Here is a 144,179-nt window from a genome sequence, read left to right as displayed (position 1 = left end):
GCTTTTGACAAACTGTTTGGTGAGCACAAGGATCACGAGGTGGCTCAGCTCCCCAGTGCTGTGGAAAGTGAAAAGGTAAGAGTAACACAAGTGTACTGAAGTGCCTCTAAAACAGCATTCAGACATGCTAAGAATCACTCTGGGTGTTTTGGTAGGAGGAGATTCATAAGAATATGTGCAAGTTGGAAGAGCAGATTGCTCAGATGGAAAACTTCGCCAGTCACTTGGAGGAAATCTTCATCACCGTAGAGGTAAGGCATTTTTTCTCGGGCTGTGTGGTTCTGGCGTTAGAACAGTTTTGATGGTTATAGCGCTCAGTTGTTAACAAGGTGAGTAATTATGGTAACAGAGCACAGTGTTATCCTGGGGTTTACCTAGACTGAGGTATTAAGGAAAATTCATCCTAAGGAATTTTTTAAAGTGGGCTTGTAAAACCACATCAAATATTTGCACAGACGCTTGCATTCAGAAGTAAAGTGACCCCTACACAGGTTATCTTAATTTTAAATGGCCCAAGACCTGTCATCTAACTATTCCATCCAGAGTGTACCCCTTGTGTTCACTCAGTTTCATTCACACGAGTGCCAGATACAGACAAACCCTTGGACCAGCTGCATTGAGCTGCAGCACTTCAGGGCTTGTGCTCCAGCTCACCTGGTGTCAGCTTGGCCGCAGGGGAGGGGGCCCAGATGGCAGCAGGTCAAACTGAAGCAATAGCTCAAGACACCTACTGGCTTTTCTCTGCTGCACGTGGCACAGAAGGACGTCGGTGCCGGAGCAGCGGGCAGCTGCCGGCAGTAAAGCCTGGACTGCTCCTTATATCTTCCTTCCTAACGCTTTCTCCAGCAGTGAATGAGGAAACCAGCATTAGCTGCTCAGCTCCCCCAGCACAAATCCATGGATCCCACTGGGTTGCCATGGTTTCTCTCATGGAAGAATGTGCTTGACTGTGGTGGTGGAAACACTTGTGAGATTACAGCTAGGATATATCCCTAGTTGAGCTCCCCGGGCTTAGGTTGGAGACAGTTGACTTGCAGCATTGTTTTTATTATAATTTCTGATGATCTTATTATGCCTGGAACCAAATCCAACACTCTCTTGTGCCTCAGTGGGGGTGAACGATTAGAATAAACTCCTAAAAAATGCAAATTAGTCAAATTACAGCGTCTGTGCACTGGCATTGCCTCCCTGGCAAGGAGAACTTTAGCCAGACCTGAGTGGGATTTTTCTTTGGCTGAGCTATGGATCAAGCCTGACACCAAGGAACAAACCCCAAATGCCTTGCAGGAAAACTTCGGAAGGCAGGAGCAGAACTTCGAGGCGCATTACAATGACGCGGTGCAAGTGCTCGCTCAGAAGTACGAAGAACAGCTGGAAGCTCTGGGGGAAGAGAAGAGGCAGAAACTGGAAGCTTTGTATGGGCAGCTGGTCAGTTGTGGGGAACATCTCGACACCTGCAAGGAGCTGACAGATGCAACCCAGGAGCTTTTCCTGGAAAACAACAAAGCCAATTTTATGAAGGTAAAAAGCTTTAACTGGCAAGGCTGTTTCTAAATGCTCTTTGCTGCTTGCAAGTAGTCCCCAGCTGGGCTTTATTTCTAGAGAGCATTTGGGGTGCTCAGTCCACAGTGCTGTCACTGCTCCAGGTGCCTGGCATGGTGGCATTTACTTAGTGGGGCAACACAATGGGGGCAAAAGCAGAAGCAGCAGCAGAAGTTTGTAACTTAGATGCTCAATGATATATGAGTCTCACTGCGGTTCAGAGAGAAGATATCTCTAAAAAGCTTATCTCAGGAAACTCTGGAAGCACGAAGCGTTCATTGCCTCGTGTAGGCTCAGCACTCTTGCTCTATTCTGGGCTCACAGCAGGCAGGCTGATGCAACCACTTTGGAAGATGTTTCTTTTTCTTCTTCGTTTTATTGGAAACTTGAGCTGAACAGGAGGCTCTAAACTGAATACATCAGGAGCTCCTGCAAAGTGATGGATGAATCCCACTATTGAGGAGGTGTCGAAAAGTTATTTTGCTTTAGCAAGTGGAAAAATAATTGGAAAAAAAAGAGAATTTTCCCTGCTGATGAGTGATTGCTCTAATCTGAGCTGTCCTGTGACTCAGGTGGGTGGGAGCATTTCTATAGCACAGCCACAGGAACTTCTGAACCGGACAGTAAGCAAATCTCCTAACACCTCCAGCCTGCTCCAGTGGATCAGCTTGCTGTGTCACTACAACCTGTTGAGTTCTTGGCATGAGCTGACATTTCCCATTCCTCTGCCTCTCTGAAATAACCTGATTTTCTCCTTAGCTCATAAACGGTTTTACATCACCCCTAGGAACCATTTTTCACCATGTCAATAGCTCTTGGTCATGAGCCCTTGGCTGCCTACATTTCTCCAGGGACTGTCTTGCAGTGGCATGCGCTGCTCAGGCTCCCTCCAATGCAGATCATTTCACTAAATTATTTTCCCCAGCTGCTGTTGGTTTTTGTTTGTGAAGCATCTGTTGGCACTTTGGACACTTAAGGGAGGGTACAGTCTGGAGTCTGGATGGGCAGACACTTCACTGCCTGATACTGCACGTTATCTTACTCTAAATTCAGCCAAGCTCTGTCCCTTTGAACGAACAGTTAGGCACGGCTTTGTTCCTAGAGCTGGGCGAGAACCAATTAGCTCACTCTGAGGACTGCACTTGGGACAATTAATGTAAGACAGGTCAACAGCATAATGTACACTAAGGCAAGAAATGTCTCTTTTCTGTCTTTTAACGCTCTCTCTTTTTTTTTCTACAGGCAGCAGTAACCATGGTTGACAGGTAGTATCATAGTCTGCAATTTTGTGTCACATTCCTTCCTGATAATTGGGCCTGTTACTGGGGACACTTGAATGTTCTGGACTGTTCAGGCACACATATGTTATCTAAGCTACTAGAGCTATTGAAATCTTCAGTATTTCTGGTTCAAACTACAGCAGAAAAAGTTGTTCCAAGAAATGTAACGCTCAAAACTAGTTTTGAGCCAATTTTGAAAAACCCAAAGGGACAGTTAGAGCCTGAATAAATCACTGTTTTCAGCTTAGTCATAAGGAACTAATTTCAGTGACTGAGAAACAGGATTGCTAAAGATCATGAAAGAAATGCTCTGGATACAAATCTGCCTAAAACTGAGCTCCCTAAATAGATTAGTAACAGGCCTACTCGTGCATTAGTATAGATGAGTAGAAAGTCAAGCTGTGGGAGCTCAAAACAGATACTGAAAGATGTTAGAGGAGCTGGAAGATATCTTAAGGCACACTAAATCAAGTGCAAAAAATATACACTGAAATTGACTGCCATCATTTACGAAAACACAGAGAAAAGAGACCCCTTTTCTTCAGTTTCACAACACCTGGTACCATGAGGTCCTAAATTAGTGTCAGAAATTCTAAATAATGAAAATTATTAGCTAATATATAGCTAATATATAGCTAATAAATTATTAGCTAATAGCTAATAGCCCCCATCCCATCAGCATCCAGCTCCCCCTGGCATCCTGAGCACTGATCATTATTTTAAGGAAGCAGCTGTTATTTTAGAGTTTGATGTTCTTTTCCTCTTACCATTAGGTATCATAGAAACCCAACATGATGGTACTTCCAGTTAGTCTTTTCTTTTCTTATTTTTTTCCCCTAAAATCACAGGCTGGAAGAATTCTTAAAGAAAGAAGTGCACTTAGAGCTTTCAACACTGCCAGACTTTGAAGAGCGGGTCATAGATTTCTCTGAAGTTGAACAACTAATGAACTCCATTAATACTATTCCAGGTACTCTTCCTATCCAATCAGTATTTCATTTACATTTCATTAAGGATATGTATTAAACAGAGGTTCATTACTTGTTCTAAAGGAGAACTACAAAGGCAGAATTAGCTTCTCCTTAGTTTTCCCTCCAGATTTTTTTTTATTGTCTAGATATACAGAGACACTGGAAGCTGGTTTTGATTTTTGTTTTCATTTGTTGTCAGTATAAAATCACCAGAACTGCCAAGTTCGTCTTCCTTGCTGTTCTGGATGATTTCCCAGCAGATTCACAAAGACTCTCCCCTTCTGTTGAGGGGTCAGGCATCCTTAGTTGGTGATAACTTGTCTTACCTTGTGGTTGCTTGAACAAAGGTAAAGGACACCAGGCTGCCTTAAACAACCTTTAAGCACAGCTTCTCTTGATAACCAGATTTCAGTAGCTTGTTCCTCTACTATTTAGCAAATATGTTTCCTGTTAAACACAGAAAACAGAGCAAAACCCAAACAAATATATAATAATTAAAAAAACCAAGATATTACAGATTTAAAATCTTTTCTGGCACACCACAAATGGTCAGAAAGAACAATATGCATTTTTTTATGCCCATGAATTGTGTTTTCTTCAAGTAAAACATCATTTGCCTGTTCTGCAATTTGAAGCAAAACTAGTTTATACACCAGTGACTTGATTATCATCTGCAACTATTTACAGGGTCAGCTCCTAACTTTTCTCCACATGGGGGGAATATGACTCTACTCAATGCCTAGGCTTTGTGTAACCAGCTTTGTGAGGGGAGAGCTGTTTGCCTGTGAACAACATACCATGCTTATACATTCAAAATCTGACCTGCTTTCCCCTCCGCAGCTCCTTGTGCCCCTGTTATCAATCCCCAGGCTCCCAATACAGCGACTGGCACCTCACTGAGAGTTTGCTGGGGCCTCTTCTCAGATGACACCATCGAGTGCTACCAGCTGTGCTATAAACCAGTGAGCACCGAGAGGCACAGTGATGAACAAGCAGGTAGGGAGACCTGGACCCAAAGGACACTGCAGCAACCAGTGACAAAACCAGCTGGTTCCAAAATGCCTTGACTTGCTGCAGCAACCAGCGCACCTTCTGTGCACTCTCTCTGCTGCCCAAGCTGTCCTATCGGCCACCACGTTTCCTGCTTCTGGCTTTGTCACTCCTCCCCTGCCAAGCTGTTGTTGCAGTGGAGCCCATCACAGGAGCACAGACAGGATGGAGCAGCAACTGGGAGAGTGGGAAGGGGACAGTGGATGGAGTCAGGTCTCAACAGCAGCATTTCCTCTCCTGCAGGTGGGCGCTGTGTTAGACACATGTGCTGCATCTACTGCAAGGCACAGTATTTTTAGAGAGCAAATCATCACGCCCACTGAAACCCCCACAGTCATCTTACAGTTTATCTCTGTGCTAATAATAGGCTGTAACTCCCCATCACCCACATGCACAAAAAAAGAACCACAGAACCATCCTAAAATGTCCCAGCTTTGTGACAAAACTGCCCTTGCTAATAATATTCTTGCAGAACCTTTTACCAAAAACACCCAGTCACTTCTCCAGCAAAGGTGGAAGCCAGTAGAATGCCAAGTGGCCACTTTAGAAAGAAAAGCAGAACCTGTCCAAATTGTATAAGATGAAGAATGAGAAAGGAGTAGTGAAATAGCTCCAGCTCTTGTCCCACTGCTGGGATGAGCTGACCCAGACAGCATCTCAAGAGTGGGAACATGCAGAGTCTGTTTAGAAAAAACAAACAGGTGGGTGGGTGACCTTTCCTTTTGTTTTGTTTTGGCTTTTTTCCTTCCTTTGGAAGCTGATGCATTATCTGATTTATGCCTCCTTAGAGGAAGCCATGGTGAAACAGCCTGACAGCTAATCAAAGGGTATGGAGCTCAAGGAGCTCTCCTGTTCTCAGCACACAAAACAATGCACCTCAAGTCCATTATTTGAGGCAGCTTTGGGGAAGGGTGGGCACCTGTGTAACGCCACTGTAAATACTTTGTTTTTTCAATTTCAGAGCATACACTGAAAGTCAAAGAAACATACTGCACCATTACTAATCTGTTGCCAAATACACAATATGAATTTTGGGTCACTGCTGTAAATGTCTCCGGTATCAGCCCACCAAGTGAAAGAGCAGTTTATGTCACAGGTAAAATTTTATTCATATGATGATGTGATGTTCATAGTGAAATTCACAGTCATCTCTGAATTTTATGCCAGTAATGCTTGCTGGGCACTTTGTTTCTTCTGATGTAAGTCTGCTGACTGCATGGGAATTTCTTACTTTCATTTGAAGACCCTATCAGGCCAATTTTCCCTGTTTTAAAGTTCAAGAAACAGAAGCACAGAGACAAAATAACCTATTTAAATGTAAGCATGTAGGAGAGCTGGAAATAAGGCTCAAGTCTCCCGGTTCTGCCAGGTGGACCCGTTTTACAGCCCTCCTTTTACTTACCTGTGTGCATTTTGTGGATTCACCTGCTATGCTGCCCTTTGTAACTGCAGTTCAGTCAAGCACATTTTGATGAGTGTGGCTTGTCTTGAGGAATTCTTTCCAATAGCTGAACTGCAGCTTACAGACCCTGGTTCTCTTCTGTGAAATCCTGACACCAAATTGAGTAAGTCGGAGTGCGATCTTCAAGCACTTATTCCAGATGTCTTTGGCATCTTAAAGCGGAGAAAAGATGCACTTTTATGACGAAGATAAAACCAATGATAGAAAGAAAATGGTTGTGTAATCAGTCTTTATCTATGTTACTTCTCTGATTAATTCTCTTGGGACCTTTGTAGTTCAAATTAAGTCTTTGAATGGTACTGTTAATCACCTTGCCTGCTGTTTATTTTCCATTGGGGGAGTAAGTTTCTATAACTATATAGTATTAGTAAACAACTTTGTTCTACTTTTTAAGTCTTCCAAGCCCATTTGTTGCAAACCTTTCCAAGCAACAACTTAGAATTGTTCTTTTGCCTACTTTTTAGCTCCTTCACCACCTACCATAAAGCCTAAAAAGATCCGAAGCTGTGAAAATGCAGCACTGGTGTGCTGGGAATCTAGAGACATTAACCCTGTCGATTCCTACACAGTTGAACTGTCCAAGCTGACAGATGAAGAAAATGGTGAAATTACTGAGTGAGTCACTTTTCTATCAAGTCCATGACCTGTAGAGATAAAACCATTTCAAGCCACATGGCATCAGATAGCACTAAGAAAGGACCCATGACCCTTGGGTCAATTCACCTTTCTAAACATTCCTGTTATTATAGAAAAATTGATTGTATAAATGTTAATTGAAAATGACTATACGGGGTATGGGAAAAGGGTAGGAGCAAATGGAAAAATCTGCATAGTCTGTCAGAAATTGTCTCTCACCGCCACTACTGGCAGCTGTACAAGGTAAAGTGGTGTTGATGGGTTACAGGAGAAGTTGATCATGTAATTTCTTCTTTGTTGTTCAGAAAAATAATCTCAAAGGCCTTCCTTTGTTCTCTTCCCTATCATTTTCCATTGATTTATTTCCTGTAGATCTATTGTTGGGATTCCTAACTGCGAAGTCCTAATTCACCTTCAGCCAACACAAAGCTATCACATCTGTGTTAGAGCCCTAAACCTGGGTGGTTCCAGTGAAAGGAGTGAACCTGTCCTGATACACACCACAGGTACTGTGCAGTTGGAACAACTCCAGCCGCCTGTTGCAGCATCTATTATTTCAATAGAACCATTCCTGCTGGTTTCAGTGGCCCCCATCAGGCCCTCATCTCTTACCTCTAATTACACACCTGGTAACCTTTTAGGAATGGAAAAAAACACTTTTTGTAACAATAAGTGCCTTGCTTTAGCTCTGTAATTGAAAATTATTTCTGCCCAGTGCATTTGACACTTGAAAGCTACTAATTTCTAAACATTTAAAAAGACTAGATCAACCCAACACCCCCAGATGTTGCCAGTTTGCCAAGTACTGCCACACCAGTGAAGAAAGTTATAGCGTGATTGTACTTCAGAGATTACCTTATAACGCTGCTGCTGGAATGGGTGGTTGAGACTGTCAGTCAGCACTTCCCAGAGTCATTTGGATATGTAAAATCTTCCTGTGTAGATATTCGAATGTCTCCAGCTTGGCTGGGAAGCTCTGAGGGCTGGTTCCCTTTATGCATCAGGAAAATGTTTATGCATCAGGAAAAAAGCTTCCTTTCAGCTGGAAGCTTTGCTTTTGGTAACTGACACAGCGTTATCACCTCTGCTCTCAGAGCCACACTGGGCAAGGATTAACCTTCTCCCACAAAGGGGAGATGGAAGCCCTTTCACCCCCCGGCCACCTAATCAAAGCTCTGTTTAATTACTTACATAGGTAGACCCCTGTGTTCACTTTCACCACTGCTATTACGATGCTGCAGCATGACTGGGGTGTCTCAAACCTCCCACATGCACTCACACCATACCTGCGTCTCTTCTGCACTTTCCTTCCAGGAGAGAGATTTGCAAATTTGCTTATTCAGCAAACTGACCACACAGCCATTAATCTGCTGAATATGTTTCAGTGAGAAACCTGCCTGCTACACATCGGTGACACCACAGAAATAGTCATTCTTAAATCCCTGGAGAGGAAGACTGTCATTGCATGTGTGTATTTTAGGCACTTAAATCAAACTCAATATTAGAAATTGCCAATTCCGCTTGCACAGCGTGTGTTTGTTTTCAGCAGCACGTACCTGTAATGGCCCTGTCATTGTTTGTATTGTATTTGCATTGAAGTAACCTGCAGTTTGATTATAATGATTTCATTTGGGATTAGCATGGAGAGATTTATCTTCTCTGAGTCTACATTATGCAAACGGCTGATGCAAATGGATCTGTCAGCTGCAAGCGCTCACCTCCAACACTGGGAATGACCTTTGATTCTTCCTTACTGGGGCGGATACACAAACACCAACTACAAACAGCAGCTGTGACGCACACGGCTGCTCCTCAGAGCGCAGCGTGTCAGACCTGCTTTGTGAAGTCTCCGAAGGGAGAAAGGCAGAAGTGCTTTTATCCTGGGCTGGCTTGGCCGATTTACTTCTCTGAGGGCTGATGCTGCATGTGGCACCTTTGTAGAGATCCCTTCTCTTCAAACTGTGTCCAGCATTTATGTGGAAGAGGCCTCGGGGATGCCTTTAAGCCCCCTTCGCCTTGCAGTGATTAAAAATAGATCGCTTCAGCTCTGAGGAAGAGGACTTGAAACTGGACAGTCCATTGCAGGGAGGGCCCTTCATCATTGCATAGCTGCTTCCTGCGCAACGCCTGCAGCTTTGAGCCCTGGCTGGGTTTAAAACCAGGTTAAGGCCCCTTTTCTTTTCTTTCACAAGGCTGTAACTAAACCGAGTTAAGCTGCAAAACACCCATTTATTTGGAAAACTCAAAATGGGCAACACTGTCCTGTCAGCCTCAGCCACAGATTCCTTCCAGAGCACTGGTTAATCTTTTTGTGGATCCAAACATTTCACCACACCCTTGCTGCAAACCCTAATGCCTTCAGTTGTTGCTGGAGTTACCCTCAGGCACTCTCCTCTCTTGCAGGCACCTACTTCTGCCTTAACGAGGACACAGCCCATCCTTTACTGGCCATTCTAGATGATGGATTTACAATTGCATGCGATGAACTGGAAAACCCAGAGTGTGATCTGCCTGTCTACGATAACAGCTTTACAAGGTATACACAAGAATTTCAGTTGCAACTAATGCATGTGGTTTGCAGCTGCTTTGCCCACAACACACTCCTACCTTGAATTTAAATCCACCAAAAAGGTTTATGGGTGTTGCAGCTTGTCTCACTTTCAAGCCAGGCACCACCTGAGTTAAACTTCAGACTGCACATGTATGTACAATGTATAGTGTTTTTTTCATAAGTGATTGTGGTTGTCTTCAGTTTTAGACAGCTGCAAACATCTTTGTCGGTCCTTTTAAAATATGGATTACTCATCTTCTAGAAAATCACTTGGAAGTTAATGCAAGTTCGTAAAGAGGATTACAGATACAGCCAGCACAGTTACGCGCAAGCCCACTTACACGTTGGGCACCTTGAGCTAAGTCTGAACAGGTATTTAAGTGCCAAAACAAATGATAAGGAAATGAGACGGATCTGAATACTTACATCTTGCTGAAAGATCTAGCTGATGCTATTTGGGCCTACAGATTTTACTTTCAAAAACCAATTAGGCCCTTTGCCATTGAAATGAGAGACTTAGCTTGCTGAAAGGCATGTTTCCAGTCAGAACCATGGAAACAATATGTAACCAGGACAGGCATCTGCAGACACAGGATAATACAAGCTCACGTCTTAGTCCCTCCATGGAGATGTAGTGTTACTAGAGGGCTTGGTGGAAAAGAGCCAGGAGAGAGATGATTCTCTTCATTAAAGTCATCATGATAAGCCTAAATGGGATTTCATCCCACTTCCACAGGGTGCTTTTATGTTTCACATAAACAGCCAAAGCTGGCACTTATCTCATTCTGAATTTTTCATGCCACTGTGAACTTTCAGAAGCCTCTTTCACACCAAGATACTGCAGAAAAGACTTAAAAAAGCTCCCAAGCTGCAATGACTAACGCTTGCACTACAAGGAAATTACATCACAAACTGTTATTTCTGAGGTGTGTGTGATCCCTGAAAGGCTGATGTGTTTCCTAACCACAGCAGCTCCTACGGTCTGACTCAGGTTTGCCTTGGTGGCTTTGTAACTCTCATTACTATGGCAGTACTTCGTTCACAGATGTTTACCCATCCATTTCACATCATTCCTTTTCCTTCTCAAGCTGTAGCAACACGGCCTCTTCACAGCCGATTTCAGCAGCCTTTAAGCTATTCCCAAGACATCTACATGCACTTGCAATGAACTGTACACTTGCTTTAAGTGATTGCTGCTGAGGTGGCACAGAGTACAGCTGTCTTACTGTGCATGCCCAGCTCCTGATGGTGAGCGACATTTAAGGCCTTGGGCTGTTAAGGAAGAAAACATAAAACCTGCAGCCTTTTCCTGCTGCTATATCGGGGTTCACCAGAGCACTCTCTTTTCTAGCAAGTAATAACTTTCCCAGAAAACCCAGGCAGCACAGGATGCTGTTCGACCTATTCCTGAAAGTGCCCAGGCCACTCATTTATACACACAGTGGGTGTCACAAAGAAACTTGCAGGTTCTGTGTCAGGCCCTCAGCATGTGGACTTCGCTGTAGTCAAAAATCTATGCTGCACTGCTATGGAAACAGTAGAAGTGGCCTTTGTTTATTGATGTGTAATGTCCAGGTACATAATGTACCTAAACATTGTAAATAGCATCGCAGAGTCCCTGCCGAAGCACATATTCGTGTCTCTGTCTCCCACAGATGTATTGGGATCCTGGGCAGTCTGATCCCATTTCCAGGAAAGCATTACTGGGAGGTGGAAGTTGAGGAGGATACAGAGTACAGAATCGGCGTGGCTTTTGAAAACACTCCGAGGCACGGTTATCTGGGGGCAAATAACTCATCCTGGTGCATGAGGCACATCATCACGCCATCGAGGTAAGGGCTGCGGGGGCTACAGGTCTCCTACAGGAACACCTCCTGCGTGTACACCTGCAGGCAGAGCAGCAGAGAGCTCCTGTGTACAGGGGTCAGGCAGAGATTTTATATTAAAGCCCAGACCAAGCGCTTAACCAGGGGCCTCTGACATTCCACCATTGGCACTGTGAACTGGTGTTGGATGGATACCAGAACCTTTAAGTGAATCCTCCTGCTTAATGACATTCTTGCATTAAAATAGACAGTCCCTGGAACAAATCTGAATAAAATCTGCATTACTGTAGCTGTAAAGGCCTTGTTTTAGGTCACTGAACCCCTAGAAACTATGTATCTGGCTAAACCCTGTTTTATGCAACTGTTCTTGATCTCTCTCCCACCTGTGGAAGTACCTAACAGGCATACTGCACGCAGAAATGCCAACTCCCCTTATGGCTCAGCTGACCCTGCTGCTCCCCCCAGGCACCATATTAGCATTATCGCCTCTGACTCCCATGTGATTCAACACCCGTGTAGCATCCAGGAGCAAGAAACAGGTCACACCCCCAGGCATCCCCGAGTATTATCAGAACACCTCCCCGCCCAGCCTGCAAGAGCTGCCAGGGTGCTGCTGGGTCCCCTTGCACAGGAGCCTGGATGTCACCCGAGTGTCCCCGGCACTCACAGCCAGTAAATGGCAGGGATGGCAGAGCATGGGCCCAGTCTGCCTGTCCTCTGCCTGCTGCTACACAGGGAGCGCCCAGATGCAGATCAGTTGGCTGGAGCACACGCTCCTCCCCAGGTACCTGCTGCAGAGCCCGAGTCCTCAGCAGCGCTGGCATTCACCTCCCACACTGCAAGAAGCACTGCTTAATGAGGGAAACAAAACCCACTAAAGCTAATGACTCTCCTATACACTGCAGGCAGGCTAATTAGATTTCCTTGCTACGTTAAGCTAAGAGGTTTGCTCTCATTCTTCTGGAGCAATGAGCAGGGACTTCAGAGAGATAAGGGAGCTGGGCCATTGCTCAGCTTGAGTCACTGTCATCACCGTTTCTGCAGGGAAATTTCCTCAGGTTTGAGCATTGTGGGCGGAGGAGGTGGTTAGTGAAGAAGTTGGCCCCTATGAAATGCCAGTTAACTCATTTCAGCTGAATAAATTGTCTGATTTCTGCTCAGAAAGGCACATGTTCCCATTAAAGTCTTATATTTTCAGTTGCAGCGTGCCACACTAGGGAGAGTTGTTTGAGTAACTGTTAAAGGACCCCAGCACTACTTGAACAGTGCCTACATGGGGAAGAAGAGGGCTACCCTGACAAAGCTGCTTACCTACAGGGCATCTTCCTGGCCTCCAACAGCTCAGTAGTGCAGGAACAACAAAAGACATCACCCTGTAGTAGATGAGCATGAAGACTGGAACTCCCCCATTGAAACCCACCCGGCTGAGCAGGAAGGTCTTGTAGGAAAAGCAGCCAGGAGTGTCATTTAGAGACTGGGGTTTGAAAAATTAGGTTCAATAGTGCAGAGGATGCTGAGCCACGCTCCTCAGGGAGCAAGTGGGCAGCGTGGCAGGGTCTGTAAGGACAGGATTGTGTCATCGCACCAGCTCACTCCCTGGCAGCGCCCACAGCTCCCCAGGGCAAGGCCAAGCGGATGCCAAGCGCTGTTGTGGGGCAGCCTGACGAAGCACAGCTCCAGCGGCAGGGAGCAGATGGACAGAACGGCCACGCTGCCCTGAGACATGGGAAAAATGCACATTCCCATGTTGTGCTCTGACCTCCATCTCTACAGGCAAAGTGGGTGGGTCTGGGACAGTGACCACAGGGCACATGGGAGGGGTGGGACCGTGAAGCAAGAAGCTCACCCTGGAACGCACCTACGTGCAAAAAGCGCTTCCCTTTGAAAGCAGCCGGCGTTCCCTCAGGTCTTTTGTCTGTCCTTCTTGCCTACAGGCACAAGTATGAATTTCTGCACAGTGGGATGACACCAGACATCAGAATTACTGTCCCACCCAAAAGGATTGGCATCCTGCTGGACTACAAGAACTGCAAACTGTCATTTTTCAACGCGGATATTGCTCAGCACCTTTACACATTCAGCTCACAGTTCCAGCATTACGTCCACCCCTGCTTTGCTCTGGAAACACCTGGTATCTTACGGATATGTACTGGAATTGCAACACCCCCCTGGACTGCCCTCCCATAACCTGTGTTCTCCATCTACCACATCTGTGTGTAGCTGCTGAGCAATGCCCTCTTCCAGCACTTACTGCTCCATCACACTCCCTACAAACCACAGAGCAAAGCAACCCTGACCCAAACCAGCTGCCAGGCCTGAGCCCTTACAGCAGTCTCTGTTCTCTGAGGTGGGATCTTAGCCGACAACCATTATAGTCACAAGATCCATCAGCATCCCAGAATTCTCCAGTTAGAAATGGACAGCATCCTCCTCAGAGGTGACACTGTCACCAAGCAGCAGTGGCAGCTGGATCACTGGTTCCCCCAGTACCCATTTGGTACCTAGGAAACTCCTGTTCCAGAGCAATCACCAATTCCACTCTTGTGTCTGCTGAAGAGCTAAAAACTGAAAGAAAAACAAAACCAGCAAAAAGCATAATCACTGTACAGCCGCTAGACAGAGCTGAGAACACTCCAACCATGAAGCTGATCTCGCAATCAAGTATTCTTGTCGCTACATGAACTCTGTGACACAGGATAATCAAATACACCTCCCTTGTGTGTGAACCGTGAGTGCCTACCATACACAGCGGGGCTTTTTGAAATGCCCAAGCGTGCGCTGTAGTCTCACATATTAAAAAGACACTTTTACATAATACCCATGCTTCTCATTCATTTACCCACAGAAAAAAAACCCAAACCAAACCAACAAAAACCAAACAAGAGGCCTTTTGCGGGGCTTGATCGCCCCTATAGAGCAACCTAAAGCACCATTTTTGCTCACCTCCACTTGGGTATGTCCTCCATACTCACAAATCCATTCTCCCGGATGCTCTGGGTGCCCCGTGAAGGCTGAAGCACTCTGGTGCAGCCGCTTCATCTCCAGACACCAGACAGGCGCTGCCTGTCAAGCAGCTCGTCCAGCTCTGAACAGCCCTATTCGTCTACATCAAAAGTAGCCAAATTCAATCAAGAGCCATTAAGCTTTTCCACATATTTATTGCACATTCATTACAAAAATAACTGTTTCAAGTTTCCGTTCTAGGGGACAGTCAGGAACAGGTGGTGGCCTCTACAATATACAGGGTCTCTACAAACACAGCCTGGCAAAACTGAGGAGATTTGATGTAGAACTGTGTGCCAAAAGCTTCCTGTTCTTTCCCAAATAGCTTTAAAAAAGTTTCCATGAAACAGACTTTGCAGAAATCATGACAACAGAAGCTGAATATGTAATTATAGCAGCAATTAGTACTGTCTTCTCCTGGATACCTATTTCTTTCGCAATACTCAAAAGAAGATGGGTTTCGTGACGCTGAGCTATGTATGTACAGGGTGATCTCTCAGTCTACCAGGAATTCAGGGATTTCCAGGGCAGAACGGTGGTTACAGTCACTTTGTCAGCCAGCCAGTCGCTGCCTTGCAGTGAGCACAACCCGTGTCCCTCCGCGGCAGGTGACGCAGCCACCGCCACTGCAGAGGCCACGAGGTGGCCACGTGCGCCCTGCTGACGTTGGCAAGGCCATGCCAGAGAACAGCAGCTGGAGCGTGCAGGGAACACGAGGGAACGAAGGGGTGAGAAAGCACCATTCTTTGCTTCAAAATGCGGCAGGATCCAACTTCCACCCACTGGAACATGTTTTACCTTTTGTCTTCCAAAAACAGAGAGCCACGCTCTTCTTTTAAATAGATATATCTGTAAGAGTGAAACACACAAGTATCAGAGCAGAGGTACGAGGACATCTGTCCCTCCCAAAGCCTTTAATGCAGAAAGGGTTCTGGTGAACCCAACAATTCTGATGAAAGCAGATACTCTGTTGTGAACAGCCCCACCGCTCCTCACCAACAGCTTTCACCTCAAGTGTTCAAACCATACCTGTATCCTCGTGCCAGGATTCACCTCAGATGATACAAGAACTCAATCCAAAGTGTTTTTCAACTGGTGAGCTCCAGGGACTTCACAACACTCTCGCAGGACTGATCTTCTGAGCCAAACATGATGTTCTCAGCACTGGAGTGGGACTGTACAGGCACCACACAGCTCCGTCACTCTGTTGCCAGCTCGATGAACCTCTTGGGGAGCACAGACCTGGTGGCTGAGTATGGAGCAGCCTGTTCAACAGAATATGACTCGGTGGTCATTACCAGGCACTATCTGGAAAAAGAACAAACAATAATTGGCCACCAAGTTAAAAACAACATGGGAAATGAGTTTGCATGTTTCTATTTAATAAAAGCTTCACCTGTCAGCAATAACCCAAGTATGGGTTTTCTCTTAGGAAACCCAACTCTGTCCCTTAAATATTTATACAGCCAAGGAAAAGTTATGAACCACCTGTATTTTTTAAAAGCCAGCTGTCACTGTGAATTACCTTTATATAAAAACTGTACAGGGAGGTCACCACTTCCATACAGGGCCTGTTGATCAGACCAGCACAGCACCCAGGGCGGACGTATCAACCTCATCTTTCTGTGTAAGTCCAGCGGACAGGAGGAAGTGCGGTACATCTGTCCAGCTGTGAGTGAGGGCCAAACCCTGCACAGAACTGGGAGCTGTATTTGACACCAAAAGGAGTCTCGTACTGAAGCTAAAGTGCATTAACAGGTCCAGCATGGTATGGGACCCCAGAGCAGACTAACACCACATGTATTTATCTGGAATCCTGGATGTAACATCCAGGGGATGCTGGAGAACTGTGTTGAGCTGTTGATCTGAGAGCTCTTTCTTTGCATTGAAAGGTGTCTCAGATGAAGCAAAACCAGTTCTCATCTCTGGTCTATCTACAGGAACTCTGCCTCACTGCATGAAGGGACAACGGTCATTTAAAAATGAGTGCTTCAAGATGCATTTTTCCTGGCACCTGTTGGCATTTTTCTTCCTCTCTGTTCCTTTTCACTATGTGCATTTACTGGTACACCGCAAAATTCACCTTCTGTGAAGGACATGAGCTCACGCCTGAAGTTCTGGTGTTGGCCACCCGAACCCCACAAGCTGCCCCGATGTGCAGCGGTGACCCGTGCACCCCTGCAGAGCTTGCAGCAGCAGGAACTGCCCAAGGACGCGACACCCCAAACCACAGCTCACCCAGCAGCTCCTCCAGGGCTGCCCAATTACCCCTGGGCTCAGTGAGTCACCCTCAAACCCCTCCGGGGTAGGCAAAAGGGATCACATCTTCCAATTCCTGTCCGCTCTTCGTTTAAACTATCACTGCAGGCTGTTGCCACTGGAGGGCATCACACAAAGCCCTTTCACAACGCTGCACCAGTTATCAGACACGTTTACACAGCAATCAAGTTTCCAAACTGGTTACCATAATCCTTCGTCCAGCGTCTCCGCTCACCCAGTCCTGGAGCCGGGAACAAAGGGATCCCCAGACCTGCCAGCAAAAACACAGGTGAGAACGTCAATAGCACAAACACAACAGGCAACACAACAGCACTGAAACATGGTTTAGCGTGTTCAGTTCAAACCAAACACGCCCACCATTTTCTGCAGAAACACCTTTTAACTTGTTCCCTCTAATTGCCATTAAAATCTTGTAGGCAGACGAAGTAGGTCCTGACTTTATCTCTCAGGCAGGCCTTGTTCTTCCACCATTTAATTTAGGAGGATAGTATCAGTGCAGTCAATATAATGTTACTGGCTCCACTTTCTTAGTCCTCCAGATGAGTCTCCTCAGAACCCCCAGGGAAGGCGCAGGAACTGGCCGTGCTGTGCCAGGGGACACCGCACAGCACCACCCCCAGCGCCCCTTCCTTGCCTGGGGTTCCAAACCCAGACGGGAACCTTGCAAAGCTGCGCTTCTCCTGTTCAGCTCAGCACCGGGACTGCCCTGACCCACCGCACCACCTGGGACAGCCCAGGATACACCACTTTCTGTTAAATTGTTGCATTTACGTTGGCGTGCTCACTTACCAGTACATATAGGACTCGGCTGGCCTGGGCGCAGCTTAAAGCTTTTCCAAGCAGGCTGTGTTTTAAGCTTTACTTGCCCTGATGCACGCACCGCCGAGCCCACGAGCTGCTCCGTTACCGTCTGCGAGGGCTGCTCGCCCACCCGGGGCAGCCGCCCCGCGGCCGCAGCTGAAGAGCGCGCCCGCACGCACCGGCGGCTCCGCACGCACCGGCGGCTCCGCCCGCACCCGGAGCCGCAGCAGTGGCCAAGGGGTCTAAAACCAAAGGCCCGGGCAAGGGGCCGAGCTGGCACCGCAAGAGCACGGGCCCGGGCAGCACTCACCTGCCGTGGGGGCGGCAGCGCCGCCTCTTCACCGCGGATTTCCACGCGAGACGCGCATCACTGCGGTGGACACTGCGGGGCGGGACTCGGGTGATGGCGGCAGAGCCAAGCGGCCGCCGGGCCTCCCGCTGCACCGGGCCCGCTCCGGCGGGAAGGAGACACGGCCCGGCCCGGCCAGCGCCGCCTCCCCGCGTGCCGCCGCCATTTCCCGCGGGCGGCACAGGAAGGACGCCCCGCACCCCGCCCCGCCCGGCGCCGCTTCCTGCCCGGGCGCGCCGGCTCTTCCTTTGGCTTCAATAGACACGCACTCGGAGCGGGCGCCGGGAGGGCGCTGCCGCCCCTTGGCGCGCCGACACGGCTCGTGTTTTACCGTGGGCTCTGCCGCCACGCGTGGCGGGGAGCGCGGCCGCCGGCGCTGCTGCCGCCTGGCCCCTTTCCGGCGGCGACTCGTTCCGGACGGCTGGGGCTCCAGCCGCCGTGCCCGCAGGGTCTGCCCGCCCGCTCTAACGCGGCGTTTTCCGCAGCGCAGCCTGCCCGCCGGCGGCTGTTCCCGGCGGTGCCGCCGCCCGCAGCCCTCTCCCAAACGCCACCATCCTGCGTGACACTTACTTATCGTGTCCATCTCTTTCCCACAATAAGTGCCTCATCCTGCACATTTAAGCGTGTGAATACCATCGTGCTGCGGGGTGGGTCAGCAGGTTCCCAGCCGCCCGCTCGCAGCCCCGCGCTCCCGGCAGCGCGGCTGGGGCCGCCGCAAAGCTGCTGAGTTACCGGCCCGCCGCTCCCACAGCCTGTGGACACCGACCACCCACACAAAATAATGCAGAGTCCCTCTGTTGGGAAGTATTTTCCGGCCGGTTGGATTCACTCGAGTTCTCTCCCAATCTCTTAACAAAATTCCTTACGTTCTGTCTATAGTGTCGGGAAGTGCATGGCCGGGACATGCCGGGGGCCCCCCCAATGCCCGCTGCCCTGTCCCTGCTCCACGCTGACCTGCACGCTGCAGCTGGGCTGCTGGACTAAACCTGGTTATTGTTGCTGTGCAGCGAGAGCCAGATGTGCTTCACAGCCTGTGCAATAAAGTGCTTGATGAAATGAACACTGAACAGCCCTGCCATTTATCATCTGAGTTTGTAAACCTTTCTTGTAGCAAGAATCAGTAGTAGCCCTGCTTGCCTTCACTCCTTTGGTGCGGCTCCAGGAAAGCACCTGGTGTGTTTAGCACGGCCTAAGCTTTGGGAGAGCTTCGGTATCCTCAGACTAAACCGCGTTGTGTCTTAGAGGCTGGCCCAGCACTAGGCGGGCTGGCCGGCCCAACGTTGCCATTTCTGCTGCAGTGCGTGGTTGGGAGGGCTCAGCTGCTCCTCTGTGCCAGCTGCACTTTGGGTTTCACCGCACTCCTAATTCCTCACCGCACTCCTCGTCATTCCTCAGGGCTTCCCAGGACAGCCAAAGGCAGCAGAACCAGCCATGGGAAGGACCGTTGGGGAATGGATCCTTGCTGCGGCTCAGGTGGGGACAGGCTGCTGGGCTTCACTCGTAACTTTTTATTCTTGCACAGGGCAAAGAAACAGCCAGAGGTGAAGTGCAGCAGCTGTAAAACACCTCTGCAGCCTCCACAGTCCGGAGGTAACAAAGCTCTGCAAAAGAAAAGCAAATTGCTCATCAGACTCCTCTTCCAAGCACAGTAAACACTTTACCTCCTGCCCTTGGAACAGCTTATCAAAGAGCAGTATCTCATCAAAGCCTCTTTCAAACCTGCGTTAACTACTGTTCATGCTACTATTAACCGGAGGCAATTTGGGAAGGGGAGGTTGAGGCTTTGATTCCTCTGACATGAAAGAAGAGAAAGAAGTCATCGAATCGACCTGTGATGCCATGGCATACAGATGAAAGCCAAGCTGTCACTTCTGCCTGCAGAGCCTCACTGTGACTTCAGTGGCCTGACTTTGGGGTAGCTCAGGCCTGATTTATGAACGGTGGTTTCCCCCCTTTCCTCCTCTCCAACACCCCACAAAGGCCGGGGGGCAGAAGTCACATCACCTCCCATACATGGAAGCGTGTGATGATTTATTAAGCCCCAAATTTCTGAGCATGAAAGAGGTCACTTGCATTGACGTAACCAGAAAGGACATTTAAGAAGCAGTCTGACTTCCTCACAGCCCATCAGATGTCAAATAAAACCTGTGCTCCTGGTGGAGAATTTCACATTCAGCATCATCGTTACAACCTGTTCCCTTGCTTTGCATTCCTCTACGCATCAACCCTAGAGTTAATACCTGGCTCTTAAAAAAGGGTTAAACAAGCCAAAAGGTCAAAGGATAGACAGACAAAAATCTGCTTAATTTAGAAATGGATATTACTTTTCACTTTTGCTGCACACGGAATAGTAACCATGGAGTTTAAGCTGCGGGGTGTGCCCTCTCGGTCCCCGCGTGGCTCTCGGGGTGTCGCTGCTGCGCCTTGGCTGACGCTGGGCCAGCTCGGTCGGGAGGCTCGGAGGAGCAGGTCTGTGCGTGGGGGTCTGTGCTCACAGCACTGCTATCAGACTGGAGAAAATCTAAGCTCAGGGACCTGCTGATCAGAAGAGGTGGGAATAGGTCTGAACGTGGCCCGGTCACGGCACCGTGGCATTTCAGGCACTGACTGCAGTAAGGTGACCATGTATGTGCAACCAGGCTCAGGGCAGGCTGCCTTCAGAAAGCCACAATGATCTAAGATGGGCAAAAAATAACACCTAAGAGGCAGATTGTGAACTGAACAAAGTCAATGAAAGTATAAATAACTGAAATCAGTGCACTGGGGAGGTTTTATAAGAAGGTGGGGCTACTGGTGGGCAGATGTTTCTCTGTGGGAACAAAACCCCAAGGTCTCTTTTTTCAGACCACCTTCTAGAAACACTATTGACTCTTGTTACAACAAAAGCAACACAAATACCACTTTGCTAATACATGCTGAGCCAGACTTAAAACATGTCCCTGATATTTACTTAACAAATATTGTTAGGTATGTACTCTGATGTGGTTCAAAGAACACTTGTTTATTTAAAACAGCTTATTTTAAAACAAGGCTTTTTGTTTTCTTTCTTTTTTTGTTTTGTTCCTGGCATGACGGTGCAGCTGTAACTTTCTGCTTTCTGACCTTGGCTTGTCAGAGATTTGTCATAACAGGGGACAGCATGTTTGCACCGAGTCTGCCAGCGCGGATTTTCAGTGGCTGAGAGACGCTGCTCACTTTTAGAGCTCGTTTATACGGTGAGGAGAATCTCACTGTGCTCTCACGATGCTCTGTCTATTCATGTAACCGGAGTCTTCCTCTCGAACCATCCCCAAAGCTGTGTGTGTTAGGCGAGCCGCTCTTGGTGGGGTGGCCGGGCGTCTTACCCGTCCCGCAGCGGTGACATTCACGCGGTGTCACTGCAGCCCATCACTTACGGTAAGCGGTGTCCGCAACAGCCGCTGGGGACAGGCGCTGGGACTCGGCGCGCACACACCGCTGGCACCCGGCTCCCCGGGGTCAGGACGCATTTCTGGCTTCTCAGGAGCTCTGACCGGTATCTCTGCAAAGCGGCGGTGACGAACCATTAGGAAAGCACGTGCTTTCTAAACATACCTTCCATCTTTTTTTTGGGAAGTCGGCACAGTTGAAGCCAGAGCCCTCAGCAGCCCCAGGTCTGGGCCAGGGTTGCCCATGGGGGGACACCCCCAGCCACGGCGCTTCCCTGCAACTCGCGCTACTCACCTGCCAAAGGGAGCCGTCGGTCTTCTTGTAAAGCGCTTAGGGATCTGTAAAGGAAAAATGACGTTTTCTGTAAAGAAAAATATTACAAAGCAACTTCTTTTAGGCAAAAAAAGGAACAGTTATTGCTGGAGGTGCAAAGCAATATTCCTCACACATCCCACGCTGCAAATGCCAAAGGAATCTCATCAGACATATTTCATTTCATCTTTAGGCTGAAGACAAAGCCGTACTTAGGAGCTGCAGGATCACCTGGGTGACATCGTTCTACGTGGTTATAAAATGTGCTGCGCGCTGCACTTGGCACCCAGCGCGCTCAGGGTGAGCTCAGAGCTAATGTAATGAGCTCTGGGGAAGGATTTACATCAAATACCACTTTGGAATATTAAAGACATACAGGACCAACTTCTCGCTTGAATAATTACACACTGACTAAATTCCTCCTTTCATTTCAAAATCAGGCAATCGCCTCTTTCACCTCCTCCCCGTGTTGAGCGCTGTGCTGTTTCGCTGCCTCAAGAGAAACATCTGTGATTACAGGATGAAGTAACTCCTGTTAATTACCGTGGGCTGCACTGAGATGAGTTGTAGCTCTAGCAATGACTCTCACCACTCGAGCGGGGGAGAAAGCAAGCCAAGAAAAGAGAGATTCAGATTTCAACAAGTGTCCCCAGCTGCTCGTATGCGCCAACACCATCTCAAAGGTGCTTGTGAACGCTCCTGAACTTCAGTTTGCTAGTGGGGCTACAATATAAAAGACTTTGCACGCAGTAGCAATGCAGTGCTCACAAGCTGGTTTAGTTCACTGTGTTTGCATTCTCCATCTGTCTGTAGGTAGCAGTGTAAAGCTTTCAGCCACTGTTTTTTCCAGGCTCACTTTGAGTCAGAAAAAGAAGATTTTCTTGGGGTAAAAGTTGTTGTAAGTGGCAAGAATCAGTTTTTGAAAGGCGGGACTTAGTCCCAGCATTATGGCTGCGTGTTTGAGGGACATTCACAGCCGGTGGAAGTTAAGGGAAGGACTCCTAGCGCATGGGACCAGAAGAAACAAGGTAGACAGAGAAGCTGAGAGGGGAAGAACGAACATGAGAAGAGCAGAAGCCTGTTTCCTGGCCTGGGGAAGACTTGCTGTTAAGCACAGGCACAGCTTGAAGGTCCAGGACTTCAAAGGTGTTCAGAAGCCACAAACCCATTTTGCTTAGTGACTCTGGGTCCTCTGGCCTTTTCTAACTCATTTGCCTTGCTTGTTAAAGAGGATGCTAACACATACCCTCACGGGGCTTGCGAAGCTAATTTCCCTGAGGTTTGTGAGGGAGGAGGTTCTTAGAAGACATTTAACATGGGAAATAGAGGAAAACATGAGACATTTTGCCCTGGTAACGTTCAAAGCAGGCACCAGGAGAAAGCATTACAACACAGAACTCCTTGCCCATAGAGCCACAACTTCAGCAGAACAAAAGCCCCTGGACATCCCCTTTGTTCCGAAGCAGCAGTACAGGCTGCACAGGGACACGCAGTCATTTAAAAGCTCGTTTTCTGCGTCCGAACTTCGTGTCACCGTGAAACGCCATCCATCGTGCCATCATCTAACGAGTGCCCTGGGGACCGCTGGACCGCGGAGGCACCACGTCGCACGTCAGCGGAGATTATTTGTTTTGAAGCTCGTGAATAGCTCCGAGACTCCATGTCAAAGTGCTCCACGCAGTCATGACACAAATCCTTCTGCTCTCACAGAAGGGCACAACTACAGTTTCCCTGCGCTGTTTCTGAGCATCCTGTAAGGGATTCGTAGATGTTTGATTGTATTATTATTATCCTTTCTTCTCTGTAGGAGACGCTTTGTCATTGCTTCGGTTCCTTCATGCTCATGACACGTTTTCTTAAGTGTCGTATCAATGATGTCTGTACTGAGACAGGTGGAGACAGCCGCAGCAAAAAGCGCTGCAATGGAAACCAAGGCGTTCATTCCATTTCAGGTGATTTTAAATGTATATATAGCCATTGGGAAAACCACAGTATGAAAGCCATCTTCAGACTTAACGACAAGGCAGCTGTGCGCAATACCCGTCTGGTTTCTCTTCTTGTAAGAATAAGCAATTATTATTACGCAGAATTTTTTACCTGTCCCTTGAAGGGCCCAAGATCTCCATCCAGGGCAATGTGCTGAGGAGCCAACATTTTTTTACCAGATCATAATAGTTCATTCCTATTTGGAAGCAACTAAAGTGATACTCAGGTCTGGCAGCATCACCTGACTGAAAAGATGCAGCACAGAAAATAGAGCAAATCATTCTCGATGGGTCATTTCATGCTGAATTGCTGAACCGTTTTCAGTTTTAAAACACAAAGCTTAAGGATTAAAACCCCAGAGGTGCATAACGGAGTTCTCCTTCATCACGTCTACATTAGAATTTACTCTTGTATTAGCATGAAAGCAAGAACAAATGAAAAGTGTAGACAGTGCATACGACTGCCAGGGAATAATTTCAATCATACTGTTTCAGTTTGTTCTTTCCATGGCGCGGGCTCACGCTGCGTATGAGGCTGCGGAGGCGCTCAGCGGGACGGGATCTTCAGTGCGGATCACGCATGGTGGTTCCAGGCTTTAATTACAGTCCGACCCTGGCAACAGCGAAATTCAGAATCAACAGAGCTGCACTGAGTGCTGCAAATCAGTACTTTATGTTCTATGAAACTATTGTACACCTATATGGACATAAACCTGGCTGATACAGAGGGTTGATTAGCACAGCTCTACGCATGGCATTAGAGATGCAGTGTGAATTTCAGGGAATTAATCATATCGATTGCATCTTTTCAGTGATGATGCATCAGGCATTTTTATAGCAGATTAAATTAATTGCTTTCACCATTCATTAGTACAACACAGAATATTAAATATGCTTATTAAGAAATATTTTTACCCCCTTCCTGCAGACATTCTCTGGAGCCATTTGCTGTTACTTTTGCTCTCCTATCCTTTTCACAGCAAGTAATTGGAGGAGATATTGACCGTGTGATGCAGCTTCATGGAGGCAGAGCAGCTTTTCCTTGAACTAGACACATGCAATAGATTAACCTCAGGCGGCAAATTACAGCTGATTACAATAGGTGCATGTATATGGAAACACAATGCAATACTGCCAGGAGAACAACGTATTCTGGCAGCCAACTCTCCCTCTCCTTGCATGTTCCCTTTGTAAACAGGATGCTTGATTTTTTTCAGCCTTCAGCATCAATATATCTGCTCCTTCAGTATCGACTGTAGAACCCCTGGAAGGTCAAAGACCCTGTGCCCTCCGTCCTGCTGTTGTCACTGAGACAGTGGTGAGGTCTGGGTGAGGATCTGAGCCCCACCAGGTTGGGCAATGTACACACATTGACGAACTAAGCAAATCATGGAGGGGAATTCCCTGCCCCAACAGCATATAACGCAAATACTCCATAGGAAGGGAGAGTACACACGCAGAGTCAGGGCAGCGCTGGCAAAAGGCAAGACACAAACACAGTTGGGAGCTACAACTGCTGACGGCCCTTGAGTCTCATCGGTTTGGAGATGAAGGAGGAACACGGAAACAGGTCACAGCCGCAGAGGCCACCTCTTCCTTTCTTACCTGCTTCAAGGCTCCCATTGCGGCCGTCCCTGGGCTCCCCATCCACCCTGCTCGCGCTGCTTCAGGGAGGGTTCAGAAAGTCTCTAATGCCAGTTGCCCCCACAGCCAGCAATCGTTTCGGTGCTTTGGGGCCTTGCTGCTTCTTCTCGGGATGCTCTTCTCGTCCTTCAGTGGAATCCACGTGGCGCTGCTTTTAGCTGTGAAGAGACTTGTCCAAGGGCACACGAGGGTCTGATGGGCTTGCCAAGGCCGGGCCACCAACACGGAGCCTTGGCAGCCACAAACCACCTTTCATCACACTTATGCCGGTCCAGCCCTCTCGACTCTTCCCTTCCCCGACAGCAAGCATCTCAGTTATTTTTCTCTAAATAATTTCATGTATCTATTAGTCTGCAAACTACGAAGGAAACGCATTCCAAATTAAATGGCTAGGACTTTGACACTTCTTAAAATACACATTTTATTATTTTCTAGTGTTTGCTATGAAGGTTTAATTCAAATTGTGAAGGTACACAGCCTTTACAAACTTCTCGAGTTCAAGGTTTTTGGGGGTGGTTTTATGTTCTGTTTCTCTCATGGCAGAGGAAAATACATAGGCTATAAAAATGCTGAAATTCATTAGATGTCGCCTCCTCGTATGTGCTGTGGAATGCTTTGTAGAAATACCATATAAAATAAGGCAGACTTTGTCGGGGAATTCAGTCATAAAATTTCATGGGAGAAAACAAAAAGTTCCAACATATTATTATTTTTGTAGTGAAGGGAAGATGGGGTGGTCGTCACTGGTTTGGGGGAGAACTGCTGCAGTTCTGCTGCTCAGACAGCATACATTTCTGCTTTATTCTACTATTCTCAAGTGAGACCTTTTCAATAGAACTTATTTTAATTAACATAAATCAGACAATATTTAAACATACACATCTATCCTTACAGTGCAATAAAAATGTATCATTGTATAGTATTTTGTATTTGCATTATGAAAATAAAAGGTCTGTACATCAATGAAATGTATATTAATGAGTATGAATCATGTAAATTTGTAATGCATCTAAAGTTGGCTTTGGCTTTTAAGTATTTATAAATTCATAGAAAATATTGAACATCTAACAAAATAAATAAAACATATCATTTTAATCATAGATGCTAACGATCAACCTCAAAAATTCTTGTGTTATTTTTTACATTTGCTACTAAATTTCTTAAAGAGAACTCACTTTCAGTAGTGCTCAGAAGTGAATGATTGCACCTTCTGTGATGTGAAAAAATAGAGTACGTGTATTTGTCATAGATCAAAAATTCCTTCATAGAGAGTTGCATTTTAAACGTCTGATTGTTCTATGTAACTGTCTTAAGTGCTCGTAAAAAGCATGTAGCTTTCTCAGAGAAGCTGTGAGTCTCTATCAATAGACATCTCTTTTTCACTTGCGGGATTGAGGATTAAGCAAAATCTCCTAGCGAATGTCCTTCTCATGGGGATTCTTCAAGGTTCTCTGGCTTCACGCACTGCTATGAAGATACCGCGACAATATGTTCGTTAATAAACCCTCTTCAGTACAAGTACTGCGGCAATCCAGTGTAATTCCACTCGATAGGCTTATTTCTTTGGAGTCCGCACGTGGTGGTTTGTGGAAGTCAACTGCTGACCTCATGTTCTCTCGAATGTGAAAGTTCCCCAAGCGCAGGGGCTTGCCTTACTGTAATACTGAAGAGACCAAAACAAATCTGAAATCACACCAATAAAAGTGAGCTTGAATAAATATGCGTCTGGTTAGCAAATCACACACCATGGTCTAATTGCTATTCTGGTGGTGGTCGAAGGCTCCGCAGCTTCCTTTCATCTAGTCCTTTCCAGTATTTAAAGTTATTATCCAGATGCTGCATCAAATTTGGCAGGTCTGCAAATGCTAGAGAAGAAAGGGCAGAGTGTATTTAGTTTGCAGAATTGAAACAGTTGCATGATTCTGTTGGCTTAAATATCATTTGAAATGTCTGGGCAGCTGTGTTAAATAGGAAAGCTGAAATCTGTCATACCGATACTCAAAATGGTTTTGGCTCTATAGCTCTCATCACTCACATATCGCTCAGGCCACCAACAACCGTTCTGTAAGTCTACTTAACACGGGTATTGCAAGTCCCAGCAAAGGGATCCAGTTTTCCAGGAGGGGCACAGCTAATTATGCTTGTAATTTTTCTACTTCATCAAATCTCAGTCACATGTCATGATCTGGCATTCAGGAGAGTCACATTTCTGACCACTTTTACCGCCGAGGCAGCACTTGGAAGGAAATAGCTGCTCCCCCAAGCAGTTTCCAGGCTGTAGAAATTTGTCTTGAAGAATAACTGATATTAACATGGACAAAACGACTGTGCCCAAAGTGCTATCAAGGAGAATACGTCCTGTTCTCCACTTACAGAGATGAAAGTTAAACATTGCCTGGACCTAATATATTAAAGAGAATCCAGAAGAATGGCTTGTAGCAGTACCAAAATACTTCTAAGCAATAATGAAGTTATTAAGCTTACTTGGACTGCAGAGATCTTCCCTTTTCTCCCCCTTTCTTTAGGAGCAATAAGAAAGCGATTTTTTTATCACAGTAGTTTCAAAATGCTTATTGTCAGGAAGTATAGCAGAGTTTTACTTACCATCCCAGGCATCAAACATATCGGTGATGAAGTAATCAATGAATGATATTTGGGATTTGGGGATGCTGCAAGTATTTCTGTCAAAAACTGGCATCACGACGGGTAACCCTTGCCTCTTTTCTTCATCAGTCTGCAAAAAAACCACTCTTGCGATTATTCATCTACGACACATTCTGTTAATGGGCTTCGTTTAGCAGCGGATTGTCTGGCACTGACTAGAGCATGCAATGGCTAAATAAACAGAGGAACCTGAATCAATCTGAAGAAGCAGTGATTTAATTTCAAGCACCTGGTTGTCTAGGTTTCAGCAGACAAATAGTGCCTTCCAGTGTTTCCCACAAAGTGATCCATTGACCTTCCGCATCTGCACACAGAGCTGAGCCTAAGGAGCTTCACACATTACTGAGTTATGACTGGAGATAAAAGATGCTCAGCTATTCTCAATCTCTGATGGAAGCCACATTCTGTACAACTCAGGGATGGCAAAAATATGGTTTTTTAACCTCTTTCTCCCCACCTCAAAGTACCAAGTCCCAATTGGGGTATTTGGTCTATCATCTGTAATAATGATTCTGCCTCCTCCTTCTCTTAATCTTAAAACCTTGCTTCAGCACAGGTCTTACAGCATTTTTTGGAGGGAGTGCTGCTCCTGTGCTAACAGGACCCGATGACCCTGTTCCTGAGGCACCCTTCTTTTCCCCGTTAAAGAGATGCTGATGGGATCTCAGCAGCGCGTTCCAGCTGCCTTACCTGTGCAAAGTACTCCTCGGAGATGCGTCCTGCCCACTCGATACACTGCTCCATGGGCCTGCACGGGTTGGAGATGTCAGCGCACTTTATCAACATGCGTTTGATAAGGATACGGTTTTCGGGAGACGTGAGAACAGTTTTGATTGACTCTCCGTCACCATTATTCTGCAACATTCAAGAATTAAAACCAATCCATTAGCAAGATCTCTGCGCACTTACTCAAAAGCTTTGAGCCCTGGGAATGCTTTCAGCACGGATCAGTCCTGCTACCAGATACCATATTCGATATCCAACCAAATGTATAGGGGGATTATGAATGTTAGCCACAGCTCTGAACTAGCGCTGAACTCCAGTTTCTGGATTCAGTCACTGTCTTTGTGACAGATCTCTTGGACATCTTTGGGCAAGTCATCTAATCCCCCTCTGCCTCCTTAAAAGTGTGGAGAGGATCCATTCATCACCACACACATAGTTATGAGCACTCTGTAGCCAGAGAAATGTAATTCCCTGCTGAAATCCAAGGATTAATGGACTTGCACATCAAGAGTGGAAGCGCTGGTTTTAAAAAAAGGACTGACCCGAGATGCACGGTCATCATCTGCACGCAAACCTCGTCAGCATGAGCATCAATCACTGCGACAGCACCGCTGCTGTTAGGAGAGGCAGATCCCACACTGCACGCTCGTTCCCTTCCCCTGGAGCCGTGTCGGTCCATCAGTCTCTGACCTGACCGCGAATTTTGCTTGCTGAGAGTTCGTCAGTATTAAAGCCATATATTAGAAACATGGTTCCGAGTAGTCTCAGCTTGCCTCTGCAAGTCTAGGAAAGTTTTCAGCCCACACACAGCTTATATTTGGTTCCCAGGCTGCGCATAAAAGCACATCAATGGTACTCTGTATTTGGAGCCGGTGTACAGCTACAATGAGTAAAGGCTCCAATGATCCAGGCTAGAAGCTCCTTTCTGTGGAGCTTTGATGAAGTAAATTTCCAAGTCTCTTCCAAAATCTCTTAAAAAATTATGTATAAGTACAACATTATTACTCCACTCTTTCAGGATAGGTAGTTATAGAAATTCACAACACAGTCTACTTGGAATAGAAACCCTTTGAAAGCAAGAAATACATTAGACTTTCCTGGCACCTAACAAGGTCTTGGTCTATAGTCAGGGCAGTGAAGTAATAACAGTAATAATAATGATAATTGTAATAATAATGATGATGATGATGATGATAATAATAATAATAATAATAATAATAATAATAATAATAATGTGCCAGCAGTTCCTGCAGTACGAAGAGGGAGATATAAAGCAGCAGAAACATTCTGATCTCTTATTAGGACATATTTTTCAGAAGAAAGTTCTTGTAGGGAAAAAGTTCTTCATGAAGGAAGAAATTAACAATAATTTTAAAAATATATTATTTGGTGGCATCCTGGTACAGAAACACCAGCTCCACAGTTCCTACCACAGTGAGACTCCCAGAACATTTATTTTCCCTCATTTTGAGAAATGTGGAAGGGAAAATACAGAGGAAACAAAAGTGGGGTGCGTACATCTCCAAAGGCATGGCAAAACTACGTATGAGAAAGCCAAAGTGAAGTGATGGAAGCTCCAGAAACACAATGAGGGTGTAAAAATTAAGAATGGAAAATGATGAGAGATCATTCAGTTCTGGACAGCAGAGAGTGTCCTCGTAGGTAAATCACCAGGAATCGAAAAAGGATGTTTGCTTCCGTGATCCGTTCAAACCAAGGGCACGGTTCCACTTGCTGGATGCGGATGTCTTGGGAATAAAATGTGCTAACTGTGCGTAGTCCCAGCATCCTGCTCAGAGTGCAGAGGTGTCCCTGCATGTCAGATGGTGGCTTCCTGTCATAGGCTTAGGTGACATCATGAAGGGAAATGGGAGGATAAAGGATGCTGGAGCTGGAAAGGGTGGGTTTTTTTCAGTTTATGAAACAAAAGAAGAAAGGAAACAAACAGCGCAGCTTCTCAGCGTGGCTCTTTGAACAAATACGTATAAAAATAATAAATAAAAAAGTAAGTGGAACTATCCCATTTGGAACACACGGTTGGCAGCTCAGCCTGCAAACACTACACTGAGTCACTGCCATGGCTGGAAACCCGGCCAGGAAACACACGCTGCTGTGCAACCGGACAGACAACCAGGCTGGAAAGGGGATCAGCGCTGTTCCGCGAGTAATGACCACAGTACACGACTGGGCTTACCCACTCACACACTGCAGGCCTTTCAGGAGGAACCTGCTGAAATGAGAAACTCCCAACCACAAGAAGGGAAACATTTTGCGTCTTGTTTTCAATAGAAGTTATACAGCCTTTGTCTTTCTTCCCCTCCCGGGGCAGAATTTGCCTTCTGGAGCAGATTATTTCCCTTCAGCCCCAGGGGATCAAAGGCAGAATTAAACATTTGATTTCTATATGTCACTGTATTTGTTTTTACAGGTCCAAGCCTCGTCCTTCACAGAATCCCAGAGTGTCAGGGGTTGGAAGGGACCTGGAAAGCTCATCCTGTGCAATCCCCCCATGGAGCAGGAACACCCAGATGAGGTTACACAGGAAGGTGTCCAGGCGGGTTGGAATGTCTGCACAGAAGGAGACTCCACAACCCCCCTGGGCAGCCTGTTCCAGGCTCTGCCACCCTCACTGGGAAGAAGTTTCTTCTCATCTTTAAGTGGAACCTCCTGTGTTCCAGTTTGAACCCATTACCCCTTGTCCTATCACTGGTTGTCACCGAGAAGAGCCTGGCTCCATCCTCCTGACACTCACCCTTTAGATATTGATCACCATTAATAAGGTCACCCCTCAGTCTCCTCCAGCTCCAGAGCCCCAGCTCCCTCAGCCTTTCCTTTCTCAGGAGTACTGAGAGAACAGGTTCTCTGGTGAGCCGACATGCAGGCAGCACCGAGCGGGGAGCAGGGTAGCAGTGGGGTGAATAAAGCAGCTCCTGCATCTGCAGACGATGGTGCACAGACAGCAAAGCCTCCTGCCTTTTCCTGGCCGCCTCTCTTGCTTGTATTGCTCCCTCTTCTTGTCTTCTTGATTGTTACACTCAAGGAATGGAGCAGAGAAATGCTTGGCCTCACAACTTTGAATCCATTTTGCTGGCCTTATGCTTCCATTAAAAATGGAGTAAACATACCGGTGTGTTATTTCTTTAAACCGTTCTACGCAAAACTGGTTCTGTGGAAAATTCCACAATCGTAAATTAATACATACAGATGTTTAAAAAAAAGGTCTGCAATGAAACAGCTTGATCATGTACAACCAGGGTTGTAGGCGAGGCTGCAGGCTGACACTTCACATTAAAAGGTTTTGTTTAATACTGTTCATAACTGCCAATTTAAACTGTTTGGTTGAAGTTTCCCCACCAGGTGTCCGCCTCAGGCAAAGATCGTTTTTTTCCTCCTGAAAACTGCAGTTAAAAATGTTTTGGTGGCTTCTAAATACGAGGTCAGGAGAAACAGACTCTTCATGCTGCTGTTAAAAATGATTGCTGTTTTTCACTTTTTTAATACCCTCGCATCTTTACGAGTGAGGACCTGGAATTCAGTCAGAGGGATGGTTTGGGGGTAAACCAGTCACCACCCCTGCGAAAATCTGCTTGACAAATTGCAAGCTTTGGAGGAAAAAAAAGCTGTGGTTTGCGTAGACTGGGATTGCTGGAGCCTGGGACTGGACGCAAACAAGGCGAAGAGGAGCAGAGTGGCACAAAGTGAACTGTGAAGGAGAGAGGGGGCGCATGAGCAACCAGAACTGGAAGAGGGGTGAATGCTGACAAAAGGGGACTTGTTGAGTGAGGAAGACAGTGCTGGGACACGGAGGAGGAAGAGCCGGAGGGAAGCCAAGGAGCACAATGGTGGGTGAGGAGGGAAAACAGGAGGACAAGACAGCGGGCAGCGAAGGGGCTTGGAACTCAAAACAGAGTCAGTGAAAAACAGGACGCGATGAAAGCACTAAGGGCTGACGGCACCATGTGCATATAAACAGAGTCGTTATGTTGAAAAGACGGTGGTAGTCCTGTCACTTGGTAACCTCTGACAGCAACTTCACAATTTAAGCCTGGTTTTCACTGTGCTTGCTTTATTTGTAATAGGTAGAAGACCAACTGTGCTAAGCCTTTGTTATGGCTTAGCTATTAAATGATCAACCTAAGGACTAATGTGTGCACCAACTAGTTCTGGTCTTCTCTAGGTTCTGGTAGCAGGGAACAGGCACTTGTAACAAAATGTAGATCCATCCTGTGCAACGAACTTCATAATTACACAAGGTTGAACACAGCACCCTCAAAGATCAACAGGATTAGTCTGTCTGTGACTTTAAGTCACATTCTGCACCGTGAGGCTGTCTGGGAAAAATACTTCATAACCACAGACTTAACAGCTGTTCTCCTAGTTTAGCCAGTAAAACCAGAATCCTACTGGGACTTTGGCTTCACATAGTTCTCATTAGTAGTGCTGGGTGCCAAGAACAAAGCTAATTCTAGCATATCCTCCTGTGGACAAAGGTACTGCCCTCCAGTTAAGCTCCAATCTGCTTCTGATGGGTGAAGGAACAAGACCCGTTGCTCTCCAGCCTTCAGATAATAAAAAGACTTCCTCCCCCATTACGCACAACAGTCATAAATGTGGCTTTCTAAAAAACATGGTAAGAAAACACAGAAAACCGTAACAGCTCCTGCAGGACATTGCTGCCGATGCAAACTTTATTATAACCATTTCTGAAAATCTTCTCTTTGCAAAAAAACATTCCAACAAAATTATACGCTGCTCTTACTGGCAACAAAACTGCTGGTTGAGGCTGTTACTGAAACTGGTGTGGGTTTTCAGAATGAGCTCTTAACAGGCAATTTCATTGTGTCCACGGGGTTCCAGATGGCTATTGATTATGTCTATATGATACATAATGCTACTATCATCTATTTTAAAGATTAAAAAACAAAGCAGACAGAAACCCCACGAATGCTGCCAGGCAGCGCTGAAGGCTGAGGGGCCTCATTTCCAGAGCATGCATCATCTGGCAGTCAATATACCAGCCCTGATGCTGCTCTCCTGTTGTGAGGGAGTAATTCAGTTTCTGTTCCGAAGGCAAATCTTGGCACTTTTGCAGAAAGGACCAACAACCAGTGGCTCTTGCCACTAGCACTCCCTCCATGGGAGCGACTGGGTTCATCAAAATCACATTTTTAACAGGAAAATACACAAGCCAAGCTTCTGGTCCCAAGTACAACATCATAGCGCTGCAATATTAATAGGATCCAAGTGAGTTTCACTCATCCTGAGAATGTGTGACAACCACGTTAAGCAGAAAGGGATTCAAACCCAGAGGTGAAAGACACTTCTAGTCTCTCTCCACGTTTCTGATAAACCTTCTCAGAACACCATGTGGGCATTTCCTGCTGCCAGGGTTCCCCAGTCCCTGCCTAGTCATTTTAAGGAGGACTTGCAGTGTTGCTTACCCCGTTTTCTTCTAGCGCTGCCAAGGGTTTATTAATGCTGTTGACAAACTTGTTGACATGCTCAAAGTGCTTTGTCATTTCTGTTGCTAAGACCATGTCAATAATGGCTTGGCGAAGGGTTCGATACTCATTCCTGTTTAAAGAAGGAAACAATTAAGAATGCTGGCTAGTTCACAACTTGCTAAAACAAGTCTAACAAAAACACTACAGACCATTTCCATTGAAGAGAGGTGCTGGGGAAAGAAAGAACAGTAAGAAAGGCTCGGGATCTACGCTGGATGAAGTACCTTTTGGTGTGCCAAGACACACGTGCTAGAGGCATGACTGGACCTCTAGGAGAAACAGCATAAGAGCCGGTCAGGACAGACAGCAGCTCCTCAGGAAGGCTGCCAGGACGTGCCACACCAGCACGTCCCCAAGGCTTCCAGCACAGACACTCGGCTGTGGCTCATCCTCCAGCCATGTTTTCAGCAACGCTGTTCTCCTGTGTTTTTAGAGGACTGAGGCAATGGCCGCATCATCGCCCTAAATGCCCTTTTAGACTGGAAGAAGAACAGGTCCTTCACTATCCTTCCCAGAGCAACAAGGCATTTCATTTTTAACTGCTGCTCTGTGACTCTTTATATCCTTGTTCCACCCAACAAACATCTACCCACTCAGCCGTAGCTTGTCTTCTACGTCCAACGACACAAAATTATTCTTCTAGACTTGCTAACATTCAGATTTACACTAAACCCCTTAGATAGGATCTACCTTTTTATTCATGGAAGGAACTGAAACCATGGGATTACTCCTAAGTCTATGCAGAACAAGCAGAAGCCCTCTACTGGTTTAGAAGCAAACTTCTATAAGGGCTGCAGATATATCCACAAGGCACTGCCCTCCTCTAGGATGCTTATTTGCATTATCTTCTGTTACATGGAAGAAAGTGAGAGATGCTAATGGGCAGACAAAGGACCCTGGGTTTTAAGCTTACCTCTCCATGTTTTTAAATATATTGCATTTGTCATCCTGGGTGGTGAGCTGGAAAGCCAGGGCAGCGTGGTGGCTCTCCAGCACTGCAGTGTCGTTGTAGAGAATCGCTAGCTCGCTGCCAGCGTTGCACAGGAAAGAATTTGTTCTTCCTGGGTGATCCACGTCATGGACTGTGGCAGCAATGAGCGCAGCAACCTCATCAATCGGATCCAAAGTTTGCTGAAAATAGAAGGATGCTCAGTTTTTCTGGCAGACTCATTAGAAACCCTACACTGTCCATAAGATTAAGCCAAGTTGCTGAGGAACAAAAGCCAGAACTCTGAAGATCAGTAAGGGTCAGACATTCTAGGCAGAGCAATGGAAAATTCATTATAAGCTTCATTGAACACTCCATGACTTTTTTGGCCACTTTGTGCCTCTTCAGTTTTGCCTCAGCTGCACCTTTGACAAAGCACATCCAATTAAACAAACGCAAAGTAATAAATGAGTTCGTGTTTTCTAACAACAAAGAAACCACCTTCACTTGGAGCCAGGGTATTTGGCTTGGAAAAAAAGACCAATACTGCTAAAAATTACTCCATTTCCAGCAGACCCCTTCATTTCTTTTGGATACTTAATTAGTCCTAATCACATTCCACTTATGTGACGGCTAGATTTAAAGTTTCTAAGGAATGTTTCCCATAGATCTAGTTCAATAATAACAGAGTCCTGGGGCTACAGCTAATATGAATTCTATGAAGAACACTTGATGGTTTACATCCATGGGAAAACTCCATGATACTCTGTTCTGTAATTTCGGTGTCAAATTCTGACTCTCTTAGCATGCTGCACTCCGTGCTTTATTTCTACTTACACTGGTCATTGCTTTATGTTTAATTGTATCTACTCTATAATGAAATACAGAACTATCTGAGTTTGAGTGTTTTAATACTGTATTAATAGCATAAAGGAGAAAAAGAACCAAGCATCATATAAATGTGTTGTATATGCTGTGTTTATACTGGGCTTTTTGTAAGGGATCGCAGATGCAAAACAATTATGTTAAAATTTTTAATAAAATGAAAGAGACACAGGAGCAGAAATGTTCCCAGTTGGATCTGGGAGCAGGGCAGATAATTTCCATTCCAATTAACTTGAATTTAAGGTCCAAATTATCTCCTGGCTTTGTCAGTACCATTCAGGATGGTTAGACTTGGTAGGTACAAAGACAACCCCTACCGTACTGTACACCTCCCAAATTAATGCGGTGACTTCACTTTGATGGAGCAAAGATCTTATTCATTGAGGCCTGTCAAGAGCGTCTTGTGGACAACAAGAAAAGGCAAATAATTATTTCTACTCTAGGTTCATGGTTCGCATTGTCTGCAATGCTATCTGCCACATGTTAGCTTCTTGCTTTCAGCTGCTGCTCATTGGATTCTATTTTTGTGGGATGAAGTTAGGAGAGGTTTTTAGAACAGGTTCTCCCCAGAAGGACACACTGAGCAGTGCTCAGTCTGGCTGAGACAGATGGGAGGTGGCCAGAAACTGGACAATACTTGACCTGTAGGACCACAGCAGTGTATCTCACACCTCTTTCCTGAGTCTGACATAACAAACTATGCAGGGATTTACAGCACCTTTACCCCAGTTTGAGGTAAAGGAGTCTAAATTTGCCATCCTTACTCCTGTGGCACAGATGTGGAAATGATTCCGATAATACTGCTGCAATTTGGGAGACAGAAAAAACTGCCAGGCAAGAACAGAGTTCAATTTACCGAAAAAGAATTGTCTCAGTGTGAATCTGAGTGGCAGAATCTGGCCTTTTGTATTTAGGTTAAGTCGAACTCTAAACAACACAAAAGCAGCTGGGCTGTAACTTTGAAAAGATAAAGGGAGAATTTTGAACTTTGATCCTGCTCCTTCTGCTGCTACAACATTTTGTTTCTCTTCCTATGCCTACAGAGGAATGGAAATAACATTCTGGAAAGGGAGGAGGCAGTCATGCTTCTATGGCATTGAAATGAGTCCAGATATTGTCTGGTTTTCATAGATATTCTTGGGAAGACCAGCTAAACCTCTGGCAAATCAGGGGCTGAAAATATCCAGTGAAGTTCTATTCCCACTTGGCATATCGTATTTGTAAGTCAGCCTCTGGAGAGCACACTAATGAGCTGCAGCTCCAGGTTAGGAGACTTCTACAGTTTTAATGAGCTGTCAGAAGCCTGTTTACAGTCACAAATGTCTCAGCCAGGTGCCCGTCACTAGCACTACCCTTAGGCGGGCCAACTCGGGATAGAAAAGTCTATCCAAAAATGCAGCTCAGAAATATGTCCTACCACTCCACCGCATACACATGCAAGCACTGTTTTAATTCCACTTCTCCAGTCTGCCCTCTGGGCATGCGAGAACAAAGTTTGCTCTGATTTATTCTGGTTGTCAGTGTCTCTAATTCGTCTCTTCGAGACGTAACTTTGAGAAGTAATGTGTTTCAATACTCTTCTCCAATGCAGTCTCTTTAAGCCTCAGGGCATCTTGTCCAGTGGGTGATGTGGCTTTGGAAGCACTAAACCTATTTTATGGTCTATACTGTCCTGGGAGCCTTCTGCAAAATTACCATCACGAGGCGTAAGATGTGGTGGTTTATTACATTAAATCTGTATATGGTATGTACCACCACAAAAATAATCATGCCATTTGCTCACCCATCTGAGGAAGTTTAACTGTAAGAAGGTTTTAAAAGGAGATTTCTTATTCTCCCACCAAGAATACCTTGATTCCCGTAATATTAGTATCCATCCTTCCACACATTCTATAAGAGAGATCCTAGAACTCATGTAAAGCAGCCCAGTTCTTTCACCTCGGAGCTGCTAAACTGGAAGGCACTTGGCACCTTTTTTAGAGAGATCTTCCTTTGATTGCATTTGTACTTCTCACCTACACTGTTTCTTATAAACGTGGACTTACCTTTACTCTTTCTTTAGACAAGAAATAAGCAGTGGCATGTAGTACATCTGCTGAATGAGTAGAATTATGGTAGGAGTTGGAGGAATGGTAGTTGGCTTCAATAACTTGTAACCACGACCTCAGAGTTGATTCTGAACAGTTTAGGAATTCACAGATTCCAAAGCGAGCAAATATTTTGAGACCCAGATAAACCAAAGGCCTGTGGAGAAAAAGAAACACAGTTTCAGAACAAATGAGCTTGAAAGAATATGATATAGTATAACTAGGATTAATCTATAGAGCATTTTTAACCAGGGACATGTCAGATTAAGGTGTTCTGGCAGCAAATGGCTGGGCCAGGTTTTGCCATTTCTTGGCTTTACTACCATATATCTGCTTGGACTTGAAGACAATACTAATAACATAATTCATAGTTGTGATTCATTGAAGATCACTTTAATTCTCTTAATAAATGAATCGCTTTATTTAAACACAGCAGGAAGCAATCATATTTACAATACCTTTAATAATGGGACAGGCAACAAGTGCCTCTTTTGTCCCACTGTGATCTCTCCAATCAACAGGAACAGAGAAACCTATCTGTTGATCTCATGCATGTTGGCTGGGATAATTAATTCTTAAGTTACTGCAATGTGTATATTAAATGTTGTAAATCACACAGACAAGACTACATTTTGACTTTTTTTTTGTTTTTAATTACTGTATCTATAGCATATAATTAGAAAAGGGAACATTGTAAAGCAAAAAACATGCTAAAGTAACTGGGTGCAATTTCTTCACTTACAATAAAATCACTTTGAAGAAAAATTAAAACCGGATTTTTTCCCACTGTTTTTAGCTCATAAAACCATGGTCTAAAAATTAACTGCATATATGTTAACTAAAAACCTGATATCTTCCTTAGACACTATTTTTGAATATATTTCAAAGCTCTTACAGGTCTGAGATTTTGATGAGGGCTTAAGATAGTCAATCAATTGCAGGATCAAGCCTCCAAATTAGTGTCTCATAGAAGCTTTAAACTAAGACAAAGCACGATACATGAAACTAGACCCCCAGGAGAACTTTTGATAGGCATCAGCAAATAAAAACAAGGATTTAAACACAAAGATCAATTTACAGTCTTAGTGGGAGCATTTGCTGCTAATGAAGCACAGTCTATCAGAACTGCTGATCTGCTTTTGAAAAGTTCTGTGATGGGAACTGGTATGCCCTACCTTTTATCAGTAAATATTCTTCAGTTAATCTTATACAGAAAATGTAGCCTGCCAAGGTTTGAGCATAAAGACCTTGCTCTAATCCCAGAGAAAGACAGCGGGAATTCCGCTGAAAAGACATATTTGAGCTGTTTAGGAATAAAAGTTACCCAATTACATAGAGAGAAAATAAAACATGATCTGTATCAACTGATCAAATGAAGACCAGCACGTTGACTCTGTGTGTAGTTGGGCATAATTTGAATCCCCACAAGACAACAATTTTATTTGCAGAACTTCTCTATTATTGAGAACAGAAAAGGAACGCGTTTAAAATGATGTTGGTTTGTTACTATACCATATCAAAGATATATAATCTTCACTTACATCCACTGGGAATCTGCAGGAAATAGTGTATGATGAAACAGAAGATATTTAAGGGATTCATACAAAACTAGAAATGACAGCAAGAAAATCTGAAACATTTGCCTTTGAAAATAAAAGTAATTCCATTTTAAAAGCACACGTAGAGAAATTAAAAACATTTAAGTCAGTTTTCAGCAACTTCCATTTAGGAGCTCTTGGGTTTACTGACCTTTTATGGGTGGCAGCCTCAAGTTCAAAGATATCAAAGTCCCAGTGTTCCTCATTTTCCATCGCCTGTGTTATCCGCGGGGGGATGTCATTGAGGGAGATTGGAGAGATCAAACTGCCAGCGACCTGGTGAGTTTCTGTTGAGGAATGTATTTGCAGATCACTGTTAATAACCCTGAGATACAATTTTACTCAATGTACGTGTTTTCCGTAGTAAAGCCTGGCAATTATCATTTCTACAAAGCTCAATAATGCTGCAGAAGAATGCTTATAAATAAAATTAAAACAAAGTTTATAAAAATAAACACCTGACCACATTTCCTCCGTTTCTTACATTTCTTAACAAGCTTTAATATCTCAGTAATTGCCAAATAAAAACTTACGTTTTGCTGACAATATGTATTCGTTCCCTGATAATCTTCGTAAACCATCCTGTTAAATAAAAGTTGAGAGTTACATGCAGGGTATTGTACAAATGTCTGTAAGATGCTGACACCAAGCAGGAGCACAATGGCTCTAGGGACCGTCATCAACGCCACTTCTCTCTTATTTGTGTGTACTGGTCGGATTTACCTGTTTATATACAGCTCATAACGGATGAGAAACCGCAAGATACGGGACACAATATGAAGTCGGGTACAAGCTCAGACGTCTCAGGTGCAGGTGGAGCGACAGCCTCACACCCACCTTTGTCTGGACAACACGGACGAGGGTTCTGGACGTGTGTCACAAACCAGACACGGCCAAGAATGACTCTGAGGCTTCCCTTCCATCAAAACATAACATATGCTTGCTTATTCTCCAACTCCGTGCCTCCTAGGCGTCAATCTGGCATGATGCCTAGATGTGCAAACTGAGATGAAAGATTAAAACTAACAGAATCATATTCTTAATGTTTACTTTTCAGCTCATAATTCTAAATGCCGTGGCCCGTATCCTGATTCCTCTTTCGATGTATACAGCAGCTAGTTACTGCATATTAATGTTTAGCCCGTGACGTAAAACAAGAGTTATTAAAAATTTAAATCTTTCTGAACGTTCCTAACAGTGCTATGCACCCGAAATATAGCAGAAGTGAATGTGGATGCTATATCTGAACACGCGATGCCTGCACTGAATTGTTACATCTCATTTTTATTTTCACATTTGTAAGTAAATCAGGCTGGAGTTTTGTGATTTAAAAGGGAGTTCTACTCCTGTAACTGGCTCAGTGACCCCTCAATAGCACTGCTATGGCACAAGTATTTAGGACACCAGATGCTGTGTATCATGCTGAATCAAAGATTAGTTTTTTAAGAACTGAAATACCAGGTGTAATTGTATCTGGCAAATCCATCTTTGAACTCCAAATGCCCTTCCCATCATGAATTCTGCTTGAGAGTTCAAATCCAATAACCTGCTACTTGTTCCCTACTCAGACATAACTTTGAACATTAAATGTAATAATATAATTTTGTTTTCAACAGACCCTTTGCGGGAAAAATGTTTCTCCCAGATAATTTTAAAACTTGTAATATACCATATACCCTCGTGCTCTGAAATGGATTTTCTCAGCTTTTCTATTGCTCCATAAAATAGCCTTTGTTTTAGTTTTAGTAAGGACTTTGTGTTTCGCAGTATTGTTACCTACATGTGCTGGAACCATAGACTGAATACAGTCAGAATACAAATGTATCTAAGAATCAGCAATCACAAAAAGGAGAAAACAGTTGAGTTTATGGACTGTGTGCATCCAGCAGGAGAAATGATTCACTTTGAGACTCTAATGATTACAGGTATCAATATTCTTCCTACATATTTATAGTGAAGGTAACAATATATTTTGTGTACTCTGTTAGTAAATTCAGCCACTCAGGTCTTCTCCTGGAATCCTTAAAGTCTCTTTTACGTTTCTCATGATTAAATATTTGCTCCAGGATTTCAAATGGCAAAAATATAAGTAACCTGTTTAAACCTTCTGATGGATACTGCAGAGGTGTCTTGATAGTTACAGCATGAAATGATGATAGCCCAGATAACAGCTCACCTCTTGTGAGCCTTTTTACACCCAACACACTGTCAATTTTTTTCCTGAGGTAGCTTTTTATATGCAACCTACAAACTAATGGGGATATTTATCCTTAAGGCACAGGTAACGTTCATCCACGTTCACCGAGTTATTATCAGGAGGGTCAGACACCAGGCCCTGAAGGTTTGAATTCAATTCTTGCTTTGCTACATGCCCTTTGTTCAACTTTGGGTACAACGCTTCTTTTCCCAATGCCCACATTCCTCGTTTCATAACATAACAACATAATACATGCCTTCTTCAGTCTTTTTCTTGTGTTAGTTATTTAAATTATCAGTTCTGCGGAGCAGGATTGTATTTTAAAATGCGAGCATTCATGTTTTTAGCTCAAAGCACTCTGGTCTTTCTATGAGTCTCTACAGGTATAAATACAATCCAAGAAATAGCAGCAAAAAATGTATTTTGCATTCTTTTGAAAACACATTCTTTCTATACACTGAAAAGTTCCCAAAACACGTCAGTCTAATCCTAATTAAGAAATACAAATGTCTAGCTATCTTTCTTTCTTCCTTTCCCATCTCTAGCTTTCTAAAATGAATCACGCTGAAGAAGGAATTGGTTTCCCTTTCCATTTCTAGCAAAATTAATGCTTCAAAGGCACCGGTCAACTATCTGCTCATTTTCAGAGCTACATTATTAATATAGGGGAAAAAACCCACCAAAACAGGTATGCAGTTTGCCCTGAAAATCTGGGATTGTAGAGGCAAAGCACACGCAGATGATAAAGAACAAGTAACCGGGAAAATCAATCAGCTGAATGTTTAGCAATAGCTGTTTGTGACAATATGTACTTACTGTCATTAACCCTCCAACGAGGTCACTTGTGTGCGGATCCTCATCTTTTGTCCCCAGTTGTGGAGAGTACAATTCAGTGGTTCTTAAAATCTCCAAAACTCGGTCTAAAGCTTCTGCAACTGGCATGGGACTGCTCTCTTGTGCAGCATTGATGATGTTTATTACCTAGTTTAGCATTAGACAAGTTTTCAATTTAGAAGCGATTTAAGAAAACAGAGACAGTCATCAATTACTATGGAACACTCATACCAAATAAACGAGATCTACGACTTTAATCCACATGTGGGAGAATCAAACTGAAAGGGATGTTAATTAAACACTCATGTTTGCTACTGGCTCAGGGAACAAGATCCTGGCCTCAAAGACAGCAGTCTTGTTAATGACTTTCCTGCTCGAGGCAGCGCCTCAATATGTCTCTGAATGGACTTAATACACCTTCTCCCATTTGCTTCTCTCAGTTTATTAATGAGCTGATTTTTGCCAAATCCTTGAATGGTTTCAGAAGGCAGTTTACAATGCCTTAGTGAGAAGGGGAATCTCTAGTCTCTCCTTCATGTAGACAAAAGTCATTAAAAAGGACCATGCAATGGCTGACACTCTGCTTAGCAGGCTTGGGAGAACTTTGTTCAGAGCCTTTGGCTTTTTGGAGCTCCAGCAGCGGGCACGGGGAATGGGCCAAGAAGTTGCCCCCGAGGCCAACGCTGCCTCATTCCTCAGCCTGGTGCTGTAGTGGGGCCTTGTGTCCCAATTTTCCAGTACAGCACAGGTGACAAAGGCTCGTGACAGCGCACATTACCTTGGTGATGGGCGCTTCGATAGTCATGGAATGTATCCTGGCCATAGAAGAGTGACGCCTTTGTGAGCTGCCTGTGTGGGAAACAAAGCAGAGTTTGTATCCTGATTTCAGCGACAAGGCGAGACAGAAGGATTCAGTCAAGAAATCTTAATTCATTTCCTGAACTGTTCACCCTACTACGCACTTCAGAGGCAATCTATAGCGGAATGCATACACATGCTTGCTATGCTGGGGATGCACAGGTGCAAAGAGAGGCTTGCTGAACTGCTGACATCTCAGATTAGAGATAAGTAGCTGTAACAGCCTGGCAAAATAATGTTTGGTGGTTTGTTTGTTTATTTTAACTATTTAAAATGTTCAATTGAAAACTCAGTTAAAAGACTATACAGATGTGTGTGTATATACTGTCAGGCACAAGTAGGTAACTTGGGTTATTACAGGATATGTCTACATTTACTGCCTGATGCAACATGACAAGACGTAATGATTCGGCTTCCAAGCTGAGGTGAAGCTCCTTTGAAGTGAAGGCAGCTATACAAAATTGAAACAGCAAAGGTTCTGGCCAATTATTCATTGGAAATTGAAAACCAAATTTTTTATATCAGTTAGCAATTTCGGTTCTGTAAAGAAAAGGCAAAGATGGGATTTTTCTGGATAATTACGCTGTGCCGTCTATAAAATGCAGACATGTCTCTGTTACTCTTTGTGCTGAGCAGCTCTGAAGAAGAATCAATGCTATTTTTGCTATATTGGAGTACAATTGCATTCTCATTGCCACAGACCTACTTCCATGTTTCACTAGTGTGTCCCCTAGACTGCCTAGACTGTAATGATGTATACTTGAATAGAATCATGCAAGTATCCCAACACAGTGAAAAGAAAACAAAATTAAGAAGAAAATATTTATCAAGAGAAGAGGTAAGACCTGCAATAATTTGTCAGGTTTAGAGTTTGACATTTGAAAGTATTTGTGTTGAATTTACGAGGTCTTCCGTGCAGGACGGTAGATGATTTGCCTTCCATTTTCCACTGGTTCAAAAAAAGACTCAAAGTAGTTCAAGAGCAGAAAACGGGGCTATTTGACAAATGTAAAGTTGTTCATGAATTGATGACTTGATATTTCATTTGTGTGTATGTGTGTGTGTACATATATATATATATATATATACACACATACATCTTTACTTATATGTGTATGTATGTATGCACATAAAAATCTGAATATATATAGAAATCAGCAAAATCCACTTGTTTAACATACCATCACTCCCTCGTGATGTTGTGGATCTGACATCTAGTGATCCTTTCCTCCTGTCCTTGTGTCTGCAAGTCTGAATATCTGTGAAGAAAATGATATTGTACGATGGCATTAAGTTGTGCCTAAGATGTGTATTAAAGGAACAGAAACTCAGAGAAAGCCTGATGGCGGCCGAGTGGCATTTACCACAATGTTTCAGCAGATGAGAGCAAATAAAAGCTCCTTTTTAAACTCTCACTCAATTACACTGTCATGAACCCAGTCACGCTCCCTGGCAGAACATGCCTAAGTGTTTTTGAAGAAGGAATCTAACAGTTTGGAGGGAAAAGTCCCTCTCTTGACTCCGTGACACAGCGGTAGCTTCGAATACAACTTGTGCAACACACCTGAGTTCATCCAAGTGACGAGTGCCACAAAGAACTGGTGGACCAGAGCAGACTGCATGCCAGCAAACTAGGTGACGTATCCTGGTCCTTTAGGGACTCCAACAGATACAACCTGGGCTACCACGGCTACAGTTAATAAGTATCTACAGCGCAGATGCCGAGGATCTCTTAACTGAAGCGTTGATATGCGGGATGAGGGTGAATGATAGTGTTGGTCATCCCCATTTCCACTCACATGCAAATACCCCACAAGACAGGTAAAAGCAATGCAAACATAGATGCCACCAGCTACAGAACAGCCATGGCAACGCGATGACTAGACAGCATCCTTCTTATTTCTAATGACACTCAATCCAGAAATACCAAAATACCAACTTGGGACCCCACTACTGCTTTGTGAATGGTGGGTGGCTTTATATCACTCCTAAAGCAAATGAGGTAGGTAGAGAGGGCTTGTGTTTACTCTCCTGCCTTTTGAGCTGGATTTCCAGCTTATCACTATGTCAACACTACGGTTCAGACTGTCCTGTGCAACTGTGGTTTTCAGTCGGATTACTAACAACAGGCTTTATTATCTCCCCAGGTACTTTCTCTGCTTATTAAGACAGTATAGATGTGTCATACCTGTCTGAGATTCAGCCTGAACACGTTCACATGTCTTCTCTGCCTACAAATCGGTACGAGAAATCCAGTTAGTCAGAACTTTCCCACTAGTTTGTAATATTTAGGGTTCAAACTAAAGCAAGCATAGCACTGTTTTCACTTACCTTATTGTTGTCATTGCACAGTCTACTAATTGACACATAGTGTCTAATCTTTCTGTAGGCAAAAAACAGTGTGTTAATTCCCATCCAAACCTCAGCTCTAATTCAGTGCTGATACATAAAATGGGTAAGACCAACCAGTTAATAGAGGACAAATCCTGTTCTGGCTGGAAAGCTCAGCTAGGAATGGGAAAAAAAAAAAACAGTTCTGCACATGATGGGGAATATAAAAGGGAAGGATCTTTGGCAAAGATTGTCTCTTACACTCTGTGCTCGCCCCATCACAGCCCCCAGCTTCTTCTGGGCTACTGTAGGATGGTTCAGGTATGATATAAACAGTGCAGTCCAACCATCAAAACCTTCCATCGGATTTAGGGATAGAGCAACCAAACTGAAAACTACACCCTCGATTACCAGGAAACTTCTAAGCCAGCTTCAAAGGGGCTTAGATTGTTCCATGAGTAGCAATGTATGTAATATCCGTCTTGCAAGCTTGGAATCTTAAGCTAAAATATGTTTTGACTCTGTTGATGGAAAGTAGAGAATGTAAATTACTTCTAAGGATTAAATCAACCCAAACCCCATTTTTTTTTCAGGAAGTAACTCTACAAAGAAGCTGCATTTGGTCTTTTCTTCATGAAAACACCCCTTTCTAAAAGATTATCTCGGCCAAGTCTGGAAGATAACGTGCTGTGCTTTTAAATTCATTATTTAATTAACGATCATGTTGCCTTAGAGGGCTTTGAAGCCACTACTGCACGAAATCTGATCCACTTTTCCAATATAGTACAGAAGGACTCATCATAAATGTACCAGTAACTAGCATACACCTGTGTGCTTCAAATGCTCCATTTGGGGACCAAGTGGGAGTCGCACAAAAATCAAGACGTGCTTGAATTTTGACCAGGATCGAAGCACACAGTGCAACACAGAAACACGCTGCAACAGGCACGAGTAGGTGAGCACGGGGGGACACAGGACAGGTGCACAGTGGAATGGGATGTAGGTCCTGATGTTCCCAACACAACACATGGGAAGAGAGGAGGCTGCACTTGCACTGCACACGTATTAGGAGATTAAGAGTCACAAGTGAGCACATCTGGATCTTTGGCTCCTTTTTGGGGAGAATCAGGAGAACTTCACTTGCTCTGTACACAGCATGTAAAGTAGATGTTTCCCCAAGGAATTAAATGCAGAGGTCTGAGGCTCCCTTCCTTGCATAGGTTTATCTTAAACTCATTAACAAGATAATCCAATGTCTGCTGAAAGCAGCTGAGCTCTAAACTGAGCCTTGATTCAGGTGTAAAACATGGCTTTAGCTTTCATACTTACCCTCCCTGTCCAATGACAGGTAGTATCTTCACATTTTGTTGTATGCTATCTCCGTTTTTCTTTTTCACATAGTACATTCCTTGCCATTCCTGTAAAAAGAATTCAAGTGGAAGGAAGTTCAGATAAAACAGGAAGAACAGCTGTAGCTTCATAGCTTTTTTTTTTCACTGAAAGCCGTCTTACAACACAAAACCAGTCAGGGTTGGTTAAACTGCGCTTACCCTTTAATTCCTCCCCTGTAACCAACCTTTAGGTCACCGTGTTGCTGCCAACGCACAGAGAACTTAAAGAGGGACAACTATCATATCGCTGGTTAACATTAAATATACCAGTGACTAAAAGCGCTCTGGTATCCTAGTGCATCAAATTCCCACACTGTCAGTTCAGTCTGCAAAAGAGGTAAAGATTTATCCTGGCTTTTTTAAAGCAAAAGAGAGCCTACTAGAATAGCTACTGTGCCTCCCATCTGCTGACCTCCCCTCTAAAAGCACTCCGGTTTCAGGATCGCATTTAGCTAGACGATTTTTGATGTATCAGATTGCCAGTATCATAGGTTTTTGCTGAAATTCATAAATAGAAAAAAAAAAAGACAGGGTGGAAAGGAATTTTTTCTTCTGGAAACAAGGCATTTGTTTCTAGTGCAGAGCTTCATGTTCCGTTTCGATGAGGCTTAGGAAATGTCCCTTTCTCCCAATCACCACAGCCAAGACGCACACACCACAGCACTGACAGCCCACCCGGGTCTCCCTCACCTGTGCTGCCTGGACCAGAGTTGCCCCCTCACAGGGGTATTTAGCAAAACTCAGGTAATGTAAATAAACCATATTTACTGGGTTAAAGAAGTGTTCCCTCCAGTAGGAATCATAATACTACTAAGGGAAGTATTTAGCTACAAAATACATGAAAGAAATGTAGCATATTGTTGATTCTGTCATTCATAGAACTACTGATTTATGGCACAAGCCAAATCAATGGGCAAAATTTAGTTTTCAAGAGGGATTCTTCTTACCAGCTTTGTCTATTTTCTTGAGTAAGACACAAAAACAGTGTAGAGCTCAATTCTACCTTACTATAGAAACCTGTATACTTTGAATGATAAAGAGTATAAATATGAGACTATGTAAATGCATACCTCAGGAAATATATATTTATGTGATTCACAGTAGACAATACTAGCTAAACTGGCTGTTTCAAATGTTTATAAACTTATATCAAGGATACAACTTTGAAAAAGGCCAAAGTGCTGAAAAATCATTAGCTAATCATTACAAAGTTCTCCCAGGGACATTACTTAACCATCCAACCAGTCCTCTGTAACCTGGCAGCTGACAAGATTTCCAATTTTGCCTACACTTTTCCACCCCTAGAACAGTTGTTGGTGGTCTTTTTTCATACACGCATATTTTGATCTGGGCATCTAATAAATACCACGTGATTAATGAGTAATTGATTCTACATTGCATATTCACTTAATATACGCTACCTGCGCCAACTGCTGTCTTTCAGTTGACTTTGACAGACTTTAGAACAGATCTTACAAATGTATATGAAAATATCCTTCATGAGGCACATGATACACATTTATTTATGTTAGGCTGACAGATCTTGCAGTGAAACAGCCCAGAGCACAGGTACAGAGAGAACAGTTCTGCATTTATGTTGACGGAGCCAGCAAATCAAGACTCCAGCCCACAGAGCTGCCTGGTGACAGGCTGTGCAGAAACAAATATGAAAGGCTTTTCCAAGGATATGTCAGAGAAGAGAACTGAGCACAGCAAATTGGGAGGCGAGCATAACATCCTCTCCTGTGAGCTGCATGAGGAATACAAATGAAGACACAGCAAACCACAAAATCCAAGGCTCTCATAATTAAAAGTATGCATATCAATAGCTTCCTGACAAGCAAGAGATGAGGAATCGATCTCTAACCCAGGTAATAAACCCGGAAAAGGCACAAAGGGGTGAAGTCACAACGTACAGAGCGGATAATTCTCGCATTGCAAATGCATCCTTTTCAAGGCAGGTTATTGTGTTGTTCGTAGTGAACAGATTGATTTTTCAACCTGTGAATTTCTAAAACCTGCAAAACTGTCGCAGGAAACGTGTGAAGGAGAAGATCAGCAAAATCCTGAGAAATAAGATATCCCAGCCAAACTCCTGCTGGTAGGTAAAGTTCTCCCAGGGACGTTACTTAAACATATTTTAAGAAGGCCATATGCTCCCTCGCAGCGCCTCTGTCAGCAACCCAGCAGAAAGAGCTGCCTCCCAAGACGTGCTGTCAGTCAGGCTCGTCATCACGTCTACGTTACAGCCAGACAAGTACAGCGATCAGCCACTTCTGCACGGCCTGGCGTGCTGGGATTAAACGCTGAGCAAAATCCATACGTAGTAAAAAACCACCCCAACAGTTTCACCCTTTACAGAGTGAATCAATGCTGAGGTTTCAAACTTCATTAAGCAAGCCATGGTATGCATCTATCCACTGAGCACTCATATATGCACAGGGAGTAATCCCCCGGTTCAGCCTTCCTTTTGGCTTCTTGCGCTAGACAGACGGGTCCAGCAAGTGACTTATAGAAAATGGAGCAAATCAAAATAAACACAAGATGCCATGAAAACAACCTCACAGAAAGTAAGGCTGAGTTAGGAAGGAATTGCCACAGACCTCGATCATGGAGCTTGATTGCTCTCCCAGCCCCTCAGCAAAGATAATAAGCAAATAATTCCCAAGGAGTGAAAGGAATTGCATGTCTTGTCTGCTTCAGTGCCACCTATCCATCTCGCTTTAGAAAAAGCAGATAAACAGCTTTGTGCCAAACTGCAGAGATCAGAAGCAGCAAGAATTACAGTCAGAACTGCACATTGCATCTTAATGGATGTAATTTGCATCATGAAACAGAAGAATTAAGAAAGTACAACTTGTTTTTTAACTTCTCAAGCGTGGATGGGTGAAAATGCCTTTCGATAACGTTGGCTTCTTGCAAATTGCACCCAGCTGTAGTAACAAAAAATGAACTTATAGAGATTTTTTAAATTCGCTAAGAGAAACAACATCATAACCCAAGGATCCCAACATACTATGCAATTAGCAATTTTTGTGTATAACGCCTATGAACTTTTGTTTGGATACACTGAGCTTGCTCATAGCGCTGTGTATGTCAGGGAAGAGGGGAAATGCTGTGAGAGCTCATTTTCCTAAATTCCATCTAAAGACTAGAGTTTCCCCAGTGTCATTTCTCCCTGGCATAGTTTGCCCCATGTGTAAGTTCCCGAAAGTCTAGTTCACTGCGAACCACGCACCATGTAGGTGGTTTTGTGATACTTACAGCAAGGGAACTGGGGACAAAAGGAAAAATTGGACTGCAAAAATGAATTGCAGTGAAGTCATCCAGAAACTCTCTCTTCGGGTTTATTCGGCAGCTTCTGGAGAGCTTGTCTGAACGCAAACTTCAAAGTGGATCAGAAGCTCAGCCTGGCATGATCTAAACATACAGGTATTACTTGAGATGCGTGTTTTGTTCCAAGCTCTGATACTGGTCTGGAAGGAATAAGGTATTTGGGAAAGGTAATTAATCTGCCTTTGATTTTTCTGTAAAATCAAAGTAGTGATATCAGCTGCCATGAAAACATGTGGAGATAGCTGAAAGTTATCAATTATACTAGTAAAATCACTTACATGATTGTCTGTGGTAAGTTTCCCAAACTAGACTCTTGAAATAGCTTTTTTCAGTAAAATTCCCTTGTTTCATGCCTCTTTCCCTCACATATACAGAATACAAGAAGGATCTCACTTTCTCTGGCTTCCACTTAATTGCATTAGTCATTCACCTCCAAAGGCATGTGCCTCGGGTCCAAGTTTTGCCAACAACCAAACCAGGGAATCAGTCTTTTAAATTTAAGATACAAAGAGATCACAAGCCTGAGAACGACACACACACCCCCTGTCAGAATGATCCAGGCAAGAGTCAGGCACCTCTGACGATGCTGTAACACCTTGGCATTAATGATTTCCAACTGAAGCACCTTCAAAGGGCTGCAGCATTTCACAAGTTGCTTCACACAGTTAACCTCTACTCACAAATATTTCCTGCAAGAATTTGATTTGCAATTCATTTTTTCTATTAGTACGTGATGTAAGGCTACATAGATTGCATAATAGAAAATGTTCCAAAGGGAAATACAAAAAAAACATGTAAACAGAATATATCCATCTTAAAACGTGTAGGTTTTTCCATATAGATAGCTTTAAATATGCAGTATTTCATTAGCCCTCACAGTTGCAATTCCTAGAGCCAGCAGTGAAATAAGTGCAAGGCAAGAGATGGATTGGGGTTAGATTTCTATCATTCATGGAGTAAAATATAATTCCGCTATTAAAGACATTTTTATCAGCAAGCTAAAATATTAAAAATTTGAACGCTTCATATCTTGAGAATAGATGTTGTGGATTTAAAGCCTGACACACGTAATGTATTTGAATTATTATTCAATAAATACTCCCGCATAATACTGGTTTTGTATTACACACATTTACTGAAATAATTTCAGTCAACAGAGGCGTGAAGCACCTTAATCCAAGCGATTGTCTAATGCTGGAATCTCTTCCAAAAGGTCAACACACACAGAAACAAGTGACACGTTCTTGTTGCAATGCACATGCAAACCGCACGCAGCCGGAGCGCAGCTTCTGTTGATCAATGTTTGTGTTACTTCCCCTGATTTACGCATTTTGACTCATCGTAACTTTGCATCGGTGCTTTCGCATCACTGCCTCAACACATGGCGTGTGTGATTCACTGGAGCAGCTCCCTGCCCTGTGTCAGCAACACGGCACTTCCCCGCGGACACCCGGGATGACCCAGCTGCGTCTGAGCGTGGGCTGTGACGCATCTGCAAACACATCCATTCCCAAATCTCTCTTGTTTTCTCCATGATCACCTTCCAGTGAGGTATTATGACATGTTCAATGACAGCTCCAAAAGGACAGGGAACTGCTGGAAAGAGTCCAGCCCACGGCAACAAAGATGCTGAAGGGAGTGGAGCATCTCCCGTGTGAGGAAAGGCTGAGGGAGCTGGGGCTCTGGAGCTGGACAAGAGGACACTGAGGGGTGACCTCATTCATGCTGACAGATATCTAAAGGGTGAGTGTCAGGAGGATGGAGCCAGGCTCTTCTCGGTGACAACCAATGATAGGACAAGGGGCAATGGGTTCAAACTGGAACACAGGAGGTTCCACTTAAATATGAGAAGAAACTTCTTCCCAGTGAGGGTGGCAGAGCCTGGAACAGGCTGCCCAGGGGGGTTGTGGAGTCTCCTTCTGTGCAGACATTCCAACCCGCCTGGACACCTTCCTGTGTAACCTCATCTGGGTGTTCCTGCTCCATGGGGGGATTGCGCTGGATGAGCTTTCCAGGTCCCTTCCAACCCCTGACACTCTGGGATTCTGTGTGTGACACCAGAAGCAGTTACACCTCATTGTCAAAATGCAAATGAAAGCTCCTGGATGGATCCCCACACTACAGCAGCAACAGTCCCAAAGGAACACCATGGAGCTTCCAGGCAAACAGGAAGGTCTCTGGGTAACAACCTCCCTTGCAGCCAGCTGCGCCTCCTCCTGCACTTCCTTGGTGCAACAGACATTTCTAATAGAAATCCATCAGACAGCTCCCATGTCATTAGGGAATAAAAGATACTGGCAGCTGGCGCTGCCTGTAACTGTCGAGTGATACTGTGAATGTCTCTTCTGATATTTTCACATTCTGAACTTGCAAATCGTTTTCCATATTTCGTGCTGAAATACTTCAATGTGGTTCTTTTCTCATTTATATCACACTGGATAACACTGGCATCCATCCCACCCCTCTTTGGTATTCCAACACCTTTTGCTACATACAGCATATATTATACACAAACACAGCAAGTCACTTATTTTCATGTAGCTCTTTCAAGCAAGAAAAAGGAAAGAAGCCCCTAAAATGAGCATTTTTTACTTTACTTTACTTTTTACTCTTCTTGTTTGAGTAACAAAGCTGCAAATGCTATGTGTCTGTAAAGCTGCAATTTGCATCATGTGTCATCCCTGGACAATAATAACTTATATAGGTCGCAAATTATAAGTGACACAATGCTATTACTCACCTTTCCTATCTTTATGCAGGAATTAATAGTATCTAGGAAATCAGCTTTTTTTTCATTTATAGGCACTTCTGTTAATTCCTTTCCTATTAGTTCGCCTATTTGATAGCCCATCACTGTTTCAAAAGCAGGATTGACGTACTGTGAAATAAAAACAAACAAAATACCGTTTAACAGAGCACTTAAAGCACAACAGAATTCCTTTTGGTCTATTTGCTAAACCAAGGGGTATCTTTCTCTGCCTGCAATAAATCTCTGCATGTGCTGCTCATGAGAGAGGCGCCTTCGTTTTTCCTTTGTGAAGCAAAACAGGAATGTCCATGCTAGAAGAGTCGCACAGTTTGTGCACATGAGCAAAGAGAGGGAAATGATGGAAACAGGCAAGTATTGCACATCCACAGAGTTCAGACAGACAAGACAACCTCCTGAAAAATGAGCTCTGTCCCTTCTCAAACCTATAAACCTCAAACCTACCTCAGTGCTCTAAAAAATCACAAATTTAAATAGAACGTCCATTAGATTTGCTTTCCAAGAGCATCGAAGTAACATACAATATCTTGAGAAAAGAGTGCACGCAAGCCAGGGGCTGCATTCATTCACGATATAAAAGAATTATTACACAAAATAAAAACAATATAGTAAAACCTTATGCATCCAGAAACAACGATCGCCCTTAAAATCAACTTGATTTCTGCAAGATATTTGAAATTGAGAAAATTCTACTCAACAGCTAAACTCATTCCAGTCTTTTTAGAACCACTGAGCTGTGTTAGATTCTTGTACTATAAGAAAGAGTAAATGTAATCATGGATGAAATAAAATACAATCAGTCCACAGAGCAGTTTTCTGTCCTTATAAAAATAACTGGAACAAACCTGTATTACGTGGTCTTCACTTGTGATCTCAATGGCTTCTTGACTTTTCTCTAATGCTGTAAATAATGAATTACATGCCCTGGACACAAAAGAAAAAAGGCATCTGATTAAATTTAATTTAATTAAATTTAATCCACGTAATTCTTATTGTATATGACAATAAGGTATTGCAACTCCATACTGACTAAAGTTGTACTTTAATCATTAACATGTTTTCTTCAGCTAACTGACATTCTGTAATTAACTACAGTACAGTAGGATGCATCTGAATCGGCATTTTTTGTTGATGATGTTTTTGGTAAAATTACCTTAGTTTGAATTGTGCCCGCACCTCTCCAAATTCCAGCTGAATCAACTCATTGTAACAGGCCATTATGTTAGAATTTTCTACATATCTCTGAAAAGAAAAGGTCAGAAATTTTTCATTAATACACATTTCACCACTCGAGGGTGTGAAACTCCGTTTTCTTTTGCTCGATAAAGAATTAAAAGGGAGTGGATATGCCAAAAATAAACGTGTTGTAACACAAGCAACATGAGAAGATTACTTTTTTGGACTAGTAAAATTTTTCAGGTTATTGTAGTTTGAAAAAGTGACAGATCCTCGTGGCCACAAGGATTGACCAATCTGTTTATTCTCTGTGATTGTCAGCATGACCAATATATAAAATAATATACCCTTAATGAAGAAGTTATACGCTTTCATGCTACTTATTGAAAATAGCAGTGAAAAACTAAGGTTGTGCCCCAAGTCATCAAAATTTGAGGTTATTAAGAGTTTCCAATTGCTAATACCTCAAATTGTATACATAGAAGAAAGCAAAACGTCCTGACAAATATACATGCCATTGGATACAACTATTCATTTCAGGCCTTGTATAGCAATGACCTGAATATCTTTGACGTTCTTTTAAAACATCTCATATTTACCAGGTACGAGCCTGAATATTAAATCCTTGTTCACGCTAAATTCCCACAGACTTTGATAGTTTGGGAAGGAGGACTGATTATCAAAAGTAACCACATCAAGGTGCTGAAGAAGATTATTTGCGCTTTGCTATCAGCCCCATCTCCAAGGCTCTGATCCATAAATAATTTGGAACCTGTGTCGATTGCTTATGTGCTCACTGGAATGACACTGTATACATAAGTCCTTTTATTTTCCAGCTAGCATGTCTAGCATTTCCTGTGGTAGGACCTTACTACAAATCAACAAATAGGTGCAAACGGATTGCGATGGGACAGCAAAAAACCTGGCGAGCATGCAACCGAATACTCCGAATCACACTGTGAATCATGTCCATTTTTGTTTCATTGTCAGATTAATGCAATGAGGAACTCACTTAAGTGACACACTAATAAGCACCTTTCCTGCTTAACTGGAATAGTTGCCAAGGAACAGATTCAGTGTAATACTTTTCAGGTGCCTCCAAACAATAGGTAATAGCACTTGACAGTGTCTGGAGCCTGTTTACAGATGTGAATTGGCATCTGGTAGAAGAGATTTCCCACAGCACATTCTGGTTTTCACTGCAAGCTGCTCCCTGCTCTGCTCCTGTCCCCAGTCAGTTTTGTCAGTGTCTAGCATCAAATACTTACTCTGAAATAAGTGTATGAAGCAGAAAAGTCTCGGCACCACTCCTTGTATTCTTCAAAACATTCACCTGCTTAGTGTTACTCTAATTCTACTGGTGTACGGTAGTTCCAAATCGGGATATATATATAAAAGAATGAGCAGCACAAAGAAGATTTACAGGTTGGATTACTGACACAGACAGTCACCAACAGCCAAACTTCTGGATAGTTTCTTGCCTGGTGATTTTCCAATATCAAAGCAACTCAGCAGAGTATAAAACATACATACCCTTGTGAAGCCAGCAGAGATCAGGGGCAATATTGATGACTCCTCACGATCAGCGTGCCTTTTAAAGAAGGATGATAAAGGCAGAGATTATTTCTGTAATCAACTGAGACCAAATTTCACCAGCCATTGACATACCTGTACCCTAGATGTCACACTAAAGCCTAATATGGCCAGATCCTTATAGCATCTACGAATAAAACATATTTTTTGTGTTTTGTCTTTGGCAACAATAAGCCAAAATGTTCTTTTCTTTTTTGCATGTAATGATCTGCTGACATCACAAAAAACTAATGCTTCAAGAAAACAAATTAATGGGCTAGATTGTTGGACTAGTCCTCCTTTTTTGGTGCTGGATTCTTCTTGTTTACAGTTTCCCTCATCTAAGATGCACTTGAAAGTCCACATGGCCAAAGTTTTAAGAAATTACTTTTATCTGAGTTTAGGTTAGGGTTAGGGTTAGGTTAGGCTTAGAGCTAGGGTTAGGCTTAGGTTAGGGTTAGGGTTAGTTTTAGGGTTATGGTTAAACTTAGGTTAGGGTCAGGGTTATGGTCGGGGTAAGGGTTAGGTTAGGGTTAGAGTTAGGTTTAGGTTAGGGTTAGAGTTAGGGTTAGAGTTAGGTTATGGTTAAAAGATTTGATTAAAAGATTTGAGTGTATAAAATCTTAGGTTGCAACTCAAGATGCCTGAATGAAGATGAATTTTCTTGCACCGACTACCCAGCGCATTCTAATAGGTCCCCTGGGGATGACATACTCCACTCCTACAATGAGATATCTGAATCACACTATACTAACTATTAAAAGGCACTCCAACATACGTGAATGTATGGATGGAATCTGGAGGAAAGGCCATTATGTTAAGTTTCTGTAAATGAGTAGATGGAAGCTGGTCAAGTTTAGCAGATGCCACAACAGTTTTTAGTTACGTCTGACATTTTGCATCTCGTGGCACCTCTTGTTTTCCGTGCACTTGTTTCTTATGCATGAAGAGAATGATGCCTACTGAATTACAAGGTTTGCCCAAGACTTAGAACAAAGGAAAACCTCCCCATTCCTCATGCTGGCGATTTGGTAACGCTCCCTCCCAGAAGCAAAAAGAAAGAGGACGGACAATCCGCAGGGGAAAGAGAAAACCAAACTCAACCCAACCCAACGAACAGACATAAAAACACACAACCAAAAAGAATCCAAACCCTGAACTGCAGGAAAATAAAGACCCTCCATATGCTATTGGCTAAATGTCAGGCTTTTTCACAGATAGGCTTCTTGCAGCAATAAAAGAGATGCATGAAAGTTCCCTGCCAGTGAAATCCTATACGGCGACTTGAGAAAGCTTGTGTTCAGCACATGGGAACTTGACATGGTCAACTCTGCCCCAGTGGAAGGCAAACTCACTTCTGAACAGCTTGAGAACTCAAGCTTCTGAGATATCGTCACCACAAGGGGCTATTACCTTGTCACAACACACAATGGGAATGTCTTGAAAAGACCAAAAATGAAGCACGGGGAGAACCCTCTTTTGAGCAACTTTCTAATTGTGAGTCAGCAAGCGCGGCTTCCAAACTCGCACCAATGCGGAGAGAAACCCACAGCCCCACGGGTGTTGCTGGTGTACATGAGGAAGCTCTTGTGTTACTGTTTGTTCTTTCCTTTTTTCCCTCTTTTCTTTTGTGTTCGTTTGATGAGACACAATTCTGATTGTAGAAGCACTAGTTACCATAGTCAGAAAACTTCCTGGTATAAAAACATTAAAGGTGATGTTGACAATAGAATCTCTGGAAATGTTTAATTAGGGTCTTTTGTTCACTAGAGATGGTGGCGGAAAATGGATTTTTAATGGGAAATTTAAACATCTCAGAACCAGCACACAGAACGAGTGTATTCAGAGAAACGTACATTCCCCAAAATTGTACTTTAAGGAAATTTTCTGTTTAATTTCAGATTAAATAGATTTGTTACTTCTACGTTATTTTATTATATATAAGTAATGATTTCAGAAGGAGGAAGAGGAAAGAAGTATATGTACTGCTTTACTGAGATGCCATAATATAGCCTATTTTATTTTTAAATCTTCCATGATCAGATGCTACTTTATACTGATCAGATTGCTCTGTATCTTTTTTAGCAACTCAACAGACCTCTTGTTTGTGCCAAGATTGATCAGACTGAAAGACAGACCAATAAAGGTTCAAAGTGTTGTTTCTATCAATACGAAATGCAGATCTATGGGGCAGTTCCACAGTTCCGTGTGTGATGTTGCAGAGGTTATTTGAAATGTGCTCCTAAAGCCTCCAGTGACCAGAAGAAGGGAAGGAAAAACAAAGCAAACCAATCAAAAGTGAGACTTCATTAGTAAAAACTAGAAACCAAAAATCCCATCCCAATCCTGCGGCCAAGGATGGTGAAAACTCATATGGTATAACACCTTATCACTAGTACAGTGAAAAGTTCCAGTTCAGCTTCTGTTATGTAGTATTTACTTTTCCAATGCTAAGATTTACATTTTGTTGATCACGTGAAAGCAAAGATATGAGTATTTACCTTCGTACTACACCAATAATGACTGTATTTTCTGAGGGTTTCGTTGTTCTGATAGACCTTTAAAGAAAAAGCAAGATCATTTAACCTTTTTCTTTTAAGTTTACATTTCAGAAAACGTGACTTTACAGAATCTCCGCATGGTACTTTTCTTAAAATGTCTCTTTTAAAGGCCTTAACGACAAAACAAAAATCAAATCCTGAGCCTGCTGGACCACTAAGAAAGGAGAATTAGTTTAGCAGTGTCTGAGACTCACACAGAGAATGTAGGTTAAACCTCAAATACTCTCTATGGGAGAACAGCAACAAATCCCCCCTCTGAAACAACATGTAATAGACTTGTTTGAAAGACTGGGTGTCACTCATTTAAGGAGCATTTTACTTTATTTTGGGACAGAATCATAATAAAGTAACAAGGGGAACAGCGCTGATATCTCATCTCAGGCTGACGAAGATCTTATCCAGTTACTTTAGCAAGAAGAGCCTTTGTTCCAGTGCCCCAACCCACCAAACCCCGGGGACGCTGTCTGACCCCATAGACTGGTTTTCAGTCTGGACACGTTCCCAAGGGCTGTTTCACTGGAAAGGCACTGAAATGAGGCACTGCTGCCCGTCTGGGCTCCAAAAAGCAAATCCTTTCCCCCTTTTTGCACAATTTACAGCAGCTCGGGAAGTATTTTTGGAGTCAGTCTGCAACTTTGCTCTTCGTAACAGATTTTTAAATGTTGTAGGTATGGAAACGTGCACACAAAACACAGCCTATTTGGATCTGGAGTTACTCAACGGCGAGTGACATTTCAAAAAATTCAGAACACTTAACGAAGTGAATGTATTCATTAAATTGCTCGGTGGCACCTGCGATCTTTGCAGTTAATTTAATATGTAAACAGGAACAACGTATTTGAAATAAAAAAAACCCAAACCAAACCTAGTACACTATGGGAAGAAAGTTGTAAAATGTGGCTCCACGCCAGGCTGAGCTTCATATATCATAGCACACAACCAAAAACGCTGCAGCTATCAGATGGAAAGCACCGAGGGAACATTATTTGATGCTGCCGGTGGACATCTGTCCAAAAAATACCAACGTTCAATAGATTTTATGAAAGGGTCATATAAAAGCAAAAAAACTTTGATGATGTGTTAACTATCTAGCTGAGCATTAATTACACTGAAATGGCGCTTACCTGCATAATGCTTCTGCATCAAAGTATCTGGAATGTCTATGGTCAATAATGATAATGTCATGGTGTTTATCAAGGAAACATTCTAGTGCCGACTCAGGTGTCCTGGCAATATTACATCGAAACCCAGCTTTCTCACATGCCCAACAGAACCCGTTACTCTGGTTATCTTCTTTGGCAAACACTAAAAGTACCTGGGTTAAAGACAGACAGAGAATCGTTACAAACGAATCATACATACCCAGTAGGTTCTGCGACTTTTGCCTACTGTTGGTTTTGAAAGCCACTTCCAAGGCTTAATCCATTGATTTTAACAGAGTTGCTTTATACAGATTATTGCTTTTAATAATTTTCTGTATACAGAGGTGTTTCAAGTGGATAAAATATTCTGCTAGAATTGTTTATAACCACAAGCTTGGGAAGCGGCGCCCTCACCATTAGCTACGAAGAGAGCTTAGGCAATCCGTTGAGACTGGATACCTACATTTCAGTGTATATGAAATAACAGCAAGACTACTTTTCTTCAATGAAATTGTCTCGCATAAAACTGTTTACCTGGGTTTTATTTCTCTTGCCAGGATAATTAAAAAAAAAGCCATGGTTCACCTCACGTGAATGAATATTTAACGGTGCTTCAACAGCATGGTGAAAAATGTGTTTTCCTTTCAATCTCATCCTAGTTCCATAAAGTACTGCATGTGGCCCACTCTGCAGGGTCTCTGGAAAGAAACTACAGCCAGGCTGGTCAAGATGAATGCACACAAGGCTGTAACCACAAGTGATGCCTCTGCATATGGACTATGAGCCTCTGTGACCCCTATGCAAAGCTTGCCATGGGATTTATATCATGGAAGGAGATTACGGTGGTTAAAATGCACAACTTGAAATCAGATCTATGAGCCAGTATTTGCTCTGTCCTAACTTGCTGTGGAATTGCCAGTAACATAACCTCTCTGAGCCTTTTCAAAATCAATGCAATGCCTACATAAAAGTATGACAAGGCCCAATTCCTTCTAAAATGTACTTAAAATTCTAGAACTGAATATGGCACAGAAGATAAAGTCTACCAAGGAAGACTCTCTCTGATGTGATTGTGCTTTGCATCAAGATAATATTTTGTAGAAGAAAATTTCTTTGGCCTGAAAGAATACACAGAATAGGAGACTATAGATCTACGTTACTGTTGATTTTGTGGATGACTCAGCACACGCAGCTTTTTGGGAAAGATGGATAACTAGAACAGCATTTGGTCTATTGTCCCAAGACACCAATCTTTCAGTAATTTAATCAAACCACACTTGGATATATGCTTTGACCAGACAATAATGTAAAGCATGCGTAACTTGCACCCATCCCACTGCCGTTTATCTTCTGGGTGTTTTTAAGGATTCCAGTGCTGGTTACACTTTGGACCAGGTTAGTGGAATGCCTATCAGTAAATCTTAACATTTCCATGTAGCGCATATTTTTGTAAGAAGGGAGGACTTTGTACTCATTCAGTTTAGATTCCTTTTAGAGCAGCCTGCAAGACTGTTTGCAAAAACATGTCGTAGTTTGGGCTATATATAGTGAAGTTAATTTATAACACTCTTTAAGAACGGAAAAATGGTCTTCAGCAATAGCACAGAAAGTCAGCAGGTCTGAGCTGTAGGACGGACTCTGGCACAAATGTGATGTTGTCTGACTTCTCCCCTCCTATCTGCCAGCTATAAATTGGTATATAAATTGCCAGGATAAATTGGTAGAATTTTAGAGTGGCCTATGACTGGACAAAAGCAATGAAATCATTAATAACAATAAAGGAGGCAGAAATATTTGAGGTATGTTTCCGATTTATACTTGGGGAGCAGCTGGATGAGGCTGTCCCGAGATCTGATGTCTGATGCCATTACTGTCTGTCCTGACAATAGCTCAGGAAGATATTGAACTGCAGTTCTTGAAGACAGACGTTGTCAAATTATCAGGTCCGGATTACTTTAACTCAGGAGCTTTTTAATTACTGACCAAAGAACATTTTGGATTAGTAAAGGTTCAGTATGTCTTGGGATAGAGGAGAGTTTTCAGACAAAGTCCAAAGGAGTCGTGTATCTGCAAACCTCACACCCATCCCAGTCAAAATAAGGGGGCAACTGACATACGACCTTTATTAATAAAAAGATAAAGGAGGATGAATTAATGCCAGTCAAAAATGTGTAACAAAAAACATACTTTGCCAAGATCACTTCATACCTTTTGTGATGATACCGCAGGTTTGGTTGATGTTTTTAACACACCTTGACAGGACATTTGGCTTGGTATCATTTTGATGAGATTCTGATTGAGAATTGACTACCAGTAAAATACAAAACAAGGCACACGCTAAATTGATTACAACCTAACTGATAACAGAAAGAACTACAGATATCTCTATTTTTATGAGCTGAGAGATGTTTGGAGAAAAGAGTTCGGCAGGATTTTTTGGATAACACATGGAATATCATGATAAAAATCAGTTAGGTGGACAATTATAACCTGACAAAAATGCTTCGTGAAGGTCTCCACACCCCAAAAATTCCAGGCATAAATTTCAAGCTAACATCTGTAATGTTTTAGAAATGAAGACTTCCGTTTGAACTGCTGTATTACCTGAAGTTGATCTTGATGAAGTCTCATAGGGCCAAACTGCACATCTGTTACTGGTGCCTAGAAGAAATAAGAAGGGATCTTATTAATATATATATACACCTAGGGAACAATCAAAACCAGCTCTATTAGAGAAGATCATTCTTATTTACTGCTGTCTCACAGATACATTGCTGTCATTATGAGGCTGCTTCTTCATGAGGGTCTTTGTGAATTTATATGATAATCTGCATTAACACAGTTAGAAATCAACAAACTGTTCTTCAAGTTTTTTTATCGTTATTTTAAACATAAAGTAATGGATTAGTCATGAGAGTCTGGTGGACAGATTGTTATTTTTCTGTATCCTGTGTTACTCCAGCTGTTCTACAAAACACGGACATGTTTAAAAATGGTTCCTTTTCAAGTCCCAAAGAGCGTTAAATCTCCGGGAGAAAGGCAAAAATATGTAACTCTGCTTTTAGGATTTCACATTGGTGCTTGATGATGCATTTATTCATGCAACCCCACTCCGAAAACCCTGCAAAACCGCTGTCACACGTGCTTTCTGCATGCCGGCGATTCCTGCATTGGATTCTGTTCAAGTACTGCAGGCAAACAGCTCAGCTCAGGGTGCAAGAACCGAGCTGGGATCCCTCCGCGTGTGTCACTTCAAGCAATGGGGGTCAATGACCACAAGTGCTGTTTGTCACCACTGGTTGTCTTTGATACAATTAATCATTAATCAGTCCTGAACATGAATGACTCTTCAATTGGTATGGGATGGACTTTTTCAAGTAGTTACATAAATACAGAGGGAGATTCCACCGGATAACACAGGTCTGATCCTTTCAGAATTTCCACAAGGCAAACATCTGCACTTCCATGTGCTTAAATGTATTTCTCTTGTCTCAGAAATTAAAACTAAAAAGCAGGAATAACAATGCTCTTCATTCAAAATGGGAAACGGAGTCCCTGGAGCTACACAGACTCTGCAAAGGCAACCGGAGTAAAAGAGCAGAAGTAAATTGTTATTCGCAATGCAGTCAAGACATCTTTGGATTCATATGTACAAAGATCTGCTGAGCACACAGGTGGCATTTTCACATTGTTGTTTTTCAAAGTAAAACCACACTTGAAGATCAGATTTATTGCTTTGCAGCCTAGAATTTTTCCAGTAAGTAATTTTAAAGAATCATCAGCACGTCCCACAGAAAAATCTTTTAGAGTTACACGCTCCATTCTTTCTACGGCCTTATGGCCCCATTGCTTGGCCCTCAGAGTTTCTCATGTGTGATTTTATTTATTTATCATCACTGCAACATTAAATCAGCAAGAAAGATGAGTCAAGGAAAAATGGTCCAGGAGCCAGTGTTTGCCTGTGTTATTTAAGAGCGCCTCTAAAAGCCGATGTTAAAATGACATAGAGGGGGTTCAGATTTACTGTCCGTCATTCCGGATCTGATCGGCTTAATTTAAATACCTTCTAGTCTTTTTTTTTTGGTCTAATTTTGAGACCAAAAATCTCTCTAGAGTGGGAAGAATCAAGCTTCTTTATTCTCCCTTGTGGCCCATCATCCAATTATTTAAAATCTGCATTAGAAAATAGCAAATCCTTTTGCTGATAATGCCCATAGAGAGTCCAGCTCCTCACACCCCATACGTCAGGCCAGCAGAGCCCTTGGACTATCAGTCTCAATCCAAGCGGAATTTTAACGAATCAGATAAACCCAATATTGCCAGTTATTGCTCTTCAGATGCCTCTTTATTTTTTATGGACTGAGCCCGAAAAACACTTTTCTGCCAGAAACCTGTGGCCATTTGTACACTGAAAATACTTGTCTATGCACCATTTAAGCCTAAGTTACAAGGACTGCCCATATGACATAAACTATCTTGTTACACATTAACTTGCTGTCCTGAGTAGAAGAAAAACCCTGGTCTGCATCTCAGCTGGAAAATTCTGGTGAACTCCAGTTAATTCTTAATCCTGTTGAAATCTGCTCAAATAACTTGATTAATCATTTCACCTTTCTGTGTGCTGCTGGGAGCGCCGAGAAGTAACATACTGATTAAATACTGTGTCACAAAACAAGGCTTCAGCAGGGATTAGCAGAAACTCAGCTATCGGTGAACTAAATGAGCTTTAAAAATACCTCTAATGCTGCAATCTTATAACAAAACCAAACCCAGCCGAAGCTTGCACGTATAGCAACCACACAAGCACAACTTCTGCTACATCCTTCCCGAAGTTTCTTTGGCTACTTGAAAAACAAAGACCCAATTTTCAGATATGACCTATGCATGTGAGAGCCCTCCGGGCTGGCACAAACCTGTATGAAAGTGTGTGAGGAGACACAGAGCTAGAAACTAGTTGTAAGTTCCCAGAATTGATCCTGAGAGAGTTGCGTCCCTTACCAAACTGCTGCTGACGCAAACTTCATGAGTAAGTGCCCAGCATAGGTGACAGGGACAAGACCTGAGCTCAGGACACTGAGCATGCTGGTTATGGCCTTCTGAAAATCCTTCCTTGGCCAAACAACCGTAGAGACCAGCCCATAATTTGGATGCAGGGATCAAACCAAGCAGACGGCAGGAGGGTCCTGCTGCAGGTTTTGGACAGCACAGCCCAATGCTCGAACCAGCCCGGGAGCGCAGGCTGATGCGGGCGCTCATGGTCTCCAAGACATCTAGAATAGATGCTAGAATAGTTTGTAACACTAACTGTTCCTCGGGCTTTTGAAAATGCAAATCTTTTTGGCTCATCTGTGCTTGTACAACTTCCACAAGGGCTGCAGCTCAGTGTCTCTGGGTCTGTAATAGCAGGCTGCAGCTCAGCAACTACTTGTTAGCTTTAATTGCAGACAGCAGCTCAGTTACTGCAGCGGCAAGTGTTTACAGCCTCTGCTTGGAGACACAGTGGATAATCAACTCCAGGCTACTTTAAATGCTTACACACAGCCATCGCAGCCATTTTACATTCTCTGACCTGCTGAACTACTGCTGGTAGCACTTATTTTCCCCCAGATTTGCCTTTCTTATTTAAACACTGTGTTTTCAGTACTGTTGAGCCAGCATGCCCCAGGCACAAAGTGAGATCCGTCCCAAGGCAACGGTATTAGCTACACATATGATAAATGTCTTCTACTGGCTGCTGTGTGCAGCTTAATACTCACTAGAAATCATCTGTATGTTGTAGCAGCTAAGTTGCAAACACTGAATTTGCCGTGAGAAATGCTTTGTTTCCATGTCCAGAAAAAAGTGAATGTTTGGTAAATAAAAACAACTGAAATAAACTTTAAAAAGACAGACCCAAGTGACTGTGACTGTCCTGATTAAACTACAACAAACTCGACGATGACTTGATATGACCTGGTAAAGTACTTCTCGCTATGAGTCATTCTTCACATTTCACCAGAACAGAATCTACAGGAATGCTCTGTTCATGGTTGCTGGGTTGTTTTTCTTCTCTTCCTACAGCTAGAAAAACTTTAAATGAACTTGCTCAATGAATAAACGTACAAAGGAAAAAAAGGGTGGAAATAAAGCCAGCTCGATCCACACGCTCCCTGTGGCTGGCATGTGGGACACTTCAAAGCAGCCCACCGGTCTCCTATTTGCTAGAGGTCTCATATCTTGGCTTTCTCCAAAATGACTCTCTTACCAGTTGGAGAGCAAACCTCCTAAAAGGGCAGAGTCAGCCCCCAGAAAACCTCTGGGCTATTAACTCCCATGCAATACTCCTGCTACGGAGGGGCAAATACGGTCCTTCTGGAGGCTGATTTTCTTAAGTCACTTTTGCTGAATGGATTGCAGATGGGAACTGCTGCTTTACAGCTAACATCCAGGGTTAGAAAGCAACGGGGAAATAATCTGTTAGTAGTTTAATGCTAAATAACTGCCTCTTCAGAGAAAGATTTCATCCTCAAGGTTCTGACTCCTTCTAATATAGAACTACAACGATTAGACTCTATCGCTGGTCCTAATGGACTACGGCCAGCAAAATTCATCATTTTATGCCAATCAATATTTTAAGACCTCACAAAAAAAAGTGTTTTATCTAATTTTAAAATATATAGTTAAGTTTTCTACATACACCAGGTACACGATACAAATCAGCATGAGCTGACCCATCACAGCAAGATTTGACCGTCTTGATCATCAAGATGTGCCAAGAACACCAGGATAGTTAACATAAATTGAATTTTGATAATTCTAAGAAAAACAAAGGGATGAATTTCACAAAGAAAAAAACAAATATCCTTTTTCTTAACCTGCTGTTTGAGGCATACATTTATCAGCCCAGAAAATGAAAGCTCAAAGGAACTCATAGATTTATACCATACCTTAAACTTTAACTGTTTCAGGATCTATTAAGAGCAGACCTTGACCGCACAGTTTTGTTACGAACACAACGTTGGCACACGTTAGGTACAATGCTGGCTGAGCAGATCTTCCTAACACACACACACAACCGTTCAGAGCATAAAATTCAGAGCAATTTCACCAAAGAGAACAAGCTGGATTTACTTCAGTGTAAACGAAGTGGGAGTCTGGCCCCATGCAGCTACTTCTTTTGTTGTCTGAAGGCTGCAACAGTTCAAATAAAGAATACGAGGGAACAAATTGTCCAAGGCTTCAACAGATTCAAGGATAAAGGTAAGCCTGGCTCTCAAAGATCCTAAGTCATATGTAGCCAGGTTATTCTTTGCTGAAATACAAAGACAAGAGTTCTGAAGAGCAACTAAAATTTACCAAAACTACTGCTCAATCTAGATGAAGCCTGTTAATTCCAGCCCCTTGGTATTTTTTTCCTATTTCTGTTTCATAAAAGATGTAGACAAATGTCACAGACTCAGTAATTTACATAACACAGCATTCTGACTCAGTGCAATTTGCTTTGATAAAATCTAGCATTCACATTCATCTAAATCAGGTTCCCACTGATGCATCTCTGTCAACAAAACAATACAGATTTAGATCTATATTACAAGGTCTGAAGATCACCTGAGGTTCTGTTCCAGTATCTCCTTCCTCTTATCAATCTTCTGGTTTAAATTGATTCCTAGAAGAATTATCGGCGATGCTCCCACGTTAATGATACAACAGACAGTGTAAGTGATGGGGTAACACACCCTCTGTTTTCTTAATCCATTTCTTTAGTTTTAGTACCTGCACAAACGAGCTCAAGAGCCAAACTCTGGCCTCTGATTCACATCATTAGCAACACAGAATCTGGACAGCTTGCAGTTTTTGTGGGAAGAAAAGCTTTATAGAGTGTAACGAGCTGCCCGAGCTCTCAAGTCAGGCTGGGCCCTGTCAGCCATGACAGCCATCTCTGAGTCCGAGCTCCTGAACGCCTTTACCGCTCCTAAAATCCAGCCCCGCTCCCACTCCTCAGCAAGTTTGGGGCAAATTTTGGGTTAACCCAAGTCTGAAGAAGCCATCCCAAAGATATTTACACCCAGCTGGGCCTGGGACGGCTTCCCTGGTGTACCAGGACACAGAGCAGCCATCCCAGTTTCACCAGGTCTCTCCCAGGCCCAAGGAGGACCCGGCTGATTTTTGGCTACATGTTGGGCTTGCCACACATGCCACCCATTATTATGTATGGTTGTTCGTTTGTATTCTAGGCCTAATTCCCCACTGCATTTCTTCAGTGTTATTCCACTGCAATAAGCAAAGCTAAACTGGAACAGAACTGGAGTAATATTGTTGTGAAATGGGCTCGCTGCCTCCTAGCACACTTCCAACACAACTGAGAACACGCATTTTGTACTGTTTGTAAATTCTCCCCTTATTCATTATAGAAAACTTTTGTTATCGAGCTGCAAAAGCACGGCACTAGCAAAAGTGAATCATTCCATTTTGCTGCAAATAATGAACAATGCTGTTCCAAAATGACTTTTATTATTATTTGTAATTTCGTACGGCCCGGGTGGCCTCTGGCCCAGACAAGTGGCCGCTGTGGTAATGCTGTACAACGGCAGGAACAAAAGCCAGTCAGCATCCCCACCATTGTTTAAGGCCAGAACTTTAACACAGAACGTGCTAATAATTTGAGAGATTTTTTTTAGCTCTTGATAGGTTATTTAAGCAATAAAATAAGTGTCGTGCCTACAAGTTCGCATGCCTGCAGCCCGATTACACAGATTTCAAACACCATTTACGATACGGCTCGGTCACTGCAGAGTTATTGTAGGTTCCTCAAGTAAGCGAAGCAAAGTGACTACGCAAATCTCACACTACGTGCCTCCACAAGAGTTTTCATTTGCAATGAACTGCGTATCAAAAAGGGAAGGAATAAATCAGAGACAAGTCAGGAAAAGAAAGTCATCTTCTCATTAACCCACCCTGACTTTTTCTGTCCAAAGAGAACAAAGTTGAATGGAAATCCGTTCTCACATCGTTAGCTATTCAAATCTAACAAGTTCTATTTGCTGAAGCATCTACCTGATTCAGAGACTCCTTACAGACCTGTATGCTACGCAGAAGTACACAGGGCTTGAAATTTCAGTTATTTGTCTGCTTAGAAGAGAAAAAATGTGAATGATGTGTTCCATAACAGGCCTAGAGGTGTGAATACCCTTAATGGTGGACTGTGACCCATGGTGATAATTTTGCCGAATGCTTTTATGACCAGCCAGCCCTGAACTGAAAATGCTCTAGGCCTTCAGCACCTTAAGATTTGGGATGGCTCAAGGTCTCCATTAGGGTCCCCACTCTCTGATTGAAAGTTCTTCAAGAACAACTCAATTCGGGCCACATATGGACAGACCTTTGTCTGGAGACCGTGAGCTCTCGCCACATCAGATCCCTGGGCTGCTCACTAAACCACAGCCAAATACTTCAGTGTGGTGAAGGCTTTAAAGCATTTGTAGTTATATCTTGCACTAAGAGAAAAACAGCAGCTTGAATGATCTGGCTCGTACTTTAGAAGAATTTTTTAAACCCTATAATAATGGTTTTCTATACATAGGTTGCAGAAAAGGATGCCTTTATCAATGCAAAAAAAACCCTCTAGTATGAACATTTTCAGCTGTTCAAAGTTAAATGTAGTTTTTAAGCATTTATCTTTTTGGAGAGTCCAGCTTAAGGGCAAAACGAATAGAACCAGCAACAGGCAGAAACTTAATTGCTTCAGATAAAAAAAAAAGAGGTCATCTTCAAAGCATTAGCACCTAATTCCATGTCTCATTTGTTTTTGACAAAATTCAAGGGCCAGCTAGAATACCCAGCACTTCAGAGCAAACATCCTCCCAAGTCACGCATCCCTGATAGTCTGGGGTCACTGCAAAGAAGGGTTGTGATTGCCTTTGGGAGACGTTACCTTGCAGGTGGCTGAACAGGTCGTACGGGTGGGTATGACACCGCTCTGGGTTTCAGCAGCTATTCCCCTGTACTCCAGCAGCTCTGAGACCTTTGCGATCAGGACCAGCCACACTCTACCTCACAAAACGCTTTAAAGGCAGCCACCTAAAAACAGTGCATCTAGCAATTCCCAGAAGGCTGAGATGCCTATTTCCTCGCCCTTTTGCCCCTCACCTGACACAAGTCTGGGCCTAGGAGAGCTATAACTGACTCTGGGCACCAACTAACTCCTCATACATCGGTGTCGATACAAAACTTTCAGTGTGCTATCATCTGTTGGCAGGAATAACCTTTGCTCAGACGCTAGCCAAGAAGACAGAGAAGAAATTGGGACTTGAAGTCTTGCAGGTCATCAGTCAAGACAGGTTTGAAACCAGAGCATTAAATATGTTGGGGTTTGCATCACAAATAAATCTGGTCTCTGCTTTACTGATATCTTTGTCTAGCTGAAAAGGAACTTCTCGTTGACCCGCGGCTGCCTCAGGTGTGTGCATTCTGCAGGCACGCTGCAGCTGCCATCCCCGCCTTGAGCAGACGCTTTCATACAAATACTACATTCTTCTGGCCCAGAGGGAAATTCTTGCTGCCTGCACTTTAACAGTTGAACTGCACGGCACTCTGGGAGACTTAAATATGGCACAGTAGTTCTATTGTTTAATATTACTATATTAAAACTGCTTGCTCTCTTGTGATTCTGCAAGATCCTGGAGCGTAGCAATAAGTGCTGATCTGTTTCATATCTATCAGCTAGTTCTCTTTTCTGTTGGCTACCTCTTGCTAGTATTATTTTAGAGATGATTACAGATGCAACAGGCTACAACATGTCTCCATCACTATCAGTTTTGTTTTCTCCTTTATGCACATGAATTGCAGCGGCAGTTTTCCTTGAACCATCTGGATTTGAATAATCAGCTGACTAAAAGGAAATTCCAGCCTATGGGGAAGCTTTCCAATTATTTTCTTTACGTCAAACAAACTCTTTATGCCTTGATCTACCAACACTGCAATGGCCACAAACAGACCAAGGAAGCACAGCACAAAGACAGCATAAACCAGTCGGTGGATCTGCTAGGACTCCTAAAAGAAATGGTTTATCCTAAGCCGTCCATCTGCTAAGGAACAAACCTGCTTTTTCTTTTGTCCAACACATCCTGTGCCCACCTGAAGCAAGAACAAAGCAGCCTGTGCTCCATCGGGTACCCTGCCCGGGAACCGCTCTCAAGGACAGTAAAGATGCCATCGCCGAGGTGCAATTACGCTGGCAGAATAAACGCCAAGTCGGTGGGACAGAGGCCGGTAAAATGAAAGAGAAACATTTAATATTGATAATAAACATTTCAGCAATTTTGGTTACTGAATACAGGTTTACCAGATTGAGTGCAACTGTCTACTGATATTTGAGAAAACCAAAAGAGAAGTTCTTGGCTCTCAAACCTTTTCTAAATAGAGAACTGTCTCCAATAAATGGATGAAGATTTGAGACTGTTAGATGCCTTTGTAAAAAATATGAGGAAATTCACAGTAGTGCCTCCTTTTCTCAGTCTAAGGTTTAGCTGTAATTTTGCTTGTTCACAGCAATGACCAATCCAAGAGGTTAACTCCAGCTTTTATCATAAGGAGGAAACCAGATAAACAAGACACAAGAGTGCTGAGGATCCCTTCTTTCTTTTGACCACTAGAAACCTGACTATCTGAGGGGATGAGTGACTGATTTCCTCTAATACAGATGTCTCTTCATCTCTGAGGACCTACAGGGTAGTTTGAAAGCTGACACTGGTTTTCTGTGTGAGGCTGGTTCAGTAACACGCGGTGCTTCTGCCAGCCCGCACGGCTTGTTAAATATTACACACTTGGTAGATGGGATCACTCTTTTTTTCCCTAAAGTACAGTAGAACCTTTTTACAGTTATGCCGATCCCCCTAAACTCTGCATGTCTAGAGTAAAGTGAGGTTTTCATTATAATTAAAATTGCAATTAAGTAGAATTTGAGGCAGCAAAGCAACTTTCCGTTCTAGTTCTCTTGTAAACCGAATTTCGCTCTATGTGGATTTGTGGTAGGAACACTCCGTTTTATTTAACTTAAAAATCTCTATTAAAAAATTAACTATACTATATATCTTTGATACAAAGCAATCTCTGCACGTTCTGCCTATTGAATAGCATTTCCTTTACAAAAGAATTGCTGGATATACCAAAGACGACACTGCTGCTTTAAAACTAATTATTATAGAGTCTGACTTTCTGTTTAGAAATGCATAAGCAACCAATATGTTACCACTTCCTAGTAAAGTTTCACGGGACTAAAGCTGCATTAATAAGGTCACAGCAGCGCAATCTCCAAGGAGGCAGCTCCTATTTAATAAACAACCCATCAGCATAAAAGCCCATCACTCTGCCACCATCGTCCTTAACTGGGAAGCAAATTCAGTTGGGTATCAAATATCCACTTAAGATGAGGTCCTGCCCACCGCAAAGTTCATTGACATTGGTACCGTCCAGATATACCCCAGGTACAATGTTTATATTTCGCAAAGTACATGGGCCATAACTATGCAGATAATAATCTATAGATGTTGAGTAGCCTCATATAAATTCTATCTCTATTCAACCTTGAGATTTCCAGGAAAGAGAGACCTGATCTGGAGATAGCTGCATCAGATACCTTTATCAGTTACACGACAGCAGTGACACTTCCACAGCCTTGCTGCAGTTGCAAAGTTTGAGGGAAAGATCTGTAACACGCAGGAGTAAGAACACGGAGCGAGAAGATGCAAAACACAGAAGCGTGAGGAGTCGGAGCTGTTCTGTCACATGCCACCGAGCTCCACAATACAGCACTTGCGCAGCGACATCCGCGTTTCACCTGCATAACCATGAAGAATTAGGAGTGTATGAAAGAAAGGGGCTCCACTTAGTAATTAGACAATGAGATGGTGTCAGCCTATGCAAAAACAAAACAAAACCCCCGACTGATTACTTGCAAGGCATCCATCCAAAACCAGTCTCCCTTGAGATAAAAACTCTGGCATCTGCCAACATGGACGCTCGATTAATCTCTTTTGCAACTGTCCAACATATTTTTCTACCCTGAACGTTTTTGCGTTCTCACTCTGCTGTTTGTTTCTAAGAAAGGATGCGAAGGGCCCGGGTCTGCTGCTGCGGGCGCGAAAGCTTTAAGCCCAACAACAAACACGAGAAGAGAGACATTAAGGTCCTGTCTGGCGACACCATTAATAAGTTCACAGTCACCATTTCCTTCTTCCTCCCCTGCACTAAGTGTTGCTTCCCAGACAGTGATCCAGACTCCTGATAGCTCCGGCAGGGAGCTTTTACCAGAAATTCGAGCAGGAAATGTTAATTCACAAGCCTCGGTGTCCTCCCTCAGGGAAGAGAGATGGATCTGCACAACCAAACCGCGGGGACCCCGGGCTCCTCGGACCTGCCCGCGGCACACGGGAGCGAACCCTCCGCCTCTAGCAAAGCTGAGCAAAAAACCAGCTGTACTCATTTATTTTCTTTAGCCTTTTCCCCCCAAGCAATGAAATACTAGAGGAATGTCCAAAGCAAACAGAAAAATTCTATTAATGAAATATCCGATTTAGTACAGCTTCATGGCGTAACTCTGAGCTCAGCCTGATTTCCAGCACACAAAACCAAGCTGGGAAGCTGCGGGACTAGAATAAACCAGAACTACTGCTTTGTGTAAAAATTTGACTGTGTTTCTAGAAACCAGTTTAATGGTAAACACTGTGAAACAGTAACTATAACACATGGATCACAAATAAATCAGATATCAGCAATAAATAGTTTTCTAGTAGAAGGTGTAAAGTCTCATGCAACAGAAAGGAAAAGCCAGACTCACTTCATGAACAGTTCCAATACAGCTACAGTAAAACTACTTGAAAAAATAAACTATAAACTCATTGAAAAATGATGTAGATCAGACTCTTGGAAAGTTTTATTACTCAGATGGTTCATCTGATTTCTTTTTCTTCCTCTATGAACTTTGAACCTAAGGCTGTAATGACTTACTGCAGATGCAGGAGAGAACAGTGTTCTTGATTAGGAAAGCTTTTATCAATCACGGGAAGTTTCATCTGACTTGGTTTATGTGTTCGCGTGTTCCTTTGAGCCAGGACAAATGTTCTTGCTGCATTCATATTTGTGTGGTTAGCAGATTTTTCTGCATCTCTTTTGTCCTTATCCTCCTGAGACAAAACAAATGGTGTGCTGCTAAATGTTGAATTTGCAGTTTTAGTCCTGCGTCGCAAGAGGAATATATTTTGACTAACTGCAGGAATCACTAACATGCACAGTCTAGGCAGCTACCGCGGAATACCAAAGCTTTACATTTTTTTCCTTCACTGCTTAATTTGAACCAACATATCATACACTGGATGACTTCAGGATATACTATGAGGTGTATAACTTAAGCCAGTTATATTTTGTAATCCGATTTTGCTAAGAACGTTCATATGTATTCCAATAAAACAAACCTTCTGTGAAACAGCAGGGAAATATTAGAGGTGGCATCAAACCACTACTCCACTAGACATCAATTACTCACAGTACGTTCCCCACAAAACAGAGTAACAAAACTCGCAGGCCACAATACAAGGTTGTACCCAGAAATACTTTCCAGATGAAGCAAGTAAGATTTGCAGCGGTTTAGAGACACAATCAACAATTTCCTGCTGTTGGGAGAGAGATTATCGAGCGCTTTGGTGCATGATTCTGTCTCCTTGCACATCTCCTTTGGCGAGGTCGGCGAGCAATGAAAGCTAAAAGGACACTTGTACAAACGTAGGGTCCATCACTGCTCCGTGTCCTCCCTCCTCTGTGCCGCTGAACACCGAATAGCTGATCACTCGTTAATTATTGTGTCAGACAAATCTAACAAATACATTACCTACCAAGTGTGTGTGATATTGCTGCTTCATGCCCCTTCTTTATGCTTAAATAATACAACCCTGCCATTGCTACCCAGGTACTCTTTGGAAGTAAAGCATGGCTTGTTTGAACCATAAATACTACTTAATGCATTTCAGAACGATTTATTTTTTAATAAGAGAAACATGACTATGTTGGGAATAATGTTTTGCTGACATGGTAAACATGGAACTGTGGGTGTCTTTACTCATATCCCACATACTAAATTTCTGCTTCAAACAGAGTTGTAAGACAGAATTTCATAGTGTTTATGATAACCTAATAGCTTAGCTGATGATTTTGCTTTGCAATTCTCCTTTGTATTTTTAGCTTATTCTATTTTTTTGTTAATCTGCACGGTATATAGAATTACCAGGACTACCACCTATCTGCCTTGCTGTTTCTTCTAGAATAGGATGAATCTGTTTGCTCTGCCAGTCAAGAAAATCACCACTTCCACCAAGTTCAACTTTGGCTATTTAGGTACAGCCTTTACAAGCAGCACTAAGCAAATTAGTGTTTCTCACGTAAGATGTTTTCCAGAGTCTGCAGCAAGAAACACTGCCTGATAAGTACATTTCATTTCATTTCACCCTCTGTCCTGTCACCTAACACAGCACCGAGCAACTGCAGCCTCAGGCTGATTATCTGAGCAGTCCAGGAGTCAGAGGCAAACATCTGGAATGTATCTGTTAGAAATCACATCTTTCCAGGAGTTTTAGCTTGCACCTGTACTTATAAATCTCCACGAAGGCAAGTTATGAATAAGTGTCACGAGCAGCAGGAGGCAGGAGGCTCTGATTTTGAGCCCTTTGGCTCAACTGCTGTCAAGGGCCCCAGGAAGGATGTGGGTACAGAGATGCCCCAGAGGCACAGTTTGCTCAGAGCTCTCCTGGTCCACTGGAGGATAAGGAATACGCTGTATTAGGCCTCCTGGGGCCCACGGTGCTGTTGGCGCACACGTCCGGCCAGCTCTGCAGAGCAGGTTGGGTGGCAGAACCTGCTCTCTTGGTCCCTTCTCCCTGGGAAACTACAGCGGGTCTGTGGAATCCTTGTCAGAGAGTAGGGGAATAGAGATCAGCCTTGAAGATATTAACGTTTAGCCTTGAAAAGGATGGGAGTAAAGGAGTATCCGGAGATATTAAGTTGTACTCGTGCGAGAGAAGGGAGTAGAAGAGTAACATGGATGATAGCAAAATTAGCCCATGAGATGTTACTGATGTAACTTGTAAACAATAGTGAAGAGACACATGAATTGGTAGAACTGTATAAAAACGCACTTGTAGCAAAAAATGGCATCTAGTACTTTCATCCTGGAAGAACTCAGTCCATGTCATTTGTCTGTCTCAACCGTGACACCTCTCCTCTAACCCAGGCACCTGCGAGTTTCATCCAGCTTTACCACTGGGGAACCAGAGTCCCCCAGGGTTATTTTTGTTGTCTGTAACACCACGAATGGCTCAGACTTCAGGACAAGCTGTGAAGGGGAATGGGAAAGAGGAGAGGAGGAATTGAAGAGGACAGTACTGCAAACACAGCAGTGATGAGGGAGGCAGAGGCCAAAAGAATCAAACAACACCGCTGTTATCCGACTGGAGGGCACAAAGGTACAGGATGAACCTCTGACAATATGCAGAGGTGGGGACAGAGAATACATAGAGAGGAAGAGGGCAGGGGAGAAACAAAGAGAGAGAAGCCGCTGCCAATTGTTTGGCTGCAGCGTTACCTCTGCCTGGGCACCGAGCTCATTGTCTGCAGCGGCTCCTTTCCTGCTGCTTTCCTGAGCCTCCCCCAGCACAGACAGCGCTCGTTCCAAATCGGAAGGTGACTGATGCGGGTCCTGTGCTACGGGCAGGTCTGCGCCGGGGACTACATCAACGGCTTCATTTTTGTGCAGAGTGCAAGGTTTACACTGCAAGGGTTTAACTGGAATATTGTGTCCAGTTGTGGCCCCTCAGTTCCAGTAGGACAGGGAACTGCTGCAGAGAGTCCAGCGCAGGGCAACAAAGATGCTGAAGGGAGTGGAGCATCTCCCGTGTGAGGAAAGGCTGAGGGAGCTGGGGCTCTGGAGCTGGACAAGAGGAGACTGAGGGGTGACTCATTAATGTTTGTAAATATCTAAAGGGTGAGTGTCAGGAGGATGGAGCCAGGCTCTTCTCGGTGACAGCCAGTGATAGGACAAGGGGTAATGGGATCAAGCTGGAACACAAGAGGTTCCACTTAAATTTGAGAAGAACCTTCTTCCCGGTGAGGGTGGCAGAGCCTGGCCCAGGCTGCCCAGGGGGTTGTGGAGTCTCCTTCTGTGCAGACATTCCAACCCGCCTGGACACCTTCCTGTGTAACCTCATCTGGGTGTTCCTGCTCCATGGGGAGATTGCACTGGATGAGCTTTCCAGGGCCCTTCCAATCCCAAACATACTGTGATACTGTAACTGACTGAAGTACAAGCTGACCACATCTTAGCCAATTTGGCAGCCTGTCTCAGAGAATGTTCGTATTTAGGGATTGGTATGTTCTTAAGGAGACAATCCCATTGCAAATGCAACCAAACACCTGGAGATGCAAAGCAAATTCACACATGCACCAACGGCTGGCTACTGCATGCAGTTCATTTCTCTATATACTGACTGTGGGCCCTATTAGGGATGCAGGATGCTGGAAGAACAGGAACTCTGTATTGGAAAGAACTCATTATATTCCTTCCCGACCATAAAGGAAGATACTCTGAGGGAAAAAGCACTTTTGTTTCTGCACAGACCCAAACATGGAGTCAGAAAAGACAAAGAGAACCCAGCATTTCAATGAGCCCAGATGCTCCAAGCTCAGAACCTCACACTCAGACTGCTTCCAGTGACTGAAAACACGACCGAGATAGTGCAGCAAAACGTAACGTAGTAGGGAAATACACCAGGCAAAATGTTCTGGCCATACCTTCAGAAAATCAAGCAAACTCAATGTCCTCCATGGAGGGCAGTTCCTACATCCACCTCCAGCACAGCCTGTTGTGCTGCCTCTCATCAGATGTCCCCGACTTTTTCATGGTGGGTGGGTTTTTTTCTGTGTTTGTGGGGTTTTTTTGTTTTTGTTTTGTGGTTTTCTGTTTGGTTTTTTTTGTTTGTTTGTTGTGGTTGTTTGTTTGCTTGCTTGTTTTTTTGGGGGATGGCGGTGTGGTTTTTCGTTTGGTTTGGGTTTTATACATAAAGGGCCTTAGAAGATTCCTTACAAGAACCGCTTTCATGATCCGCTGCTCTTTGCCAAAGACACGAGCTCTGCGGAGAAAGGAAAAACAGGATCTGGAGACGCAGTAGCGCTAAAGCTGGGGAGAACCATTTGGAGCAGGACAGACCTACAGACGAGACAGGGAAGCACAAGACGCAGGTACCATAAGGCACACAGTGCGCCCCATTTTTACAGAGGTTGTTTCTTTTGTTCAGTAGGTGCTTCCCCTTGCTATGGATGGCGGGAGGCTAATATGATGATGTTAGTATTATCAACTAAAGCTGCCTCAAGCTTTGTCTGGAAGAACCATTGAGCTAAGGGCTGCGCTGCTCATCACCGGTTCTCCTCCAAGTGGAATTTAATAACCCTGTGGCACGGCCGAAAAACCAAGCAAACCAAACCATAAGGGGATCAGACCCCTGGCAGAGATTCAATACGCCTGATCTCAGCAACCAGACTAACTTGTAATGAACTTCTGATGAATTCGTCGTCCCCATGCCTGCACCATTACAGCACCAGAAGCTTCGCAGCGCGCAGCTTGCAACATGTTTTTCAATGCATGGATGGAGGTGTTTTCACATACGCACCATACAGCACCGCATTTTAAACTATTTCAGGCTGCTTCAGGAAGCTACTAATGGAATTCTGCAAGAAATCACACTCGTGGGAAAAAAAAAAAAAACACAACTTGAAACAAATGCAAGGTTTTATCACCGCTCGGTATTTAAACTGTCAGCTTTATCCTTCTGGTAAGTAGGCAGCTCTAGTTCACAACTGAACACCTACTTTATTTATTTAGCTATGCTGCGTTTAAGCTTACATCCTGTCTGCTGGGTGCATCCGGCTCCACAGATCTCCATGCGGCAAAGCTTTAGCATGAGGTGGGGGAGCTACTTTCCACAAGCCAAAAAACAGGAAATTCGATGACATTGTTCAGTGAGCAGACGTCAGCAGAGAGTGATACAAAAGAGTAAACAGCTTCCTAGCAGCAGCAGACAAATGGGCCGGAACTACTGGAATCCTGTGATGTCTGGCGCGTTTTGCATGAAAATGACTGTCTCAATGAAACGGGGATTGATCTTTGGCTAGTGCAGATTGGAGCTGCTCCCTGGAAATCTAGGAATACACCGGTTCGGTCTGCTTAAAAGATCTGGCTCCAAGTCTTTACCTTTGTGATCCCCAAAACGTCATTTTTTGAGAATTCATGTTGTTGATATTCTAAATAGTAAAAAAAAAAAAATCTCATTATTTTAAAACATGCAAAAAGATGATTTGAATAAAAAGGATAAATTCCAGCGAGTGTATGAAAGGCAGGGTCAGAAATGAAGGTGCCGCTTCATCACGATCACACTACCATCAATCTTACACATATATATAATGTATGTATACATATATAATATTCATGTTACAATACTTTGATATGAAGGAAGCTCAGCACTCTGCTGGTGGAACCAAACAGTAGGGGTGACATCTCCTTTAGGGATTTCAGTGTTTGCTTTGTGGAACCTGCCCTCAGTTTTTCCAGCTATGGGCAAATGGCAAATATGATCCAAAAAAAATAACCTCTCAGCCCGACATACAATGACTCAAAGTCAAGTTAGAGCAGGCAGAAAGAAAACATAGGGGAGGACATTTGTGCTCTGAATGTCATTCTGCCCATCTCTGTCCAATTTGAAGACCTCTTATCTGCAAGATGTAGTATTTGATCATTGACCACAAGTATAGAGCTTCACTATTGCATCCTAATCAAATGGTATCCTGTGAAAAACTCTTCCCTACTTGTAAAGAGACCACTGAGGCAATATCATTTTTCAGGTCCCTTATATTGCCTTTTGAGCTATCCCTTTCAAAGGGATGTACAGAATTAAGTGCTATTTTTCAGCTCTGAAACTCTTGACAAACAGTCAGACCAGGGCCTTGCTGGGGTTCTATGATCCGGGAATATCTGGCAACCTTACAGAAAATACACCGGGGGGTGCAATTCAGTAGGTAGAACCACAGGACACCCCTCTCACCCAGGGATCCCTCCCAACTATCATCTAAGCAGAACGGCCTTCTAAGATGAAAATTAGCAGCTAAATTTAGAGCTGTCCATGAGACTGCCCCGCTCCCAGTACCAGAGCGAGGGAACAACAGGAAAGAGCCAGATGCTTCTCAGCTCTCCTTGCCAAATTCTGCTCTCCTCGGAGACAAAAAATGTAGTATGTAATCCCGGGGAGGAAGACACACCAATAACCATGTCAACGCTGCAGTCGAATGACAAGGCAAGGGCCAGATCTCTAGTGACACGAGCAGACCGTGTTCTTCCTAAACACTGGCAAGTGGGTGGAAGATGGCAAATGGTTAGGCAAAAATAAATAAAAACACATGCCCAAAGAGCAACGGATGCTGATAAAAGCAGTAGGTCTATAACAAACCAAAAACCTCCTTCTCATTCCTCATCCTGTCTACATGAGAATTTTCCTGGTTTCAGTTAATTTGTCGTTTCAGCGGAGTACGAATTTGCACCCGTTCTGTCGTTCTTCCCCAGCTCCTCAGTTTGAATGTAAGAAATAAGGGCTTAGAAAACAAGCTCCTCTCTGAAACTCATCATTCTCAATCCTTTAGCTTTAGCTACTCAAAGTTAAAAATATATGCATCACTAGCAAAAACCTCCAAGAATAGGCAAATCAATCTGGAAGAACTCCAAAGTATTTATCAGAGAATGATATTCACCTGGGTGCGCCAGCAATGTCAAGAAGTTAATCTTGTAGAAGACAGGTCTTCTGCAAAACCCACATGGCTTCTGGATGGAAATATTATTTGAGATCAACTCCCATTCCAAATTTCCATTCCACTAAGGTCTATGGCTAAGAGAAGGATGGGGAAGGACCTCGCTGTGACCTGCAGCAGTGATGATGACACGACCCGAGAGGAGATACATGACCACACAAGTCTGTCATCTCCACGGCACGCTTATTTAGGGCCTTCCATTGTTCAGTTCTGATTTATATCAATAGAGGTGAACGTGGTGACCCAAGGCAGCCAGCACATGGTTTTAAATATAAATGAAACTCTGGAATCCTATTGTGTGCAAGAAAAGCGGTGAGGACGGCATAGGAAGGGTGGGTGGCTGTGCTGAGCAATCTGCACCTCTTCTGGCCAACAGGACCATAAATTCTGCAGGATTTCCCTCTCCTTCCCAATGGCTTGAGGCCCCAGGCTAGCAGGGGCCTTAAAGCACCTGATTAAAAGCACCTTTTAATCAGATTAAATGAATAATAAAAACCTAAGCCTAGTTTTACTGGGAGGTTAACCTGGAGACCACTAGCTACGGTATTTCCTATATTTTACACCTATTTTGGGTCACTTTACGTTACATTAGCAAATGGACTAAACTGAAGTGTTTTCCAATATAAAAAGAGGGCTTGTCAGGAGAAATGACAGCACCTACCATTCGCCCATCCACAAAGGGGAATGTGTTTCTTACGGGATCGCTGCACAGTGCTCAGCTTTGTTTCTGTCGAGATTTTGACATATGGCTGAAGTTAGACCTTAAATTAGAATATTCCTCTTTGAATTGAGAAATGATCTTTCTGTGCAAATGAATAGTGTATTCAGTGCGAATAAAGCTTCTGCTATTGCACAGTTCATCTTATCTACTGATGTCATTTCCTTCGTTGCTTCTGTAATATTAATAATCGCCATATAGCCAAAGAGGTCATATACTAGGAATGTATGCTTTAAAATTCTTCAACATCGCAGAAGAGTTTGAACAAAAAAATCTATGTTTCTGGCTGGATGAACACACTGAATGACTTACAAGGAGATGACATTACATCATTGAAAGGTGGGGATAAAGAAACCTGTCTACTGAGGGGAAAAAACTCTGAACTGCAAGAGAAATGCAAGAGTCCAACGTAGAAAAGAAAATCGCTAGTGAACAGGGAACCTTTAATAAGCAAGAAGGGGTCATAAACAAAGTAAGCATGCAGCAAAATTGATGTTTTTAAAGAGACTGGTATGTTGTAAGGCAGGGCAACCAAGATGCTGAAGGGAGTGGAGCATCTCCTGTGTGAGGAAAGGCTGAGGGAGCTGGGGCTCTGGAGCTGGACAAGAGGAGGCTGAGGGGGGACTCATTCATGTTTACAGATATCTAAAAGGTGAGTGTCAGGAGGATGGAGCCAGGCTCTTCTCAGTGACAACCAGTGATAGGACAAGGGGTAATGGGTTCAAACTGGAACACAAGAGGTTCCACTTGAATTTGAGAAGAAACTTCTTCCCGGTGAGGGTGGCAGAGCCTGGCCCAGGCTGCCCAGGGGGGTTGTGGAGTCTCCTTCTCTGCAGACATTCCAACCCGCCTGGACACCTTCCTGTGTAACCTCATCTGGGTGTTCCTGCTCCATGGGGGGATTGCACTGGATGAGCTTTCCAGGGCCCTTCCAACCCCTGACACTCTGTGGTTCTGTGATTCTGTAACTGTCTGGTATGAACTTCTCAGAACATCTCAGACTAGAAAGCTGCGGTATCATTTTTGCGCTGAGTGCTCTGCTTGGTGGGACTGCGGCTACCTCCAGGGGTTATCACAGAATCATAGAATATGAAGCAGCTCTTTGCGCATAAATGGGAATAAAAATGAATCTCTACCACATATGTTGAGGGAAATAGAGGCCCAGGTCCACCCTGCCTCGTCTCAGTCTCATAACCAAGATGCCAGCACTAAAGAGCTGGAGATCCTGGTCGCCTCTCTAACTCCTGGGCAAATGCAGGGGGATTTGGGAGATCTGCCCCTTCCAAATGACCTCACAAGTATCTTGGTGGGGTTTTGTTACTTCGGGGTGAATACAGGTCTATGACATACACTCTACTCTTTTATGTATTGGAAATCATTCTTTTAAGTATTTCAGAGCATGGAAATACTGTTCTGGAAGAGATCCAAATACCGATTTGCCAGGGTCTTTAAACTAAATAATTTTGGATAGGATTTTCTTCCTTGTAGTACTTCAGCTTTACGCTCTCCCTAGAATTCTTCCTTTGTTTCCTTCACTTGTAAGTACCAATGTTGCCAGCTCTAGAATCTCTTCAAGGGATCTCAAAATAGTTGATCAAATCTCAAGCTTAGTGCAATTTTTTTGGTCTGGAATAGTGATTTTTACTGCTGGTGATACCGCAGCAGTGCAGCAGAAACAGGTCCCAGCCTCTGCAGGACTTTGGTCTGAGCAAGAAAGGCATTAAGTGCGAAGCAAAACAAGGCGAAAGGGCAAGGATTAAGTCTGATTAAGTCTTGTGCACAAACTCAGACCCTCGGTCAATATTCAGACAGCTGTCTCCAGCACCCGGATCCCAAATACGGGACTGCCGCTTCTGAAAGGAGACATGCAAGAGGAAAAACGGCATTTGGGTTATCACACATCTAACAGACAGGAGTAACTTGGGCTGCCATCTATCACACACAACGGCCAAAGCCGGGAAGAGCTGGTTCCACTGGGTGACCTCGGAAACAGGTAAACCGGGACAAAACGGAGCCAGAGATGACAGGGCAAAGAAGTCAGTCAATAATTTATACTACAAGAAAAGCTCACGCTTTCAGAGGGCAGAACATCAAATCAGACAGCTGGAAGGCATCTGCAGAGGTTATCTAGAGCATCCTCTATCCCAAGGCAGGATTAATGCAGTTATGTCACCCCTAACACACATTTTCCTAAGCTCGTCAAGCCCCACGGCTGCCTCAGCCACCTACTGAATTGCTGCACTGTCCTCTCTGTTGGGAGCATTTCCCAACTCATCAAACTTCAATATTCTCTATAATTAAGGCTCAATATAATATTTCTTGCCCTATTCACCATGGAAATGAAAAATTTATTATCCCTCCCATTACTATTTATTTATTATTATTATTTATTATCCCTCCCATTCTGCAGCAGCCTTTCCCAGATTTAAAGGCTGGCTACTCTGCAGAATTAAAGGACTTAATATTTTCCTTGAAGTCAAAGAATTTTAAAACAATTTTTTAAAACCAACACACACACGAAAAGTTGTAAACACTTATGGGAGCTGTACACGCTGCAACTTGTGAGCAATCGCTCAAAATAGCTTGAGCACAACTAATGGGGGGGATTGCAGAGGGACACAGAAAGTGCATCTGGATATGACAATCCTTATTCCTTGGATCCCCATTTCTAGGAAATGCCTAGACAGAGTACAACACTTACTTCCATGGAAATTATCACGTTGAAAACCAAGGCCCTGCATCTCCACTAAGAAAGGACTGTGCCCAAGCCAACACACAATCATATCTCATTAAAATCAAGATAATTTTAAGTTAAGCTTGAGCTTAAGTGCTTGCTGAATCACAGCGTGGTGTTATACACAAGGAAGTTTGTGATACACATTCATTTTCAATCAGACAACTGAGACATGACAGGAATTACATCTTGCTCTTAGGATTGCGCTTGGACTGATACTGTTAGTCCCCAAAGAGAGAATTTCAGTGTTTATTACAACAGCTGGAATTAACTATGTACTCTAGTAAAGACATTAGAAATCCTAGCAGGAGGTAACCGTATAATTACATTTCTCATAGATATTTCAGAATGAAATACAAATCTCAGTTAGCGCTTACTGACATCTCCAGAGCACATAAACTCATAGAAGCTTTCATAGATTTATAAAAGGAAAGAGAAAAGCTTCCTGGAAAAGAACAGACTGGCCACACTTATCTTACTTGATTTGAATGAGGCTCTGGCAGACCAGAAAGAATAAAGGAAATAGTTGTGTAATGCCTAATGACTGCTTAGAATGGAAAAATGTTTCTTCTTTTATCTTGGCTTGTTACAAGGGGATGGGTCAGTACAACACAGCTTGAATAGGAAATTATGCCTATGATCAACCCAAGTTTTTAAAAGCTATGTTGCACATATTGTGCAGTAACAGGTTAGCTTTGAACCATGTCAAAACTAGAGTAATTTCTATTTGCTAGGAAGTTATGGGTTTAACTTTATAGCAGAAAAGCAATACTTGACTTTCATGGAACTAAACCAAGGAGGACAGAATAAGTATTTTCATGACACCAGGAAATAAATGCAGCTACATCGACATTCATAAAAGTCAGGCTAACACCTATCAAGAGTTTTACAATTCCATGCCAAGAAAAACACCTCCAGTACTTTTGGTCTTGAATCTGGCATTTCTTGTTCATTCAACTTCATTTCTATGTCTTCTGAGGCAGAAGTACCTTCAGTGCACCTACAGTTTATTGCAGTTACCATCAACCAAATAGGCCTTATTAAGGGGCACTAGAATATTACGCTAATGAATATGAGTAGTGGTAGCAGCAGAAATGCCTCAGGTGAGGATCTGACCCTTCTGATTATTATTTAGGAAGCTGCACTTTTCACAGTTGCAACTGACTGAAGAACTTTGCCAACAGCTTTCTAGATGTGTTATAGAACTATTGTAAAAGCTCGAGACTGCCTAACAGATGATGTTAAAATCACAGCCCTTAAAAACATGAAAGGCAACAACAGCAACGCACAGGCTGAGCACCAATGTCATCATCGTTTTACACTGGACATCTATCAAGTCACTGGTCATTATTCCACTGCTTTGCAATCATTAATCCAAATTCATTTTGACACGGATGACTAGATTTTGATACTTTAGCTCCTTAATAAGTGCAGCACCTTACTCCTTGAAAAGCCTGGACGAAAGAAAAATGTTGGCAATCTGATTTAAATTTAAACCAAATCTGGGAAGATCAATTTAGAGTGCAACTGTAGGAAAAACCCTTCACATGTAACACCGCACTGTCTGCAGCATTTCTAACAGATTTGAATGAGCAGTCAGCAAATAACCTCTTTGATGGCTCTTCAGGAGCTGCTGAGAACTGGAATCTCTCAGGGAAGTAAAGCAATGTAAGGAGTTAAGTCTAACCAGCATTTACAGATGACAATTCATTCCTACAGAAACACAGTTCTGGGCCAGAACAGCTCCCAGTCCAGGATAGAACAACAGCAACCAAGTCTGAGTGTTCATTCCAACAATTTCTGGACGTCTTTTTGGGCCCTGGGGCTTTGTCACAGGTACCAAATGTCTAAGGCTGCCCGGAGGTTAATGCATCCTTTCCCAATTCAGCATATTCTCCACCTGGATGTTGTTCCTGTGACAGATGAAATCCAGCCCTTTCTTCTGTTGTTTGTCCTCAGAAAACAAAGAAATCTCACAAAGGGTCAAAATAGATCATCTCTGTTGCCAGCTAACAATTCCTTATCGCCATTACTCATTTATACTGTTTATGTTTTCCTATTGCCATAGTAACAACACAGACAGCTAAAAAGAGCTTCCATGAAATAAATCAATGGCATCTGCAGACTTGAAAGCTGCTCGATTCAACAACGGTTCGTATCAAGGGGAGAAGGTGAGGGACAAAACCTGCAATATGTTAATACCGGACAGTTTTTTTGTCCTTCACATGCTAGTAATTGGCAAACAGTGTCTGAAGAAAATTGGCTAGTATAAAATCTAATAGAGAATATAATACAAGGAGGAAGGCTTGAATGAGATGGTCATGATTATTCATTGTTGTTGTAACATATTAATTAAGTGTTGCTATTACATGCAAACATCAGAAATTTGGCCTCTACCCCAATGACTCTGTAATGTATGAGACACAGCCCTCGGTTCTTCCTTACATCGTGTCCTTTTCTTAGATGAACGGCCTCATCACATGAGATGCAAGACTTGAATCAGGACTTCATGATAGACAACACATTGAGAAAATCATTCTATGAATGGTGATCTGCATGAGGCTTTAGAGAGAGCACGGAGAGGGGCTGCTGGATAAAGGACATCCAGGAAAGTTCTGTGCAGTTTGGTTTAGAGTTTTTAATGCTCACTCTGCTTTTCCCCCTTCCCAAAATAGCAAGCATTCCTACAACACGCAAAACACATTTACTGTAGGTCTCTCGTACTTTAATTAAGTACATCAGAACACTGATGCCCTGAAAGAGAACTTTTAAGATCCACAGACGTTTTGATCTAAATACAGGTGTTTTGTGCCATTTGAGGTCTTCCACACGGCCTCTCCTGCTGGTCCTGAGGGTTGTTTTTAGGTGGGGTGTTAGGTACACGGTGTAGCAGCCCAGGAGGATCATCCGAGATACTGCAGCACATCACAGTGGGCACATACCAGACGTCTCTGGTGCCCAAGTACCTTGATACTATCACCTAAGCAAGTGGCTTAAAGATCACAGCCATAGATGAGGAGACTTAAATCACATCTCACTTTACTGGATTTGGCTCTTTCTAACAATCTTTACCAGTTATTGTACAACAGGAAATCCTCAAGTGCCCTTTCAGCTTTGCTCTCCCATCAGCTCCACTATCCGTGTTTATTTGCACCGCCCGTATATCCAAGAGCCCTTTTCATGGACTGGGATGCTCTTGTGCTATATCAACAAAACACGACAGCGGGCAATATCTTACAGATCTAGTGTGTGAGATGGAGCTAACGGTGGAGATGGATGGATGGGTGTAGCACAAGGAAACAGCACTGCCATAGCAGAAGGCAGAGCTTCCAGCAGACCAGAGACAGCCGTGGGTAAGCGGGTCTAGCGTGGCTGCTCCTGATGCTGCAGCTCTCAGCAACACTGGAGAGCTCATCAGAACAGCAAATAAGCCCAAAGAACATCCAGTGACAGACAGACCTGAATTTTTAACACGAAATGTGTCCTTCATTCTGCCCTCTTCCTGCTTTTCACCATGTTAAGCCTGGGTACAAAGGAACTTGCAAAGTGAGGGCTGGGAGGATCCATGGCTGCGCTGTGAAAATGCCTGACCAGAAAAAGAGCAAGCAGAGAAAAGAACTAGGGAAGCTCAAGGAAAACCTTGGCACAAGGTGAAGTAGGTATCAACTCACCATAAGTAAGTTTAGGCTTGGAATAAGGAGGATTAGAAACCCTCAGAAGAGGAAGGATCTGGAACAGCCTTCTAATAGGAACAGGGAAAGGCTGAAAACTAATTAGCTTTGAGACAGTACAGGATGCATTTATGAAAGGCATTCAATGCTGTGGCTGCCCATAATAGCAGAGGACTGACCTTCATGACCCAGGTCATCCCTCCCACTCCAGTAACTGCATCTTTCCCGAGAACACACAAAAAGCCAAAACCCTGTTTGTTCAAAGCCTCTCTGCCTATATGCTTGTTTTGTGTTTAGTCCCTTTCTACAGTAGCCAATGGAATAGGGAAAAAGTGGTATGGAACAAAATCATTAATCCAAGAAAACGCATTAAGCAAAAATAGAATAAGCGACGATATCAAAAAATCAAATGTGCTGTTTTTGTTAAATCTTCCTTCCCCAACTCCAAAGTAGAAAAAAGCAAAAGTGACTGGGGAATCGAATCTTTTGGTTTTACGTTTGGCATTAAACAGGTCATAAAAATGATTGACCTTGGCTCTTTATGCCTTTAATGCATTAAAAATAATTACAACCGTGCCCCAACTGAAAAGCAGTCTCAGGAGTCAGCATGTGTATTTAGGCTTTTGAAGACAAGTAACGACTCAGCAGCGCACAGAGCTCATCCCAGAGGAGGAGAGAGGAGAGGGCCGGCAATGCAGCCCCTGTGCAGCCCTAAAATCCCCCACTACTACCGTCACCTCCACAGGCAGTGAATCCTCAAAACTACAAGAGAGTTGCTTAAGTTCTAAAGGGAAGCAAGAAGGTATGGTGGAACTGAGTCAGGCACCAGCACCTCAGAAATTACCTCCCATTTTGAGAACCTCAGGAGACACTTCACAGTATCACACTATGTTTGGGATTGGAAGGGACCTCAAAAGATCATCCAGTCCAATCCCCCTGCTGGAGCAGGAACGCTCAGATGAGGTCGCACAGGAACATGTCCAGGTGGGTTTTGAATGTCTGCAGAGAAGGAGACTCCACAACCTCCCTGGGCAGCCTGTTCCAGGCTCTGCCACCCTCACCAGGAAGAAGCTTTTTCTCAAATTTAAGTGGAACCTCTTGTGTTCCAGTTTGATCCCATTACCCCTTGTCCTATCATTGTTTGTCACCAAGAAGAGCCTGGCTCCATCCTCATGACACTCACCCTTTATATATTTATAAACATTAATAAGGTCACCCCTCAGTCTCCTCTTCTCCAAACTAAAGAGCCCAGCTCCCTCAGCCCTTCCTCATAAGGGAGATGCTCCACTCCCTTAATCATCTTGGTTGCCCTGTGCTGGACTCTCTCCAGCAGTTCCCTGTCCTTCTTGAACTGAGGGGCCCAGAACTGGACACAATATTCCAGATGTGGTCTCACCAGGGCAGAGCAGAGGGGAAGGAGGACCTCTCTCGATCTACTAACCACTTCCATAGGTGATATTCAAAAAGTTTGCAAATTCACCGTTTGTTTTCTTACCTGGCCAGGCAGTGTGATTCTCCATCTTCCTGCTCCTCACACGTGGCACAACACACGCAGTGAGACTGTTAGATCTGCGGTGGCCAAGCAAAGCAAAACTCAGCCCGAATCTCGTTGCCTTTCTTGTTCCCTTCCTACGTGCCGATGTAGAAAAGGCCGCCTTGCTTTACATCTGCTCAACTTTGCTAGCTCTCTTTAACACTGCAATGACTACAGACAACATTTATCTTAACAAAAGGTTCCACGGAAACCAAAGAACTTGGCATCAACCTTCAGCACAAGAAGCTTCATTGTTTCTGTTTACAAGTCCCATAAAGCCCAGCTGAAAGCCAGCTTCCCAATTCATGTGAAGGCATCCAAATGGCATCGCGAAGCTACAACAGACACATGGTCTTTGGAGCCATCAGCATGTTCAGTAAACATGGGATAATTAAGCACATACATGAACTGTTTCTAGGTTAAAAAAAAACCAAAACAATCATTCATGTTTAAGTGATTATGTTAACCTTATCAGACATTGTCACCAGATCAAAGGCGTACGTTCGCTCATAGCACAAAACCACCTATGTCTCATTTTACTACGAAACAAAGACCTTGGTATTACTAAGCCGCAGAAACATTCTTCTTCACTTGTCAAGCAAGCTCAAAGGGGGATCCCCACAGCACTGCACCATTTAGGCCATGGTCAGCTAAGAGAGGAGCCTTTCCGCTCCTCATCTTTAGCTTCTGGCTGCAGGAGCTATCCCAGTGCACACAGGCATAAATCTCCAGGAAAACAGGGACAAGTGGGGCAGGAGAGAGACAGTCATAAGACACAAGGCCCAGCTCTGAGACTGGGCAGTAAGACCCGCTGAGGCCTGCCAGGAATGAGAAAGCAGTAAGTAATGGATCACAAATTGGTGCGGGGTGGGGGGACAAGGGGGATAAGCTTTGGACTGGTTCCTTTCTAACCCAGTCATAACCGAAACAAAGTCCACATCGCCAGGCTACGGGCACCACGGGAGGCGTCTGCCACCAGTCAGGAGCTCCAACATCCACGGACCTTGGAACTACTTGCAAAATCAGTGCTGTGAACCCTATTTGCCACAGCGAGCAGTCTTTGAACCCATTCACATCTTGTCCAGCCTGACTGCAAGCCATGCCAGGCCTGATATGCCATCCTAGGCGTGTCTGTGCCCGCCGTGCGAATGCCGCAGCTGCGAGCGCAATGTCTCCCGTTTCCCCCCCCCGTGTTTTCAACTCAGCTTTGAATTGTTCGCACTGGGAAACAACAAATACACCAACCCAAACTTTCCCTTGAAGGAGATGGTTTATTTCTAAGGAGACCCAGGAGTATGAAACAGAACTCCGAAGAAGTCTGGACACCAAAGAAAGCCATAGTGATGATAGGAATCTTCACTTTGGCAGAAAATGGCACATGGCATATAAACAACATGCAGACTAAGATGGGAGCTGACGCGCTGGGGTTCTGTGTGCTATTCGTGACTCCCAAGCACGGCTGTGTGCTATCTTGATTTAGTTACCTTATTTGCGTGGATTTATTTAGAAAATTCTATATAGCACTAAATGACTAAATATCTAAGGGGCCTGGAGAAAAGCGCACACAGAATGCCTCATTTACACCACATATTCAGTTTCCTGCTGTCTACTACATAAGATTTGTTATTGAACCACAGAGATTCTGCAAACTTCTGCTCTGCTATTTAATTTGTTTGACAGCGCCGGTTCTGCTGACCTCTGGGGCTCCCTGCAAGGCCTGTTTTCCCAGACCGAGCTGGCTTCAATGAGGAATGTCACATTTACTGCGAGCTGGGAAAAGATGAGGGCTTTGCTTGGTGCTGACATGTGTCAACTTTAAACCTGCAATAAGTGCATTTTTAGGAACAGAATTGTCTGCATGCTTTTGTCCGGAGCTGACTGTGTTGTGTCACCCTGACGGAGGAGGCACAAGAGGATTGTGAGGTCATATAAAACTGGATTATGACAATGAATCAACAGGGCATTAGGAATAAGCTAATTAGAAAGGAAGAATCTGCATGCACACACGCATCTTGCTAATTGGCAATTATGGGAGAGAATGGAAGAAGAAAACACACAGCAGCTAAACAAGATTTTAACATGATGCTAGAAGAGATCCACCGAGATTTCCCTGTGAGTCTTCTGATATCCATGGTGTTTATACACTGGCTTTGGCTTTTTCCACAAGGCTACCGAGTTCTCCCTGCAGGCAGACAATGTCTTTGAAGCGGTACACACAATAAAACGCCCTTGGTTTTCATTTTTTAAAATGAGGGACGACAACAGATCTTTAAAACACAGTATTAGACCTTAAAAAAATGGTTTCATGCTGCTAAAGGAGGCTCCTTAATATGCAGAGCAGCTCTAACAGCATGTTCCTGCGCACAACAAAACCTGAAGCACAGGCGAAAACCAGAGCTAACATGCAATGTAATTAAGCGACAGTAAAATTTAGCCTTGGTGAAAGCAGTAAAAACTTTTAAATTGACATCTAAGACGAAGTAGCTGAGGTTACCTCCCTATGCTGGAGTGGAAGCGTATGGTTGCAGGGCTCGTATTGCAATAACAAGAATTGTCCCAAGAGAAGACACCGACTCCTGGCTTTGTAGCATTCCCAACCCGCTTGTGCAGGATTCTTAGGGCTCACGGTGTCAGCTGAGACGCAGGAGCATCCCCACTCCTGGGGCCATCTGTCATCCTCTGCACAACAACCACTATTAACTCATTGGCACTGGGAAATTGTTTACTTAATAATACATTGAGTTGGCTGTCCTTCCTGCACAAGAAAGCTGTTCCATAAACATCAGGAACTATTGCCAGACCTAAGCATTTGACGCTGGCTTCCCTGCCTATTCCAGGTTCTTCATTTTTAAAATCTCTTGTTTTGAGGTAGACTTTTATGAAGAAATAGTTTATTCAATAGTTTGCTTGTCATCTTCAATAGGCCTGGTTAATAAAAAGACCAAATCAGTGTTTCCCAAACTACTTCTCAAAGTGGAGGAGGAAAATACAAACGTTCCCAAGCTATGCCAGTGACTATGCAGAACTGCTTTCATTTTAAAGGCAGACACCTACTCCTCATCCCGCTCCCCATAAAGTCATTTACTCATGGTATGTTTTTTTACAGATTGGGACCCATGATCCTGCAAGCACTTGAGCACTGAGTATCACATTATCTCTGTAGGATTCATTCAGAGATGTAAGTCTGCAGAAATCAGGGCCAGAGTTGTATTTCTGAATGCTGCTGGAGTATAAAGACAAAAAAGACACAAAACCAAAAAGACACAGTGCCAACAAAACCTCAAGGTAGAGCAGCGCCCTGGCTGGTGACTGAACTGTGTATCTCTAAGGGACTAGAAATGATGCAATCCTGATATTTCCATTACTTTACAGCAGGACTTGTAACTGGAAGGACACAGTGGCAAAACCCAATTTAACGTAAGCCATGATCCTCAGCACCCCTTTAGAAAACAAAACAAAACCAAATAAACACTTGGAGACCAAATCATCATCTGAGCTGACTGTGCAGTATTTGACTCGCTTTCAAAACCGTTTTGTGTTTTTAGAAAATACTGCGGGTTCTGTACTCTCTGCGGTATTTCCAGCGGACACAGATCTTCCTGTGGTATTAGACCTGGCACTGCCACAAGAACTTTGCCCCTGATTGTCTCAATGAAAACACCACAAAAAGGAACACTTTCCACAACTGGCTGAAAACATCTAAAATATACATATGTACAGGGATAGGCTTGTATATATAATCAGGAAGAGGGAAAAGAAAAATCTGGTAAACAGATGAAAACGCAATGAATGATTTTACCAAAAGGAGGAAAAAAAAAAAAAGAGAAGGATTTGGGGGAGGACTTTTGTTTGCTTGTTTGTTTGTTTTTTGAGAAATTCCAGTCAGACTCAAAAGCTTTGCTCATTTTTAGCTGGTGGATTTGAGCCAGAGCCTTTCCTTGGCTCCAACTCAACTCCGCTCCAGAGCTTTGATTCACTGAAATCCCGGCCCTAGCTGGGGGAAGGGAGCCTTGTCGGTGCCGCTCCGGCCAGGGCCGGCGGGAATGGGAGGCGCCGGCTCACCCAGCTCCATCCCCCTCCCCACAGCGCTGGCGTGGGGTCCCCTGTTCCTGGAGCCCACTCGACTATCACACAGAATCACAGAATGTCAGGGGTTGGAAGGGCCCTGGAAAGCTCATCCAGTGCAATCCCCCCATGGAGCAGGAACACCCAGATGAGGTTACACAGGAAGGTGTCCAGGCGGGTTGGAATGTCTGCACAGAAGGAGACTCCACAACCCCCCTGGGCAGCCTGTTCCAGGCTCTGCCACCCTCACCAGGAACAAGTTTCTTCTCATATTTAAGTGGAACCTCCTGTGTTCCAGTTTGAACCCATTGCCCCTTGTCCTACCATTGGTTGTCACCAAGAAGAGCCTGGCTCCATCCTCCTGACACTCACCCTTTAGATATCTGTCAACATTAATGAGGTCACCCCTCAGTGTCCTCTTGTCCAGCTCCAGAGCCCCAGCTCCCTCAGCCTTTCCTCACACGGGAGATGTTCTATCATTCTTTCCACACCGAGTTACCTGATCATCTCACCTCACCAAATCTTTTTTCATGTGTGAAAGCGGCGCCAAAGGCAACGAACCCGATTCTGTATAGATAATTACACGGGCTTCAAACGGGTTCCGCTAATGTCACGCTCCCCGGGGTGCTGGTGAGGACACCCCACAGCCACGGCACAGACACCTCCGCACGCTGGCAGGGAGCAGGGCGCTCGCACACATTTCCAGACTAGTTTTTGCCAAGTACAAAACAGTGCTTGGCAGCGCCAGGGCCCCGGCACAGCCCTGGCAAAGCGCCCCGGCGCTCCCCAAGCAGGGCCAGCTCCACGGATCAGCGGCGCTTTTCTTCGCCGTGCGTCGGCGCGCTCAGCCGAGGCCTCTCGATGGAGGCTCCCAGCGCACAACCAGGGCCGCGGTGGGTAACCGGCCTTCTAGGAACGGCTCTGACTCCGCTGGTTTATTGCACATTAACGAGCCGGGAGATGACAGAGACTTTGCAGCACGGTCAGATCTAAACTGATGATACAAAGCCTCCATGTTTCATTCAACCGCTCAGTTATCCAAGTCATACAACTCCCTCTGTGAGCTCAAAAATACGTTATAGAGAAAGAAAATTGTAAAGGCTTAGACAGACGTGTACCCTCTGGGGCACATGGCAGGGAGGCAAGGAGAGACACAGAGCTAATTGCAAATTGCTGCCATTGCCATATTAGTCATGCAACATAAATGCTGTCAAGTAACGAGCTTTATAGGAACAGACTCTGATTTCTCTGACAATGCCAGAAAGCGGCACTGAGGCTAAAGGCTGCAAATTAAGCATTGTCAGGGTTGAGAGAAGTGGTCCAAGATCTGTCAGCTGTACCTAGCAGGGAAACAGGCTGTATTTAAAAAGACCAGGCTAGTTCTGCAAATAGGGCTGACAACTGCTTGGGACGCCACAGGGAAAGGGAAGAGCAGCTCTGGAGAGCTCTTCTTCCAGGTCACGGTAACCAAAATGTATCACCGCTTGGCCAAGTGTTTCCCTCATTTTGGTGCAGAATCCATGGTCTTTAACCATCTGGAGATTTTTCTCTGCAGTGATACTCTTCATTAAGGAAAACTCCTTTATACCCCAAAGCTGAATAAAAAAGGTAGAGGTACAAGCTGTGGGTATCAGGGACGACTTGTTTCCTTTAACAGAAATAATTTTCAGATTTGTTACGACTGAGCTAGCTCTATTTTGCTGTGCCCTGCAGTAATTAGTATCATGACTCCAAAATGCCAGTGTACGACTTCTCGGCGAAAAAGTCTTGAAGAGGATGGGAGTCAGACATTCAGCTTTCTGGTATTTATCCTCATCCAAAATGAATCTTTCCTTAACACAGAGCCACGCAGTAACAGCAAAGAAATACAGACCCTTCCACAAAAATAGATTCTAACACGCGAAAAATGCAAAACTGAGATTAGAGAGACTCAAAATGGTGAGAGACCATCACTCCAGAGGGGTAGCTAAGCAACAACTGCTTTGTTTTGTTTTGAAATCTATATGAGGAATAAAAATACCACCAAGCATAGAGTCAGCCCAGGAAAAATATTCCCTCCTCTGAAGAAGAGCTGGGGCAGTGTCAGCTCATCTAGTTGCATGAGTGCTCGTTGTTTTAAACCTGCCATCCCAAAGGTTCTTTTGACTGTCTCGCAACTGACTGTTCAACGTTTCAGATACCGACAGGATGGCTTTATTGAGGTTTTTATTGATGGTTCTATTTGAAAAGAGAGTATTTAAGTGTTAACACTCTACTTGCAAATAGAGTATTTTGAAAATATTTACTATTTATTCATAGTAAGTCTGAGAGCCCGGCGTTCACCTGCTAACAGAAATAAAGCCTCCCTTGGAAGTCATATGAGCCCACATGCAGCGAGCGGCTTAACCAAAGGCAGAGGTTTAATTAACCTGATGAGCACTACATTAAAACCCTATTAAACCAGGAAGTTCCAAAGGGAACACTGTCCTTTCCAAAGCCAGCTGTGGTCTTAAATTCATGAAAAGGCAAAATAAATCAGTCCCCAGGTAAATTCTGCTGGGTGAACGCTAAAACTTGGGCTGAGAGAGCATAAGACACTTACAATATACAACAAGGAAATGAAAAGGATGACCAACCCAGCTGACTTTGAGGCAGCTTCATAACCAAATAATTACTAGGCTGAAATTTTCTTACTGAACCAATACAGGGACAATCTTTATAGGTGTTTTAGCACATAAAGACAGAGACTTGACTCATCATTTCCCAAAGCATCCAAGCAAATTGCTCCCACATAAGGTGAGGATCACTGAAAATCCTAGTTGATGCCCACACGCATTTTGGGAAGCTGTCATAAACCTGCCCTTTAATCCCTCAAAGAGCAGTGGGTTTTTTCAGGCATTTACTGAAATCCTTCTTAGCACTGGAACATCCTGAATATCCTGATGAATATCTGAATATCCACATAAGGATATGCAAAAACCAAATGAGCTTACTTCTTCCATTTTCTCTGCCTTTCACATGGATGTAACTTTGTCAGTATCACTGGAAGAACCTGCCCCAACATTTATAAATACTACTCTCCCTTTGTCATATGAGCAGAATAATATTATGACACATTCCGCTAACATTTATAAACACATTTTATCCAAATCACAGAATAAGGTTTTAACAGACTGACAAAGAAAACTCCCTTCTACACCAACGCAGCATGGAACATCATCCCTGTCCTACAGATGGCCCGGTGGGAGGTGGGACTCTCCACCGGCACATTGTGGAGGTCCGGGTCTCTTTTTTACCGAGGTCAGACAGCAATTCCCCTCATTTTGAAGAGATTTGGATTGGATCATACGCGATTTATATCTCACATATTTCAAAGCACTTCAGCCCATCTTTAAGCAAGCAGAATCCATGTTTGAGCACCTTAAGAGGTATTGCCATAATCGCTGTTTTCAAGTGAAGACAATCTTCCTGCCCCCATAGCACACCAGACCACCAAGTCACTGCTGTTGCTGATGTTGGTTAGACTAAAAGTAGTGGAAGAAGACACAGATGAAATGAAATTGCAATTTCATTGTGATGAGTCCAAACAAGCAGCCATTGGGGCTATGACCTTCTCATTCCAACAGATGGAGACAGAGACCTTTGGGTTTAAGCACCAATCTCAACATCTAGACATTTAGGTATTACCCTACTTTATCCATGCAAAAGCTTTAGACTCTTGTGTAACTTTCTACCAGAGGAACAACAATAATAAGGGAAACAGATCAGCTTATGGGATTATATATAGAAATAAAATGGAAATGTATAAAAAAAACCACCTCATTTTTTCATCTCCCATACTAGACTACACCCAGTCATAGTCCAAAAAGCAGTGTAAGGATGAGGTAGGTTTGCTTAAATTGTATTTAACCTATTTAAGTAATAATACTCTCCTGAGTTCTGGGAAACAGTCTGATAGTTGGAGGAAAAAAACCCAGATCAAAGATTTTCGCTGTTTGTCATACTCTGAAGGTTTGGATGCTCTTTATGCTTCGTAACTGCTGACTAGGCAACTGAAGCCAGTGAGGGTTCTGAGGTGCTCTGGATTTCCAAAGAGCATGTCACATCCCCAGAATACATCTGGTTCCCAAAAACACTTTGGGAAGTTAAGTCTTTGAGTTTCTGCAAACCATGGAAACGTTGCAGTAGGTCCTGTTGACACTACCGTCTTATGGACTCCAAGGAGACAGTCTTTCTCAGCAACGCAGAATCCAGGAGAAACTGATTGTCTGGGCCATGTAAGGCTACTGAACGCAAGATACCTTTCAAAATGTATTTATCTGATAGATTTGTTTAATACAGCCCCCTCTCCTTTTTCGGGGAACACATGGTGAACACACTATCATTTGAGCCATGACACCTCCCCATCCCATCTCCATTCTAAAGTCATCTCTGTAAATGTTTTCTGGGGAGCTGCAATTTGCTGTTATCGTGCAACATGCACGTTTTTTGCCCCAGTATATTCTTTATGGTCCAGCCCACGACACTCACTGCAGCAGCCGGCACTCTTTCCTCCCCCAAGTGCAAGTCTCTCACCTTCAGGAAATGTCACAGATCCTCTGGCCAACAGGATAAGAAACCTGAGTTTGCTTCTGTACTTTATTTTACTGGAAGAACAGACAACAGGCTGACCCTTTGAATCTCAAATCTAGTGCTGTACATATTACATACTTCTGATCTATACAACAACCCGTACCGTAAAGAAGCAAAAAACAGAGACAGCTCTCCTTTCATAGATTTATTACTTCACCTGAAAATGGCAGAGTTCATTAAAACAAACAGACAAAAACTTAAGGCAGAAGGACTCTGCTTAAAAACTGTTTGCCTTGAAGATAAAAGTAAAGCTTATAGGTGTTTATCATACTAGTTTTACAAACAACTTGCAAAGCTAGACAATAAATTCAGTGCCTACGTGTGTTCTGTCTCTCTTCTCCCTTCAACAGCTCTAAGTTCTGCACTTTCCTTGTTGCTAAGACTCTGTTACTGCTTCAATCCCAGCTTTTCTTTGTCCAGCTTCCTCACCTCCAGACTCTTCTCCTCCGCTCCACCCTAAAGTGACCCGCTGAGATCCCCTCCGAATCTCTCCAGCGGTTTCCTGTTATTACTGCAAACTCAACACGCTGCTTCCTCGCAGTACTCCATACGTTTTTCACACCATCTAACATCTTTGCTCCCCACCCCACTATTATTTTCTCAGCTTCTCCCTTCTCCTCAGCCACCTTTGGCTCCCCAGCCTCATCCACAGGTCAGTTTATGCAAGACCTCTGTCTTTCCTTTTTGCTCTTCACTCATTAACCACCAATACTCTCACTCTCTCCTAAAGTACTTCTTGATAGCTTGATTTTGCCTCTCTCTACATTAACTTCTAACATCTTAAACACAAGAATCCTGTTTGCTTCCTGAGCATAATTTCAACATTTCTTCACAGGGAAGAAAAGGCTGGAACAAATAACCCAAGTGCTGTAGGAGTTTCTTGAAGATAAACATACTGAATCCAGTGAGGATTTCAAGTTTTACATCAGAACATACAAAAAGCTCAAGAGAAAAACTAAAAGCTGCTCTGTAAAGGCAATCACTCATGTAGTTACACAGTTACAAGAAGAAATTAAGTGTGTGGAAGATTTTATTTAAGTGAATTGTAAGCAAATCAAAGATGCGCATCTTGTAGATTTATTAGTGGGCATCACTGCGCTATGGATTTTGCTCATGGGGAAATGACATGGCTCTGCGGGTCCCACCACACAGCTCCAGCTCCTGAACAAACCGGTGCTGCCACCCTCAAAGCTGACCATGCTATTGGGAAAAGAAAGACTGTACTTTGACAGCTTCAGTGGAAAAGCAGTTCCTTATTCTCAATTTCTAAGACTAAAGTGTTGTTTCACTTCGCAGATGTTATTCAATTTGATGCTCCTTTTTATGGAGCGACCACGGAAAGCCAAAGCCATAGCAAATGGCCTGAACAAGACTCATGCCTGCCATAAAGCATGATACTTAGTCTTGGAAGCTCACTCTATTGCCTTTCTTCAGCAATAGTCCAGTTGTTAACCAGACTGTGATTTCACTCGCAAGTCTTACTTCTGAAGGCCTAGATGAAAGCCAAAGCCCCAGAGGTTAATAAACAGCAAGCTCCGCGCTTGGCTGGGGACAGCTGCAGCTGCCCAAAACCTGCACTTGTTCTGCCGCAGCCCATGGAGCGATGACAGTTCCCCAAGGCTGAGGTTTTGCTTTCAAAGATGTCTATGGGAGGGGTTTTTTGCACTTTAGTTCATTCCAGAAGAAGTGTTGATTTAGGCAAATCACCCAAAGCACAGTTGTCCCCTTTCAAAACTAACGTAAACTGGTGAAGGGACAGATCCAACAGGAAAACAATCAAAGCCGAGGCTAAAATCGTACGACCAATCCCCTGCCAAACAGAACCGGCGAAGACTATGCACAGCAACTTTGCAAGATAATAAGCATGACGCAGCATGCCGAAGAAATAGCTGCAACGCATGAATAGGATGTAATGTGCTATCTTCAAAAAACCCTCTAGAACAATGAATCATCATCAGTTCCATGCAATTCTTCATGTATAGAGACTAGAGAAATATTAAGCTTTCATAAACCCTTTGAATATATCCAGAAAGCAACTCAGGCAATATTTGAGTAAGGCTTCGAAGTGTAGAATCAGTAAGTAGCATCAATCTGTCATACACACACAGTAAAGACTCTGAAAATACACTCACAACTTTCTAAAAAGATAACAACGATCAAAACCAGCACCTTATACTTCACTCAAGTGAAGGATAAATAGTTATTAAATTGTACACGTCAGGAACACGGAGCCAAGTCATAAAATACCACGCTGTTTGCGCAGAGCAGAGAATGGGTGGAAACAGCATTACACACGTCCAGAGGCCAAACGCTGCGTGTTGAGGCCAGAAACATAAAAGAGGATCCTCCACTCCTCACTCAACACACTGTCAGCCCCTCATTTCTTGACCAGCTCCGGAATGATAGCAAAATATTGACGCTGCATGTCACCCGGTGCTGAAACACGGACACCGGTGACACCGGGGACTCCGGAGGCACCAGGGACAGCCCGGGGTGTCCACAACAACGACGACTAAGCGAGCATGAAGTGGAGCACGCTTGATTTTTGCAGTAAGAAAACAGAGGTTAAACAAGTAAATAAAATAAAACAAGAGTGGTCGGGGAGCTGAGGAAGCGAGGGTTCAAGTTCTTGGTCTACCACAGAGTTTTCGGGTGACCCCGGCCGCGTTGTTTATTCCCTGCATGCCTGAGCAACAGCTCCGTGGGTGGCACAGAGGAGAAATGCATTAAAGGCTGGGAGGTATTTGGATACAGGAATACCCAAGAGCTCTAGGACTGGCATATTTACACATACAGAAACCACTCGGATACATAACTCAGAAAACAGTAAGTTACAAAATAATAAACGCGTTAATCTTGAGAGTAAACATTAAAGCAAGCATAAACAGAGGGAAGTATTAGGGGACGCAAGAACTGTGAGGATTTCCCCCAGCTAATGACGTGGTCCTAGAACTCAAAGAGAAGGTATTTTCTTACAAATGTAACCTTGGCTGTTTGTGAGGGATCACAGCCGCCCGTGAAGCCGATGAGCAGCGACGCGGCGGGTGTCGTGTCCTGTATCCGACGGCCGGCGCTCAGACACAGCCGGATCCACGCGGCTGCCAAACGCTGCTGCAGAGCCACGGAGCACGAGCTGAACTCGCTCCTTCATGGAAACACGAGCTGGCTTGTATAACCTCTGCCCAGCAGTTAACGAGAAATCAGCATTAATCCGAGAGAATACAGCTCTCATCCAAGAACCCACCAGCTTTTCGTGGGGCATTTCAGCTGGAAGAGCAAGATATACTTGACATATACATTCTGAGGGTTTTAACTTTTCACAGCTTTTCTTTTAAACATCCAAAATATTTGTTTGACAATCACTTTTTAAATGTGAGAGATTTTGAGTTTAAATGCTGTGACTTGCCATAGCGCTAACAAACCATAACTAGCTTGTCTAAAAAGTGAATTCTAACTGAACAGGGGAATGGCCATGCTTAAAAATACATTTCCTTTCACTCCTATTAGCCTGGTAGAGCAGTTTTAACAGAAAAAAAATCACAACAGAGAAAAACAGCACCTTGCAAAACAGCTAAAGTTTTTTCTGTGAAAATGTATATACTGTGGCGCTAAGGAAAGGATGTTTTCCTTGATATCTTCATCTTTGCTCTTAAGCCAAAGGAACATGATGTTAAATTCTGCGCAAATGTAGCACAAACCACAGTCCTTTGTGCGTGTTCTTGAACCGTTTCAAGAAGCCCTAGAGATATCACACATTATCCCATGATTCAAAGCTTTAACCTTGAGGGAAAATACACAAAACAGCTTCAGATTTTTTCCAACTCAATACGGCATTGTAAATAGTATAACAGCTATTTGATAAACACAATAGAAGGGCCTTTAAAGTGAATACCTCGCGTTTGCCATGTTTATAGTAAATGTCTCAGTAAAGACTGTTTTAAAATGCAAAACATGATTAACTACTCCATTTTTTTTACTGGATTTCGTCCGCTTTAAGGCAAATCCAGGCACGTCTCCATTTTGAGGAATGCAGTATCGCTTTTGTTTACTAAGAAGGTGATCGATAATTTCTAAAAGGAAATAAACTTGGGTTTGACCATCTTCACCTGATATAAAGAATATTTTAAACAAAATCCATTTTTTCCGAAGTACTTGACATGATTCTGAGGGCTAATAAGGAAGAATATCTTGGCAGCCCGAAGGCAGTACCCAAATGCACTCTGTGCTCATGCAGCTTGCACTGAATGCTATGGATTTACGTCAGTAGCAAACATTCTACAACACACAACCTCTTACTAATGTTCACTTTGCATTTAGCAAAATATCTGATTTAATAGCAAAGTTTCCAGTGTAAAACTACACCGAGATACCTGCAAATAGAACAGTCAAATATTCCTAGTCATGGTGCCTCAGTTTTTAGAAACCAGAGAGTCCTGGAAAATTAAAAAGCTCAAATATCCCCACTCTTGTTATACTACTTTCCAATGAATTGGTCAGAAAATATATCTGATTCTTCTGGAATCTTAAGGAACTTAAATTTGTCATTTCATCATCATTCACTCAGGCCAGAAACAGCAAAATTCCCTTTTCCTTCCTTATTGTGCAAAAAGAATTATAGGTAAAAACACAACCATCATGCAATTTGAAAAAAACCAAACCAGTGGTAGTCTGACATTGTAATTGCCATCAGATGTCTATGGGACTGTGAGTCCTATGGGACTGCCAACAGGGAAAGACACCTCTGCAGAACGTATGGAGAAATCTGTTATTTCTGTAAATGTTGAAAATCAACCTAAAGTTTTAAGCTCTTTTTTTGGCATGAGATACGGGAACCAAAATACGGTAGCGTGACAATAACTTGTCATAAACTACTACTTCTGCATCATTTTTTCACTACACCAACAGCCATCTCCAATCCATGTGAAGAGCAGCTGGTGATCTCAAAGGAGCAAAGATCTGGTGTAATAACTGTGGCTCAACAGGAGTGCAGAAGAAGGCTGCACAAATACATCGCATTTCGGAGAAAGCCAGACATCGCAGAACCACTACTCCATTCATTTCCTCCTAGAAGTATTAATAATTTACCATCTATTTTAAAAAGCAGCACTGGAGCTGCATGATTGCATTCCGAACAAATTCTAGGTATTCACAGAGTTGTTTGTTTTCCTTTGTCTCTTAGTTCAGTCGTGTGTTTCAGCCCCACTGGCCTCTTGTAAATCCCCAAAGACAGCTCGGTGGAATGAAACCCCAGATCTTATTCAGCTACAAAAGAAAATAAATTATGCTGAAGCTCATGTGAATATTTAGACATTTTTCCAAGCACAAGGATAAATGCAACGCTCTCGTGATGAGATACAGGAAAAAACAATTCCATAAAGGGCCACTTATGCCCAGAAAGAACATCCACAAAGTGATGGGAAAGCAAAAAATTAAGGGGATAACTTAATGTCAGGGCTGTAAATACTCCATTGCCTGTCCACCAGGGACAGGCAAAAGGTTTCCTGGGAAGCACTGTCACCTTTTGCACAAATGGAAGTATTTCTGCCTCTCTCAGATCCAAGCTATCTCCTTCTGGGTTGCACAGCTAACGCAATCATTCCCCTCTCCCTGCTTCCCACTAAGAACAGGCAATTGAGAGGGAAAGGAGGACAGAGAGAAGAGAGCTGGAAAAATTAAAAATGTTATATTAATGCTACTGATAAAATAGAGAAAAATAATACAAAATATACAAAACCAATGTTGAAAGTCCCGGCAGGTGCTCCCAAAGTCCTGGACTGGACTCTCTGGCCAGCCGGAACTGGATTCAGTCTGTCATTAGGCCTCAGTTCGCAGGGACAACTCGCAAGGTCCTCTCCTAATGTCGGCCATAAGGAAAAGGGACAAGATGCTTGTGATCTCCCACTTTGATATGAAGTATCAGGTGAATGGGATGTTATACTCAGTTGGTCAGTTTCTGGTCACCTGTTTCTCATCGCCCCTCTCCTGAGATGTGCATCAATTCCTATCAATGACCTTGCATTCCATTGCTATGTCTACCAAAACATGTACCTGGCTTTCCAGGAAAATGCAGCTAATATGACGGCTTTAGCTGGCAGGCAAATTCACTAAAAGAGAAACTTGTTTTTAACAAAACCAGGACAGTGTTAGAGTCCAGGACCGGTCTTAAAAAAGGCACTGCTGGAAGGACACAGTCACCACCTTAGAGGTTATCTACACAACTTTCTCATTAACCACCAAAAAACAGCCAGGGAGGGCTCCTCTTGCACCTCACCAAGCTCCTTCTGTTCACCCTGGGAGGCACTAATACAGCCCTCAGGATTAAAACATATTAGATCTGGTATGTGGCATAACAGTCCTGATGCTTCCTCTCCACTGCTTTACAAGGAACCCTGGCCTTACTGAAGAGAACAGCAAAGCTCCCGTTAGGTTTTAATGGGGACTGAACTGGGTTCTTACAGCCAGGGGTGTGAAGGGTCACGGTGCTGCAAATAGCAAGAGGAAACGCATGGAAACGCATGGAAACGCATGGAAACGCATGGAAACGCATGGAAACGCATGGACCTTAGTGCTGCCCTCACTGCCAAATCCTGCGGAGAAAAGCTGCTGTTTGCAAGGCTGAGGACATTGGATAAAGTTTCTCCAGTGCAGGCAATGATTAAAAGTCTCAGCTGTGGAGGAGAAATTCCTCCAAACAAATTCTTTCCTGTTGTGAGATATTTATTTCTTTTCTTAGTAGACATCAGAACTCTCTCATTTGCAAATACATGCACAAGTCTCCAGAGGGAAGCTTGAACTTATCCCTAAGTTACTCAAAGTTTATTATTACTATTTTCTCATGGAAAAAGTAACGGATGTCCTGTAATCCCTCTTGTTCCCATCTTCTAAAGTCGAATGCATTTTGACCCAGAGAAAAGCCTGGGAGCCCACTAAAATAGGAGGTAAAAGACAATTCTGAAACAATTTACAAGATGTTCCTTCCTTCCAAACTTGGGTGCTGAAAGTCCCCTGAGAGTAGTAACAAACCTGTACGTTCACTTGATGAACTTTCTAGGGCAAGAAAGGGCTGTGCCAACAGAGGTAACCCACCTGATTTCTTGGTATGGCTGCCGAGTCTGGGATACTGACCCTCAACCTTCGTATTTTGGAATCAAAATACCTCTACTTTTTTAGGGGATGGAAAGAGAAAGGGTAGAGGTTGAAAAGCCAGTAATGTGCCAAAAAAAAAACCCACAATTTTAGTCTGTTCTGTAAAGCACCTTGTGCGTTTCTTTAGGGCTTTATCCACAGCCTGTTGAAATCAATGGGAATCCCTCCAGGCCCAGACTTAAGCCTCTACACTCCTGTATACATTTCTATCACCAACTGCAATTTTATTCTTGTAAAATCTGTTGACAAAGTGGCCATGAGACGCTTTGATACATAAAACATACCCACAGTAGTTCCGCTATAGGACTCTTCCAAGTTTGTTTTCCTGGCTTGCACATGGTTGTGTTCGATGCCATGGTTAAGAAAGCAAATCAAATTCTTGTTTTCTGTCTCTTAAAATGATCTGAGAAACTAAGAAACAGTGAGTGACAGGATTACAGTTAATCACTACATTTGGTCATGACGACCATGTTCTGTACCTGGCTGGCAAATGATTTTGTTCACCTTCCCATACAACAGCTCGTTAGTCCCACCAGCCAGGGTACAAGGTGGAAATTCACACTAAGAACCATTACATCATTCTGTACACTGATTTTAGGAAAATGCACGATTTAATTGTTTGGGAAATGCACCGCAGACTCGTGCAAACTGGGTTTTTTGGATCCCAGCTGGTACCGTCTGTAGAAGAGCTGAATACTGGGCTATCGCTGACCAGGTTCCAGTGCAGTTCTAGCAACACAAATGCAAACATTACTGCATTTGTTTTGGGTTTGCTGTGGTTGAAGGAGAAGCCTACTGAGAGGCTCAGAATTAGCATCAGAGATTATGGGTACTATGTAGGTGAGATCTTATCTTAGTGATATTACATCTTGTGGAAAATATGTAAATATATCAAGTTACATGTGCATACAAAAGCATTTCACAATTACACTAGATATTTAGACAGTTGATCCCTCATACAATAAATACAAGTGATACAAGCTCTTAAAACTGCCTCTGCTTTTTTTGCCAAATTAGCTGGTAAACTACCTCAACAAGCCTTATCTTGCTCTTATCAGCCCACCTGTCTTTGCCCCTTTAATGTCAGACTTAAAAGAGGAAATGAGTACTTAACTGATAGTGCTTCTTCAAAGGAAATATTTGCTTCAGTTACCTTGCATTTTTAATGAGGCTGTTTAGTCACAGCTTGGCATCAGTTCATAGCATGCGCCATGTCAAAGCTTTCAGCTTTTCAAAGCACAAAAACACATGAAGTAGCTTGAGCCAGCAAAAGCAGAACTGTTCCTGGTGGACATAAATCACGTTTACCTCCCTTCCTTGGTCGGTGCGGAGACAGAATTAACAGTCGTTCCTTTAATCGCAATCCCTGGGCCACCTTGCGGGGCCCATTTACAGAAATCTCTGCAATTCAGATTCAGCTAAGGGAGGAAAAGCCCAACCAACTGCAATTTGCTCTTGTTTAAAATGAGAGTAGGAGCTGCTGAAGAGTCCTCAGAATACCAACAATCCCTAATTTACTATTACGTCATGCTAGCAAAAATGTAATATTACTGTACCTCTGTGGCTGGGTGGCCTCTTTTGTTAAAGGAGAGGATAAAAGATATTATAATGTATTTTTATTGACTTTTTGTATTCTTATAAGCCCCAGATCAAACATGTTACTTTGTATGGCCCTGACTCAGCACACAGTATATGCATTCTTGACAAGCAGGGCATCTATCACACCAATCCAAAAGCCCTGAGAATGCTCCCTGACTTCAAACAGAAGTACAGCTCCCACCACCAACCCAAACCCTTTCTCAGGGCACAAGGCAAGTGACCTGCAGCTGAAATGTGATGTCTTGCACTCAAACTCTTTAATATTTTAGACCAATACCAACGTTCAAAATACATTTCGGCTAAGGTTTGCCCTTCAGTAAACACCAGAATGGTTTTATAAGGCAAATGGCAAAAATCACTGGAAGCTTCACAGCACGACAAAAGCACACTGCTGCCTTCACCCCCCACCGCTCAAGGGACAAAAGCTATGGGATCCTCTATAATGACATGCATTTTCACCTTTTTTGTTCTTCCCCCACCTCCACTCTAATATTTTTTGATCCCAGAGTACTGAAAATGTTTCGGACAGCACTGAAATTCTCATGTATAACTGAAGGTAAAGAAATGAGTGAACCCCAGCTCTGCACGGCACCCTGCATCCCACTGCCGCAGCACAAAGGCTGGTACCTTCTCGTTTTTGTACACTAATTACCCCCTCAGTTCCAGCAGGACAGGGAACTGCTGGAGAGAGTCCAGCGCAGGGCAACAAAGATGCTGAAGGGAGTGGAGCATCTCCCGTGTGAGGAAAGGCTGAGGGAGCTGGGGCTCTGGAGCTGGACAAGAGGACACTGAGGGGGGACTCATTCATGGGGATCAATATGGAAAGGGTGAGTGTCAGGAGGATGGAGCCAGGCTCTTCTCGGTGACAACCAATAGTAAGACAAGGAGTGATGGGTGCAAACTGGAACACAGGAGGTTCCACTTAAATATGAAAAGAAACTTCTTCCTGGTGAGGGTGGCAGAGCCTGGCCCAGGCTGCCCAGGGGGGTTGTGGAGTCTCCTTCTGTGCAGACATTCCAACCCGCCTGGACACCTTCCTGTGTAACCTCATCTGGGTGTTTCTGCTCCATGGGGGGATTGCACTGGGTGAGCTTTCCAGGTCCCTTCCAACCCCTGACATTCTGGGATTCTGTGTGTGATTCTGTGCTGCAGACCTGGGGTGTTTCTGAGAAGGTTCATTCTGTTTGCAGCCACAAGCACTGGGAAGAAATCTATCCTGACATCCTCTAGGAAGACAATCTTCCCAGCAACTGATGTGTTAGAAAGGGTGCAAGAATAAATAATAAACAACTTGCATACAAATAAGTGAGTTGCCTCAAAGGACAGTTATGTCTAAAAATTCTATATAGTGACCAAACTGCTGAAAGATGACAGACCTGCTAACAAAAGTAAGAGGTTTCTCTGTAAAAAACAGCTACAATTTCAGGGGACCATAGTATAATAATTATGGTAAACACATAAGATCTTTGAGCAATTCAGGAAATCTAGATCAATGAGCCTTGCAGCGAAAAGGCTGAAATGGTAAAACCAAAATAGCACTGGGCTTGGAAAAAGATGACATAAAATATTTTTTAAAAATGTTCTGCAAAGAACTCATGTCCCTAATTTATTTGAGTTTTTGAACACGACTTCCAAACTGACAAGATCCCAAACAAAAAAGATGCACTAGAAAGTAACCATGGGGTAAGCGAAGGTACCACCATAGATCAAAAGGGAAAGAACCAAAAAAGAGGATAAACCACACAACTCTCATGACCTAAACAAGAACGTGTTACATGTCATTATTTGTCAGTATTTGTCTTCAATACCCATTTAGCAGTGGCACCATCAACACCAACCCAGCTCCTCTCCCTTCTCCTGCTCACATCCAACCAGGCTCCGGGACAGACGGACGCCGTGGCCGGCAGGTGTGACACCGCGCGGCCGTCCTCATGTAGGTCACGACGCTTTCAGTAGCCTCTCAAAGCTGCATTAGCACTACGCTCCTACATCTCCTTCAATTTGTCTAATGGCATGCGACGGAAAGCGGGGAAAACAGCAGTCAGAGAGATTCTCGTTAAATAAGATGCAATTTGAGCTGCAGGTGAGTTAGGCTCAGCCCTGCGGCCGTGTCTTAATCAGTGGAAAAAGGATTTCATACTCCTACCTGTTGTATAACCTTCATTATTTCATTTTTAAGGCTGAGCCAAACCAAGTTGTATTTTTCATCTTACAAGTTATGCTAAAAAGCAAAGGCAAATAGCTTTGTGGCTCATTTCAGCATGTATTTTTATAATTGACTGAAATTAAGAGTAATAATGTGTAGACAATCCTAAAGATCCCGGAGAAAAATCAAAAGCGAACACAATGAGGTACAGAAAAACATTTTGCACTAATTTATAAATCTAGGCTTAGATTTCTAATCAGTTTAGTGGTAATCGCAGCATTGTTAACTTCCAAAGCCAGCTCTTACAAACACAGAGGATCTGCGAGGAACCGAAGCAGAACTCCTTCGGGCAAACAGAAGTACTTCATTTTGAGGCTGATGCCAAGGAAATTCCAGAATATATGTCCATAAAAGAGGAGTTAAGATCTCCCAGGGCAGCCAACCAATACAACTGCCTCTTACTTATTATTCATTACTTGTACTGCGACTGAGCCCAAGGACTCGCATCATACGCCAGAGCTCATTGTGCTCCATGCTGTACAAACACAACAACAAGTCTTTAACACAACAGGATCGTTCGTTAGTAAAAATCACTCAGGCAGAGACACTGCCGGACAATCTTCCTTGGCCATAAACTCACCTTTTATCTCACTCTAACACCAAGGGGCTTCTGGATTGTAATTTGGAAAAATAAGAGATAATTAAAGCCTTGCCAAGTCACTCATGAATACAAATGTATACCTGTAAGCACACAAGTATCACCTCAAAAAGCACTTTAACTAGTCCTTGCAAAATCCTATTCTCTGGCTGTCCTTGGGCTACTCTCTTTTTGGAAATGCAAATAAATTAGCATCAATCAGCATGATAAATAGCAAGAGACAGTACACTTTACTCAGGCCGCTAATTCTTGGTGACATTCTTAAAGAATGATGTATCAGATGACTATAATTCTTCTTAAGACACTGTTCACATTAAGTCATTTGAAGATGGCATTTTTGCAGTGCTACTGCATTTCTGGTAACACAGACTCATGGGCACATTAAATTCACTTCAATCCACCCATCTGTTAGACCTACACCCTACTACCTAAGCACATTTAAAACTTTTCTCATCAGATAACTCATCTCTTCAGCTTAAAAAACTGTTTTCATCCCTTGTCAAACAGAACCCTTTAATCTCTACATTGAAGAGCTTATTCCACTGTTTTTCCATGCAAGCAGATTTAAAAGTAAAAAAAAAATAAAGTTAAAAAGGCGGCCACATTTCCTGAAGTTTTGATCTGTTTTGAAATGAATCTCCGCAGCTGCCAGTCCATGAATGGGGAAAAAAGGTTACCCATAGCAAATATTAAACAAGCGTGTGTGCCCTGCAGTCTCCAAAGGAGACGAAGCTTGAGGTCTCCCCTCAACCCAACCCGAGACAGAAATGTTCAGATATTTTCTTTCAGCACCTGCCAAATCCCCGGTTCGTTATTTTTCATGTGGGGTGCAGCGCACACTCGATTCGCTCCGGTTTTCTCCCTCCTCTCTCTGCACTTCCCTCAGTATTTCTGTTGATTTTCTGGTCTCCGTTTTCTCCAGCCTCACTTTCCCCACTTTCAGATTCCTTCCCGTCCCTCGGGACACTCTGCCTACTTGGGTTTCTTCCATTTTCATGATCAGAGAGCTCTCGCTTCCCTACCCCTGCCCACGCTGCTCTTCTCTCCATTTACACCCACGTCTTTACCTGGTCAACCTGGCACGGGAGCCCTGGGAGATCCGAGCCCCTTCCAAAGGGAGGAGATGACAGTGTTTTGGTGGTGGATTTGCTGGCTTCCCATTGCCCCACAGGCCGCCTTCCCCTTGCACTGCTCAGCCTCCTGCCAGGCTCAAATCTGCATCTTTTGGGGTTGTATAGACCGAAAAACCTCAAATATTTTCTGTGGGATGGAGCCCTAACTAAGGGCTCTATTCACCTGAAATGTGATGCCCTGGGCTTCCACAGCCCAGCATGTCGGCAGACTGCACTAGATAAATATCTGTTTATCATAACTCCAGAAGTCAGCTCTGCTTTTCCAGCCTCTTTCTCCCTTGAGATTAGGAAGGTAAAGGTCACATTTTAAAAAGACAGGCCTTTAAAACTATTTTTTTTTTAAGTGTGAACTAAACTCTGTGTGAAAATACCCCATCCTTTCCCATAAAATCAGGCTGTACTAAATCAACACACTCTTCTTTAGAGCTGGTACGTTACTGACAATGGCTTAAGAACTATTTAGTCACATTGAAAATCAGAGGGTAAAAACCATCCCTCTGCTATTGAGCAAGGAAGCCTGGAAATACAGAACTAGTATTTCCAACATGGGAATGCACTCAGGTCATACTCCAACCACAATTCTTACACTCATTAGAGACTGATTTTTTAGAAGGCTTCAAATCCTCTGTGCCTGAGGGCTAGCCGATGGAACTACTAGTTATATCACTCGTATTCTTTAGACAAAGATTCATTTTCTGCTCAAATCAGCACCAAGAATCTGTCGCAACCCAGCCACTACTACACCCTTCAGAGACACAGTTGTGCTCTTTAATTTTAAAGAGACACAAAACTCCTCACCAACACGAACATCTCGGCAGACACAGCACAGCACCCTCAGCCCCGGGGGATGCAGCAGAACTTGCGCTTTCTCCTCCCCTGTGAATAACAGGAGGATCTGGCTTGTTTTCACCATCTATACTGCACTTTTATGAACACAAAGTGTGTTTCTTCTTAACATTTAAAATATGCTCACAGATCTCCCTTATTCCAAAACCTCAAAGGGTAAAAATGCATCTTTTTAGTTTCTTAATAAAAGCATATTTGTGCAGTTAAAATGCCATCCTAATCTGCTATCACTCTTTGTTCCACTGTATCTCTCCTGACTTTCCAGGCAAGGAATATACAGCCCATAACTCCGTCCTCCTGACTACGCCTTGGGCTCTGGCAAAGAGCAGCTGAGAAGAAAGACGTTTTACGTATTTATGATTAAGAGATAACCTATAACCAGGATCCAGATGTTGGTCTCCACTGGTCAGCGCACAGTGCAATTATTATTCCATTTATAGAAAGAGATGTTGTCCTGCCTTCTCCAGCCGACCAAAAGGTCTTCCATAAAACGCTCAAATACTCTGAAGAGAGGCATTCAAAACAAGGAACGAAAAGGGGACAAATCATGTTTGCTCCACAATTATTCCATTATATGAATTTAACATGGCCTCAATCCTACAGCATCATCCATTCCCACAAATTCCTGTGCTTGGGATTTCCCACACGGGTACCTACGGACAGCACCCAAGTGAAAAGCAAAATTGGGGCTAGAACAGTCGAAATCAGCCCCTTCACACCCACAGCCCAGAGCGGCTTCTAATGAGGTCAGTGGGAACAGGCTCAAATTGTTTAAGCCAAATGAAGTCTGATAGTGTTGTTAAAGCTCTTTTCTCTCTGAGCTTGATCTTGGAAAAACTTCTGAATTTGTTTAAAGAATTGAGCAGTGTGCTTATTCTCTGTGTTCCCAATAAAAAGCAACCCAGGCAAAGCACTGGGTCTCTTTTGGGGTTTTTTGGTGAGAATTTGGGCTAGAAGAAAGGGATGTTATGAAAACAAGTGGCGCTGAAAGGCAGAAGGTTTTCAAAATACCGAATGCATAAAAACTATAGTCACCAGGCTGAGGAATAGCCCACAGCTTCGACAAACATGTCAAGGCAATTTTAACTGTTCGACATCTGGCATCTGATGGTAATAGTTTAATGACTTACCTTAATAAATTGTCAGCTTAATAAATCCGGTCGCCATTTATACCAGTAAGCGATACATTTTGGCAAAAAGCATCCACAATTCCATAAAGGAAAAATAGGTTAGAAATACTTGGAAAAGCTATGACAATCACCACAAATGAAAGTCTGTGAAATGTATAACTTTACACTGAGTGCTCAGATTCTGCATGCCAATACATTATTAATTTTCTTTTCAGCTGTGGACAGGAAAACGTATAAACTGTTAATCCATTATATACAGCCATTTCCTTTGCGTATTTCTAAACAATGGAAAAACAGAACTTGCTGAAGTTTAAAAATAACTTTCTGTCTACCAACATTTCAGTTTAGTCTTAAAATATGCTTCTTGCAGCCTTGGAATCACTATGTGTGTAGTGGTCATTTGTTTACTAATTGTCATAAAAATAGTAAAGTTATGTGTTCACTATTCACATCACATTTTTATAATTATAATATGTATGTCATTCTCAGGCATTAGTGGAGCTCACAGACGTGATTTCTTCCAATTCATTGGCATTTTGTCCCTTCTTCATGAGCAGCTTCTTATTTCCTGAAAGGTACAATATGCAGTAATTTCTGCCGTGATTAAATAATCTGATTTTAATTTTCTTCTCCCATTACAAACACTGCTCGTTCCCACATAACGTCAAGGTCATTAATGTGATGGCAAAATACTTATAGTCAGGTAATTAAAAGAAAACTAATAAAGCGAGCTCCCCATCAAGACATTGTTGCTCCTCAAAGGATTTTTCTCTCCCACAAGGCCTCAAATCAGACTTGATTCTTAAGGACAGCACAGATCCAGCAAACTCCACATAATTATTAAGTTCCTGGTCCCAAGTTATTACAGATTTTAACAAGGAACATTTCCAGGGGTTTAGCATGACCCAAATACATATTTCTCATTGTATGGCTCTTAGAAACAATGACGCTATTTCGGCTGAAGACTTCACACACGACCAAAGACAAACACCCATTACCCGAGGCAGACCCCTGGGTGACAAAGTCAGCGCTTGAAGTCTGATGAAATAGCGATTAAAAACAACAACAACGACAACAGCAGAGCTTGCTAGTGTGCTGTGTCAGGAAACATCCACAGCAAGTGACTCTACAAACCCCACCGCAACATAAATTCCTACAAAATTAGGCCAGGGAGCGTGGGTCCGGCTCAGCGCCTCAGCAAAACCCTCTTAGCTCACAGAAAACCCCAGGCCCAGCGCCTCGGCAAAACTCTCTTAGCTCACAGAAAACCCCAAGCCAAGCACTAAGCACTCCATAGATTAAGAAAAACAAGGATGCCACCCTTGCGTTGCTTGAATTTTAAAAGAATAAACGGCATAAATATCATAAAAGGACAAGAATCGTTACCCACATCACAGTTCTCCAACAGAGCACAAGCTTCTGGTACTGCAAAAATATCTCAGAAATTATAGTCTAAGAAATAAAGCTCACTCATTAACTCATTTCCTAAAGGCAGTATTTTCTGAATATCTCCCTTTTCTCCTTTTTACTAACACCATATTATATACTTTACTACTGCTCTTATTTAAGACTCAGAAAGCGAAGTTCTGGACAGCAACGCAGGCACTATTAGCTAATTTAACAGTAAACTGTTCCAAGAACAGTCATTTCATTTCACTGCTTTGTTATTGTCTGCATTTGAAGAGCTACAATTTTTAAAATTATTTTTTCTCTTTCACAATATCCATAAGGGATGTTATACAATCTTTCCCATATCTTAAAAATCTGGATTTTTTTTAAGTCAGAAAGCTCATGCAGATATCCCGGCCATCAAGATCATTATTTTAATGGTGTATTACTGAATGCAATAAACAGAATGGTTCAAAACATCAGAAGGAAAAAAAGGAATAAATTTAAAATAGACACCGTAAGTAGCACTACTACTAAAAATTGTGGCTCAGTTGTCTACACAAGACTTGTTAGGGAATATCACAAACTACTATAAATCTCAGAGGTTCATATATTAAGATGTTACGTTGCCAGTATTAAAAAGAGGCAAATAAATAGCCTGAGATATTGTTACGAAGCACCAGCAAGTCTCACATTACATACACAACTGGATAGCGGTAATGTTTGTAGAAAGCCAGTCATTTAAACCAAACGTTCCTAAATCTTTGCTGCTGACAGTTCAGAAAACAAGTAAGAAAAGGTTCGTGCCAGAATTCACTGTGTTAAGAAAGCAAGACAACCAATTTTTGCTAAAACACTGCCAGAGTTTGGGTGGAAATGTTTATGATTATACAACAGAAAACATTCAACAAAAGGTAGGGGCGATTTTAGAAATAACCAGGAAATTAATTCAGAAATGGTCTTCTCAGCCAGGTAGTATTAACTTCTGGTTCTGATTTCTTACTTCTTAAAGAAACATTCATTTTCCCAAAGGAAAATCAACACTGAGTTTCAGGATATACCTCAAACACAGAGAAATGGAAAAACTCAGTTGTCCAGGGTTCCACTAAACCACAAAAAGTTTAATAATTTGTACGCTCCCAAGGGCTTCATCCTTTTTTACCTTTAAACTCTGCTGTACAAATTAAAACTACCTTTAAGCCTCTGTTGCTCATCTGCAGAGACAGATATAGTTTCTCAGGGGTAGCTTCCCTTTTACTTAAAAATGTAAGAAATAGCTTTGCTCCAATTCTAGCAAAGCTCATATAAGGCAAAGGAGATCATTCTTATTTTAGACATAAACCCAGTATTTTATCAGAAATAGCTTCATTTAAACCTTAACAATGCTGAATGATTGTGAAAAACATAATTTCTTTTGTAAGCATAAGAGATTTACGTCCTTATAAAACTTGCTTTAAATCTCAGGCCTGGCGTAGAACAAATTTCTACTCTGCTCGGTTAGAAAAAGTATCAGCTTACCATTTCTTCTTCTGGGTACAAGAAATCCAACACAAAACTTGGTTTATATTAAGAACAAGGCTTGAATGACTTTAAAGACAAGAAAGAGACACATTTCACTGCCTTATATAATCTTTTTACCTACAAGTTGACTTCTTCTTGAACTAGTTTCTTATCAAACAACACAGTGACATTTTGCATCTCTTCTTCGTGTATGTAAGAACTTGACCAAACCGGATATGCTCACAAATTGCTTTATTTTTCTTAGCGACATTTCTTTAAAGTAATATTTTTTTCATGGCCGGCCCTTAAGAAGCAAGCTTCTAATCTAGAAAATATGCCGTATTTGCAAACCCTTTTGCTCCACTTGCTTTATGGAAAGGAAAAGAGCCCTGTTTTCCACAAACGGCTGTGGTTTTCATGTCACCGAAGGGCACATAGCTTGGCTGCACACCCTGCCCGCTGACTCAGCAGAAACTGGACTTGGCTGCACAATGCCATTTTTCGTTAGATCCACATGTGATTGACACAGCCCAACAATCTTGGGTAGAGGGCTTATGCCAATCAGCCACATACACAAACAAAAGCACTCGACCCACACAAGTTTACTCAGTTTGCATGGGCCAGAAAACAGCTTTTCATGGCCAGAATGTTGATTTTTAGGACTACCAACTATTCCTGCTTGCTTTCATTCCAAACGGCTCAAGAGGCATCTTTATGTCACTGCTTAGAAACACCAAGGAAGCTTTCATTTAACACAACCATGTTCTTTGAATACCCCGACTCTACCACCACTCCATGGGGAGGGTTTGCTCTCCAGGGCCACTAAAACACATCTCCCCAGCACTGTGTATATGCCTACAGTTGCCTAAAACTGTACAGCAAAATTCTGAAAATCTACCTGCTATTAATTTCCTTCTCTGTATTTAATAAGAGCGAAAGCACCAACGTGTCAGCTGAAAGGTTAGCGCTGCATCAAAAGGAAGAGCTAAGGTATTCACTCAAAGCATTTGTACACTCATACAGACCATCAAAAGCGTCACTTTGCTGCTGTCTTATCCAGAAAATTTCATCTCCTAAATCAGCATTTGGTACTTTAATTCAGCACGAGAAGCAAAAAAACAACAAAATAGATGAATGGAAAAGATACACATCACCATGTACATTAAAAAGAGACTTTTTCAATGCAGTTAAGTTGTGGGAGGCTGCAGAGCTTCTCCAGGAGTATGTATTTTATAATGATTTAGGATGTGGGTAAGAGGTATCCATCCTTGCAGCTACCGAAAAATCTTTCGAATAGCATTAATTTCCAAGGGAATGGTATCACCAAACAGACTGTCACGAAGGGATCGTTTGCACAGAAGCACGAAGCAATCTGAGCCAGAAAGTTTCACTGAACTCTCAGCTTTAGCTAAACCACGCCAGAAATAAATGGAAATAAACACACAGATTAGGAAAAGGCAGAAGAAAGTAATAATCTTCACTGCGAAGAATGGGGCAAATGTAAACTGAAAGGGCCTCTGTGTGTAACAGAGACTATAAAAGGAAGACTGTTTAGAGCTAAATCTGTTTTGTGGAGGCTTCTTAAGAAAAAAAGGAAAAATACAAATAAATCACACTAGCCACCCAAAAACTTTACACCTGGCACGTGAATGCATTTGATCCAAGGAAGAGAGAGAAACGAAACCTCTAACCCCGCTCCCCCGAGCTTGGAAAGCAAGGCCTTTGGCATTGATAACTGTGCAGGAAAAGCCAGAAAGATCCCAAAAAACGCCGTTCTCTGCCCGAATTGCAGCCACGGCCACGCCGAGGCCCAGGAGCTCGGCCTTTGCCACGGATAAGAGATGGCTGTGGCAGCACAGTCACCTCCTTTCACAGCCTGGGAACCACAAGGGCCCCGACGAGGGGGAAACCTCAAACTGGCAGCGTCTAATTTGGTTTTGTTTATGTTCCCGTGTTCCCTATTGATCTGCGCAGGGCTTGGAATCAACAGTGAAGACCAGCAACCTCCCCTGTACAAACTGCAGAGGCAAAATAATCTCAGGGTGATGCTTCCTGCCCCAAATCAGAAGAGACAGCCGGATCCAGCCGTTGGGAAGTGGCCCCAAATTCCGCTTGCTAAAGGCTCCGCATACACGTCTCTGTGTGTTTCAATCCATCCCAGCGCTGTAAGCTGGGATTTCTGCTGGACACGGTAGCCTTTGCAATAAAGCAGAACGAACAGTGTCCATGGAGGTAGGACGTAAACCCCGTAATGAGGTGAAACAAGTCCTCGGTAGAACAAATGCAATGGGGAGGAGAAAGAGCAGAAGAAAAACAACACTGGAAATAATCCTTTGGGAACAGTTTAACCCTCGAGTGATTATTACCCGAATCTCTAATTAATGGATGTACTGACTCAAAAACAAGACATGGGTGTCTATCCTCTAACGAGGGTAGAGATGGGACACCCCACATCATAATCACTTGACAGTCACCAAAACATCTCCCACTGGAGAAGCCTTCACAACCTTCTCAGGAGACCACAAAGTGTACAGCACCTACGCAGTAAGATACAGTCCTTGCCACAAATTAATGTGTCTTTTTTTTCCACACACCTCAAACTCTTTAACTGCTCTCCATAAATTACAATACAGAGGGCACAGCATATCCAGCTGTTAGAAAATCCCCTATTTGCCTAAAGGGGAAACAAATCAGTTAAGGAAAGGGAAACCAAAAGACGCTGCTTGCTCATTCCCATGGGACTGTCCCATATCTGTGACCAGGCAGTATATCCATCTAAAGATGCAGCATGTTTTGGAGGTTCTTTCCTTTCTGAATAAGGATACCACAGATTTCACTGCTGTCAGCCTAATCTGCTGGATAGAGGTGTTATGCTTTAAAACAAGAGCCCCTCGCACCCAGTGCACCCCTTCTACATTTCAGCTTACAGAGAAACCAGACTAAGAAATCTTTCTACTGGTATTGACCACATTGCTGTGGAAGGCTGTATTCATTCTGCTCTCATATACACAGAAATTCATTCATCACTGAACAAAACATTAGCATCAACTAACGTGCTTTTCAAGCATGTGAAGTGTCCATTTCCAGCTATAGTGTAGGGATTGAAACCACCTACCCCTGCACCAAGGTACAACCACGATGGTCCCCGCCACAGCATAATGAATGGACTTTACCCCCTTTGGAAAAGAGAGTAACGAAATATCGAACCGATTCAAGCAGTGGGTGTCAGAGATCCAGGCCGGCAGGCGAAAGGCAGCGTGCCCTGCAATGGAGACACGATGCTGCAGCCTTGCTCCGGGTCAGGGCCCAGCGCCAGCCCGAGTGTGCGCACACAGCTGCGCAAAGCCCTTCTCCTCCCTCAGCTCCGAGTCGTACATTCAGGATTCAGAGGTGCTGATTTCTAACACTCTCATCTTTCCTACTTGTTCTTTTTTTTTCCATTAAAGTTTGTTCTCAACGATTATTTGGAACAGCGGTGTAACGTAGGACGGCTTGCAGGGGCGCTGCTCTAGCATGTGTTGGCTTGGTCACGTCCCATGCTGTCAGCACTGCGAGAAACAAGCGCCGCGGTTAAACAGCCGGGAGACATCTCTGTCAGTAGCTGGAAAAACCTACCTCCCACCACTGCTCTCAAATAAAACATCAAGGTAACTACCAAAGAGGAATCACATCGCTTTATTGCAGCAACAGCCTTTTCCACAATTGGTACGTTTCTTCCGTACCTTCAAAAGACACTATCTCAGATAACAGATTTTATTTTACTGTAAAATACTTGCCTTGTTCATATCTAAAAGAGTGAAAGACGAGAACAGATTGTTGCTAATAGGACTGATGCACCCAAGGTTCTGGAATGGCATTCCTACTTCAAAGGGGCATTTGTATGTTGATAATAATCTCTGTAACAGTAAGAAAACAACAAACAGCAGGAGGCTGGGAACACAGATAGTTCTGGCGACACACTGCAAAGTAAACAAATAAAAATTAAGCAGCTATAGTTTGCGTTTTTCTTTAAACCAAAGATTCATCTTTTCTTTTCCAAAATGGAGTTGTCACCTCGATGAAGGATTAATCGGACAGAAATTGTATGACATCATTGAAGTATGGAAATTATAGTAAAGAGAGGACATACAAGAGGAATGGAGCCCATCAGCAATTAAACAGAGCTTTAAAAATTCAATGATAAAAAAGTTCTGGTTGGTAATATATGGTTCAACTTCAGAGATCCAAATATTGCTACTAAAACAAAGAAATCAGAGGAAAGATGTCCTAAAAGATGAAATATTTTTGTTGGAATAGTCAGCAATACATTGCAAGTTTCATAAGCTTCATCAGCACTTCCAAAGTAAGATCTCTGCTCCTTTACCTATGCGAGGGAATGCAGAAAGGCCAACGATGGTAAAACAAGCACTTGGTTGTTTCAGTAGTGTTTGGTCCAACTTAAGTCACCAATTAAAAAAGAGCCACTTTCTTATACATCTGTTGTCTAGGTGACGTTTCTTTGAGACCTAATCTGCTAACTTTGAGGACAAAAACAAGCTTTTACTACTGTTAGCTCTGCAAAACCAATATAACCATGGCTGAGCGAGCTGGAATTTTTATTACTGGCAATGAAGTAAGATTCAGACAGAAAACAGCTTGATTGTCAAACCCAAATGTGAGAGTTTGAAATATTGGCTGCTAGAAAAATCACCTTTTGACTTGTAAACTAAGCGAAGTTTTATCTGAAAGTGATTGAGAGAGAACAAGTGCGGAACCTCCTGCTGTCGTTTGTACAGAGCCAGTTCTGGAAACAATCCCGCTGTAGGATAACAACCTCTGCCCCGCCAGCCTGCGCTCGCCACCCGCACGTGCAGCTGCGGGAGCAAGATAAAGGGTGCCAGGGAGCTCCAGGTGTGACTGAGGCACGTCAAAATCATATGGGAACAATCAAAGAGGCAAGAGATGTGGAAGAAGGGCAACAAAGATGATAGAGTGGAGCATCTCCCGTGTGAGGAAAGGCTGAGGGAGCTGGGGCTCTGGAGCTGGACAAGAGGACACTGAGGGGTGACCTCATAATGGTGATCAATATCTAAAGGGTGAGTGTCAGGAGGATGGAGCCAGGCTCTTCTCGGTGACAACCAATGGTAGGACAAGGGGCAATGGGTTCAAACTGGAACACAGGATGTTCCACTTAAATTTGAGAAGAACCTTCTTCCTGGTGAGGGTGGCAGAGCCTGGCCCAGGCTGCCCAGGGGGTTGTGGAGTCTCCTTCTGTGCAGACATTCCAACCCACCTGGACACCTTCCTGTGTAACCTCATCTGGGTGTTCCTGCTCCATGGGGGGATTGCGCTGGATGAGCTTTCCAGGTCCTTTCCGATCCCTGACACTCTGTGAAACAGTATGCAGCTCCCCAGACAGCTGAAGCTCTGCCCTGCTGTACTCAGGCTCTGCCACAGCCCTGCTGTGAGACAGATTTCCCCATCTTCACAAGAACTGCAAAAGCCTAGAAAACCCCTCATTGACTTGCTGCCCTCCCTTTAAGATTCCTGCACACCGACTCCCCAGCCCTCAGGATTTCACCTGCTCCCGGTAGGAACCGCACATGCCGTCCGTACAGCACCGCTAGGGACCTGCTGTCCCGCTTTGTCCGCGCCCCCTGTTCCCCTAGAGCCACAGAACCCCTGGTCAGGCTGCGCTCAGCAAAAACAGAGACTCCGGGCTCCTTCCCCATCTTGTTAAATACTTGATCTCCTCAGGTTTTTGTGAGGAGCTCTGCACAGCAGGATGCAGGGCAGCGAGTACCAAAGCCAGCTCTGACTTGGTTTGCCCAGGGGCTGGAAACACTCCAGCTGTATCCCCATCAGTCCTCATGTTTAAACAGCTCTCCTACCGCTGCTACCCGGGCTGGCCTGGTCATTCAAAGTTAATCCACATTCCTCTACGTATCACTACCCTACCTCTGCCTTTAGATACGCCACAAATTTCTTTACTGGTTCAGATGAGAAAGGATCAGACTGGAAAAAGCAGATCCCATGAACAAGATCCTCTACACATGGATGCGAGGCACAAGTCTCTTCTGCCTCCCTGCAAACACAAGAATGAGGCCACTTCTCCCATATTCAGATTTCTTTCTACATCCCAGGAAATCTCTGTGCAGCATCAGATTGAGTCAACAACGTGAATTACGTGACGGTCTGGTACATACACAACTTAATCTGAATTTAATAATTTTAAACCTATATAAATAACATTTTTCCTGAGGCATTAGGCCATTCTAAGGTCAGCACTCCATTCCAGAAGGAATTCCAAGCCACCGTACCCATCCTTTGGGGACTTAGAAGACATGTTGATATTGACCATTCAGGCAGCAAAGAAACAAATTGTTACGAGAAGCTCAAGTCTCAACTTAGACCACATTGCTTCAGACCATACTTCTGGATATCTGACCATCAAGATCTATCCCTGGTGATATTCCACCGCCTCACTTAGGGTCCAAGACCTTAACAAATAAACCCCACGTACTTTAATTGTTTTCTAACTACTATGTGTACTATCTCAGGCACCGAGGCTACTCTGGGAAGCAGCCGTGCCAGGGCTCCTGTCCCACAGGCAGAGACACTGGGAATCACAGCGCTTTGCTCCAGCCAACACGGACCAACAGCACTGGGAAGGCTGGGGTTAACTGCACCCCTGCTTTTGCTTCTGGAGGAACATTAACCAGTGGTTTTTTATCTAGTTCTGCTTGAGCATATTCTCAAGAGACACCCAGCTCAGTGATCACCCAAAAGATGCTTTGGTTAAAATGCCAGAATGAGTTTTATTCCGACAGACCTGTTCAATTTCCCTCAGGCTTAATGCACCGATTTAAGAAAATAGAAGAGGTAAGTTAATCTGCCCGGGTAGCGACCGACAGGCTGCGCTTGCAAAACCAGACGCAGGATACGACTCAGCACAGCGAGCTCGGTTTGGCTGGACACTTTAATCTCTTTTCTACTTTAAGACATCGGTGATTAAAATTCATTTCAAAGACATTTAATTATAAAAACACAGCCATGTAAATATATGGTGATGCGCAATATATTCTTTAGATATAATAAGGTTGTTTTTTTTCCTCCAGTTGATAACTTCAGTCTGATAGCTTCAGTGTTCATTTTCTTTTTTTACTGTAAATAACTGGGACGACGGATACCAGTGCTATAATTAATTATGCCAGCAGACGAACAAGTCATCTATTACTGAACTAAATTCTAATTGCACATGCAACTCTTGCACTCTCCTTGCACATAAATAAGAATGAGTTTGTCTTTAAAAAAAGCATATGCAATTACAGAGAGTGAATTAACAGAGAGTTCATTCCCAACATCACCTCTGGTTTTATTTTGTTTTTACATTTGTACGATGTAAGCACTGAAGTGTTCAGCAGCCCTATAGACATACAGGAAAACACGATCCCTGTCCCAGCGAGCTCTACAATGGGATTTCTTGTTAGTGCTAATTCTTTCTACTTTTTCAGACCGATTAACAAAAACAATTACAAGGACCTGTACAAACGATGTGTGCTGCTGCCTGCTAACACAAATAAGACGTCATTTAGGTAGTATCTGGTTTTTCTTCCCAAATCCATTTCCCTCAATGCAGCACGACCCTCTTCTCTCTTCCCTCCCCAGCAACACACTCACAATAACACAAGTTACCCAGCTGAGCAGAATCTACTGAACTCACAAGCACTGACGTTCATTCCTGAACATTAGGAATCCCCAAGTTACTGGAATGAGGAACAGTTTTCAGCTATTTTATATGTATGTCCATGTTTGTTTGTTTTCAAATATCACATTAAGTCTTTGATTAACATGTCACTTCAGTACAATTGGGCATCATTCGTATATATATATAAAGAACAAAAAGCACAAAATAAATAAAAACAGCTCCAGTCACAGAAAAAAAAAAAAACTCCTATAATTTAGACAAAGCTAAAAGAGAATTTTTAAACTAACAACCACGTGTAGTCCTTGCACCACAGTTCCTTATCTACCACAAAGCAGACAAGCTACACAATGGCCTTGACTGACCGCTATACATCATTTAAACTTAACATTTTTCTATTTGACCATCTTATCTTCCTGCTTGAGCGATGAACCTCACGAGTCACTAAGTAAAATACCATTCCAGATCCCAGAAGCCTTTGCCGAGGCACTACGTGATCAATCTCAAGGATTTTTAAGAGGAATCTGGTGGTTGTGAAACGATCGCAGCAAATAAATCCTGAAGGCCTTTCCCAGACAACTCTTCGTTTATTTGTGCTGTATTTGCTGTTGCTATCTAAGTTTCTTTTGGGTAATTTCTAACTCTATGACGTTACCCTTCGCGTGGAAAGGAGTTGTAAAGTTTAGAAACACTTACTTTATTAGCCCTAAAAAGCTGCTATTTCATGACAAGCAGTTAGAATAAAGCAATTGTTTTCTCTAAAAAAAAAAATATAAGTGCTGACCCAAAGGTCTATTCCAAGTGTAACAGAACATCATGTGAGTGACATGAAAACAGGCTGAGGACTCCTGATCCCAGGGCACATGAGAACCAAGCGTATCACAAAGACTGAGCTTGCTTAGTTTCTGGTTGGTGGGTGTTTATCCCGCAAATGCCAGCAAATGCGTGATCTACCGAACAACACTGTCATGAGCTTCAAAAATTTAACAGCCTAGTGTTTATAGAGGGCAAGGCATTTGGGAAAGATGCTATAAAAAAAAGGCAAAGAAAAATTAAAGAACAAAATATAACATTTGTACAATAATCGGATTTTAGGTTTGTTTTCCGTGGAGTGAACTGGAAGACCATAAAGTGTAAAAGAAACAACTGCTGAGATTCAATGAAGAGCTGAGATTGAATAAAGAGCTTCCCCACAAAATGCAAACCTATCGCTAGCCAAGATAAAGATACCGTAGCAATACACGCATATTTTTGTGCTAAGCCTAACTTTACAGATTTTTTTTTTTATGGCAACATTATAAATTTATATAAATTACTTCATTTTATTATATATTCTCTGCCATTTCTGTGCTTGGCTGTTTGTCATCTTAATGATGACCATTTACCATTCCAGCTCCACCATGGCACCAAAATTCCTCTCCGTAGGCTACAGCCAGTACAGACCACGCTCTGGGTTCTGGTAGTGATACATCAGACAGGAAAAGAGCTGCCAAAATCAGCTCTAAAAACATAACAGCTCTGAGAAAACCAACCTTTCCATTAACCCCACGAGTTTCAAGCACCAACTTGGCTCCAGAATGTGGGCACACACACAGTAGCAAGAGGCTTCACCTCAGGGTCTAGCACATCGCTCTGGTTTACTCACCTAATACCATTTAAATGAAATTTAAACTCAAGATGCGAGTCAGGCCTCTCTCGGTCTCTTCATGCTACTCTCAAGAAACCAAAAAGAAGAGTTTGTGGCCCAAAAACAGTCTGCAGAGGAGGGTTATAGGATGCGGGCCTGTAAGCAACGTGGCCCTCAGGGACCCCTTCTGTCATGGTCACCAGCTTTGCAAGCGCAACAAAGAATGGGAAGCTCCAAAGGTTACTGAAAAAGTAAAATAGCAGCTAATTAGAGACATATTTAAAGCAATGGCAGCTGTTGGGAGTGTATCTAGAGGAAAAGTAACAACAACTTCCTTGTCACAAAACTCGCTTGAGCTTCAATGCTTTGGGAGGGAATCTCAAGATCTCTGGTAAGGGGAAAAATCAGCTTCCATTTCAGATCAAAATTCGGTTTGATCACAGCTATTCTTGCAGACATTGCCTTTTTGCAGCAAGTATCTGAACTGACGTGGCTACAAAAATAAACACAAAATGTCTCATGTTCATTACAAAATCCCGTCAGCACAAGCTGAATCACACAAGACTAGGAGTCCATGCTTAATGTCGCTTATGTCATTCTCCATTCATATTTAAATAACTAAAATTCATATTAAAAAACTATAATTAAGTAATTCGCACACCAACTAATTATGTTTTGTGCTACGAAAAACAAAACTGTATTTTTCCCAACAATGTTACTCCTTTCAGTGAAGCAACACAAGAACATACCTACAATTTAAAATGTCAGCAAGGAAAATGTTTTAAGCATTGAACAGCACTGCAATTTTGAAAGCTGATTTAAAACATTCTTCTAGCATGGCAAAAAATGACTTTTTTGTTCATTCGTGTCCACGTCCATGAAACTACTCTCCTAATATCAGATTGATTTATAAGAATGGCATTTTAAGGGCTGTTGACCTTGGTGCAAATGATTAAGAGTATGCTGTGTATACTAAATAAAGATTTTCAGGGAGAGATCTGTTTATTAGCTGTGCTGCTTTGTAAACAAAAAGGTTCTATCATTTCTAGGCCATTGTTATATGCCAGTGGGTGGGAAGAAGCCAAACGTTCCTCAAAGACCTTCACCCAACCAAAGCACCTCATTAAAATAAAAAGTGATGGGATGTATACTATTTGTGACCCTAAAAAATTCGAGACGTGTATATGTGAGCATTAGAAACATGAAAATGGCAAAGGTAGAACACAACGGGGCTGCAGGAAGGAACCTCTGCTCTGTATAACCGAGCAAGTTAAAGAAAAACTACAGACCACCATGGATGGCAAAGGAACAAGGTCAAGCAGAAAGAGGCAGCAAAGCAGCAGCTGTGGGGTGACAACGCTTGTATCACAAGCTGCCTTTGTGCGTCACCACCCAATTGTCACCAAATCACACCTGGTAACCCAGGATCTTCTGTACAATGATCGTTTGTCACAACATAAATCTAGAATAGTTTTAGAGGCAATTATTAGCATTAAATCAGTTCTAAACAATGCCGTTAATTAACGGAGAGTTCAACTTTTCCTTAATAACCTTAAGTTGCGGAATGCAGCGGCAGACACTTACAGCCTGTTCTGAAGAGCCGTGTCCTACAGCAAAAGGCACACAAACAGCAACAGAGGACAAAGGCCATTAACAATCACTTATTTGTCCTAATTCAAGGACTGTTGCCCTCTGTTTGTTCTACTGCCTGCTCTAGCCTACAAAGCCTTGCTGACCAAAAAAAAGAAAAGTAAAAAGCCTTTTCTTACCAAAGGTTTGCAGATACCCACAATAGAATTTCACACCTTGGCCAGACTATTTCCTGTTAAATCTACCTGTCCAAAAAGAGAGGAAAAATGCCCCAAAAGCGCCAGTTCCGGCAGCATTTGGAGCGCTAGCAGAGTCCCTTGGAGCTCTGGCTGCTACAAATTCTTGCTGCAAAGGCATCATCAAAGCAGGCAAGTGGCTCAGACACATCAGCTGCCAGAAACTATCACCATCCAAAGGCTCGACAAGGAGGAAAAGAGCTCCATGTGCTGCCTTCGTACCAGGTCCTCACTTCCATTTCAATTCCACAGTCCTTAAAACCTGGCATGGGTATAACACAAGCGTGCTGACAAACCTTCTCATTGCAAATGGAGCTAACATTAGCAAAACTGGTTTTGCTGGTATACTTTACACCAGTTCCTCAACTCAAACAAGCTATTCCAACAAAAGCGTGTTTTTCTTCCCCATCCACTACCACTATATCCAGAACAGAGATTTTTCCAGTGTAAAATATTATTAAAAATCCAAATCCCTCATTAATCTAGGCTAGGTAACATTCTTCATCCAGTTTTGGCCTTGACTGTATTAAGACTTTGCCTAAATTAGAGTTGTGTCCTAAGTATAATTTCACGAGTCAAGAAATATAGGAAGAGTTTCTATTGTAGAAGTCACACCACTGTATTTGTACTCTAAAATGGCATAAAGTGCTGCCACAAGCACGGCAGAACTGGTATCGCTGTGATCAGAGCAGGGCTTTGCCCCAGCCACGTCACTAAGGAACCACCAACGTAAAGAACAGACTATCGCAGTATTAACACGGGAGGTGAGGGGAGGATTCCTCATCACCTAAGACCCTGGACACTTGTTTCTGTAACACATGACGGGATCTTTCAGGGTCAGGGGCAGCAGAGGTTTGCAAAATACTTTGAAACTGTATTTACTCTTTCTCCAAGGCCAAATTGAAGAAACCCAGCAAGGTAAACTGCGGTCAGCAAGCTCAGGCTGCGTTGCCTTCTGTAGGTGTTTTAAGCACTCTCAGAAAGACTGAATTCTCTATACTATCAGGGGAGAAAGGGTGAAGGACAAAGCACAAAAAATAAAAGCAGATCAATTTGTTATAAATAAACAGATAACAATGAACTATTTTCTGTTTTAAGTGAGCTGAGTAACAAGGAATTGCATATGTATGATCATTCCATCAATATCACACTGGAGCTGCAACTCAGCCACAGTCACTTGTCCTCACCCCAGCTGGTAGCATATGCAATATAGCACTGGCTTTAACATGCAAAGCGGCATCTGCATTAGGCAAGGCTGCACAGCATTATACTACACATCAAAGTATTTTCCGTATCTGTTAAAGGAGGCCTTAACTGGTTTTAGAAGAAGCAAGACTGCAGTAATAAATCTGATCTCTTGAAGCATGAGTTGGAAGTTGTATCCTCCTGTCAGCAGGTTCGCTGTATGATGTATTGTGGGGTTTTGGCTGCAAAGAAGCTGTAGCCTGCAGTTAATGAGCTGTTCAAAGCAGCTGTGAAATTGTCAACTTAATTAAGCCAAGTTTAGTTAACAGTCCTCTTTCAAAAAATACCGTGTGAAGAAGCAGGCTCTGGAAGTTGCCAGCCATGCACTGGAGGGAAGTGCTGTGTGGTTTTCTGAACTGAGAAATTAAGAGGTCATATGATAAGAGATAGTGCTATTTTACCAAGTATTCAAAGAAAGCCCCATGGCTGCCCCAGCAAGCTGGGGAGCTTTATATATATATTTTTTTAAAATTATTTTAAGATAATTAAGAAGCATAAGCACTTGAGAACGGTCAGTGATGGTGTGAGGTTGTCTGACCTCGAGCAAAACACCTATGGATTGGAGAGAGGAAGGAGAGCGTCCTGATTTAACCTTCTTGTGAAGGTCCAAGCGCTCAGTACTGAGTTCTGCAGATGGGGACATGGATGTGGCAGCCACAACCCGAGAGATCTGTCCTACTCAGATGAAGGCAAACAACAACAGAGAACACCAGAGAGACCAGGGTGCCCTGCACTCCCTATAGGTATTTCCATCCTTGTTGTTCATGGCTTTGAATTAAGCACTTCAACACACACCACCGTCCTTCCTGTGCCTTAACCAAGTTAGCACGTTAAAGATTAAAGAATAAGACTCTAGGGTTTACCAAGTCGGGGGGTTGTATTCTGTTTAAACTACCTGCACGCTACTTGGCAAACACCCTATACAGATGTATTCCTCTGGACAGTCTGCTCATGGCTGTTCTAGGACCAGAATATCTGTAGCAACCACACTGAGTTACAGCAATCAATCAGTCCTGGTTTCAACAAACCATTAGCACTGGCCTTTGTTCATTCCTCAGTACAGGGGTCGAGGTTTCCCAAACCTAACTCGGACTCTTAAGGATACGCAGACCTCTTGCAGCACTAACAGCAGAGGTACAGTGCTGTTGGCCATAATCCTTCCACCCTGGCAACCCTTTGTCATGCTTTTCCTCTACTTTAAGTGTTTCGTTGGTTTACCTTAAAAATCATTAACCTGTTTTAGAAGAGGCTGTGCAGACCACTCCTTTAGGAGAATCTCCTAGAAATTCCACCTGCTGGCTTGGGACCTCCCAATTTTGGGAAAGACGATGAAAAACATGCCAAGCCCTTCATCCACAACCACCCACCTGCAAAACAGAGAGGTGCGTGAGTGGGGAAGAGGTACTTTACAGGTCCTTGTAACTCCTACAAAGTGGCATGAAGCCAGTAGTAGTCAAGCATTTAAAGATTCCCAGGTAATATTTCACATGTGTATTTACTGTTATGGAGTGTATTGTTCCAGGGTTAAGAGGGAACTAGATCCTGAAGTGCTGTCAAAGCCACAGCCAGGGCAGCACCACTCAGATGCCAACAGAACGCGCCTCCTCGGTACCTTTATCCTGAAACGCAGCAGCGCTGGCACAGCAAATCCTGACACGTGGATGCGAGCGGGTACTTCTGCGATCAGTCAGATGGAATGCCAGCCAATTGGGGAAAAAAAAGAAAGGTAAGGGGCCATTGACCAAAAGTATCAGGTTTCCTGTGGGGGGGAGATAGTTCTTCATTGCAGGTCATCCGTGGAGAAAGGGCAAGAGACCACATGGCCTCATTGCTAAACACACACTTTATGAAACAACCGACTGAGGGAGACGGCGTCCTTGCTCCACCTGATGATGGAAAAATTGACGTTTCCCAACCTTTAAGGACAAATCACTCTTCCGTAACCAGGTAGCGGTCCCTGTGGAGACAGCTGAGACTTCTGCAAGCTGCAATCAAAAGCATTCCCCACGGTGACCTCAGATCGCACCACTTATGCTCTACGCTGGGCTCTGGTCTTGACCTCATCGTTAAATTTAGGAGGCAACAGCAGAGCAGCACAACAGATCGGGGAGGCACCTCCTCATCCAAACAAACCCTGCCTGTAGGATAGAGTTGAACATCACAGCGACCTCTGAACACCCACAGCCTGCACTTCCCAGCACAGCCCAAAGGCTCACAGAAGAAACGGAGGAAAATATTTTCATTCCCTGAACCGGGTATATTTCACTTCCACGGTTCTTAAAATTCCTGAGTTTGCTTAGACTTTGTATACCAACAAAGAGAAGTAAATTGACCCCATGAACAGTGTCCCACAACCTTAGCAGAGCATAGCAGAAAAGAGTTTATACTGCCCAAAGAGCACAAGAGAGCCTTGTAAGAGCTCTCAGCAATCAGAACAGCCAAGAAAAAGTCAGGTGAAAACTTCAGAGCTACGCAACCTCCAAAAATAAGCCATTTTCAGTTCAACTGGCAAAATAAGAGACGGTAATTTCAGCTCACTCTTTTGACAGTCCAGTTACGAATCTCCCTGCAAGCAATTCACAAGAGAGCTTAGCTTTTCAGAAAATCTGAACTCGACAATGTGGTGCCTGGCCGTTTTCCACGGACACGCGGTGACCAGGGGCTCAGCCTGCGGGTCAGATGAGCCGGCACACTAACACCCGCAGCGCCCGCTCCCTCTGCCCCTCCAGCTGTCAGGCTTGGTGTCAATACCTGAGAGAGAGGAGGAGGAGGAAGGAGAGAGAGGAGAGGAGGAAGGAGAGAGAGAGAAAGAGGAGGAGGAGGAGGAGGAAGGAGAGGGAGGAGGAGGAGGAGGAGGAAGAGGAAGGAGAGGGAGGAGGAGGAGGAGGAGGAAGAGGAAGGAGAGGGAGGAGGAGGAGGAAGAGGAAGGAGAGGGAGGAGGAGGAGGAAGGAAAGAGAGGGAGGAGGAGGAGGAAGGAAAGAGAGAGAGGAGGAGGAGGAAGGAAAGAGAGAGAGGAGGAGGAAGGAAAGAGAGAGAGGAGGAGGAGGAAGGAAAGAGAGAGAGGAGGAGGAGGAAGGAAAGAGAGAGAGGAGGAGGAGGAAGGAGAGAGAGAGGAGGAAGAGGAAGGAGAGAGAGAGGAGGAAGAAGGAGAGAGAGAGGAGGAGGAAGGAGAGAGAGAGGAGGAGGAAGGAGAGAGAGAGGAGGAGGAAGGAGAGAGAGGAGGAGGAGGAAGGAGAGAGAGAGGAGGAGGAGGAAGGAGAGAGAGAGGAGGAGGAGGAAGGAGAGAGAGAGGAGGAGGAGGAAGGAGAGAGAGAGGAGGAGGAGGAAGGAGAGAGAGAGGAGGAGGAGGAAGGAGAGAGAAGAGGAGGAGGAAGGAGAGAGAGGAGGAGGAGGAGGAAGGAGAGAGAGAGAGAGGAGGAGGAGGAGGAGGAAGGAGAGAGAGAGAGGAGGAGGAGGAGGAAGGAGAGAGAGAGAGGAGGAGGAGGAGGAAGGAGAGAGAGAGAGGAAAGAGAAAGAAGGAGGAGAGGAGGAGGAAAGAGAAAGGAGGAGGAGAGAAGGAAAGAGAAAGAAGGAGAGAGAGGAAAGAGAAAGGAGGAGAGAAACTATAATCTTCCAAAGGTTGTATCATCGAACCAGTGACAGCAGAACTTTGTCCTTCAGTAAAATACCACAAGCTGATACATCAATATTTAGCTCTAGGAACCAACAGTCAAATCGCATGTGTTAATATTTGCTCCCCAGGCTGAGCCCACTGCCTGCCCTTCAGGGACAGACACCGTCTTGGCCCTTCTCACCAAAGCCAGGGGCGAGGGGGGCACATCAGCTTCCCCACCGGGCAGTTTCCTGAGTTTGTATTATTATGAACAAGGATCATAAAAGCCAAATCTCTCTTATCCCCAAGAAACTGGTTCTTGCTCCCGGTACCGCTGCACTCTGGAAAGGCCACGCAAGCTGCTTGCTGGAGAAATCTTGGTTCACAACAAGCTACTGCCCTAACAAATTCATTTTAAAGAGCTGTAACTCGCAATAGGATTTCAGAAAATATAAACACCTCCTAAAAACTAAGCAGCTGCCCCAAAGTGTAAGATTCCATACTTGGGTAAAGGTAAAATGTTCGATTATTCAGTGAGTTCACTGATTATCCAGTGTCATTGCGAGGCTTAGGGGCTGCGACCCACGGCGCTGCTGCTGAATTCAACCCAGAACAAGCCCCAAACTGAGGACATACGATAACATAACTAACGGTATAAGCAGAACAGCCCTTTGGTTTGAAATTCTGCAGAAAGTAGATCACTTCCATGGGAAAGAAGAAAAGAAAACAAATACTAAGTTAATTAAAAGTTACAGCAGACTCAATAGGAGTATGAAGCAGTGTCGGTGTTCACAGGACTTACTCTTCTTCACAGTGCAGTTGTTAACAAAACAAAAGCTGTTTGGGTTTGCAAATCCCTCATTGCCTGGCTTTGAAATATTTAATTCCTCTAAAATATCAACATTACCCTCAGCTTTTTTTAATCTGCAGGACACTCTTGCCTTATGTATTAAAACACTCACTAGCTTCTCTGGTCATGAAATCCTCTTCAAAATACAAACCCATTTCTGGTTACACTTCATCCCCCTTGATTTCTTTTAAATGCTTTCATCAGTTGTTCTCAGCCCCTGCAATAGTATTTGCAGAAACAAGCACATCAACCAGCCACATTGATAGTGTTTCAGTGCTAAGTAAGTGCTAACACTGGTTTGGACATCAATCCTCCATTCAAAAATTCCACTCAGGAGCGCTATTTTTTTATGGCATTTGCCAACTTAGCAACCAAGTTTTAAGGAGATCAAACTAAACCACCATTAGCGTATTACATGCCAGAATTGGGAAAAATGAGAAGTAAATCAGTACGTCCAGACTAAAGTTACACAACAGTCACCTGCAAACATGCACCAGCCAACATAACCCATCCCAACACACTTCAGGTGCACGTGGGGAACTACACAGGTATGAATGCATAGAAAAGAGTCCTTTTGAATGCCTAGAAATTCAAAGTTTTAACTTCAAGAGTCCCCATTCTCAAGAACAGCAACAGACTTGCAGATTTCATTTATGCCCTTGAAGCCACGTCGATTTATATTCCACTACTGGTTGAAAATGCTGTAAGAAACTGAGAAAAAAATGCTATCCCATTGCTCCCATCATTAGAGAGTTCATATCAGTTACTGGTAGTTTTTTGTATTAGTTATGGACGAGGCCATCATAAAATATGGGACCCAGCCTTCGGGGCTGATAGCCTGGCTGCACTTGGCCAGGCGAGTTGTACCAGCTTCAGTACAGCCAGGAACCCGCTCACCGGAGCTACACCCATGTCTTTCTGCAATGACAGAAAACAACTTACCCACGATACAAAAATTATTGCCACTCTTTGTATTTTCAAATCACATACCCAACAGGGAGCTATTTTCTACCATAGAGAGAGTTAAACCAGTTCAGCCTTAGGTACAGCCCTTGAGCCCACAGATTGCAATGGGGCTGAAGAATTGACGTTTTAATCAGAATAAACCTCTTCACTATTTGAAAATAACTCTTTCTTTTGAAAACTAAAATGCAGATATCTTGCCAGCAATCCCGGTGCCATCCGATGCTTCAGCATGTGGGAGAGCTCTGGATTCCAGTACTTTTAGACTTAAACCCCAGTTTTAATATTCGTCCTAGGCTGAGATATTTATCACCGACCTACAGCTCATGGAAAAGCGCGGTTTTACCGGGCAGTTAAGCATACAGGGAAAGTCACTTCTGCTCCAAGTTCCCCAAGCAGAAGGTGTGGTTGTCCTCAACCATTTGTGGAATTTCTCACCAAACTTTTATGAAATAAAAGAAAATAAAACTGCGGACTATTCCAAAAAGAAGAAACGCACATCTGCAAACGCTTTGTCTCAGCTCAGCGCTGATCTTGACCTAACCCCCCCTATCACACGGAAAAACTCGGAATTAAAATCACTGTCGTAAAACAGATCTACACTTCAGTGTCAGAAAACACGCAATCCTGATTAATTTAATATGAATGAGGAACATAATCTGATGATGCAAGTGCAGACAACACTCCTAAATACAGTAAGATTGTAGTCAAGGCAGGTCAAAGTTCATTCGTCGTGCTTTAATTAAAACATCAGCATGGTTTCTTCAAACAATATCTTTATAAAGATATTAACTTTGCTGATCGCTCACTGAGGTCATTTGTCTGATTGAATTTTATTAGAGAAAACAGAACCCCAAGCCTAAAGACACAAAGCAATGCGTATCTTTAAAAATACATTGCCTTTCAGTGGGAGGTAGCGGATGTCATTCTTACATATTTGTCCAGTGATACAGGTTTGGTTTCTTGTATGGATTTACTTAGGAAACTGGGAAATCTAAAAAGCGAAGAAAATATTTCAAGGTTGCTGGTTTTCCCTTAACAACATCAGAAATCTGTCCATGTCACCATGTAAAATGTTTGATTTATAAAAGAAAACACCTCTTACTTGAAAAGGTTCGATCCTTCCAAGCACATAAAATGTTTTGAGTTTCCTACGCCGATTTTAAATTAATGTGCAAAATAACTCTGCTTTTGCAAAAGGAGTGAATTCTTATTTCCCGCGAAGAAACAGACACAAGTTAAAAATATTATTTAACAAGCAGATTCATTTCTATCCTGATTAAAAGAGAAAAAACCCTTGAAATAGTATCTATTTAGTTAACTCGGGAATGAAAGAGTTATCTGGCCAGCAAGGAGATTGTCCTTACACCAACAAAAATGTCATCCTAATTTCTAGGAATCTAGTGCCCAAAATTGCCTGTCATGTAATAAAGCAGCAGAACTGAAAGCAGCGTTTCCTCCTTCTCCACGCAACGACAGGAATCCCAATTTCAGTCCCTCATACTGGAACGAGTCTTTTTCATCAGCAACATAATTTTAGTCCCAAAATCGCTTCTAAATCTTGACTTTTCCTTTTTTATTCCGACTTCTTTTGTTCGCAAGGCCATTAACTCTCTACGTACATATGCAGACAACCTTCCAACATTTAAAACACTATCAAAACCCATCTCAAATTGCCTTGTCAACCACGTTCAAAACAGATATAACTTAATTCATGCCAATGCATTTCCCGGTCAAAAAGTAGGTTCTAGCCCTTATCCTTTCTCCTGAAATGGAGCCGTACGTGTGGGAGCTAGTTTACAGAACGCTAAGCTTTTTACTTTATGCAGAGTGACAGATTAAGGGATTTTAAAAGGAAGAGGAGAAAAAGGTCTGAGAGTTTGATGTGAGGCCAACAGTTGAAGCCATAGTAAAAGGGGATGGTCTGGAAGAAAATTAGAGGCTCCACCATTTAATTTCACAGTGTGTGTACCAACATCATTTATTACGTTTTGGCCTTAGCAGTGATTTCAAGAAAGAAACTAAAAGGGGATTAAAGTCTTTTTGAAAAGCAGAGGGTTCTAACATCACTTCTTCGATGCCTTTGAAAACTTAAAATCCAACTCTGGGCATTAAACTATTTAGTACGTCACGCACATTAAAGCTATTCAATTTACATCTTATCATCCCGCACCACTTTAAATTATGGTTAAATGAAGATATCTAATTATTTTACCAAACGGACAGCAATATGCAGAATGTCACAGGGCCAAGCGAATTCCTAGTGAACCGCCACTACATGAACAGGTCTGACTTATAATACACTACGAGTCACACGGAAAAACGCGCTTTGGGCATTAAATCACGCTCCACGTGCAACCTCAGAAACTTCGCTAACCATGTTTTAATTCCTTACAGCAGTTTACAATGTGGGCATATTCCATCCGTACGCACCACCAGAACAGAGCACAATGCCGGATTGTTCTCCGCTGTGTGCAGGTGCTCCTGGGGTCCCCTGACAAAATGACAACTGACGTAAAGCTTCTACTGAAACAATCTCACCTTGGGGCCAGCAGCTCATTACCACATTTGCTTTAGGTTTCTTTCACTTTTTGCTGAGAGCTATTAAGAGCTTTAGCTGTCCATATCTCTAAATATTTATTTCCTCTTCAAGGACTCATTTGAAAGTCAGTTGGCATTCCAAGCCCTCAAAAAGTGGAATATTTTCAGTGTACTGTTACTATTGCTTAAGAAACGCAATTGTGGAGTCCCTTCTCAAGGTGATAGCCAAGAGAGGTTCACATAATAACTGAAGTCAAACAACAATTTATCACTGTTGTCAATGGCAACTGTGGGACGTAACAATTTCAATGGATGTTAAAAATAATTCTCACTCAAATATCTCTCATTTTCTTGACATGGATATCCACCTGGAGATGAGGAACAGATATTAAAGCATACAATATGCAGTTTCCAAAGAGTATTCTTCCTAAGTTTCAAACAAACTATGAGCAACTTCCTTAACAAGACACTCTTCATATTCGCATAGATTATAAGCATCTTATAATCTAAAATACATTGAGCATGAAATGCCTGCAAGCGGTTGCAACCATTTCGCATCTTTACTTTATATTTAGACTTAGCATTTTGGATGTAAAATCTGAACCACTAAACAGCAAGGCAACGCTGGTACCTTGCACTGGAATTTCACACCACGTGTAATACTGGGAATGGTAGAAATGGAGGGAGGACTAGAAAGTGTGTCAACCCGTAATTCTTCTGCCTGGCTTATAAGTACATTCTACAACCAGCAAATTTCTCACCATGGATGTACTTACACTTGAATGCGAGCCACACAATTAAAAATACAAAGGGTATAATGCAGTAAGATAAATACCTAAAACTGCAGAAATAAAGGCTTGTTTTTAATACTTCCTCTATTGACACATTCAGCTGGCAGAAAAGGAAAAGCTTAGAAATTAACTACCTAAAATGGCCAGGGAAGAGACACAAAGGGAGCGCGGAGCAGGGGCAGGGAAGAACAATGCAAAGGGCAGAGGGAAGTCGGCGTTTCGAGTCTGGCAGATGAATTTACAGCTGAAAGGAGTTTGGGTGAAGCTTTTTATCAACAGTCGGAACTCCACAAATCCAGGGTCTAACCTTCCACATCTCAGTCGCACAAGGAATTGCCCTCAGAGGCAGCGACACATTTTGCACCAGTCGGTTTGCTTGACCAGGAGAGGTATCAATAATAATGCTTTAAAAACTGCAGACACAGCTTATGCTATCTGGGTAGTGTAGCAATCTATACGCTGTGATTTACAGCTTGTTTGGGTTGGGTTTGTTTTTTCCAGTTTACATTACAAACAACAGGAAATTAAAAGGTAAAGATAAAAAACAGACTTAAACACGAACCCTGTTCACGTGCTATAATACCACACTATTTCTTTTTATACTGTTTAAAAATTAGACTCCCATCCTCCCTGGATTCATGCCTTGCAACGACAGCATAAAAAGCACCAGCCTGAAAGTCTGAACCCCATGAAGATTGAGGGAAGTTGGTGGTGGGAGCGGGAGGGAAAGGTGATGGAGGTTTGCTCGGGAAAATGATGGAGGATGGAGTGAGTGGGAACAGGGAGGAATTGGGAGAGGGCGTCCAGCCCGGGTGGAAGCGCGGACAGCCCGTGTGGGAGTTTCAAAGCGAGAGGGAGCCTGTGTGTTCCAAGGGAAGGAATTACCAGGCAGACAGGAAAAGAGCAGACAGCTTAACGGACTAAATAACGTGCTGTAAATGCTGACACGAGATCCACCCGGGCACCGCGGGTGCGGCGCGGCGCGCGGCCTCCTCGATGCAGAATTATGCAACCGCCGCTTTGCAGCGACTGCAAAACTCTCGGGGCGATTTCGCAGGGTTTGAATGAAGAAAACTTACTGGGCCATGGATTGGAACTGGCTGGCCCGTATCAGCCCATAAATCAAAAGGCTGTTTCACATTTAGCGCTGCTGGCTTAGGACTAGTTTTAATTTAAAACAACGGAAGTTTGGATTTACTCTCTGATCCCCCTTGCACCCAAACGCACGTATTTCTGTGGTAAATGTACATGACAGGGAGAGTTACACAAGAGGAAGGAAATCTCACATACGTAAAAAAATGGCAGAGCAAAATAGGAGTGTAATGTATGTGCTACGGCCTATATTAATGCTCTATAGAAGAGACACACATATGTGATATCCCTACAAATACCCAAGCCAATTTTAAATAAATGCCCATGAGGCCCTCATACCTTTCCAGCATTTACTCCACTTATGCTATAGATTGAAGAGAGGTATTATTTTAAAGGTGTTTAAGCAGGTTTCTATAAAGCCAAGCACCTTTGCCACCAATTCAACAACACGAATGTCTGAAGAAAATAATTATAACTAAGATATACAAAAAAGACAAACGATTTCAATTCCATTTTGAGATTTTTAGAGCTAAAAAAAGAGAAAATAACAGGAAAATCTCCTTTGCAACAGCATGGGGTGTCCTTTGATATTCTTAACGTGGCACTGGATAATCAAACCACAGTCACTATTACTGCATCTAAGTCTTGCTCATCTTTCACTGGGAAAAGTAGAGTTTAAGCTGTGGAGTCAGCACATCAAACTCACCAAACTCATCTATACCAGAAATAGGTATATTATGGCATTTATCTCTGCCAACACACACTTTCAGGACTGCTCTGTGAATTTGCTATGGATAAACTTAGTGTTTTCTGTATTAGGAAAGAACAGGTGACTTTTTTAGCTACAGTTTGTAAATGGATGCAAATCACAAAATACAGTATGCTCACACCACACATCCAGAAAATAACCCTCTGCTGTTTGACCAGAAAAAAAGATATAATAAGACATAAATATAAAGCCAGAATAAGTCTGGGGCTAATTAGCAATATATATAATACAATTTACCAGTTAGCATGGGTTATTTCTTTTAATGACACTTTCTGACTTGAAAAATGTGCACTATAGCTAACAAACTGACTGAAGTTACTGCACTGCCTATTATACATATTTTAATAAATGTAATGCTAATGCCCAAGTGAAAAGATGAGATTTACACGGGCCAAGTTCTCAGCTCTCACATAGGACTCTCTTGGCTTTAATCAGTGCACACACGACAAAAGGAATGTGAATTAATGTCAATTAAAGTGCCCTGAAACCAAGTGAAAATGCTGGTTACCAGCTATTCGCACAAATTCTGATGACACCACCATCGGCCAAAGCACAAAAGGGTCGTGGCATCTTGTGTCCCTGTCCGAGTATCCCAAGGGCCAGACAGGGTGTGCAACCCACTCTGAGGAACAGCAATAAATCCTAGTAGCACCCAAATCCTGATCATACTATACACACTAATGATAAAAGCAGAGAATTAAATACCAGGCTGCTTTATGGCTCTAAAGAGCATTATAGGATTTTGCACATGGAAATCACGCAGATGTGATGTGTCCGACAGATTTTGTGCCCAGCTGATCGCAAACAGAATCCCGTTCTCGTTCCTCGGAAGCCCATCAATTCACAGCAATGTGCTTCGAGTGATGACAAGGGCAGAAAACACAGCTGATAAAAATCAGAATGACTGCCAATCACATCACCGCATGCATATGAACCAGCATCCACCGTATAGCATCTGCCTGAATTACCCAAACTGACTAACAACAATTCCTACCAAATTCTTGAAATGCAACAACAGAACTAAGGCTGCTCCCCATGCATCCTTCTGCAAACTGGTTTCAGAGTTGTTTTTTTCCTCATAGGCAACAAATGCACAGAATTCAAATTTTAAGGAGATTTTTGGTTTAGATTTTGCAATGTGCAATCACAATTAAAAATTTCACCTAGCAAAACAACTGTCAGGATTCTGATGACAACTTAGGCTTCCTGGCTGTGGTTACTGTATTAAATGTGCCGTAAGCACGTCTGTCATGTGTGAGCAGGGCCATGAAGTTCAGTTTCCTGTACGGTGTTACTAACACAAAAAAATTAGCTTAGTGTAACACCATTCAGCTTCACGTTCTGCCTCGGGTACTGTTAATTCCTCCTCCAACTGCCTACTGACAAAGCGCCTTCTCATTTCCTAGGCTTTTTCTAAAATCCTATGAGCCAAGATGACTATCTCTGGAGGAAAACAATTAAAGAAAATCACTCACAGCACTGCAGAAAATTATTCCAGGTCAATACTCCAGAAGCTGTCCTAATGAGGCACGTAAAAATCCTAAGAAATCTAAAAATCACCAGAGTTTCTCCAAGCCCACAAAACATTTGACATTTAGCCAGCTCTTGCCTGCATCTCAAGCCTGCATCTTATATTTATGGCATGTGTATCTCAGTCCTTATCACGGTAACCCCGAGCAGATCAGCCACGTTATATAATATCCCCATGGCTGCTACTATTTGATTTTTTTATATATATATATTTGCAATTCCTTATTTTTACAAAACAGAGATTGTTCCCCCCCCAAAAAAGCAAAATATATGAAACAATCAAAATCTATAGCATTAGGAGCTGAAGAACAACCCATAAACAAACAGGCCATCAATAGAAAGTAAACAGACGAGCAAGCACGCTGCAAAACTAACTCACTTTAAAGAAAAAATAGAAACAAATGACAATTTTTTCGGTATGTGTTTGCAAACTTCGTACAGCCTTGTGTTGTATCTCTACACAAAAGCACGCACGCTAACCCACACGCCAAAAAATACCCCTCCAAAAAATACCCGATTTGCAGCAACAGACAAGGTCAACTCATAGTTAATGTAAATCAGTACCCAGAGCAAAAAACGCTGTCGCTCCCCTTTCGACTTTCTGAAGGGCAGAGGAATGCAAATGGATCATTCCAGATGGCTTTGGACTGCGATTTGCCTCTGCTCCCACACCAGACAGGCACCAACGGCAACACCGGAGGACCCGGCACCAACACACACGTACAACACGGGAGCTGGTGGCGGTGCAGCCCCACGCACGGCAGTCCCACCACGGACGGACAGACCGACGGACGGGCCCTCTGCCTTCAGAAGCAAGACCCGTGTCCCCAGCAATAAGGACCGACGAGGACAATCACACCGCTCGCCTGCCCGGCATTGGAAGGAGGGAAGAAAGAGGCTTGGGTACATCTATAAAGTCATTCCATGAGGCTGATTAGTTTATAAACAAAGTAATAGCTCAAGCCAGGAAAAGCCGCCCCGCAACGCAGCGCTTCGGCAGGGAGCTCCTCGGGTTAAACCGCTACCGTCCTGAGAGAAACAGCGCTTGCGTTTAGCACCCTTTTTACCTTAACACTGGATCTGCTGGTCTGGGTCTCTGCCTCCATGCTCTGGCTGTTCTCCCTCTTGTCTTTCTTAGAGGAATTAGTCCTCACCTTATAAGTGGATGTGTTGGAGGACTTAATGAATAATCCTGGGACGGGGTTGCCTTGCTGCTGTTGAGACATGGTTGTGTTGGTCTGGTGAGGGGAATTGCACTCCTCAGACTCTTTGCTACTGTGATAGACCACTCTGCTGTCAGAGATGTGGATGCTTGGAGCACAGCCCATGCTTTGAGGCCACCTGGGGAATACTTCTAAATTGTATATATATATATATATATGTGTATATATATATCTCCTTCCTTCCCGTTGATATTCTCCCCCTGCTTGATTTTTTGTTAACAAGTTGAATCTCTTCCCTGCGTCTCCGCTACGCTCTGAAGCATTGCCATCGGTCCCTTCTACACCGCCAGAAAGCGTGTTCTGTTCTCCTCGTCCTCCAGGAAACGGGTCCTTGTATCTCAATCTCAGCAGTGGGCTGGGGAGCTGGAGGGGAGGGTGGGAAAATCAAAAACCGGTCGACTTCATATTTTCACAGATTATTATTAATTTTTCTAAGCCATCTGAGAATCTTGGTAAGGTTGCCTTCTGGGGAAAATTTAAAAAAAGGAAAAATAAGGAGGGGGGGAGGCAAAAATAACAAAAAAGCCGAAGCCCCAAACCCGCAAGCACACACACCCCGGCGGCTCCTCGGCCAGGCTCTCAGAGCGGTCGGGGGCACTGCACCATCGCCGCCCGCCTAGTCCGGAGCACGGCGCATTTTCCACCTGGGTTTGCACAGCGTTACCGATTAACCCGCTGCGGGCCGGGGGCCGCTCCCCACCTCGTCCTCCGCGCTCACTCCCGGCGGTCCCGCCCGGCGCGGTGCCGGGGCTGTGCTTTGGGGAGGGGGGGGTGCTTTGGGGCTGAGCTGGGGGCCGAAATAAATTAAACAACAAAAAATAATTAACAATAATCGCAAATCGGCGGCCCGGAGAGCCGGCTGCGCCCCTCACGCCGCGCTGGGCATGTCCCGCACCGCCTCCGGCGCGGCGGTGACATTCAGGTTCCCGTCGTCGGAAGGAAGCGCCCCCCGTCAGGCGGCAGCGGGGCTCTCCGGCCGCCCCAGCCGCATCCCGCCCGGCGGGGCTCCCGGCTCAGCGCCGCGGGACCGGAGCGGGCCGGGCCGCGGGGAGCCCCCCGAGCGCCCGCGCCGAGCGCCGGGGGCGGCCCTGGGAAATCAGGGCACGGCCCGGAGGGCTCTGCAGAGCCGCGGGAGGAGCCGGCTCCGCTGGCGGGCGCATCAAAGGGCCTCCATGTTGGGGGGGATTTTTTTGGTCAGAGAAATGATGCGAAACGGCGAGGAATTAAAAAAAAAAAAAATTAAAAAGAAGCGAGAAAAATTAAAAAGAGCGAGAAGTAGAAGGAGAACGGTCCCAGCGTCGCATCCCGGCGGGAAGGGTTGCAGCGGCGAGAGCTCTAATTCCCAGGGCCGTGGCGTCCGCGTCCCTTGCAGCGGGGAAAAGCCTCTCTCCTCGCAGCGCCGCGCTCGCTCCGCGCCCGCCGTGTTATTATTGATGTTCCTCGGCAGCGGCGGCCCCGTCCCCTCCCGAGCCCTCCCCCGCCCCGCCCGCCCTTCCCCCGCCAGCGCTGCCCCGGCGCTTGACAGCGGCGGAGCCAATAACAGCGCCCGGCGGCGCTGACCTCCGGCCCGCGCTGGCGTCAATGCAAATGAGCCGCCGCGGGCCAATGGCGCGGCGCGCCGCCCGCCGCCCGGGAGAGCCAACTTCAAACCGCCGCGCAGCGTGCGCCCGGCGCCACCTGCGGCGAGGGGACACCCGGAACCCCCCGGGACATCCCCCTGGGAACCGCCCCGAGACACCCCGGGACAGCCCCCCTGGGAACCCCCCCCCGGGACATCCCCCCTGGGAACCGCCCCGGGACACACCCCCGGGACACCCCCCTGGGACCCCTCCCCCCGGAACCCCCCGGGACACCCCCGGGACATCCGCCCTGGGAACCCTCCCCCAGGACACCCCCGGGACATCCCCCTGGGAACCCCCTCCCGGGACATCCCCCCTGGGAACCGCCCCGGGACATCCACCCCTGGGAACCCTCCCCCAGGACACCCCCGGGACATCCCCCCAGGAGCGCGGAGCCAGAGGCACCTTTACAAGGCTGACACCTCCGCCCTCCTCCAGCCACTTCGGGTCCAATGACCTTTTTTATCTTGACCTCATTCACGTTTACAGATATCTAAAGGGTGAGTGTCAGGAGGATGGAGCCAGGCTCTTCTCGGTGACAACCAATGGTAGGACAAGGGGCAATGGGTGCAAACTGGAACACAAGAGGTTCCACTTAAATATGAGAAGAAACTTGTTCCCGGTGAGGGTGTCAGAGCCTGGCCCAGGCTGCCCAGGGGGTTGTGGAGTCTCCTTCTGTGCAGACATTCCAACCCGCCTGGACACCTTCCTGTGTAACCTCATCTGGGTGTTCCTGCTCCATGGGGGGATTGCACTGGGTGAGCTTTCCAGGGCCCTTCCAACCCCTGACATTCTGGGATTCTTTGAATTCTCAACCCAGTGTCACTGGTGGGAATCAGAAGTTCGGCTGCCCCGCGGATGCCCAAAGAGCTGGGAGGACGCTGTTTTTGGGAACCAGGGACCAGCCCGGGCTCTGCTGGGGCTGCTCATCACCTGCCTTTGCATCTCTGGCCACGCCAAGTTCTTTGAAAATATTTCTGAAAGCAAAGACCATGAACAGGAAAGATGGTGCTATGGGGGTAGCGCCAGACCCTAGAGCTTGGAAAGCGAACTGCAGACAGACTTTTTCAGGAATACGTATGTAAATAGACTTTTTCTGTTTCTTTATCATATGGAGGTAAGGCTAGACATCTGTACATACTTCAAGAGACAAAGAGTATCTAAAACCCTTTAAAACACCACACCAAGGGCAAGTCGAGTTACTGCTACAGACAATACATGTTTGAGAAGCACCAGCTCAAGCGCAGCTCACGCTCAACACACACACGACGCATCGTTCTGCCACAGACCACACAGCACCCAGCGGGCTCCCAAGAGCCCTGTTTGTGTTCCACACATGCCTTTCACCTTCATCTGCAGCTCCACCAGCCTTCACTCTGACTCACAGCGCTGCCTCTCCCAGGCACCGCCTGTTCTCA

At 43.6% G+C, this 144,179-nt stretch overlaps 2 protein-coding genes across 2 annotated transcripts in view; one reads left to right on the top strand and one right to left on the bottom strand.

The window, feature by feature from the left end:
- Positions 1-13,505, top strand: part of FSD2 (fibronectin type III and SPRY domain containing 2) — a gene marked incomplete at both ends in the record, with an annotated part of 14,174 nt that extends 669 nt beyond the window's left edge. The window contains 12 exons of the mRNA XM_080351544.1: positions 1-75; positions 156-251; positions 1,288-1,521; positions 2,785-2,807; positions 3,671-3,792; positions 4,634-4,789; positions 5,805-5,939; positions 6,770-6,920; positions 7,314-7,447; positions 9,345-9,477; positions 11,148-11,324; positions 13,253-13,505. The exon at positions 1-75 is cut by the window's left edge and continues 669 nt beyond it. Of these exons, the coding sequence (XP_080207670.1) occupies positions 1-75; positions 156-251; positions 1,288-1,521; positions 2,785-2,807; positions 3,671-3,792; positions 4,634-4,789; positions 5,805-5,939; positions 6,770-6,920; positions 7,314-7,447; positions 9,345-9,477; positions 11,148-11,324; positions 13,253-13,505 (1,689 nt within the window). The remainder of the gene's footprint in view (positions 76-155; positions 252-1,287; positions 1,522-2,784; positions 2,808-3,670; positions 3,793-4,633; positions 4,790-5,804; positions 5,940-6,769; positions 6,921-7,313; positions 7,448-9,344; positions 9,478-11,147; positions 11,325-13,252) is intronic.
- Positions 13,506-26,858: 13,353 nt separating this feature from the next.
- Positions 26,859-141,247, bottom strand: PDE8A (phosphodiesterase 8A; the record flags this gene model as incomplete). The annotated part of the gene is made up of 22 exons (XM_080351348.1): positions 26,859-26,965; positions 27,705-27,834; positions 28,455-28,619; positions 33,932-34,064; positions 34,908-35,125; positions 37,853-38,051; positions 39,644-39,779; positions 40,026-40,074; positions 42,506-42,670; positions 43,302-43,372; positions 44,563-44,640; positions 45,570-45,612; positions 45,713-45,764; positions 47,042-47,130; positions 53,180-53,317; positions 54,052-54,130; positions 54,360-54,448; positions 55,916-55,973; positions 58,456-58,512; positions 59,640-59,830; positions 62,262-62,318; positions 140,987-141,247. The coding sequence occupies 22 exons, from the start codon at positions 141,245-141,247 to the stop codon at positions 26,859-26,861; spliced, it is 2,565 nt and encodes an 854-aa protein (XP_080207474.1).
- Between the last annotated feature and the right edge of the window lie 2,932 nt (positions 141,248-144,179).

Source organism: Nesoenas mayeri (genome assembly GCF_963082525.1).
Source record: "Nesoenas mayeri genome assembly, chromosome: 11".
Taxonomy (NCBI): Eukaryota; Metazoa; Chordata; class Aves; order Columbiformes; family Columbidae; genus Nesoenas; species Nesoenas mayeri.
The sequence above is the reverse complement of the archived record's forward strand: the minus strand, read 5'-3'. Positions and strand labels throughout refer to the sequence as shown.